This window comes from Cupressus sempervirens, chromosome 4 (genome assembly GCF_028749045.1).
Source record: "Cupressus sempervirens isolate cs-2001-9-10 chromosome 4, ASM2874904v1, whole genome shotgun sequence".
NCBI lineage: Eukaryota > Viridiplantae > Streptophyta > Pinopsida > Cupressales > Cupressaceae > Cupressus > Cupressus sempervirens.
In genome coordinates this window covers 522498495-522642673 of record NC_143121.1, presented here as the reverse complement: position 1 = coordinate 522642673, position 144179 = coordinate 522498495, and the positions used below count along the sequence as shown (strand labels likewise).

The window sequence follows — 144179 nt, the reverse complement described above, 5'->3', positions numbered from 1 at the left end:
GGCTCTAAAATCTAAATGCAAGGTGTGTGTAATGCTTTCAAATCTTTGATATATACCTTTATTATTTCAAATTAGGGCTCTTATAAATGATGTGTCCTTAGTTAGGTGGAATCTAGTTGTCTCAGTTGTCATTACACTTTTAACTCACTCTCCATTAAAAAGATCAGTCAATACCATCTAACTCATTCTATACATCAATTTGGTCAATGTGGGTACGTGGTCCATATTGTAATGGTCAATCAATATAGATGATATTACTGATGCTTAGAGCCCAATAATGTAAAAAAAATATTGCATTGGTCTTCCCATAAATTTGTTCTAATGCATCTTGTCTTATGTAGAAATGAACTTTGGCACAATTTATGTTAATAATTGTTGTAAGATAGGTCATTAAATATGCATTTCCTTACATACCTTTAGACAGTGTGATCACCTTCTCCCTTGGATTAAATGATCTCAGCTTCATTTGTTCTACTTCTTCCATCTCCTACATTTTTCTTCCAGGTTTGATTCACCTCCTTCTTTGTCTGTTCTACATCCATTTTTCCTTTTCCCTTTATGTGTTCATTGTTTGGTGTTGGTACTCAGGTCTTGCAGCTCTTGCTTATATGTCCAACCTTATGCAACTAAAACAAACTATGTTTTCATTCAACAATTTCTTGTAATTGCCTCTAAAATGTGTTCTCATGTAATTTTCTATAATGTCACCATATTCTCCACAATAATGACACCTATACCATGTATTTTAGTCCCAATTATATGAGTTTCCTTTCTTAGGTGCATTGTCTTTCCTTTTGATTATCTAGATAGACTTTGCATGTGATCTACATTCATGTGCTCTATGTCCATACTTTTGACAATTGTAGCAATATCCTTCAAATCTAGGTGTAGTAGGTGTATTGTTCATCTTTGATCTATATTCATGTGTTTGATAACCTTTCTTCTTGCAATTAAAATAGTTACAAGTAAACTTAGGTTTAGGATTTTTCATACCAACCTTGCTTCTACAAATGTTTGATGTGTGTCCAAGTTTACAGTAATTATAGCATATAGGTTTTCCTTTTAACTTTTTGTTTCTTTTCTCTCCACTCTTGGATGATTCTCCTTCTTCAGTAGATGAATGGTTCTTGGGATGTCCTAATCCAAAGGTGTCACTAGATGACCTAGGTGATCTCATCAGTTCTTCAAAATATCTTATTGCTTCACTAGGTTTTTTCATCCTTACCACAAGTTCTTTCTTAGATCTTACCTCATTCCTTAGTTGGTCACTTTGTGATCTCATGTTTTCTATCTCCATGTCTTTCATGTTTAGTTATTGATTTGCAACTATCAGTTGATTCATCATGTCTAGGTGAGTGTTTGTAAGCTTTTGTACATTAGATGACCTTTTTTCAAGTTTGGTAGTTGTTTATCTTTTTTCTTCTTCAACCATAACTTTATCTAATTTAGCTTTCTTCTTTTGTTTGGTCACTTTACATATCCTTACTGATTAGATTTCATGCTCTATGTTTAATCCTCTGACTTCTTGATTTAGGATATTGTTCTTTTACAATAGATTTGTAATAGTTGCATCACTTTTATTGGAACTTCCATCATTAAGAAATTCTTGAGTGTCAACTTCTTGATAAAGTGTGTCATTTTTTTGATTATCCATATCCTTTCTCTTCCTTGGGGATTTCCTCAGTTCCTCTCTTGTTGCTTCAACTTTTTGCAGTATGAGCTAGATGTCAATCATTTGATTATCAATAATATTTCTCAATTCATAAGCCTCCATCTCCAAGATTTGAACTCTTAATTTGTTAAACTCCTTATAAGATAACTCCACTTTGATACCAATTTTTAGAAGTTTATTGGTAAACTAAGATAATGAGGGGAGGTGAATTGCGATCACTAAAAATTTAACCTATAAAAAAATCAAACTACATTCACCACATTATCCATCTCATATCTAGATTATGCATGACTTTACTTATAACTTTAAATGTTGAAATATATCTAACTATGTATCACATCCATCAACATGAAAATGTAAACACATAACACAGATTTTGGTTACCCATGAGCCCTCCAAGGTGAAGGTAAAACTAGGGTGGGGTTGACACCAACAAATTTCCACTATTGTAGTAACAAAGTTAGCCTATTAGGACTACAAATTTGATCACTTTTGATGATCTACCCTATGAGGGGTCTATCTTGTTAGGAGCTTTACAAAGACTATTAAGTCTACCTTGATTAAAGGATTTAACACTTACAATGAAGTAAGGACTTTGTTAAGATATTTACATAGGCCTATTAGGACCACTCTGATAAGAGATTTATCCTTATTTACTCTGCCAAAATGATTTAGTACTTGATAGTTTGATCTTTATTTACAATGTTGATTATAGATCTCCTCTTTCCATTCTTTGATCTGATCTTCTATCTGATATATCTTTAGTCTTCTCTTCACTACATTGCTAAAATTCTCTACTTTACAACTTCGCTTGCATCCTCTTCACATGCACATACACTATCACCATCCTTGAATAGGGTTTGGATCCACCTTTTTAAAGACATTTTTAGAGTCTTCTAGAATATGATCAATGATCTAAATGTTTCCCTTTTTGTCTCTTCATCTAATTCAATGTCCCATCTCCATAGAGATCGATGATCCACATCAAAATGTGTAACAACCACTAAAACAAATTTTATGATCATTAAATTTTGTTTATATGTCAGCTCAAAATGGTTTACCTCAAACATTTTACCATTACAAACACTTTTTTCTCACTCTGTGTTACTCAACACATACTACCTCTAATGCTCAGTTGTAACTCTTCTTCATATTGTTACTCAACCTTAAATAACTTAGGACCTTCTGTATGACTTGACATCCATAAACTCTATTTTCTTGGTATTTACTGAACTCATCTTGTATAGGAATACTCAGTAACAAAAGACTTACTTGGCTCCTATAGAGCTAGACATATACAAGATTATTTATAATTCTTTACATGACTCAGTCTATATAGAGTAACTCATTCACAGTGATGATTGAAAAAAATTTCCTTGTATATGACTAGGTCTTTGACACTAATAGACAACAAAACTTAGAGAGATCAACACATCAAATCATTCAAAATCTAATTTTGATCAATTTAATATTATCAAGTGAGCTATCTAAATGCATATAAACATAATCATCAAGGTATCATAGATAACATCATCACAAGGTAAAACATCCCATAGCATCAATAGTATAAATCAATGTTTAAACAGTCAAATAATGTATGAAGTCTCAAATCATAGTGTATCAAAACATGAACATATCAACTGATATTAAAACACCTAAACCATAAAACCCTTGATATGTTTCCATCATCATAATAATTGTAGTCCATTTATTTTCTAACACTTAGGTATGTGGATGTATCCTAGAGAACACATACAATTCCTATGATTTAAACCATAATTTCAAACAACCAAATAACTCATCTCAATATAGACGTATAACCTCTTCTACATAATACCCTAATAACCTTAACAGGTCATAATGTACTTTTAATATTTAATATTAAGTTACCCTAAGGGACTTCTAGTGAGTTGATGATCTTTACCTTTGAATTTCTAATGATTCTTAAGAGGGTAAGTATTAAATCATATTATTGTAACAACCATCAAATTAGTATACATAAGATAGCCTAAATTTATCATAATACCCTTAACATGGTTTCTAGCAAGAACCATAACAATTTCCCATGCCATCACCTTTTCATGCTCCTATATCCATTCAAATCTCATATATAGGGATTTAATAGAGAAATTTGTATTTTAAATAAGTACATGCGAGGAGGGGTCCTACAAAAAAATGCAACCAAAGATAAATAGTTGTATCAAGAATGTATTTATGGAAGAAGAGTCACTTCAATCTATAAATCAATATAAAGTTGGAGTATACTTGATGGTTAGAAGAGAATTGTGTAATGATGAACCTAATCAAGAACTAGAATTGAAGAAGAATTAGTTCAAGATAGGATGTAAAGTTATAGGAAAATGTGTCAAATTCATCATTGATAGTGGGTGTTTAAACAACCTAACATCAGAGGAATTGGTTACCAAGTTGTAGTAACCAAGGACGAAATATCTTACATGTTAGATTCCATGTATAAATGATGATCATAAGGTATCAGTAAGTGATAAATGTGTAGTAAAATTAAATATATGGATCTTATCATGATGAAGTTCTTTGTGATATTATGTCAATGGAATATTGTCATATCTTTTTGGATACACCTTTGAGGTATGGTAGACAAGATATACATAAGGATAGATTGATTAGGTATACCATAGTAGAAAATTGAATGAAGCAATTATTGTTACCTTTGGTAGGAATCCTAAGAATGTGAATTATACCACAATAAGGATTTTCTTGATTGAAGGAAGGAAATTTTTGGATGGTATCAAAAGAGAAAGTTTGTGTTATGCTTTGATTTTGAAGAAACTGGATTCTAGAATAATGGATCAAAAACCTAAAGACATAAAAGAGTTACTAATAGAATTTTAAAATGCCATTTTAGATAATGTACCTAAAGTATTACCTCCAATTAGGAGTATGGCTAATTATATGGATCTAGTTCCAAGAGAAATTCTACAAAATAAAGCACCATGCTAGATGACACCTACAAAGAATGAGAAATTACATAGGAAAGCATGAGAGTTGTTGAGGAAAGCCTAGGGAAATTTTGAGTCCTTGTGCACTACGTATGGTATTGGAATCTAAGAAGAGTGGAGAAAGGAAAATGTGTATTAATTATAGAGCTATTAATAAGATCATACTAAGGTATAGAATTCCTTTACATAGGATGGATGGCATAATGGATTGTTTGAGTGGAGAAAAGTACTTTAGTAAGATTGATTTGAACAGTGGTTATAATCATATTATAATTAGAGAAAGTAATAAATGGAAGACTGCATTTAAGACTAACGGGGGTTCAAATGGTTGGTTGTGTCTTTTGATTTAACTATTGCACCTGGTAGTTTCATGAGATTGATGGATGTGGTATTGAAGAAATTCTTGGGATTGATTTTTAGTAAGAGTAAGGAAGAACATGTGTTGCATCTAAGAAAAGTGTTATATAGACTGAATGAAGAAAAATTATTGATCAATACCAAGAAATATTGTTTTATGAAGGAAGAGATAGTGTATCTTGGATTTGTGATTTCAGTTAAATATTTGAAGATGGACTTTAAGAATGCTTATACCAAAGAGTATTTGAGAAGTTAGATCATTTCATCAATTGAACATGTGTTGCATCTGAGACAAGTATTACAGAGATTGAAAGAAGAAAAGCTATTTATCACTACAAAGAAATGTAGTTTCATGCAAGAAGAAATAGTACATCTTGGATTTGTTATTTTAGTTGAAGGTTTGAAGATGAAGGTTGAGAAAGCTTATGCCATAGAGTGTTGGAGAAGTTATATCATTTCATTGATTAGCTAGTTTTTACCTGAAGTTTTTCAAGAATTTAATTCAATTTGAAACCCTATGATAGATAATATGAGAGGTGATCAAAAGGATTTTAGATGGACACATGGAGTATACCAAATTTTTTAGTTATCAAACTAGATTTTTTTTGAACAAGTGATATTTTGTTATCAAATTTCAACAAGGTATTCCAAGTGGATTGTGATGAAACTAGGAATGCAATTGGAGTTGTGTTAAATGAAGAAGGTAGATTTGTTTCTTTTATAGTGAAAATTTGAATGGTGTCAGTAGGAAATATACAGTCTATAATAAAGAGTTATATCCCATAGTTCATGCTTTGAAGAAGTAGGGACATTACTTTTATCCTAAGGAGTTTGTGTTGTTAACTACTCATAAAGCATTGCAATATCTGAGTAGTCAAGGAAAATTAAATCAAATACATAAGAGATGAGTTGATTTTTTGTATAGAGTTGTCATTTTTTGTTAAAGCATAAGAGTGAATAGTCAAATAGATTTGTTAATGTCTTGAACAGAAAGAATTTGTTGGTAGAGATGAGAATAAAAGTACTTAGGTTTGATGAATTGAAGATATTGTATAAAATAGATCCTATTTTTGTGAAAGCATGGAAGGTTTGTTTGGAACCTGTTATAGTTGACTAAAGCAAGTGGTTGGATTATTTCATTTAGGAAGGTTGTAAGGAAACTTGAGAATATCATTGTTTCCACATAACCCATAATAGATCTAAAATAAATAAGCACTTACAATCCACATGCAAGAGAAGAGACAACATACCCACAAAAAATGTGACACAAGATATACCCTAAGAAACCCTTATTAAGGGAAAAACCCAACCTTGAAAAACATTCATCACAATGTATTATTCAGAAAAAAACCATTTCAATATAACCATTCAAGTCTTCAAATCCATAGCCACAACCAAGAAATCCATGTGAACAAGCATGAATCCACACATCCCATGCTATGCTCCAACCTTTAAGGGGCAGGAGCACCTAGGAAAACATCTAGGCACACCTTGGATGCAAGAAAAAAAAATGATCTATGGTATCCTTGAAGATTGATTGGAATGTATTTCAGCCTATAATGGCAATATGTAATAATCAATCTAATGTAAACATGAAAAGTCCTAAAAGTCCTAATAAAGGATTTAGTGCCAAAAAGGGATCTAGATTGGTTAGAGCGATCAAATAGATCCTAAGGGGATATTAGAATAAGTCCTAAGTGGTAGAAACCAATAAATTATGAGTTAAAACATTTTAATAAGGTTTTAAATTCAAATTTAAAGTCCTAATGGCTATATTTTGAATTAGGATGGAAAACTAGTATTTGAAAGTTTTAAACCTTGTTAATGATTCCAACCAATGGAATATGGTTTGGGAAGTTTTATTTCATCCTATATATCTTGGTAAAGGCATAGGATAATTACATTGAAGGCATTGTACAGATTCCATCAGCATTGTACAGATTTGGTAGTTGGAATGCAATAAAAACTCCATTTCTTAGCATTTTGCATTAGATCTTATGTTTGGATTGGTTTTTCATTGCTGTTTTAATTTTTTTAATCCATTGGAATGATATATAACCTTTTTATAGTGCATTAAGACAATTAGAAGATCATTTATCCAAAAGTGATGATTGCAAGCAACTTTTGCAATAATTTATGCAAGTTTTGGGCATTTAGAGAGCATTTCTTCATTCCATGGATGTAGGAATCCAATCCCCATGTAATGAACCTTAATTATGATGTAACTAAACATTATAACAATTATTGAGCATGATTTTGCATGAATCGAGGCTTCTAATCGGTTTTTGGTGGTTGTAGGTGCATGAAATGCATGCTTGGACTATAGCAGCTGGAGATATATCCATTGGAGAGGGGTATTTTATGGTAGATATCATCCAAATATACCTTGGACATGTTGAATCAACCTTAAGTTGGTTGATATTGGATTGGGAGGTCACACATTGAGAAAGCCCTAGGTTTGAGGGTTTGTAAGAGGCCAAATTGGGGGTTTCTTATTTGCAAAGGTTAGAGAGTCAAATTGATTTGATTTTTATTTGATTGGGATAATTTTGGAGGAATTTTTAAATCCTAAATCTTTGGAAGTATGGGCACAATATTCTTTCTTTGTAAAATCACCCTATTTTATGCCTAAAAAGGGTACCTAGTTTGGGGATCTAGTTGTTGGTCCAAAACAACCTATAATGAGTTTGAAATATGTTGAAGAAGGCCAAAGTGAGTATCTAAAAATGATAAAAAATTAGGATTCCTTTGGAAAATTTTTGAGAAAACTTCAGATCTTTCTCATTGCAAACCTAGTTGGGAGCAATTAAGCCTACTAGGCAATTTTGAGGGATTTTAGAGCTAGGATTGGGTTTGGGGTCTAAAACCACTTGGAACCTCTTAAATACATCTTAGATAAGTGAAATACATCCACCATATCCATTGGGAGGGTGTAGGAGTTTTAGAGTGCATAGTTGTTGTTTATGGGTTTGGGGAACATAGCCTTTCCCATGCACATTTTCACATTATGAACTTGGTTGGGCCACATCACACTTGTCCACTAAATCAATTGGCATCAAAGCTTAGGACCATCCTAGGTTGAAGGAAGAGAAATATATTAGGGTCATTTGTGTATTTGATCCTTGTTGAAGCTTTTGAGCATCCCTTACCTTTTGAGTATTCCTAGTGGGCCTTGGTACTTGAGATGTCAGAAGGAGAAGATAAGGGGATCCCTCAGAGAGTGACTAATGCTGAACTTGAAAATATTTTGAAGGAACAAATGGCAAAGAATAGGAGGATAAGAGCAACCCTTGAACAAGAGAGAAGGGAAAAGCTTCAGAAGGACAAGGAAATGAAAGCCTTGATTGGTAGATTGATCATACTGGAAAAGAAAGGAAAAAGTAGATTGGAAGAGGAAGATGATTTTGAAGAGTAGGAAGAAGAAGATGTCCCTTTGAGAGAAGAGGCATAGTTATATCCTAAGGAGGAGAGGATGGTTGGGTTTGTTAAAACCATAAGGAGTGGAGATGCAAAAGGAAGATCAAACTTACCTTTGTATGCAGGTAAGATGGATGATGAAGAACTCATTGATTAATTCAATGCTATGGAGAACTACTTTGAGTTTGATAACACAGAGGAAAAAGAGAAAGTAAGAAATGTTAAGACTAGATTGAAAGGGCATGCCTTACTTTGGTGGTATTGTATATAGGAAAAGAGATGGAAAAATAGTAGACCCAAGATTACTTCTTGGTATACTATGATGGTAAAAATGAAGGAAAAAATTTTACGTAGTGACTACAAGGTACAAATGTACAAGAAGATGCAAAATCTTAGAAAAAAAGACTTGGATGTACAAGGGTACATATAAGAGTTCCAAAAGTTGGATATTAGAGTGGGACATGATGAGGATGTAGAAGAGAAAATGGAAAGATACTTGGGGGGCTTAGATTCGATATCCAAGATGAATTAAGTCTTACAACCCCTAGATCTATTGAGAAATGTTACAAGTTGGCCATAAGGGTTGAAGAGAAGTTGAAGAGAAGAGAAAAGAGTAGTGGTGGTAGAGGAAATGAAAACAAAGGTAGAGGAGGCAAATATATTGGTGAGAAGGAACAAGCTAATGAGGACAAGAGCAAGAATGTTGATTCAAGACAAAGAGGAAGTGGCAGATTTGGTTATGGTAGAGGAAGTGGTGCATTCACTAGTAAGTTTTTTAATTGTGGAGTCATTGGACATCGGTCCTTTAGGTTTCTAGAGAAAGAGGTTGATCACAAGAAGGAAAAGAAGAGAGTTTAGTTGGAAAAATGAGGAGAAGAAGAATGAGAAGACAAAGGCAAGGCTATATAAATTGGGCCATATGAGGAAGGAGAATCCTTGATGATGAGAAGAATGTAGCAGAAAAAGAAGGCTCCACTATCCATCTTTAAGACAATTTATGTAATTCATGGTAAGGTTTGTAAAATGATCATTGATTTTGGATATTCGACAATTTGTATTCTTATGAGATGGTAAAACAACTAAAATTTCAAAAGTTTCCCATTAAGAAACCATATAAGGCTTCATTGGTAAGTGATGAGCAAAAATATTGTTGTTAGAGAGCAATCATTTGTTTATTTTTCAATAGGATCATATACTAATAGAGTTCTTTGTGATGTGATTCCTATGACATGTTGTCATATTATTCTTGGAAGGTCATTGCAAGCCTCTAGGGATACTATACATCATGGATTGGCAAATGTGTATCTTGTGCATAAGGATGGTCTGAAATTTTTCCTTAACCCTTTAGAAAGTGATAATGTTGATGGTGATAATGTTGATGGTGGAAGAATTGTATGTTTTGGTGAGAAGGGGTATATCACTTTAGAATATCTAACAACAAGTGGTGCTAATCTAAAACACAAGACTTCCCTTGTAATGATAAAGAGTCATGTTGTTGAACACAAAAGTTCTGATTTTCAGTAGACGGTGTGTAAAAAGAGGATATTAATTGGTTCTCTTTGGTTTCAATTGGTAACAATAAACAAGAGTAATGATGGAGTGTTCATGAAGGATAGAGACAAGGGTCTTTTGGATCCTCAAATGGAAGAGAAAGGGCAGATTGAGAGGGAAAATGATAAATCTCCTAAATATGATGTTTTTATTTGTTCTAACATTTTGAATGCAAGAAGTACATGTGGAACAAGTGGAGAATTATTGAAAAAGAGTTGCAGACATCCATCTAGGAGAATGGGTGGCTTGAAAACAACTCCCTTTCACTCTTGTGGAAAGAGTCTTTTTTGAGGTGGGGCGTATGGTGCAGGAGCACCTAGGAAAACATATAGGTACATCTTGGATGTAAGAAAAATAAAAGAATATATGGTACCCTTGAAGGTTGATTGGAATGTATTGAATCCTATAATGGAAATATTTAATAATCAATTTAATGTAAACATGAAAGGTCCTAAAGGTCTTGATAAAGGATTTAGGCACAAAAATGATGTAAGGGTGACCAATAGTGCCAACAAGGGATCTAGATTGGTTAGAGAGATAAAATAGGTCCTAGGAGGGTATTCAAATAAGTCCTAAGAGGTAGAAATAAATAAAGTATGTGTTAAAACATTTTAATAAGGTTTTCAATTCAAATTTAAAGTCCTAACGACTATATTTTGAATTAGGAGGAAAATTGGTATTTGAAAGTTTTAAACTAGGGTAAACTTTAAGAAAAACACCTCCAAAAAGAGATATAAAATATTGGTGAATCTTTCATTATTATGAAAAAAAAAATTAAAAAATTTCTATTGGTGAATTTGTTAATTTTTTATTCTAAATATGATTAATATTGGTGATTATTTTTGAATCATAATTTTTTTGTATAAAATATTGATGAATCTCAATAATAATAGGAAGTTCATTAATCACCATGGAATATTACAAATCAAAATTGAACATTTTTTACCTCATGGAATATTATGAGGATTGTTACATATACTTTAAATCAATAGTGAAGACTAAGTATTGATGATATATCCCTAAAGTAACTAATAATTATGATAATTATTAGTCATTTCAATTTAATTTCTCCACTAATATATTATATTTAGGTGACTCAAATCTAATCATGTAATGAATATTGTGGGGAATATTTGAGTTTAAATTTTTGAATAAAATAAATTATTAAGCAATTTTAAATATTATAGAACTAAATTTTATAAAACTATGGAAATTTAGGTTATATCAAATTGTAAATTATTAGCCAAATTACTAGCCAAAAAATTCTAAAATTAGCCAATTTACAAATATTAGCCACTAAAAAATACCTTGTTTTAAACCTTGTTAATGATTCCAACCAATGGAATATGGTTTGGGAAGTTGTATATTGTCCTATATAGCCTAGTAAAGGCATAGGATCAACAAATTGAAGGCATTATATGGATTCCATCGGCATTGTACAAATTTGGCAGTTGGAATGCAATAAAAACTCCATTTTTGAGCATTTTGCATTAGATCTTTTGTTTGGATTGGTTTCTCAATTATTTTTTGATGTTTTGAATCCACTGGAATGATATCTAACCCTTTTCTTGTGCATTAAGGCAAGTAGAATATCATTTAGCTAAAAGTGTTGATTGCAAGCAACTTTTGCAACAATTTGTGCAAGTTTAGGGCATTTAGAGAGCATTCTTCATTCCATGGATGTAGGAATCTGATCCCCACAAAATGAACCTATATTTTGATGTAAATAAACATTCTAACAATGTTTTTGCAAGATTTTCCATGAATGGAGGCTTCTAATGGGATTTTGGTGGATGTAGGTGTGCATGAAATGCATGCCTAGAGTGTAGCAACTGAAGATCTATCCATTGGAGAGGGTTATTTTATGGTATATATCATCTACATATACCTTGGACATGGTGAATCAACCTTCAATTGGTTGATATTTTCTTTGGAGGTCACACATTGAGAAAGCCCTAAGTTTGAGGGTTTGTAAGAGGCCAAATTGGGGGTTTCTTATTTGTAGAGGTTGGGGAGTCTAATTGATTTGATTTTTATTTGGTTGGGACAATTTTGGAGGAATTTTGAAAGCCCTAAGCTTTGGAAGTATGGGTAGCATATACTTTCTTTGTAAAATCACACTATTTTATGCCTAAAAAGGGTGTCTATTTTGGGGATCTGGTTGTTATTCCAGAACATAAGTTTGGCATATGTTCAAGAAGGCTGAAATGGATATGTTAAAACCTTTTTTTTAGGATTCCTTTGGAAAAGTTGGGAGAAAAATTTAGATCTTTCTTGTTGTAGACCTAGTTGGGGGCAATTAGGCCTACTAGGCAATTTTGAGGGATTTGAGTGCTAGGATTGGGTTAGGGGTCTAAAACTACTTGGAACCTCTTGAATCCATCTTAGATAAGTGAAATAAATCCACCATAGCCATCGGGAGGGTCTAGGAGTTGAGTGGATAGTTGTAGTTTGTGGGTTTGGGGAACATAGTCTTTCCCTTGCACATTTTCACATTGTGAACTTGGTTGGGCCGCATCACACTTGTCCACTGCATCACTATACAAATTATTTGTTGGCTAACCTATCAAGCCTTGTCTTGTTTGATTTTCATTTTTTCTCCTTTTACCCTTGCCTCTACAACTACTTGTGTGGTTTCATATATAGTACCAAGCTCCACAAAACCACCAAGTGGTACTACATAAACCATGTACTACCAAACCCCCATTAACCCACATTTAATATTGGACATTTAATATTTTTCCCAAATATTAAATAATTACATCAAATATTAGCACTATGTTCCAATACAACTCATCAAGAATATCTCATAGGAATCTCTACATGTTGTGCATCCATCTAGATGCTCCTAGGTGAAATATTACATAATAAAATAAAATAATACAATATAAATAATATTATGAAATGTGTGCAACATGGATAATCTCAATAATCTCCCACTTTTTTTATACATTTCATAGGGTCAATTCAATTCCACATAAATGAACAAGGGAACAATCCCTCCTAACACATCTATCATCATGAATCAAAGTATAACATGTGCTCCAACCTGGTACCCACAAAATATATATATATATCCAGCATCTCAAACATGAATGAAGCCAGCTCCTATTATAACACTACCACTAGACATACATAGAAGTCATCCAAATAGAAATCCACCCTACCTATTAGATAAAAATCATGAAATCTTGTACCAACTGAAATGTCATGCACAAACACATGGTCCAATTGTAATCATATGTATCTATGGTTGTCAAAATCCATAGCTAAAATAACACCCACAAAAAGTGCCAAACATATCCAACTATCCATACCTCCAAAGGTACACCAAGTGAATCTCACGTACTCAACATACTCAATCTATAACCTACAATCACAAGCTTCAAGTGAAATACCTACCACATATATACCAAGAAGTTGTTAGAATATATAGTCCAGTAATATAACTAAGAGGGGAGGTGAATCAATTATCCAACTATTATCACTATTATCAACCTTAAACAAACTTAACCATATGAGAAATATAATCAAAAACCATAACAAGATACTCATGCACAATAACACTAGATATGTTAACTAGGGAAACTCTTGATCAGAGGGAAAACCTCAATGAGGATGGTACCCAGAAGATGATGTACTAATATAAATATTTCTTGTTAGAGGATGGACCTAGTTAGGAGTCTATAACAATAGGGTAAGTGCACAAATTGTGGTGCCAAAAAGGGGGGTATAAGTGGACACCTTTTTCTGAAATTAGCAATTTCTAAACTTCAACAAGAATTTGAATATAGTTACGCTCAAAATTTTAAGATATGACAAAAACAAAAGTAGTCCTTTGAATCTAGTTTCTAAACTACTATTGTTTTTTCAAATTGGTTTAGTTTTAAGTCCTCAAAAAAAGGGGGCCACAGAAAGTGGTATTGTTTATTCAAAAAAAACATACCACAGTACAAAGTGTGGGCCCCTAAAATTTTAACTTTTTTTTTTGAAATTCTTTAATCACTCTAGTCAAAAGTTTTCTAACACTGTCTACTTTATCCTAGATTTTTCTGGTAATTTCATAATGTGCATTTTTTTAATGAATTTTTCAATTGGACAAATCCCAAAAACATGAAATATCTATGTGCTTCGCCTAGAAATGATTGAGAACTAATCTAAAATCAAAACATCATTTTTTTGAAGTGTGTAGAATGAAGTCTAGTTTCTAAATAACTAAGTTGTTGCAAAATTTGATAGATGAGCTAAAATCTACAACCCAATTAGTACATGTTGGTTTTTGACAAAAAATGGAAATACATTCAAAAGAAATTATAGTTGAAAGGCTTGAAATAGTTCAAATAAAAAATAAATTATATGGTTATATAGCTAACACAGAGACCTACAATGTTATGTAACCTAATTTTATCGATGCTCAACCATGAGGAAACTTAAAGGAGAGCACAAAAGAAAAATCAATCATTTTTTGTATGTTTAAAGCAAAACACATCTCAGACCAGTTTAGAGACTCCAAACCTTTGGGTTGGATCCCCAAGGAAAAACCAAGCCTCAGGCTTCGTAGAATGCAAAGCTTTAAATAGCGTGTGTGCACTATAGCATGTGTGCACTATAGCATGCATGCACTATTCAAAGGTGTTTTAAATTTTAGTCTTAGTAGAACATGCATGCTTTAGTGCATACACACTTTAGTGCACACACACTATTAAGACCTAAATTTGGAAGAAGAGAGCCAAAGCGAGAGTGGGAGAGAGAGAAAAAAGGAGAGGGGGAATGGAAGTGTGTGTGTGTGTGAGAGAGAGAGAGAGAGAGAGTAGGGGATGGGAGAGGGGAGAGAGAGAGTAGGGGATGGGAGAGAGAGAGAGAGTGAGAGTAGGGGATGGGAGAGAGAGAGAGAGAGAGAATGGGGGGATGGGAGTGTGTGTGATAGAGAGAGTAGGGGATGGAAGAGGAGAGAGAGGGGGATAGGAATGAATGTGTGTGAAAGAGAGAGAGTGGGAGATGGGAGAGGGGAAGGAGAGAGTAGCCTGAGAGAGAGAGAGAGAGAGAAGGGTATGGGAGAGAGTGTGTGTGTGAGAGAGAGAATAGGCAATAGGAGAGGGGGAGATGGGAGTGTTTGTAAAAGAGAGAGAAAGGGATGGGATAGAGTGTGAGAGTGTGAGAGAGAGAGTAGGGGGTGGCAGAGAGAGTACAAGATGGGGCAGAGAGATTGAGAGTAGGGGATGGGAGAGAGAGAGAGGAGTATGGGAGTGTGTATGTGAGAGAGAGTAGGGGATGGGAGAGGAGAGAGAGAGGGGGGATTGGAATGTGTGTGTGAAAGAGAGAGAGTAGGAGATGGGAGAGGGGAGAGAGAGGGGGGAGAGTAGCCTGAGAGAGAGTAGGGGATGGGAGAGAGAGTTGGCAGTGGGAGAGAGAGTGGGAGAGGGAGAGAGAGGGGGGATGGGAGTGTGTGTAAGAGAGAGTAGGGGATGGGAGAGAGTGTGAGAGTGTGAGAGAGGTTAGGGGTGGTAGAGAGAAAGTGAGAGTAGGGGATGAGAGAGAGAGTAGAGAGGGAGAGAGAGAAGGCAATGGGAGAGGGAGAGAGAGAGGGGGGGATGGAGTTTGTGAGAGAGATCTAGAGAGTTGGGGATGGGAGAGGAGAAAGAGAGGGGGGATGGGAGTGTCTATCTATGAAAGAGATAGAGTAAGGGATGGGAGAGGGGAGAGAGATAGAATAGGGGATGGGAGAGAGAGAGTAGGTGGTGGGAGAGGGAGGGGGAGGGGGAGAAAGAGGGGTTATGGGAGTGTGTGTGAGAGATCTAGAGAGTAGGGGATGGGAGAGGAGAGAGAGAGGGGGGGGATGGGAGTGTGTGTCTATGAAAGAGAGAGAGTAGGGGATGGGAGAGGGGAGAGAGATTAGCCTGAGAGAGAGAGAGAGTAGGGGATGGGAGAGAGAGAGTAGGTGGTGGGAGAGGGAGTGGGAGAGAGAGAGTGGGGATGGGAGTGTGTGTAAGATAGGGAATAGGGGATGGGAGAGAGTGTGAGACTATGAGAGAGAGTAGGGGGTGGTAGAGAGAGAGTACGTAATGGGGGAGAGAGTGTGAGAGAGTAGGCAGTGGGAGAGGGAGTGGGAGAGGGAGAGTGAGAGAGACAGAGAGGAGGATGAGAGTGTGTGACTGAGAGAGAGAGTAGGGGATGGGAGAGAGAGAGTGTAAGAGAGAGAGTAGGTTGTGGGAGAGGGAGTGGGAGAGGGAGAGAGAGAGGGGGTATGGGAGTGTGTGTAAAAGAGAGAATAGGGGATGGGAGAGAGTGTGAGACTGTGAGAGAGAGTAGGGTGTGGAAGAGAGAGTATAGGATGGGAGAGAGAGTGAGAGAGAGAGTAGGCAGTGAGTGAGGGAGAGTGAGAGAGAGAGAGAGGAGAATGAGACTATGTGAGTGAGAGAGAGAGTAGGGGATGGGAGAGGAGAGAGAGAGGGGGGATGAGAGAGAGAGAGAGAGAGTGTGTGTGTGTGTGAAAGAGAGAGTAGGGGATGGGAGAGAGAGTAGGCGATGGGAGAGGGAGTGGGAGGGGGGAGAGAGAGATGGGGGATGGGAATGTGTGTACGAGAGAGAGTAGGGGATGGGAGAGTGTGTGAGAGTGTGAGAGAGAGTAGGGGGTGGAAGAGAGAGAAAGAAAGGGTACAGGGTGGAAGAGAGAGAGTAGGGGATGGGAGAGAGAGTGAGTATGTAGTGGGAGAGGGAGTGGGAGAAGGAGAGCGAGTGAGAGAGAGAGTAAGTAGTGAGAGAGGGAGTGGGAGAGGGAGAGAGAGAGAGGGAGTAGGGGATGGGAGAGAGAGTAGGTGATGGGAGAGGGAGATAGATAGAGAGAGTAGTGATGGGAGAGGTAGTGGGAGAGCGAGAGTGAGAGAGAGAGAGAGAGAGCAGGGGGATAGGAGTGTGTGTAAGAGAGAGAGAGAGAGTAGGGGATGGGAGAGAGAGAGAGTGAGAGAGAGAGAGAGAGTGGGTGGTGAGAGAGCGAGTGGGAGAGGGAGAGAGAGTGAGAGAGAGAGAGGGGGGGATGGGAGTGTGTGTAAGAGAGAGAGAGAGAGAGAGAGTAGGGGATGGGAGAGAGAGTGAGAGAGAGAGTGAGAGAGTAGGCAATGGGAGAGGGAGTGTGAGAGGGAGAGGGAGAGAGAGAGAGAGTAGGGGATGGGAGAGATTAGGTGATGGGAGGGGGAGTGAGATAGAGAGAGTAGTGATGGGAGAGGGAGTGTAAGAGGGAGAGAAAGAGAGAGAGGGGGGATGGAAGTGTGTGTAAGAGAGAGATAGTAGGGGATGCAAGAGAGAGAGTAGGAAATGGGAGAGGGAGATAGATTGAGAGAGAGTAGTGGTGGGAGAGGGAGAGCGAGAGAGAGAGGGAAAATAAGAGTGTGTGAAAAGAGAGAGAGTAGGGGATGGGAGATAGAGTGAGAGAGAGTAGGCACTAGGAGAGGGAGTGGGAGGAGAGCAAGAGAGAGAGAGAGGGGGGATGGGAGTGTCTGTAAGAGAGAGTAGGGGATGGGAGAGAGAGTGTGAGAGAGAGAGTAGGGGATGGGAGAGAGAGTGAGAGAGAGAGAGAGAGAGTAGGAGATGGGAAAGGGAGTGGGATAGAGAGAGAGAGTAGTTGTGAGAGAGGGAGTGTGAGAGGGAGAGTGAGAGAGAGAGAGGGGGGATGGGAGTGTGATGGGGACACAACCCAACAACCAGAATAGACACAAAAGAAAGGGGAAATTATATTAACTGAGAAAATAAGCTAGTACAAACAGTGCAGAGAAAATAAACTCAAAACATGCCCTGCGGGCTTACAATAGCATAAATTTGGAGAATATTTCTCCTTTTAGCACCTCCTCTCAAGCTCCAATCTGAACTGCCTTTTACAATGCCAAAAATCTCCTTAAATAGACCTCGGAGGGTTAAGGACTAGGAGTACATTCTAGAAAGTGCTAGTAGGCATCCATCGACAAAATAGAAGGTTCCGAAAGCTGCGTTAGAAGTCGGTGCAATTCTAGAAGAATCCAGAAACGGTAGCCGAACTTCCGGGAGGCATAACTTTTGAACCGTAACTCCGATTGACGAACCGTTTACATTTTCGGAAAGCTCTTGAAGCGCTCTATAGCCCTATGGACCAGATTCGCTCGTCCCCCATTTTTCAACCCTTTTCGAGGTCATTTAATGCCCCAAACCTGACTTTGAAGCATTCTTAGGGGGTCTCCAAAACCCGAAAAATTGCAATAACTTTCAAACCGTGGGGCCTTTTGACCTGATTCTTTTTCTGGAACGCTCTAAATCTTGATTACATTCATCTGGCCAAGTCACACCTTCTAGGTCACCAAAATGATGGTCAAATTGCATGCTCCTATTTTTTCAGAATTTTTAAATGCACTGATAGTTGAACTATGAGAGTTGGACCCTTTATTTGAGCCAAATGGGTATCCAAAAATGCAAAGACATAAAATAGAAACTAAGTCTAAGTACATTTTTTTGGGTGACACAGGATTGCCCTTATACCTCTGGATGCTCCTGCATCAGACACCCAGGGTAGATTGAAAAGTGACCCTGTCACTTTATGGATGGTAGAGGAAATCCCAAATGGGAAACCTCAGCTGCTGAAATCCAAGTTGAGTCTTCGATCGGTCGTCCTTTCCATTTGACCAAATACTCTTCATACTGCCTGTTTCTGGTACTCCTACCCACATGATGATCTAGAATGTCTTCTATCTCCTCCTTCTTAGAAGCAGGAATTGGACATGGCTCTAAAACCAGCTCCTCATCAGTACCATCATCATGATACTCTGTCAAATCTGCAATGTGGAAAATGGGAGAAATGTGAATACCATCTGGCAGCTCCACCTCATATGCATTTCCTGAGTTATGTTTCTTCAAAATTTTGCAGGGGCCAAATTTCTTCATTTTAAGCTTGTTGTAAGTACCAACTGGAAATCTTTCTTTTCGTAAGTGCACCATGACAAGATCCCCTACTTGGAATTCCTTATGTCTTCTCCTTTGATCAGCCCTAGCTTTATACTCTTGATTCATCTTGATAATGTGCTCTTGGACCTCCTCATGTAGACACTTGATGTGTTCAGCAAAATCCTCAGCTTTAGCACTTGTTCTCTCCCCTTGTTCTATCTTCCTCAATTCAGGTGCAGTCCTTGGGCTATTTCCATATACAATTTGAAATGGTGATTTTCCAGTACTCCTATTTACAGAGTTATTATAAGCAAACTCTGCCTGTGTTAGAATCAAATCCCATCCCTTAGGCTTATCTCCAACTAAACATCTCAGCAAATTGCCCAGACTTCTATTTACCACTTCTGTTTGGCCATCAGTCTGTGGGTGATGCGTGGAACTAAATTTCAAGTCTGTTCTCAACTTCTTCCACAATGTCCTCCAGAAATACCCCACAAATTTAGTATCTCGGTCAGAAACTATACTTCTTGGAAGACCATGTAGTCTTACCACCTCTTTGAAAAACAAGTCTGCAATATGGACAGCATCATGAGTTTTATGGCATGGAATGAAATGTGCCATTTTGGAGAACCTATCAACCACCACGAATACTGAGTCATTACCCCTTTGTGTCCTTGGCAATCCAAGAACAAAATCCATACTTATGTCCTCCCATGGCCTTGATGGAACAGGCAATGGCTGATATAGCCCAATATTTTGACTAAACCCCTTGGCAACTTGACAAACCTGGCAACTCTGTACAAACTTCTTCACATCCTGTGTAATTTGAGGCCAAAAATAATGTTCTCTAAGAATGGCAATGGTCTTATCCCGACCAAAATGTCCTGCCATCCCTCCACTGTGTTTCTCCTTAATCAAATTTTCCCTCATGGAACTCCTTGGAATGCACAATTGACTACCTTTGAACAACATGCCATCCTGAATCAAATAGTCTAACCACTTGGTTCTATCTACAGCAACAGGTTCTTTACAAGATTTCCATGCTTTAGCAAAATCAGGATCCTCGGGGTACAAATTCTTGAGTTCATCAAACCCAACTACTTCAACCTGCATTGTTGTAAGCAACAACTGTCTCCTACTTAATGCAGCTGCAACCCTGTTAGATTTTCCACTTCTATGCTTTAACACAAATGTATAACTCTACAAGAATTCTACCCACTTCATATGCCTCTGACTCAATTTACCTTGGCTATTTAGGTATTGTAATGCCTGATGATCAGTATACAAAACAAATTCCTTTGGCAACAAATAATGCCTCCATTTCTTTAAGGCCTGAACTATCGCATAGAACTCTTGATCATAAACAGAATACTTCTTCTTTGCATCATTCAATTTTTCACTAAAATATGCAATAGGCTTACCTTCTTGGCTTAATACAGCCCCAATAGTGCTACCACTAGCATCACAGTCCACCTGGAATACTTTTCTGAAATCTGGAAGTGCCAACACAGGCTGTTCAGTCACCTTCTTCTTCAGCAATTCAAAACTTCTCGCAGTTGCTGCAGTCCATTTGAACTCTTTTCTATCCCCTCTTATTGTATCAATTAGGGGTGCACATATGCCACTGAAATTCTTAATAAACTTCCTGTAAAAACTAACCAGACCATGAAATGATCTTACCTCAGTAGCAGATCTTGGAGTAGGCCATTCCAAGATGGCTTTTACCTTCTCTGGATCCATTTTGAGACCTTCAGGTGATATAACGAATCCCAAATAGACTAACTCCCTTTTTGCAAAGACACACTTCTTTAGATTAATTAACAGTTTCTCTTCCCTTAGCCTTTCAAGGACACTATGAATATGCAGTAAATGTTCTTCCAAAGTCTTGCTGAAAATTAAAATATCATCCAAATAGACAATAACAAATTTTCCCAAGAACTTCTTAAGTACCTCATTCATGAGCCGCATGAAGGTGCTTGGGGCGTTCGTCAATCCAAAGGGCATGACTAACCACTCGTAAAGACCCTCCTTGGTCTTGAAGGCTATTTTCCACTCATCTCCTTCTCGAATCCTTATCTGATGATAGCCACTCTTCAGATCTATCTTTGTGAAGTACTCAGCTCCACTCAAGCAGTCCATAAGATCATCCATCCTTGGCAAAGGAAATCGGTACTTGATGGTTATCCTATTTATAGCTCGGGAATCTGTACACATCCTCCACTCTCCATCCTTTTTTGGTGCGAGTACTGCAGGTACTGCACATGGACTCAGGCTCTCTCGAATCAAGCCCTTCCTCAACAGCTCCTGAACCTGTCTATTTAGCTCCTCTGTTTCAGTAGGAGTCATCCTGTGAGCAGCCTTGTTAGGCAAACTAGCTCCTGGAATCAGATCTATTTGATGACTGATTTCCCTTACTGGTGGCAATCCATCTGGGACATTATCAGAGATAATATCTCCAAATTCTCCTAGTAAATCTGAAACTTCAAATGGTATTTCACTACTACCTTCTTTATCTTTTCTAGGAATCAAAGCATAGCACATGCGCTGATGTTTCATGCCATCTAAAAACTTCCTTCCATCAACAAGACAAATCCTAGCACTACTACATACCTTTTCACCTTCCTTTTTCATGGGCTTCAATTTGTGGCGAATTCCATCCTTTGTCAGAGAGTATGTGTTTGCATGTCCATCATGTATTGCATGTCTATCAAACTGCCATGGTCTACCCAACAATAAATGGCAAACATCCATCAAAATAACATCACAGAGAACTTCATCATGGTAACTCCCAATTTTGAATTTTACTAAACATTGTTCACTTACCAGGACCTTATGATCATCTTTTACCCAAGAAATCCGATAGGGCTGGGGATGTTTCTCCCTCTTGAGCTTCAGCTTAGAGACCATCTCTTTGGATACCAAGTTATCAGTGCTACCACCATCAATGATCACATCACAACATTTATCCTCACACTTGCATCTGGTACGGAACAAGCTCCTCTGTTGTCCTAGTTCATTTTCACCACTTAGTAGGACTCTTTCATTTACCAAGGTCTCTCCTCTTTCTGCATCCTCTGAATGTGATGATTGTGCATCCTCATCCACATGAGCAACCCTAGCTTGGCCCTCAGCTCTCCTATCTGTCCTTCCTTGTCGTTGAGGGCATTCAAAGGCACGATGACCTTCTTCATTGCAATGGAAATAGGTACCACGGAAGCCTCCTCTTCCTTGCCCACGTCCTCTACCTCTTCCTCTTTGATTTCCAAAGTCTTGATCACGGGAGCGGTTGAAACCCTCATTCCTCTGGTTCCTGCTAGTACCCTCATCTTCATTTTTCTTTTGAGTTTCATTGCGGCCTCCAGATGATCTACCGCTTCCCCTTCCTCCTTGACCGTGCCCTCTTTGTCTTCCTTCAAACCTTTTACTCAGCTTCTCTTCAACTCGTAGGGCAAACTGGTATGCTTCTTCAACGCTGGTCATTCTTACCAGACTTAGTTCTTCCTGGATGCTAGGTCATAACCCACTGATATAACGAGCAACCTTCTCCTTATTTGCTTCTGCATGCCCCGCTCTAATCAGGAGTCGGTAAAACTCCTCTGTATATTCTTGGACTGATCTTCCTGCTTGCTTTAACCCATGCATCTTCTTAAACAGATCAAGCTCGTAGTCCACAGGAATGAACTGCTTCTTCAATTTGTCCACCATGCGATCCCATCTTGTGATCTTCTCCTTTCCTCTTCTAAGTCTTTCTAGTTGAATCTCTTGCCACCAGATTTTGGCATGGCCTTTTAGTTTGGCCTTTGCAAACTTAACCCTATCTGGGTCCCTTATATCCTCATATTCAAAGTATTCGTCCAGTTCATTGATCCAATCGATCAACTCATCTGGTTTCAAATTTCTCAAAAATATACCCACTTCAATTGTAGGTCTTTTCCCAAACCTAGAAATGGCCCTAAAAAGCCTTTCCTCTGCAGGATTCAGAACTTCCCCGTCAACTTCCATTACTTCCTCTTCATTGTCATCCTCACTATTATCATCTGCGGCAATATTTGCTCCTCTACGAAGCTCCTCTTGCAATGCTTGTACCTGTCTCTGGAGGGCTCTAACCTCCTCAGGATCAACAGCTCTGGCCCTTCCACCACGCTCTCTTTGTGGAGGCATCTTCTAACTCGAACCCACAACCACACAGTCCTGGTGCAAACTGCCTCACAGTCGGCGCTCTATCTACACACTCAGGAAAATTGGCTCTGATACCACTTGATGGGGACACAACCCAACAACCAGAATAGACACAAAAGAAAGGGGAAATTATATTAACTGAGAAAATAAGCTAGTACAAACAGTGCAGAGAAAATAAACTCAAAACATGCCCTGCGGGCTTACAATAGCATAAATTTGGAGAATATTTCTCCTTTTAGCACCTCCTCTCAAGCTCCAATCCGAACTGCCTTTTACAATGCCAGAAATCTCCTTAAATAGACCTCAGAGGGTTAAGGACTAGGAGTACATTCTAGAAAGTGCTAGTAGGCATCCACCGACAAAATAGAAGGTTCCGGAAGCTGCGTTAGAAGTCGGTGCAATTCTAGAAGAATCCAGAAACGGTAGCCGAACTTCCGAGAGGCATAACTTTTGAACCGTAACTCCGATTGACGAACCGTTTACATTTTTGGAAAGCTCTTGAAGCGCTCTATAGCCCTATGGACCAGCTTTGCTTGTCCCCCATTTTTCGACCCTTTTTGAGGTCATTTAATGCCCCAAACCTGACTTTGAAGCATTCTTAGGGGGTCTCCAAAACCCGAAAAATTGCAATAACTTTCAAACCATGGGGCCTTTTGACCTGATTCCTTTTCTGGAACACTCTAAATCTTGATTACATTCATCTGGCCAAGTCACACCTTCTAGGTCACCAAAATGATGGTCAAATTGCATGCTCCTATTTTTTCGGGATTTTTAAATGCACTGATAGTTGAACTATGAGAGTTGGACCCTTTATTTGATCCAAATGGGTATCCAAAAATGCAAAGACATAAAATAGAAACTAAGTCTAAGTACATTTTTTTGGGCGACACAGGATTGCCCTTATACCTCTGGATGCTCCTGCATCAGAGTGTGTGTAAGAGAGAGAGTAAGGGATAGGAGAGGAGAGAGAGGAAGAGAGAGTAGGGGATGGGAGAGAGAGTAGGGAATGGGAAAGGTGAGAGAGAGAGTAAGGGATGGGAGAGGAGAGAGAGGAAGAGAGAGTAGGGGATGGGAGAGAAGAGAGAGTGAGAGAGAGAGAGAGAGTAGGGGATGGGAGAGAGTAGGAAATAGGAGAGGGAGTGGGAGAGAGAGATAGAGAGAGAGAGAGAGAGTAGTGGTGGGAGAGGGAGAGGGAGAGAGAGGGGGGGATGGGAGTGTGTGTGTGTGTGTGTGTGTGTGTGAGAGAGAGAGAGAGAGAGAGTAGGGGATGGGAGAGAGAGAAAGAGAGAGAGTAGGGGATGGGGGAGAGAGAGAGTGAGAGAGAGTAGGTGGTGGGAGATCGAGTGGGAGAGGGATATAGATAGAAAGAGAGTAGAGAGAGAGAGAGTAGGAGATGGGAGAAGAGAGAGAGTGTGTGTGTGAGAGAGAGAGTAGGGGATGGGAGAGGAGAGAGAGTAGGGGATGGGAGAGAGAGAGAGTAGGTAGTGGGAGAGGGAGATAGATAGAGAGAGAGAGTAGGGGATGGGAGGGGAGAGAGTGAGAGAGAGTAGGGGATGGGAGAGGAGAGAGAGAGTGAGAGAGAGAGTAGGGGATGGGAGAGGATTGAGAGAGTGAGAGAGAGAGTAGGGAGAGAGAGAATAAGGGATGGGGATGGTGGGATAGGGAAAGATTATTCTTCACATAGTGTGTATGCACTATAGTGTGTATGTGCTTTATAAGGTGTACATGCTATAGTGCATTCACGTTATATGAGAACACCAAAAAATGGTCATAACACAAGTTTGGGTCCCTGCTAATCCATATTCTGCTTTTTGTCTATTGTGCATTTTGTAGTTCTGATCGAAAACATAGGTTTCAAGATGTTGGAAGTTAGCAAATACTATTTGAAGACTTTTTGAATATTCTTTCATTCTATTTGAAGCTATCAAACACCAAACTCAATCATTGGATACACTATTTGAATGCTTTTTGAATATTCTTTCTAGAGAAAAGGTTAGTGTAGTCCTTTTAAAATATTCTTTGTTGTTATATAGAGACAAATTTGATTATAATTTGACATGTTATTTAATATATAGTGAATTTATTGAAATTTATATGTTTGAATGAATTGTTATTTGGAAATGGTTAGAAATTTGACAAGTTGTTTAATATATATTGTGTATTCATTGAAATAATTGTAATTTGTATATGTATTTGAGTGATTTGTAATTTATAAATTGTAAGTAATTCAGATGTTTGAATAATTTAACATATAGAAATTATCAGCATGCCAAGAAAGAAACCAAAAACTAAACAACGGAAGAGAGGGAGAGAGATTTGGCAATTAAAAGAGATAAAATAAAACTACTATGTGAAAAAAGAAAATTGTAAAGCAATAATAAAGAATTGACTTTTGAAGAGGAACAAGAACCATCGATACAAAGAAACAAAGAGGAAGAATTGGAAAGACAAAGAGAACGAATGAGACTATTACGCTCAAGAAGACAATTAATTTGTGAAGCTACACCATCTTCCAATGTTGGAGCCATATCATCATCTCATGTCGAAGAGACACTAATTTTTAGATCCGACGATGTACACACTCCATCATGTCATGTTAAAGGCACAACATCAACATACCAAGTAGGTGATATTCCATCTTTTGCATCTGATTGCCAAGGAAAATCATCTTTGGTTCAAGGTACGCAAAGCACTCAACCTTATGTTCATGTTCAAAATGGTAAGGGAATGGAAGAGATTATAACACCTAATAGAATTTATTTTAGAAGACCAAAATATTTGATTTATATTGATATTAACATTTTGAAATCAATGCTTGACAAGATTAGCAAGCATAATTGTCAAAGAAAAGTTAATCATATGTGGATATTATTCTTTGAAGAATTAAATATTACAAGTCAATGCCAATTATTTGTTGAAATGATGATGAATTTGAAATTTAGGCCTATCATGAAGATTCTTGGGCTAAGAATGATGGATGATTCAAATGAAAAAAACATTGTAAAAAATCTAATGAGTGCTTATGACAAAATGGGTTATAAATCATGCACCAAAGATAGTAATATCACAAGAGAACTAATTACATTGACAATAGTAAGTACCCAAATGAAGAAAGCTCGACTCATGAGAAAGACAAGCAAAACATTGAAAATTGGTAAAGGTACTCTACGGAGAGCCATGCTAAGGCATGAGAGATGGGAAGATCCAACAAAAAATGAGTTATGGACATTTAGTGGTAGACTACCGCAAAAAGATAAAGAAATTAGTGAAGCTTTGAAATCATTGATCGAAAATTTTTGGATAAATAACACATATGTATCCCCTAATCAAAGAGATGTTGTAAGAAGGGGGATTTGTAGCCAAAATCATGACCCACATGCGAAACATTTTTTGAACTCGACTCAAACACAATTTTTACAAAATTTATTAGTATGTATCCTCAAATTCGAATAAGTCAAATATTTTTTGAGATGGTTAAACCTTTTTATGTGAAGATAAATCACACACACACAACTTCTTGTTGTAGGATACACATTGAATTTTCTAATCATTTTGATGTTTTAGGCATATATATGTGTTTTTGCATTCTATGTTTGTTTTGCAGGATTGTGACATGAATAAGCCACCTAGATCTTCAAGGAAATTCATATCCAATATTTTATGTGATATAGGAGATGGCCAACAATTTTACAAGACATCATGCTTGGATGGTACATGCTTATTTTGTGGTTCTTTGCAACTTTTATCAACTTGTGAACATATGGATAGTACACATGCAATTGGAAATGAAATATTAGATTAGAAAAAATATAAGACAATGACATATTCTCTATAAGATGGGAAACATAGTAAAAGATGTGATTTAATCATTGAAAATATTCTAGTGTATGAGTTCATGAAGATTTTTTGTGAAAAGATTATTTATGAGTATGCAAGGCATACACATATAGCTCGATGGCTAGATTTTCAATTCAAGTTGCGCAAGGATAAGTTTCATTTTCACTGGATACCATTCTTTCGGTTGTAGACTTCATAGAGAACTACACACTACAACCACAAAATGAGGTGCAAGAAAATTATTATACTTCTCAATAGGTTTCCGTATTTGTTCACATAACATTCATGCATTCACCTACAAGTATAGAGGATGATAGGAAGATTTTCAGGGAGTACCATTTTTACATCAGCGATGATCGATCACATTCTACAGAGTTTGTACATGGTCGTTTTCAACTATTTTATGGAGATTTGGCTAATAGGGGCATACCATATCATCAACACATTATTTGGTCAGACAATTGTGCATCTCAATTCAAGAATGCACAGATGTTCTATTGGTTGAGCAAGATGCACAAGTTGTCTAGAATTTAATATATGTGAAATTTCACAAAGGCTGGTAATGGAAAGGGAGAGCACAATGGTGCAAGCACATGCATCAAAAGAGCCTTAGCTCATGAAGAACTAAAGTACAAAGATGGAGCAATATTGATAGATGAAAAATTCATCATCTAGTGGTGTAACACTACAATGGGTCCAGGTAAGGAAGGTGAGTCTATAGTTCGTAGATTTTTTTGGTTGATAGATAATACTAACATTGCACCATATGAGGATTGTTGCATACTAATAGGATCAAGTGAGTTAAACTCTTTTAGAAGCTCTGATGTAGGTTCATGGAGTATCCATACACATAAAATGGCATGCTACTATCCATTATGTACAGAAAAAAATTGGGATGATGATTGTGAGTTGATTGAATGGGTGGACAATTGGGATATACAAGTTTTGGACCCAATTAACACCTATCGTCCCCCACAAGCATTGGAAATGTAGAGAAAGATTTGTCTATTGATTTTGACCACTTGTCTGATCTAGTGCAACCTAGTAATATGTATTTTTATATATCTTTGTAATTTCATTATGTAGCTTTATAACTTTTACCTAAGTATTTTTTGAATTAATGGCTACATTTTGTACATTTATCACTATAGGCCATGTTTTTGCTATTATTGCACTTGAAGACAATGAAAACTGATAGATTATTATTTGTGTCATTGTGTCCAAGCCAAAAAAAAATTGGATCACTCAGTTATAGATGGTGAAGGTTTAGAGTATCATATTGGTGCGATGGTTGTAACCAGCACATGGCTTAGATGATATTCTATGAAGAACCCTAACTTGTGGTTATTTGAGGATTGGCAAATAGAGAGAAAGATTCTTCATTATTCAAACCTTGTTGTTGCATCAAATGTCCACTTGATAAAATATGGTGTAAAACCACATAATAAGACTCTTTGGAATGTTCATGAGTTAGACCATGAGGCAATACTTGAGACATTAAAATGTAGAGCAGATCCAATTGGTTCATTAGATTGAATAGGGGGAGAGAGAGAGAGAGAGAGAGAGGGGGGGGGGGGGGGATCATCTTGAATCATAAGGCCCTCACCTTTTCATTTTTGTTTTTTTATGCTCCAAATGAGCCTTGTAAGTAGAATAAGTGTCGTTGGACCTAGGTGTGGTAGTTAGGGTATTGGATGTCATTTAATGTCCTTAGAAGAGTCACTATGTTGGCCTAAAAATTAAGGCATACATTGTCATAGGGAAATGAGTAAACCAAGGGATGATTCATTAGCTTAGAGAAGGGTCCATAGCATGTAATTGCTAAGGGATAGCCTAAATAACAAGTTAGAAGTGTTAAGACTTGAGCAAGCAAGAAAAATCCAAAAGTTGTTATATTGCAATTTTGCACTTTTTACAAAATGCTGATTTTGCAAGAAATTGTGGGCTTTCCTTTTAAAACTCGAAGGAGGCTGATGAAAACCATAAGGATGAAGAGGAAAGACCTAGAAGGAGAGATAAAGACTTTCCAAACCCTAAAATGAGAGAAGTTAATATCATTGTGTACGGTCAGCATGCTATAGCATGATATTTGAAGGCAAAATTACTGAGTTTCTGAGTTGTAAGGCATTTTTGAAAAAAAAATTTAGATTTTAATAGTTTCCATGGTAGATTGGGTTGTTTAGAATAATTTTGTTTTAGGAAGTTTGGTTTGATTGTCTTTCTTTTCATAGTTGCTCAAAAAGTTGCTTGACAACTTTTGAGCAACTTCTTAAAAAGTTGTTAAACTTTCAAATACTCTTCCCCAAAGGGCTAGTTGGTTCAAACCAACCTTATAACCATTGGGGACAACCTATATTAGCCCTTACAGGCAAGTGATAGGTATGATGTACTTATTTTGGCAAGAAATCAATAAAATAACCTATTTCTCCTACAAAATTTTGTGTTTTAAAGCATTGTATGGACTGGTACAGATGTTGGGACTTGTGAAAGTGACCCCAAGAGTTAGAGGGGTGAGTTACCTTTCATTTTCACTTGGTTTCATGTTTTTATCCTTTGTAGTTTGCAAGTTATTCAAGTTTTGTTGAAGGTGCCTTGAAATCAGCATTAAACCAAGGGTTTCACCTAGGGCGTTGTTGTTTTGGCACTTGCCACCATGGGAATTGTATGCCCCTTAGTGGAATGCAAGCTCTATTAGTGCACTTTATGATTTTGTAGGTTTTATAGATGACCAAGAAAGGAATGAATTTTTCCACCATACCCTAGGTGTATGGCTCCATACATGCACCATTCAGCATTTCACCGTGTAGTCACTATAACTTTTTCTCTAGAGTGATCAAAAGTCTATAACTTTGGATTTGGAATTTTTCACATTCCCCTAGATTTTCCAATTATTTTTTTTCACATTGGAGCATGTGAAAGGGTGCATGTAGTGTAATTGCAACCTAATGAGGCCTATCAACACTTTCAAATGTTGTTATAGAAGTGGCTTCTAGTCTCTTCTAGTGTGTGAGATTTACATCTATTTTAAATGTCCTAAAAGGGTGTTTGAATCTCACTTTAAAATATGTCTTCATTCAAGGGTTTTCCATATTATGTTCAATTTATAGTTTGAAGGGCCACTAGCCTTTTCAATGGCAAACTGTTGTAACTATATATTAGTGTTGTATGGACACAACAGAATCACTTTATTTGTTGTATACAGACCTTAATAGGTCTAAGGTGTGCTTGTATTCTATTCCATGGTCATTTTTCTCTTTTGATTCATGTTTTGGGGTATGTTTCCTTATTAGGCTTTTGGAGAATCCTTATGTTTTGGTACTTTTGAACTTAGGCAAACCTAGTGATTAGGTTCCTGCCTTGTTTGGGTTGTGATAACCTATGATAAGTTAATTATTGATGTTTGGGATAAGTGTCCCAGCACTAAACCCTCTTTTGGGGAAATTTGAAGGATTCCAACCTTGTCTAATTGCCTAGTGGCTTGCCTTTTAGAAGCTTCCACCGTGCACTTCTGCATCACAACCTATCCTAAGTGAACTATCTAGGATCCTTACCTATGCCTTCTTTGATGAGTCTAGAATGGGTGCTCCTGCACCAATCATCTATTTGACTAGGACATGTTTGGAAACTGACCATCTCCATTTAAACTAAAGTCTTCACTTAAAGGTGGCAATGAGCTTTTTGTTGTTATGTTAAGATCATTAATATATTTTGATGAGAACTTTGAGGGATCATGCCCAGCTTGAGTATCTTGGCTTCCCAAGTCCTGTAAATGCAAGGCCATTGATGAATAGGCATTTATAATTGCAACATATGTGGTGTTAGAATGAAGTGTGTGACTAGATTCTTTGCCTACTAATGAGCCAATTTGAGGCTTCACTTCACATTGCTCCATGGACAATTCTATAGCACTTGTTACTTCTCTATCTGAAAAACTTGTGTATGTTTACATGTGCACTCTTTCCCAATAGTTGTAGGTTTTTTCTCTTCATCCTAAGTAATTGGCATACCCTGGATGGCACTAAGATAACCATTTTCTTCTGAAATGTCCTTTTCTCTCAGACTAATCTCTCTATTAAGCAAGTTTTCTATATCTTCCTTTGTATATTTAATACATGTAGCTGCAATTCCTTTGTACATATTCCTTTGTATATTAAGCTTTTATCTATACGAATGAGAAGGCATGGGGAGTGAGGCCAACTATTGGTCACTGTATTAAAAAGGTAGTTCTTGTCCATGCCACTGATGGGAATCATTTCAATCTTATTTATAGAATCGGTACCTCATTTTTCTTGAAAGAATAATATATATTCTTTTCAATGTCTTTGAAATATCTGTAGTTGGTATCCAATTACTTATTCATTTTTTTCAACATTCATGGGAAACTAAGGTGTTTGGTTACCTAATAGGTCCTAGAATAGTCCTAGATGGACCCATTTGACCTAAATATGTCAAGAGCAAAAATTGTTCAAAAGTTGCAATGTTGCTCAAAAAGTTGCTTGAGCAACTTTTACAATTTTTGCAAAAAAGTTGCAAATGGAAGTTTGGTAAGTTGTAACTATCCATGCTTGGGTATATGAGCATGGGAAACATTTTTTCAAAGGTTAGAAGGTTTCCAATCAGATTTGCATTTTTAAGCAACTTTTAAAATTTTGCACAAAAAGTGCAACTAATGCAAAGTTCGCTAGATTTCACTAGGACTTGGAAAGTGTTCCAAACTATTAAAAAATAACTAAAAACACCTAATCCTAGGCTATCTTGACTGAAAACTCAAAAAGACCCAATTTGGCCTAATTAACAACTTTTGCTCATATCTTGCACAAAGTGGCCTAGGCATATATATATCTTGCTCATATCTCTCTCACCATTCATAGTGGTATCAAAATATTTATTCTGTTAGCTCCATGTGGCTAGGTAAACCCTAGCCCCAATCTCATCCTATCCCGTTGAGCACTTGAACATTTTTAGGCACACCAAACTAAAATGTCCCTAAGAGTCACTAAATTCCATAGGGCAAAAATATTTGATGGGTCATATCATGGAGCTTGTACAAGGTATGGATGTGATTCTAGGTGTTATAGGACCATGTTTAGAGACCTACAATAACCTCTCTCACTTTTTGGAGATCTTTCTCCATTTTGATTTTACAATGCCATCTCGGGTGATGTTGAAACTTGTACTATTGGACAGTACAAAGTTGCCAACTGCCAAATCTCCCTCACTGTTCATTTTGGGATCAAACTATCTATTCCATTAGCTTTTGGTAGCTAGGTAAACCCTAGCTCCAAGCTTTTCCATCTCATTGAGCACTCAAACGTTCTTGAGCATGTCGAACTGAAACATCCTTAAGAGTCACTAAATGCCATAGGGTAGCGATCTTTGATGGGGCATATCTCAGAGCTCATGTGAGGTATGGATGTGATTATAGGTGTTATATGACCATGTTGTGGAGACCTATAATAAAATCTCTCACTTTTGGAGATCTTGCTCTATTTTGATTTTGTGATGCCATCTCGGGTGATGTTGAAACTTGTAGTGTTGGCCAGTACAAAGTTGTCAATTTTCAAATCTCCCTCACCATTCATCATGGGATCGAATTGTCTATTCCATTAGCTCTAGGTGGCTAGGTAAACCCTCACCCATAGCTTGTCCTATCCTATTGAGTGCTTGAACATTCTTGGCCACATTGAACCAAAACGTCCCTAAGAGTCACTAAATGTAATAGTGCAGCAATCTTTGATGGGGCATATCTTAGAGCTTGTGCTAAGTATGGATGTGATTGTAGGTGCTATAGGACCATGTTGTAGATACCTACAATAACCTCTCTCTCTTTTTGAAGATTTTACTCTATTTTAATTTTGCAATGCCATCTCGAGTGATGCTAAAACTGATAGTGTTCGCCAGTACAAAGTTGCCAACTACCAAATTTCCCTCACCATTTGTCGTGGGATCAAACTATCTATTCAATTAGCTCTAGGTGGCTAGGTAAACCCTACCTGCATGCTTGTCCTATCCCATTGAGCACTCAAACATTTTCAGGCATGCCAAACCAAAACATCCCTAAGAGTCATTAAATGTCATAGGGTAGCAATATTTGATAGGGCATATCTCAGAGTTCATGCAAGGTATGCATGTAATTCTAAGTGCTATAGGACCGTGTTGTGGAGACCTACAATAACTTCTCTCACTTTTTGGAGATCTTACTTTTTTTTAATTTTGTGATGCCATCTCAGGTGATGTTGAAACTTGTAGTGTTGGTGAGTACAAAGTTGCCAACTGCTAAATCTCCCTCATTGTTCATCATGGGATTGAATTATCTATTTTGTTAGATTTGGGTGGCTAGATAAACCCTAGCCCCAAACTCATCCCATCCTATTGAGCACTCAAACATTCTCGGGTACACCGAACCAAAATGTCCCTAAGAGTCACTAAATGCCATAGGGCAACAATCTTTGATGAGGCATGCGAGGTATGAATGTGAGGTATGAATGTGATTCTAGGTGCTATAGGACCATGTTATAGGGAACTGCAATATAATCTCTTACTTTTTGGAGATCTTACTCCATTTTGATTTTGTGACACCATCTCGAGTGATGTTGAAACTCGTAGTGTTGGTCACTACAAAATTTCCAATTGCCAAATCTCCCTCACCATTTGTCGTGGGATTGAACTATCTATTATGTTAGCTTTGGGTGGCCAATTAAACCCTACCCCCAATCTTTTCTTGTCCCATTGAGCACTTGCATGTTCTTGAGCATGCCAAATCAAAATGTCCCTTAGAGTCACTAAATGCCATGGGGTAGCGATCTTTGATAGGGCATATCTTAGAGCTTGTGAAAGGTATGGATGCAATTATTGGTGCTATAGGACCATGTTGTGGAGACCTACAATAACCTCCCTCACTTTTTAGAGATCTTACTCCATTTTGATTTTGCAATGCCATCTCGGGTGATGTTGAAACTTATAGTGTTGGCCAGTACAAAGTTGCAAACTTCCAAATCTCCCTCAACATTCATTGTGGGATCAAACTATCTATTCCATTAGCTTTGGGTGGCCAGGTAAGCCCTAGCTCCAAGATCATCCCATCTTTTTGAGCACTTGAACATTCTCAGGCACGTTGAACTGAAACATCCCTAAGAGTCACTAAATGCCATAGGGTAGTGATCTTTGATGGGGCATATTTAGAGCTTATATGAGATATGGATGCAATTCTAGGTCCTATAAGACCATGTTGTGGATACCTACAACAACCTCTCTCACATTTGATTTTGCATTGCCATCTCGAGTAATGCTAAAACTTGTAGTGTTAGCCAGTACAAAGTTGTCAACTGCCAAATCTTCCTCACCATTCGTCATGGGATTGAACTATCTATTTTTTTAGCTCTAAGTGGCTAGGTAAACCCTAGCCCATAGCTCATCCCATCCTATTGAGCACTCAAAAATTCTCGGGCACACCGAACTGAAACATCCCTAAGAGTCATTAAATGTAATAGCACAGTGATCTTTGATGGGGCATATCTTAGAGCTCGTGCAAGTTATGGATGTGATTTTAGGTGCTATAGGACCATGTTGTAGAGACCTACAATAACCTCTCTCTCTTTTTGGAGATCTTACTCTATTTTGATTTTGCAATGCCATTTCAAGTGACGCTAAAATTGATAATGTTCGCTAGTACAAAGTTGCCAACTGCCAAATTTTTGTCACCGTTCATTGTGGGATCAACTATCTATTCCATTAGCTCTGGGTGGCTTGGTAAACCCTAGCTACATGCTTTTCCTATCTTGTTGAGCACTCAAACATTCTCAGGCATGCCGAACCAAAACATCCCTAAGAGTCACTAAATGCCATAGGGAAGCAATCTTTGACAGGGCATATCTCAAAGCTTGTACAAGTTATAGATGTAATTCTAGGTGCTATGGGACCATGTTGTGGAGACCTACAATAACTTCTCTCACTTTTTAGAGATTTTAATCCATTTTGATTTTGTGACACCATCTCAAGTGATGTTGAAACTTGTAGTGTTGGCCAGTACAAAGTTGTCAACTATCAAATCTCCCTCACTATTCATCATGGGATTGAACTATCTATTTCATTAGCTTCGAGTGGCTAGGTAAACTCTAGCCCCAAGCTCATCCTATCATGTTGAGCACTCAAACATTCTCATGCACCCCTAACTAAAATGTCCCTAAGAGTCACTAAATGCCATACTGCAGTGATCTTTGATGAGGCATATCTCAGAGCTCGTGATAGGTATGGATGTGATTCTAGGTGCTATAGGACCATGTTGCAGGGACCTACAATAACATCTCTTTCTTTTTGGAAATCTTACTCCATTTTGATTTTGCGATATCATATCGAGTGATTCTGAAACTTGTAGTGTTGGCTACTACAATGTTTCCAATTGCCAAATCTCCCTCGCTATTCATCATGGGATTGAACTATCTATTCTATTAGCTCTGGGTGGCTGGGTAAACCTTAGCCCCAATCTCATCCTATCCTATTGAGCACTCTCATGTTCTTGGGCATGCCATACCAAAATGTCCCTAAGAGTCACTAAATGCCATGGGGTAGCAATCTTTGACGTGGCATATCTTAGAGCTCGTACAAGGTATGGATACAATTCTAGCTGCTATAGGACTATGTTGTAGAGACCTACAATAATATCCCTCACTTTTTGAATATCTTTCTCTATTTTGATTTTGCAATGCCATCTCGGGTGATGTTGAAACTTGTAGTGTTGGCCAGTACAAAGTTGCCAACTGTCAAATCTCCCTCACCATTCAACATGGGATTGAACTGTCTATTATGTTAGCTCTAGGTGTCCAGGTAAACCCTAGCCCTAAGCTCATCCCATCTCATTGAGCACTCAAATGTTCTCAAGAACGCCGAACCAAAATGTCCCTGAGAGTCACTAAATGCCATAAGGCAAGGATCTTTGGCAGGGCATATCTTAGAGCATGTGCAAGGTATGGATGTAATTATAGGTGTTATAGGACCATGTTGTAGAGACCTACAATAACTTCTCTCACTTTTGAAAATCTTACTCTATTTTGATTTTTTGATGCCATCTCAGGCGATGCTGAAACTTGTAGTGTTCGCTATTACAAAGTTGCCAACTACCAAATCTCCCTCATCATTCATCATGGGATTGAACTATCTGTTCTATTAGTTTTGGGTGGCTAGGTAAACCCTAGCCCCAAGCTCATCCTATCTCATTGAGTTCTTGCATGTTCTTAGGCATGTTGAATTGAAATGTTCCTAAGAGTCACTAAATGCTATAGGGTAGCGATCTTTGATGGTCATATCTTAGAGCTCGTGAGAGGTATGGATGCAGTTCTAGGTGCTATAGGACCATGTTACAAAGACCTGCAATAACTTCTCTCACTTTTTGGAGATCTTACTCCATTTTTATTTTGCGATGTCATATCCAGTGATGCTAAAACTTGTAGTGTTGGCCAGTACAAAGTTTCCAATTGCCAAATCTCCCTCACCATTCATCATGGGATCAAACTATCTATTCTGTTAGCTCTAGATGGCTATGAAAACCCTAGCCCCAAGATCACCTTATCCCATTGAGTGCTCACACGTTCTTAGGTGTGTTGAAATAAAAGATCCCTAAGAGTCACTAAATGCCATAAGTCAGCAATCTTTGACAAGGCATATCTCAGAGCTCGTGCGAGATATGGATGTAATTCTAGGTGCTATAGGTGTAGACACCTAAAATTGTCCAAATACCCATTTCTTAGCCAATTAAATAGATTTTTATTATTTATTTAATAACTAAACCTTTAATTAAATAAATTTACATTTATTTAATTATATTTTCCTTTCCTTGATTTAAATTAACTAAGGTTTATTTAAATCTTAGCATTTCCACTTGCATCTTAACCCATTCATTTTAATTAAGTACTTCATTTATTTAATTAATCATTTCCTAATCCCACTTGGAATTAAATACTAAATTTAATCTTATTTGAGCACATGGATCCTAACTTTAACCCTCACCTAACCTCACTATCCTAACTAACCCATCTTTCTAAATCTACCCACTTCCTTAATCCTGCTTACTTTTCCTAACCACCTTGCTAATCCACTTTTAATCCTAAGTGTGTGCTCACACATGTGTGAGAGATGCTCACACTTCTAACACCCCTCATGCCTTCCACACCTCTTGCACACTTGTCCTCTTGCATGAGAATCAAGGTGTCTCACACATGTGTGAGAAGTTATGCTTCTCACACCTCTTGCACACTTGTCCTCTTGCATGAGAGTCAAGTTGTCTCACACATGTGTGAGAAGCCATGCTTCTCACACCTCTTGTACTTGTCACAGACATGTCACCATCAAAGGTTGCTCACACATGTGTGAGCATCTTGCCCCATTTGAATGGTTAAAAACCCTAATCCACATGGAGTGTACTTGGCCTCCACCTCATGGAAACCTCATCAATCTTAAGAGATCGTAGCCCTTCATCTTGCATTTAATCTCAACCGTCCATTGCATCTCATTTCCTATAAAAGGAGAGCCCTCTCCTCATTTCCACATCTACCATCTACCTCATTGTTATGCTGGAGGATTTGTGAGCAACCACATCCCATAAGAAAGGAAATCATCAACCACTTGGTGATTTCATGAGGTTTTCATTGGTGTTATTTTCAATAGTTTAATATCTTTGTTATTTCATGTCATTCTTAGTTACATGTTCTCTTGCATATTTTGAGGTTTGCATGATCATGTAGGAATATGCATTAGTTGCTTAGTGTTTATTCCATTTATTACAATTTTTATATAATGAAATAGGACCATGTTTTAGAGACCTAAAATAACCTCTCACTTTTTGGAGATCTTACTCCATTTTAATTTTGCGACGCCATCTTAGGTGATGTTGAAACTCATAGTGTTGGCCAATACAAAGTTGCCAACTACCAAATCTCTCTCACCATTCATCATGGGATAAAACTATCCATTCCATTAGCTCTAGGTGGCTAAGTAAACCCTAATCCCAAGCTTGTCCCATCTCATTGAGCACTCAAACATTCTTGAGCACACCGAACCAAAACATCCCTAAGAGTCACTAAATGCCATAGGGCAACAATCTCTGATGAGGCATCTCAGAGCTCATGTGAGGTATGGATGTGAATCTAGGTGCTATAGGACCATGTTGTACAGATCTATAATAACCTCTCTCTCTTTTTGGAGATCATAATCCATTTTGATTTTGCGATGCCATCTCGAGTGATGCTAAAACTTGTAGTGTTGGCCAGTACAAAGTTGCCAACTATCAAATCTCCCTCACTGTTCATCATGGGATCAAACTGTCTATTTTCTTAGCTCCAAGTGGCCAAATAAACACTAGTCTCAAGCTCCTCTCATCCTATTGAGTGCTTGAATGTTCTCAAGCACACCAAACTGAATCGTCCCCAATAGTCACTCAATGACATAGGGCAGTGATCTTTGACAGAGCATATCTTGGAGCTTGTGTGAGGTATGGATATGATTCTAGGTGATATAGGACCATGTTGAAGATGCCTACAATAACCTCTCTAACTTTTTGGTGATCTTACTCCATTTTTATTTTGTGATGTCATCTCGGGTGATATTGAAACTTGTAGTGTTGGCTAGTACAAAGTTGCCAACTACCAAATCTCTCTCACCTTTCATCATGGGATCAAATTGTCTATTATGTTAGCTTCGAGTGGATAGGTAAACACTAGCCCCAAGCTCCTCCTATCCTATTGAGTGATCAAACATTCTTGAGCATGCCAAATTGAATCATCCCTAAGAGTCACTAAATGCTATAGGGCAATGATCTTTGACTGTGGCAACTGGATATGTCATCTCATCCAATGATAGAGACTCATGATAGAAGGTAAAGGGGTGAACATACACATCATTTTGAACATTTTTTTTTTTATGGTAATAAATTAATCCTTGTTTTTAAGGTCAAGGAACTTGAGGTCACCGATAAACCCAAGTTACCTTAGTCCTAACGATTTTCCTTTTTTTTTTTTTGTTTTTGTTAATAAGTAGACTCAATAAATATTTTGAGAGTCATTACACCTTATATAGCTACATGTTATCACTAAATGGAGTCAGTGGAAGATGTTAATGATCTTCTTGGTTGAAACATAACCACTTCCCTTTGTGAAGTGTTGTCCGAAAATCAGCAAATTACATGTTGTTGCAAAGAAAATATAGTCATAGGATGTTGGAAGATTGTTTTCACTCATAGGGTGTTGAAAAATATCTTGGAAGGATGGAATAGATGATAGATTGAAGTTTTTGAAATAGTTATTAGGTGTTCCTTCAAATGTCTAAGATGTTAATTTGAAGCAAGAAGTTGATTATGATCCATTTCTCAAATTTGCTCATTTTTCCCTTATTATTTCCCAAGTCTTGAATAGGGAAAATGATCAAGTAGTTTTGTGAAGTTGGGTAGAAGTTTTTTCAGTGTTGTAACCAAGTTGGAAAGAGTCTTTGAAGACACTTATGAAGGTGGGAAAGGTAGTTTTCCTTAAAAGTGTTCTTGACAAGAATCCAGTAGCTTTTGGTGTGAGCACTCTACATCATTTTGGATGCAATTTACATTAAAATGAAATACATGAAACATACTTAAAACATAAACAATAAAAACAAGATATATATTATGATAACCAATAATGGCATACATGAACAAACATATAATATATTATGATAACCAATAATGTCAGACATGAACAAACATATAATATATTATGATAACCAATAATGTCATACATGAACGAACATGTAATATATTATGATAACCAATAATGTCATACATGAAAAAAAATATAATATAAAATTATAACCAATAATGCCATACATTAACAAACACATAATATATTATGATAACCAATAATTTCATACATGAACAAACATATCATATATTAACCAATAATGTCATAAGTCTAATAATGTCATGCATCAAATATATGTCATACATAAAATATAAAATGTCATATATACATCAAATATATATCAAATATGTTCACTGACATTAAATCCAACATATATGTCCACTAATGCCTATACATGTGTTTCTATCAACTATATCTTCTCCTTTCCACGATGGGAAGGAAACAAATCCCTAGAGGTCTTCGATGGTCATGTGGAGGGAGATGATGGGATGATGGGGTCTTCCTCACACGCTCACTCATCCTCTTGTTTAGGCTCTTCTCTAACTCAAGGTGATACAAATAAAGTAGATATGAATCAATAATTATTATACATTGAAATCAAATATATGTACACACAAAATTAATTATTTTCTTACCACCATCAAATATTCACTCTGTACGTCCACCTCAAAGGCTTGCAGATGATTGGGTGTAACAAGGCCCTACAAAAATTCAGTCAATATAATCACTTATAAATAATATTAGAAATTTTGATACTAACTATTATAAAAAAAAACTAAAACCAAAAAAATTCTTTCATACCTCAGTCAATGGCTTTGAACTAGCCATCATTTCAGTAACTCCACAATCGATGGTTTAGCAAAGATGGGGAGGAGTCTCAGATGTCAAGAGTTGCATGCCATAATTTAAAAGTTACATGTAACATGAAACATGAAACAAATATAGTCAAATGAATTAAGTTAACATGAAACAAATGTACCTCTACGAAGCTCGTATCACATCGAGGCTCGAAGTCCCTAGTGAATGTTGATGGTCTAGTAGAGAACTAATGCACATGCATAAATTTTTTTTGTCAATCCTTCATATGATTACTTAATAAATATATTTATTCATTTAAATGATTAAATAGATACATACCTCTAGACTCATCAATGGGATGAAAAATAGGGTCGGGGGATCTCTACTAGGGCTAGCAACACTCTTACCCTAAATTTCAAACAATGTCAATACATGCTAATTAATTAGTCATTCACTATACATACAAAATGTGATAAAATTAGTTTATTATAATTGTAATTTACCTATGTATCAATGCCAAATGTCTAACTTAGGAACTGATCAGTGACTAGCCCATCATCCATACTATCTCCAGCATGACTAGCAAATGTGCATAAAGATCGACATGATGTGCACATGTGACCGTGATGCATAGAAGGCTCCTCCTCAACTAATGGACTCATGTAATGAATGAGGGTTTGTGTCAAAGCATTAATAGTTCCTAGAGTGCTAGTCTCTACATGTTCCTTCACAACTGAAGGAATAATCGCATACTCACCTTGTGGCTTGACAACAAGTTCCCTAACTATATTAGGGTCGTGACATTTCCCCGGCCTCTCAAATGATGACCCCCCACCTTTACCTTGAGATTCTAATATATCAAAATAATTGGGGATCTCCCCAAGGACAAATTCACAATACAAATTCTTTAAGAAATACATTGGAGCTTCATGATTATTACAAGGAAGGGCATCAAAGACCATTCACCATCTATCCTAAAAGTTATTTCTAATACCATCATGTATGCACCAATGGATGGGGAACCTTTTAGTTATTTTTCTAACAGTATTTTATTCACCGGGCTTTTTAAACAATGCACAAATGTTACCTTTTGCTATTTCTTTTTTTTACATCTTGATATGATAAATTTTTTTCATAATATCTTCTTTGTTCATCCCTCTTAACATGCCAAATATCCAACTAACCAATAACAAAAGCTACATGGGTCATAATGGACTCGAGGGAGGATGCCAATTGTGCTTTCATCAGATTGGTTTGTCCACAAGCTTTCAACCTACCAATGAGTGCTTCTAATTCATTTTTCCCAATTTCCATTTTATTCATAATGTTTTCTTGGGTGCTAGGAGGAGTTCTTCCAATTGGTGCAAGTTGCAGAATTTCTTGTTCTTGTTGTGGAGGATTTTGATTTTCATCTTGTGGAGTGTTTTGATTAGGATCTTATGGAGGGTTTTCATTTTGATTTTGTTTATCCAGCTAGGGATTTGGCAGTTGATTATTTACATTTCCTAATAAGAAACCAATTGCAATCTAAATAAATAAACAAATTTAAAGAAAAAATAAAAAAACCTACAAAGAAATGCAAAAATAAGAGTAGAAAACATACTACGTGATCTCGATCTTGAACTTTGGTGACAAGGAGGCGGGTGACAAATTTCTTTGACTTCTTCAATCCATGTGCACAATGTTTGTGAGAAATGGAAAAACCAAATGCAATGGTAAAATGGGACATGAGTTTGCAACCCATTTATAAAACATTTTTCTTTTTCAAAGTGCATGCACACTATAGTGCATGCACGCTTTGCAAAATTTAAAAAAAATATTAGGTATCATTTTTTTGGCACCACAACTTGGTGCACATACCCAAAATTCAGTGCATATCAGTCTCTATTAGGAGATTTCAACCCTTTTAAGAGTTGTGCCAACCTTGTTATGATTTTTGGAAGATAGCTATACCCACTGCCAAAATAACTTCAATGAAAAGACCAATTAATCCATTGTCCAAATGATTTTTGTATTAGTCCTTGTAGAATAATAGAAATGAATAGTATTTCTCCTTCCTCTTCATGTTCTATCAATTGGACTTCTACTCCTTCTAATCTTGTAACCAGATCACAAATCTCACATCCAATAACCCCTTGGATCACTTACTTGCATTCAGTAAACACTCTGCTCCTTTTCACACTTCACACTTCATATAGTGATCACAACACATTAAAAATTAGGAAAACATATTTCCTTTATATCATATCTTCAAAATAATTCATTGAATCAACCTTGAAGCTTTCCTAATTAATCATAACAATATAATTAATTAATTACAATTACAATAGCATTGTCAACTCACAGTCTATACAAAACTTCACACATGTGATACTAGGGCTTGTGCATCCACTGATGTCACTGTCTAACTATCCTTTGTCACTCAGTGACCCCACATCTTCTTATTACATCTCAGATGAAAGATATAATACAAAAATCAAAAATTTCTTTAAAGAACTTTGTCTCTATACTACTCTTAGTAAATCAAGTACAACTTTCATACATCTTTGACTTATGTGTTGCACATTAAACCTCATCATTAGGACACTGTACTGAACAAGTCCATGACCATGCATCACTAGATAAGAAAAAACTTATGTGTACAACTAATATCTCTCTCTACTACTATGCCAATCTTCACTAACTTACGGCTATGCTGACATCAATGAAAAAAATAGTCATGAATGCAACATTTCAATACTCTCTAATGCTTAGGATACTCCCCCAATGTAGTATCATTAGCATTTATGCTAACAGAAGCTCTGACTACAAAATTTAATGCCACATCTATAACCAATCCACTCAAAACATCTCATAGACATTCATCCATGTAGTATCAAGGACATCCACAACACATAAACCAATAACCTATAAGAACAACTCTCATAACAAGTCTCCAACACTCTCCCAATTGTACCACAACCAATAAAGGAAATAGATAAAGGAATAATCATGTCCTCTCTCATATGACATACATAAATGAAAACTAGTGATCACTATCTCCAACTAATCTTAAATCCAATGTAAGGGGAATTGAACATCTAGGAAGATAACCAGGACCAAGGAGAAACCATGAAAATCATTACTTTTATTGTGTCCTTCTATACAGACCTCTAGATGTAAATTGTGCAAGTATGATCTCCTCCATAAAAACCCAACCAAGAATCCACAACAACACCCAAACTATACCATATAACCAATCATGGATGTAAGCCTCTCGCAAGAAGACCAAACTCATAAACTATTCCTAAACCAAGGAGTAACCTTTCCTAATCCAAAGAATATGCCCAATATAAAATCATATCCCAAACTCAACCAGCATAACAAAAACATATGCACATGGAGATAACCAATGTTAAATCATCTCTCAAATGAACTCTCTAGAACTAACTCATGTACTATAGCTCAATATCTATATCCATGAAATAGAAGCATAATATAATGCACCTAAGAGAAACAATGGGCTATACCTCTCAAGTAATATACTACTGGGTAGACCAAGAGTGGGGAATGAGAATTCTCATCAAGACATCCAAGTCTTCAATCAAGACTCATTGAAGAACAATCTCCTCTCAAGTCCATATCAATTGAATGCCTTCCAAATTTCTTGTTGAAACCATCAACTATCCCAAGAAATACATCTCTAATCCAAGAGAAATCAACATCACCACCATCTCTAAGTATCCATGAGCACCTGCAACTAACAATCCATGACAACTCCAAATGCAACATATAAATATCATGAAGTATCCACCAAATGATTAATGTACTCAATACCAATAAACTAAACCAAGATCAATGTCAAAGCTCCAACCATGGTCTTAGGAACACAAAAATGACAACATGATCTAGCCAGCTCAACCAAAGAGATAACATGCTCTATATGAACATACCATAACATGTCAAATATTTTTAACATGTATCAAGAGTATACCATGACATAATAATGAAACCATCCTAATACCAAGGATAACATATCAAACGAAAGCATAAAACACACCTTTACCAAGAACTCCAGGAATCCTCAAGATGCAACCATCTCCACACACCATGAAGAATCATCTCCACACACTATGAACAACTATCTCTACACACTATGAATAACCAAGTGCACTATGAAAATATCCAAGATGCTTTTACAACAACAGGGTCTAATACATCCTCCAACATTTGCAAACACTTAATAAATATTTTAATGTCAATAATTCCCACACATTTATGGTATTGAGTCACCCAAGGCATCATAAAATTCATCACCTACACAAAGATCCTCCAAAACTACACACACACACACACCCAAAGTATTAGTACCAAGTGAAGACAAGATCCCCAAACCAAAAAGATACAAACCAAACCAAGAACTAAATCTTGCATTGTCACATCATCAATGTTACAAGATCTCACTAAATTGTGTATCCAAGCTATCCATGACATCACGATGAAAAACATCCTCTAACCATGAGAATCAACCAAGGCATTAAACTATCAAAGAATTCAAAGTGCAGATCATGAGATTCTCAAAAGAAACCAAATAACCATGATCCTCAACAAAGAATATATATACCACTATAACCAAATCAAGAATCCACACCAATGAGCACCAATTAATTACCTATATATCTAATCATTTCATGTCAAATTCCATGGCACCATAATCACATACATCAACTAAGAAACTAACTCTCAAAGTATCCAACCTGTCACCATAAAATAGTCAACCACAATCCTCAACCATGATTATACTTGGTAACAACATCTCATCCCTTCTACATGAAGACAAATCAAAAAATCATGTGACTATGGGAATAAACAACCCAAATCCAAGCCACCAATTTGAATATGCATAAAAAATGAAAGATCAATGAGCAAAGACAACTCATATCCAAGCCATAAATGAAAACTATAACTATAGACCACTTACAACAATGCACAACTTGTAGACCCAACAAGTCATCATATGTATCCAAATCAAATACTGATAACCATATCATCATAGGACTAATCTAAAATACATGTTGACATCAAATCTCTAAATCTCCAAAATATGCAATGTCATAAACTCACAATGTCACCATAGTCAATATATATTATAAATAATTCAAATCAATATATTGTCAAATAAATCATGTCAAACTTGTAACAAATCTAAATCAATGTATAGAACTCTCCAAGATTTTTCCGTTGACTATTTGAAGTCCAAAATCTACTCTATATGCCCAAGTTAAGCCCTAATCTATTTTCAAAATAAATAACATCTAACTTTTGGGCTCATAAAATTTGACAAAATATCAAAATCATATAATCAAATCTATACCAAGTTTTAATTCTCTAAATTAGCTTTTCAACGATTATAAGAAGTCAAAAATTTGATATTCTGAGTGAAATTTATGGTCATTTTTATCAAGATAGTATTTTTACCACTTTCAAAGAAATTTTTTTTACACAAATTCTAAAAGATTAAATTTGACTGTTGTCACAAGCTAAAACTAAAAAAGCTTTGCATTTTCTCTCGACATGGTCAAACTAAGGTATATTATATATCAAAATTTATGGAAAAATCAACCTGGATCCAATGGTGAGGCCTATTTTTTTCTAGGGGGTCATTTCTGCAAGCTCCCCAACCCCCCTCCCCAAAAACCCTCATTTAATTGAAACATCCAAAAAACTATTTTGACAAATAATTTCACATGCCCAAAATCTGCCAATATACCATCATAACAACAAATCTAAAATTCTCAGATCTACAATAAACAACCTACAAAACCCTTATATATTGCACTTTCTATCATTCTTTCATGCATTCCCATATATTCAATCCAAGGTTACAACAACAAAACCACTATAATGCCACTTGTCAAGAAACTTGTAACTGAAAAATATTATTGTTTCCACATAACCCTTATCATGCCCAAAATTTTATAGAGAAAAATACAATTACATTATTTTATTTTATTTTCTTACCATTATTATTTAAAGATAACACTTAGAATCTCCCACAAGGACTATACATTATCGACTGGGTTATTGATTGGACAAGTGTACAAGGTAACTAATAGTTATGATTAGAGGGTTGCAACATACTTACAAATCCCTAACTAAAAGATCCTTACTAGGTTGGTTGAAGATTCATCTCTAATTGGGAATGGAAATTAGGGGAGTTGTGTTGTTGATGCAATCTCATTGGTCAGGTGGGAGAAAAACATTGTTGACATATATTAGGGTTTACTATTTTCAATGTCCTTGCATTCAACTAGGTATGCACTAGAACCCTACATCTAGGGTGGAGTTACGTAAAAGGGTACATAAGTAAGATAGAGAATTATTACTTCACTCCTACATTACCAACCTCATTGGTTTTACTAAAGACTTTATCCTTCCATGATTCATTTTTCAAGCAATCTAATTATTAACTTTTCTGTTGTAAAAAGAAAATCCCATTTACAAAGGACTTTTACTATTCCTTCCTATGTTTACATTTCCATAGTCATATCTATTGTAAGACAACTTGTTCCTACTCACCTTTGCATAATGATCAATAGCTAGCTAACTTAGGTAATGTGCATTACCACAATTACAAGTTAATGACATCATGCTAGTCAGCCCTCCTTTCTACCCCTAACAGTTATCTCATGAGAATATTAAGTTTTAATTTATATTTCATCAAATTATCATTTAACCATATCATTATTTAAAAAGATGACATGCAATGGGTCCGCATTTTGTTCTAACTACTAATTACCTCTAAATAACTAAAGACTTTATATCATGTTCATATTATTTTCTTATAAATTTAGGTTACCACTCATGGTACTCCTATACATAACCCCTGAATGGATAGTTCACACATCATCATCATCATATCATTGTAACATATAGCATATGTGTAAATCACTTATCCCCTTTGCTCCTTAGGTGTTGTACCTAAACATAACCGTTACTATCAACGTGTATAGTAAAACAAGTTGAACTTATCTAGAACGTTGATGGAAAGAGTAATATATAACAATTAGATAAGTAACCAATTGCCCAACTAATCTCAAACTAAACTAACACTCACTACCAGATACTATGTAATCCAGAAATTGACATTTATATGCTATCATAGATTATTATTGATTAACTATATCTACTCTCAAAACATGAAATTATTTTCCTCTTTATATTTATCAACCAAAAAAATAATTATATAAAAGTTATATTCATTCACTATAACTTAAAACTCACTATATGTTAAATATTTACTAACAAATAGCCTATGCTTACTACTAACTAACTTAGTTTTTTTAGCTATTAATTTCTAACAAACACATAAAATCACAACTAAGCTATACTTTATTGTTCACTAACTAATCAATACCTCCAATTTAATAACCTTTTTACTATTACTGCCCACTAACCTACTTTATTACTTCCTCTAACATTAACCCCCATCCCCTTGCATTTTTTCCTAGGTGGTCTTCTCTAAGGACGTGTGAGAGGAGGAGAAGGTTGCCTCATGTCCTTGGGTGGCCCTTTGGAGATGCCTAGGAAGAAGGGAGGGGAGTTTGGCGAGCATGTCCTTATTTTAAAAGTTTATAGTTTTATTATGATGTGACCATTTCTCTCCCTCCTTTTCAAAGTCAACAAATGTTGTTTTGAATTTTTTATTTTATTTTTGCAACCATCTTCACCCATGGAAGGGGCACATGACTTTATGATAGGCATGATTTCTAATGTATGGGTGGAAAGTATAAAGGATATATTATAATAAGTGTTATGAAGGTGAATCACTTTTTAAGTATAGCCACAGGTTTTCTGAGAGTTGTTGATTTCTTTATTTTATTCTTTTATTTATTTATTTCGGGGATTTTTTTATGGGACTTGATGTTGTCCTCTTAATTGTGAAGTGGATTATTTCCACTTCCCATACATTTTCCAGAGAGTGAAAAGTGTATGTCTAGACCTATTTTCTCTTAGGAGTTTTACCATGATATCTATTTGATTTATCCTCTCTACTAAATTATGATGTTATTTTAACATTTCAATATGATCTATCTAGAGTAATACATCTTTTCATTATCACCTAAATATTAACAAATGAAATGCATTTGGAACAAGACCAATCATTAAGCCTATAGAATAATCCTTTCCTTTTAGTAATGGAACTAATAATGATGTTTCTCATTGCATACTAAAATTTCTTCACTTGAACCATCTTTTGGGATACATTCTCTTATATTGATTCATTACTCAATGAGTGTGGTTCCATATTTGCAAGTTCATTTTGAGAACTAAACCATTAGATTTTCTTTTTTCTTTTTTTTAAAATAAATCTCTTCCACATTCAACAGTGACTATCATACTACAATTCTTTTCATTTCTTTACATCTAATACATGTTAAAACACATATGATAATATCAATATTGTACCATTTTTTACGTGGATCCATTCGTCGCAATTATGTTCTTAGAATGAAAATGCAAGAACATCAGTGAAGAGTTCAAATTTTACAATACATTACACAATGACATGGAGGAGGATTTCATCCTTCTAAAACATTACAAAATGACATATCATTTCTTTCTTCATTAATGCAAGGGAGTTACCCTAATTTCTTTATGAATCCAAAGAGTATAAAATTTGCAAAAAAAATTACACAAGAACCATAGAGGCTCACCTCCCATCCTAGGCTTCTAAGAAGCCATCGACCAAGCAAGGGAAACAAGGCTCAAACAAGGGTACACTCAAACATTTCATAATGCATGCAAATACAATATCACAAGACATTTACAACCCTCCAAGGTTTAACACAATGATTCACCTTTGGAATCATGAAACAATGGGTAAAGGTGGACTCTCCAAAGAGGAGAATATCATATCCATATACACATATAAACATACATTTTCAATTGCACAATGCCTCTTCAAGGCTACCAAAATGCATCTCCTCATCACAACAATACACTTATACCTCTCATAATAACAAACAAGGCATATGGCTTCAATGGAGCCCATACTCCATGAACAACAAAACCCTCTCCAAGAGGAAAATATCTCAACTTCAATGTTGAGCCCAACTATCCCCTTCACCCAAGGCATCTCTTCCCTCCCAAGGGTGAGTGAACCCTTCAAACCCATTTACAACTCAACATCCCAAAACAAAATAAAGGGATCAAGAAGGAAACCAAGAAAATACATGTAACACAAACCACAATCTAAACATCACAATGCAATACAAGGATTCACAATCACAATACATGAACCCACAACAACAATACATGTTTTTAACATCATTGTGCAAATTAAAAAGATGGTCATGGTTTGAGTACCAACCTTGGTCCAAGCTAAAGGCAATGATAGTTGATGAAGAGCTCCCTTCTCCTTAGACTCCTTTCCAAAACCCTAACTGTCTCTAAACTTAGAGAGTAGGTAAACACCCACTAGTTTGTCCAAAAATCCCTTAAAAGACCTCCAACCCCACTATCTCCATTTTGGAAAAACATGAAGCCCCCTTTCTCTTACACTATTGTCCCTTCTATACATAGGACCTTGACCAAGTGTGACAAAAAAGGTTAAAATCATGTGACAACTCCAATTTTCGAATTGGTGGAAGAATGCATTGGTTAAAGGGTCCCCTAGGTTAGCTAAGCATTAAAATGGTCAAATTTAGGTCCTTAACATGTTATGCTAACATATGGGTAGCTTATTTCCACAAAAAAGGCACTCTGGGACCACCTATTGACCCTCTAAAATCCTTGTCAGGTTTGAATTCGAAATTCCTCTTGATGGTGACCCATCCTATCCTTTCTCCAAGTAGATTTGATTAAACCTTTTTAAGGGAATTTAGTTTAAGGTTAAGTGTTTACATGACCAAAACCCTAGGTGACATGTCATCAACACATAAACAATTACAAGTGTCAAGTGACACATTGAAAACACATTACACATCACCATGACATGTCCCTAATATATTTATGAGATTAAATTTAGCACACACATTCAAGCTTACATTTACAAAATAAACACATCACAACAAGGCTTTTGAATCTTCCAATGATTCACCTTGGCTAAACCATGTTTACATGACTTTGGACCTTGCTTCCCCAATAAAATTCCCAGGGTTCAATTACCTGCACACTAAACTCGAACATTAGTAGCCCAATGAAAAATCATATAAGACAAAGAGGCATGTGTACAAATACATGACAATTTTAACATTTCAAATTTCCATAATTAACCTTTCTTTTTCTAATCATTTTCATATGAAAAGCTTTCAAAAAATTAAGATATCAAAATCTACATATCAACATTAATATCTCCATATCACGATAAATTTAATATTTCAAATCACATTATATTCCCTCTTCGATCATGGTGGTGAAATGTTGAATCTATATTGTTAAGTCGATACCTATACCTAGTAGATCTTGGGAGGATAATAGCATGGGTTTTGTTTTGGGATTATTGAAGGCACAAAGTGATAATGATTTTATATTTGTGGTTGTGGATAGATTTTCCAGAATTTCACATTTTATTCCTTGTAAGAAGCAATTAGGTGCAATACATGTAGATGACTTATTCTTTAAAGAAATTGTATGATTGCATCAATTACCAAAATTTCAAATAGGATAGAAAGTTTCTACAACCTTCTTAGAGGACACTTTGGAGGAATTCGAATAATAATTTGAAGTTTAGTTATATTTTTTATCCACAAATCTATTGATGAGAAAAGGTTTTGAACAAGATTTTAGAGAATTTATTGAGGAGCTTGGTGAGAAATAATCTTGGTAACTAGGATTTAGCTTTAGCACTAGTGGATTTTTCATTCAACAATTATGTGAATGGGGGTACAAGAAAGGCACCATTTGAGTATTTATTGGCATGAGTACTAAGGGAGTTCTATGGTTAAGGGATCTTTAGTGGGACGACAAAATGAGTGTTGAACTAAAGGAATTTGTGAATTTTATGAAGTTGTTACATGAGGAAGTGAAGGATTATTTGGAAATTATGAATCATAAGGAGAGGACTTATAGGTTTAAGAGACATAAGGATTATCAATAGGAAATGAAGTTATGGCTCATATGAAGAAAGGAAGGTTTCCAAATGGGACTTATAAAAAATTAAGGATGAGAAAGTTTGGACCTTATAAGATTGTGAAGAAGTTTGATCCCAAAAATGCTTATGAAGTGGAGTTACCTAACGATATGGGTATTTTACATATATTCAACATTGTAGATTCATATGTGTTTCATCAAGATGACTAGAATTCAAATGATGATTCAAATGTGAAGCAATAGTATCCTAAGAAGCAATTGGACAAGATTGAAAAAATATTGAACATCAAAGTTGGAAGAAATACAAGATAAAGATTATTAAAAGTATGTGATCAAGTAGAAGGGAAAAGTAGTTGAAGATTCTTCATGGATTTCTCAAGCTAAGTTAGATAATTTTGATTCTTCTTAGGCATCAAAGTGAGAGACTCGCTTTCTTATCGATTCCAAGTGTTTGATGAAAGAGAATCTTGGGTTCAAATCAACCTTGAATCGACTAAAAATATTATATTTCCAGTTTGTGTCACTTTTCTAGTTTGAAGAAGATCAACCTAGTAGTTCTCCATATCATCAAGTTGGGAATTGCAATGATTGGAGTATATTTAGGACCTATCTTAGATCATGTTTATAGGTTTGCAGCTTATTTGGAATTTTGTTTCTTGAGTTATGAATTGTTCTCTCTTGGGTAGCACGTTCTTATATGTTCTTGGACCTTCTCATGAAATTTGGATTTGAGATGGAGATATATAGCTTGGGATATTCAATGACACATGTAGCTATATTCTTGGATCACATGAAGAGCTAAATTTGAAATAGCAAGCTCTCAAACTAATTCTCATAAGTTCCTTATGATTTAGGACCAAACCTATTTTTTGTATAATGATTCTTATTCTTGGGGAATGTTATTGATCTTAAGGCTGACATGTGTTCTCTAATGTCTATATATGCAATGTAACAGATCTCTTGAGGGGAAGTAACATAATAGTCATGATCTAGTAGTTAAGAATTGGATCTAAGGTCTTAGACCAAAGATTGTAATCAAGAGGGTTTGTCATTATCTAGCATATAAGAAGGTATGTGTGTTGCCAAATAATTGAATTTTGATTTCAGATAGAATAAAGGTGGATTTGGTAGTGTTCTTATATTCATTGTTCTTATTTTCGTTGTGTTTATTCTTGTTGCATGCTTGGATTGATCTCATTGAGGTCCCTCCATTTGTGATTGCATCATATTTGTAGACCTTCCTTAATCAAGTCCCTGTTTTTGTGTTTCCACCTCCACAACAACTAGCTAGATAGTAAAAGGTCAATGCCACATAAACAAAAGATTATTGATACATGATAATTAATGAACTAACAAAAATATGATTAAAGATAATATGCTATGCTTACACAAAGTGAAATGAAATAGGACGAGAAGACTCTTTGAAGCCATGAATTGAAGCTCAATAGAATGAATGTGAGACGATCAGGAAAGTAGTAAAGCTACAATATGTGAGTGTCAAAATGTTGTGAGTTGTCTAAGAACCAAGAATATAGAATATAGCAAGAAGCTCAACAAAGCGTGAATAAGTTGTGTGATTTTCTAAAGAGGGTGAATTGTCCAAGAAGGCTAAATAAAGTTAGAAAATGGAATGTTGAGCTATCCAAAGGATTATTGAAAACAATGAGTAAAGGCTATACACTGCAGAGGTGGTAGTTGTAACATTCTGATGACCACCTATGCATTTTTAGATTCATGGGATGAATATGTGCCCAAAAAACATTTCCACAACACACATGAAGTTGAACCGAGAAGGCATGATCAAGAAATCAAATTGGAAAACAACAAAGTAGATGGAGGGATGTGGAGGCTTATGTGAATTTTTAATTTTTCAGTTAAGGTAGGTAGAGGGATCATGTGATGAAGAATTACATAGGGCTGACTATACAATGATTCGAAAGGGTTGGGTGAATTTATGACTTAATACAATGATAGGATATCCTTAAGTAAAATTGAGTAATCTTCATGAACTTAGCTTTGTTCCTTTGGATTGACACAATATTCTTAATTAAAATTGATAAGAATAACAAATAGAAGAGAATTATAAGGTAGTAAATAGCTACCCTACTATGAAGTTTCTAGAGGAACAATGATCAAATAATATACATTAATGTTAATGTTTTATGATTTGAGTATCATGATAGTGACTATATTTTTTATGATGGAAGCCACTCACAAGGATAGGGAATAGTAGAATTCTCCTTAGAATGTGATATATTAAAGGGTGCTAGCCCTATAAGTGCCCTTGAAGTAATACCTATTACGAGATTCTTAGTGCAAACTCATTCCTCAAAGAATTCATCAATACACCTCAAATGGTGCTTGTTAGGAAAGTATGCTAGATTAATATAAAGGATCTCATGGGTCCTTCTAATCATGACTCTTTTGTATCATATTCCAAGGTGTGTAACACAAACCCTAATCCCCATTGTATAGCCAAAGGGCCATTAATATAAATGTGAGGATGAAGTCCTAGCTCTAGACAACTTTTGATAGTCCTTGAAGGTAATAAAAAAAAGGTAAGAAACCATGTAATAAGCTCCTGGACTCAACAACCCCCATCAACAATAAGAGTTTGAATTACACTCCTATCCATTTCCAATAAATAATGAAGGCACGAGGGATTTTCTATTGTGACTATAAGACAAAATTTATTTTACTTTCCATCGAGAAAACCTTGGTATAGCTGCATCATTCTTGAAATCTCAATTTGATGTGAGTTGTTGTTCTCAATTTTTGTACATTTTTCCAACTTTGTGGAGCATTTATTTCATTGATTCTTATTATGGTCCCATTGTCTCAGGGACAACCTTGTTTTATTTTTAGGATTTACTATTGTGGCCACACTTTTGTTTGTTTTCCTTTAATTGGTTATTTTTATCTTGGATTTAAGTTATTATGAGGCATTTTCTTGTGAATAGTGTTGATAAGCATGTTGTAATGTGATTTATGAAATGGCCATACCGAGAGGTAATCCTGATAATCTATGCAGGAAATCAGGACACCATAAGATCATCTTGTTATGTGATAGAAATCCTTTAGATAGGGCCCTTGGAATGCCACGCCTTCTTATATTGTAAATATGAACTCATTCAAAGTGCAGATAGCATAGAAATTGATTGTCCATTGACTTGTCATGGTGTGAATAGACACCACGTTAAGGGTCTTAAGTAAGGTTGTTAAACTCATAAATTTATTTAATGAGCATTTGAACAATTAGACCTAGGCAAGGTTTTGTACTCACTATAATAATAAAGAAGATGGTTGTAATGGAAACTAGTAGAAATAATCAAAATAAGAATAAGGAACTTAAAGTAGAAGTTATGGAAGTCAATTTTGACAAATATCTAATAAGTATGTCCAACAAAATAGTGTGTAGTGACCAAGTCGTTCGACTATGAATCAAAGAAGAAAAAATAATAATAATGACAACTGAGTGTCTACATTTGCCAACTAGTAAGTAAATCTTGATATTTAACTTAAAACAATTGAATTCTTGAAATACTAGTGGAAGATAAACAAACCCATCAAGGATATATTCATCGATAGGTTAAATTTTGCACTACAATCCTAAAACTTAGTTAGAGCCTAGGAGAGTAAATAACTTAGGATAGTAAAGAATAAAGTTAGTCTGTCAGAATGAATAGAAAATCTAAAAACATTGGAAGCAAATAATTATCAAGCATAGGGCACTGTATATAGAAATCAAAATTACCAAGAAAATAAATGACAAACTTAAGAATAATCAAGAAAGAGGAACAATTTTGAATAAATAACACCATATGTGAAATAAGTAGGTTAACAATACTATTGGTTGGTAAATGGAAATGATATCAATTAAACAAGACCAGGGAAGTCAATAAGAACTTACAAACATAAACGACTTGACCTGATGATATGAGACTGCATTATGTTAGATTGATCTTTAAATACATTGTTAGCATTGATGTAATCCCTAATAAACCTTAAAAACTTTAAGAAATTCCTCTCCCAAGTAAAGAGTTATGTAAGGGATACTTATGTCATACTATTGAGGATTATGGTAGGTACACCAATGGTTGGATGATAACTAATCAACAAAATTGTGAAATAATCAATCTTACGAGAATTTATCCATACCATGAGTTGTGGTCCAAAGTTTATAATTCCTTAAATTAAATTATGAATACACATAAAACTGTTATGAATGTTATGGAAAAGACCTCTAAAATTTGACCGTTTATGCTATGGCTAGGTAAGTCCTATATATGAAGGCTATGTTCCTAATTTCGGATGACTTCCAGGAAGAAGTCAAAAGAAAGTAGGGAAGATGTAAGGCCCCTTCCCTAGTTCCTTATTTTAATCTTAAATAACATGAATATGGTTAGATCTAGGAGGAATAAAGAAGATGAGATGTTATGTTCTATCTCTTGTGAATTATAGATTGTTATTGTACACCTTATGATAGAATGATGGTGAGAAGAATTTGGAATCTAAGTATGCCTTGATTGACAAAGAACTTGAAATCTTATTAAGAGTGATGCATATTTTAGTCATTTTTGTGTTAAGTATCATGTTTGAAATTACAATAGGTTGATAAGCTAAGACCCTATGAAATAAAGACTTGAGGTGTCACAACTTAGAAACTATGTCAATGGGTTCATAATATTTTATCATCTATTGAGATAATTGAATTAAATGATTACTATGGAAAGATGAATCAACACCCACCCTTATGATATTACTAATAGTCATAGATGAAAATTGTTATCAAGATTGGATAAGGGTCTACATGGTAGAACTCAATATGGTGTAATTTAATAAGTTAATTATGGTGCAACTAGTATTAGGTGGATATATTGATATTCATGAGGATAGATTTTATGGCCCAATAAAATGTAATAGATTTATTTTTCAATTGATTTTGAAAACTATATGACTATGCAACCATACTAATTTACTTGACATAATTGATACACCCTATTATGTGTCTTATCTCATAATAATAACGGGATACTATTAGTAATCAAACTATATTGAATCAAAAGGATATTAGTCATGATGTTACATTTTAGTGATTTTGACCTAAGATATGTATTCAAAACTAATTTTCATATTGGTCAACTTAACAGTATAGATTCAACATTTCATCACCATGATAGAAAATGGAATATAATGTGATTCAGAATATTAAATTGATCGTGATAGGAAAAAATTAATGTCGATATGCAGATTCTGATATTTTAATGTTTTTAAGGTTTTATATGAAAATGATTAGAAAATAAAAATTGATTGTGATTAATATGGAATTTTCATGCACCTATATACATGCACTTTATATGATTTTTCATTGGACTACTGATGTTCGATTTTAGTGTGTAGGCAATTGAACCATGGAATTTATTTGGGGCAAACAAGGTCCAAACTTATGTGGACATAGTTTAGCCAAGGAAAATCTTTGGAAGATTCAAAAGCCTCCTTGTGATGTGTTTATTTCATAAATGTAAGCTTGCATGTGTGTGATAAATTTAATCTCATAAATACATTAGGCACATGTCATGGTGATGTGTGTTGTGTTTTAAATGTGTCACTTGACACTTGTAATTGTTTGTGTGCTAATGACATGTCACCTGGGATTTTGGTCATGGTTACACGTAACCTTAAATTAATTACCTTATATAAGATTAAGTAAATCCTCTTGGAGAAAGGATAGGATGGGTCACCATCAAGGGAAATTCGAATCCAAACTTGACTAGGATTTTTAAGGGTCAATAAGAGTTCCCAAAGTGCCATTTTTATGAAAATAAGCTACCCATATATTAGCATAACATGTTAGGGGCCTAAATTTGACCATTTTATTGCTTAGCTAGCCCAGGGGACCCCCTCATCAATGCATTCTTTCACCAATTCAAAAATTGAGTTGTCCCATCAGTTCATCCCCATTTTTCCACTTAATCAAAAGTAGCATATTTGGTAGGGACAAAGATTTAAGAGGTAGTGGCATGATGTTTTTTCCAAAAGGAGACAGTGGGAGAGTCTTTTTAAAGGGGTTACAAACTAGTGGGGTGTTCACCCACTCTCTAAGTTTAGAGACAATTAGGGTTTCAAAGGAGGAAGGACTAAGGGAAGGGAGCTCTGCAACAAATTTCATTCTTTCCTTTAGCTTGGACCAAGGTTAGTTCCCATGCCATTACTCTAATTGCATTTTCTCAAGGATATTCTTCTTGCTCATTTTGCGTTAAAATCCATGTATTGTGTTTGTGTTGAGATTTTGGGTATGTTTCATTGTTTTGTATTGGATCTCTCTTGAAATTTTTCTTTGTTTTGAGTGTTGAATGTAAATGGGTGGGAAAGCTTCACTCACCCTTGGGAAGGAAGACATGCCTTGGGTGAAGTGGTTAGTTGGGCTCAACATTGAAGTTGAGAGATTTTCCTCTTGGAGAGGGTTTTGTTGTTCATGGAGTATGGGCTCTATTGAAGCCATACGCCTTGTTTGATATGGGAGGTATAAGTGTATGTTGTTGCAGATGTATATGTATAAATGGATATGGCATTCTCCTCTTTGGAGGGCCTACCTTCACCCATTGTTTCATGATTCAAATTGTGAATCAGAAGTTCAAACTTTAGCACTTAAAACCCTTTTACCATTCTTTAGATGCATGTAATAAACTGAAATGAAATGTAAAGCAAATGGATTAAATAAGAATACACACATTTGACACCTGATATGATTACCTGGGAACCCTCCAAATGAGAAGGTAAAACTGGGGTGGGGGTGACACCCATAATTCTTCACTACTACAGCAATAAAGTGTCACCTATTAAGGTTACAGAATTTTGACCATGAAATATGATCTACCCTATTAAAGGCTTACAAGAGACTGTTAAGTCCCACCCTGCTAAAGGATTTTAACACCCTATTAGAAGTGTGCCTGATTAAAGGAGTTCAGAACATTCACTTGGAATGTCACCCTATTAAAGGATTTTGCAATGACTATTAAGTCAACCTTAGTCCAAAGGATTTCACTCTGTTGATACATTTGTTAGAAAGTAACAATAGAATGTTTGATCTGATGACTTACAACTTTATCTTTTTGTTTTTAGATCACCATTATGTCCTTCTTAATCCTTTATGATCTGATTTGCCAATGTTGTGTCTTCGATCCTTTTTTCTATAAACTAATTCTGCAATTCTTTCACTTTGTTAAGTCACCTTGAATGATCACTGATTAATTCACCCTTTTTATTCCTTCTACTTTTCACTTGCATTCCTCACTTTATTATGGGACTTCATCTTCCTTATAATGACTCTAGTGGCTTAGGGTTAGGTATGAATCTACGGCTAAGATTCATTCTTTTTGTTGTTTAACCTTTTCCAATTTTTTGATTGATTGCATGTTGATTTCATAGGGAACCCAAATAGACTCGTCTTTATCTTTAAAGCTTCAAGATCTATCCATAAATTGGCAAAAAAATGGTTTACATAGTTGTTTGTGCCATCATAAACAACTAGATCAAATATGTGTTACTCAAAACTTAAGGTTACTGATGCTTGACACATACTGAAATTCAATCTCTAACTAGGCACTTGAACTACTCGACATCAACTACTTACTTGGCACTTGAATCACTCGGCATGGTCTATCTTCTTGGCACTTGAGTGACTCGGAACATGAGTGACTTAGCACTCATTGCAACTTGGCATCTATACATATTATGCTTGGTATGTATTACTAGCTCAGCGTGAACTTAGTAAATATCTCAAGTGTGTTGACACTCAATTGTCAAAACCATTCTAAGATCAACAGTCTCCCCCTTTGACATGAGTGTCAAAAAAACTTAATTGTACATAACAAATCTAATTTTGACGAGTATAATGCATCCACAACTTGACATATATATACAAAGCTTCAAAAAAAAATTCAAAATTTTGTAGTAGACTGTATACCTCAAAAAAAATTGTAACTCCCCCTAAGTTAATGTGTATGTTCTATATCAAAAATATGTTCTTCATGAATTTATCTTTTGCTGATACTCTTTGTCTTCAAAAGTATTGATGTTTTTTATCTGATAGGCTCTTTGCTCTATTTCTGCTCTTTTATTGTTTGCTCCCCCTTTGTTTTATCTCCCCCTCTTTTTCTATCTTTATTCTCCCCTTTTTCTTAATATTCCCCCTTGCATATTTGTCTATCTCCCCCTTTTTGACACTTATGTCAAAGGGTCTATACACTGATTGTGTATTTGTCCAAAAATTTCTTGTGGACTTCCATTATAATCTTCAAAGCAGCATCCCAGTTGTCTAATGCAACATCTAATGATTTTATTTGGATGGCTATCTCTGCTGCAAGGTGAACTAGTCCATCTGATGTTGAAAGATTTGGAACTTTCTTCATCAAGGTCTATGCATATCCTAGTTCCTTGTGGAGTATCTCCATATGAGGGGTAAGGGAGGCTTGAATGTTAGTCAACATGGCTCTTATATTAGCCTCTTCTGTTGTTAACACAGCTAGTTGACTTTGTGTATGAAGTAACAAATGGAAATGCTTCTCAGTTTGAGCTAGATTCTTAAGTAGTTGCATACCTGATTTTTTATGTTTCTCTCCAAACTCAGAATCCTATGGCTTGTTTCAATTGTTAAAAGTGTGGAATCACACAATTTTTTGTATAATGAGAATATGTTCTCAAGTACTTTCTTCACTTTCTCAATTTTATTAGCCAAGTCAACTTATGAGAGTGCTATATCACCAGATATCTTCTCATTGACTTTACCTTGAAATTTTCTTTTAGACCATTCCATAAGTTTGACATTGGTTTTCTGGTCTTCATTGTTCACCTGTTCCACAATATCTGATAATTTCTCTAATATTGGCTTTGATTCATCAAGTGTTTGCAAGCTAAAAGAATCTAAAAAGATGTCTTTAATGTCTTGCAATACTTTCCTTTGCTTGTACTCTTTTCTGAGTATTTCTTGGTTTTTATTTCTTTCCAAGGCTACTTGCATTATGCCTATTTGTTCTAGTGTCATGGTTGCATAATCATATTTAGGTATCACTATTTCCTCATCTAGAATTGCATCTCCATAGTGAAATACCTTAGCAACTGTGGATGAGCTGGAGTCTAGTGCTCAAATCTACAGTGGTATTGCATTAGTACTCAATCTCTAAAGGACTTTTGTTGGAGTGCCAGATGTTGGTAAATTTACCAATGTTTGTATGGCTTCTTTCTCATTCTACTTTGGTATGTCCATATCTTTAGTTCTACCTTGATCAATCATTATTATCTGACCTGCTCCTTGTATTTGTGTATTAGGTACAAATACATTTTTCTATCCTGCTTGTGCTTCAGTAGCCTTCTCTTCTTGAGCAGTCTGAATTTGTTGTTCAATCATGTCAATTTTGATAGTTGTGTCAACCTTTGCAAATGTATCTACTAGTGTTTGTACTAGAGGCTGCACATGGGTAGCTGAAGGGATGGTAGAAGGTGGTTCTTGTGGATTCACCTTGTCCTTTTTTATATTAGATACTACCTTCTGGAGCTCTTCTACACTCACCAATACAAGATTCTCACACAACTTTTCTTGGAGTTTAGACTGATCTAATATCCTTTTCAAGTCATCTGCCTTTAATGGATTGATGTTCTGAGGTGAAGCATTAGGGACATCTTTAACAATAATTGTCTTTATTGACTTGTTTGTGTCATGTGGGGGGTTGAGACCTAGCACTTGTGTGTCCTACACACTCTGTTCCTTTTGCTGATCTTCAGTTGTTGTCTTGTCTTCATCTTGTCTTGTAGGTTCTTCCCCAATAGTATTGTATGTCCTCTCATCTTCTTGCATATCATCATCATCTTTGTCATCATCCTTGCTATCTTGCTTATCCTCACTCTTGTCATCCTATTTTTATTCAGAGGGATCAACCTCTCCTAGCTTTAGAGTGGTTAACCCATAGATTAATTTCCATATTTGAGTTGATTTCTTAACCACGTCATTTATATTTCTTTGTAGAATGCTAAAGGCTCTATATTTAAGTGTAAACCTAGCTATGTATTTTTTACTGCCTTAGCAATCTATCCTTTTGTTAGCTCTGGCATTACTTGAGCTAATGTTGACTCTCTAATTTGTTTCTCAAGCTTTAAAATAATGCCACTTTTTCTCAACAATATCATATAGACTTTTGGGTATTGTGTTGGCAAACTCAAGTGTTCTTAAATTTGGACATCATAGCATATACTAACTCTTCCACTAGATTCTTTTCATCTCTACTCAACTTATCAAAATCAATGTTCTTTAATCCTATCATATCTACATTCTCTTTAATACTATCACAAATATTCTCAAGATTAGATTTAGGTGCATGAATTACCACCCTAAACTAACTTGTGTCTTCAAACTTTGTATTTTCATCATCTATTTCAGGTTGAGCATTATATTTCCTTCTTTGTTTCTTTTGCTCTTGTCTTCCTTGTTCTGCCTGCCTTGTTTTCTCCTTAGCCTTTTGTGTGGTTTCTCTTGTGCTTGCTCTAGTGGTAGAAGCTATAGGCTTTATTGGGCTAGGCTCAACAGTTTTCTTTGCCTTTGGTTTTGTCACTGGTTGAGCCTTGGTCTTCCTCTTCTTTGGTGCTAACTGGGTTGGTGCTTCTTTGATTTTCTCTTCCTCCTCGACACCTTCTTCTTCTTGATCTTTACCCATGCCTTGGATTAAAGCTAAAGGTTCTAGTGCTTGTACCTCTTCTTCATCTCATGCCTCTTCACCAAATTTGGCCTTTAGTTTTCTTACCATTTTGTCCTTCTTTTTCAATGTAGAGGTTGCTTTTAGTTCTATTTCAACTTTTGACTTTACAACATCATACTTACCAAATATTTTGGCTGATTTGTCAATTTCTTCAACAAGGAGTGTAGTTATGGCAACTGAGGCTTCGTCCACATTAATTTCATAGCCTAGAGGTCTTAGTCATCTAACCCTAGCTACTGTTGCCTGAATATATGTGTAATCAATATCAACAAGGAAACACATATCATTGTAGTGTTTCTCTACTAAGGAAACTAATATCCTCAATCTTTGCTTCATAGACTTTTTAAAGTCTTAAAAATAGCTTTTCATAATTGACTCAAAATTGTCTTGCATTTTCTCAATATACTCATTGATTTGGATAGCCACAAATATGTTGGTCTTCCATCCAATTTTACCAAAAGATGGGAATTCATTTTGCACATAAAAGAATATAAAGACAAGGATTGATCCAAACTTACATTGTGCACTTTTTGTCTTCCTAATGGCATCTAGATTTTTATTTATCTATGGAAGTTGAAGTTCTGCAAGATCATAGGTGTGATCTTTCTTAACAATTTTGTATCCAACATCCACTGCTATGCAGGGCACAATGTTTAACCTACTTGATTGATAAAATTTGTGGGAAATAACTCTAACGGTGAAGTTAAGTAAAGGATATGTAATGGTATCAATGGTCATACAACGCTTGTTCTATTTTGCACCTGTGTTTTTTCTATTGCCTCTTTGGAGTCACTTCTTAATGTCTTGGACCAATCTATGGTTGGATAACCAGTAACCCTATGGATACTCCTTTTTGAGATCTTGATCGGTCCACCCTCTAACCACAGACATCCATCATGAATTCTATTGAGAACTATTTTAATCCATTCAGTTTTAAAAACCATGGGAAAATCTAGGGCATGCAACAAACCCTTTCTCTCCACAATCTTGAATTCTTCCTTCAAAACTCTATTTTCACACTATTTGTCATATGCTTGTCTTATTTCCATGTCACCTATGGCTCCTACTTTGCAGTTGTAGAATTTCCTTACATCTTGAACCATTATTACTATAGGTAGGATCGTGGATAATGCTCCAGCTAGGTCTTGTTTATAGGAAACTTCTAGAATAGCTTTGAAATCTGGGTGTTTAACTTCATTGCTAACTAATTGAACATCAAATGCATCTTTCTCTTTCACAGTTTTTGAACTAGAAGCCATTCTGAAAAACTAGGGTTTATCAAATTTAAAATTGCGCAACTCGACTTATGAAGAATATCGTTAAGATACAATGAACTATTTCTTAATTGTTGCTAGGATCCTTGCAAGTTATTTAAACTAGTTTGTAGATTGCTTCTTTGCTTTGCTCATTCTTGCTTTGAGTTCATAATGATGAGAAATGAGGTGAAAATCAACCTTATACCCTTCAAAACTCTGCAACTAATGCTTAGTTGTGTATAGTTGTAAAACTCGACATCAACACAATTTATATTTCATTCAACACCTATAGTGACTTCCCTCACTCGGCAACCATTGCTAACTTGGCTCTAACTATCTTTGATCAGCAGCTCGGCACACACTAATATTTACTCAGCATTTATTGAGGATTTTTTTTGTTCGAAAACATCATGAAACTTGAAGATTTTAACCATGAATTCATGCATCTTAATTCATGGTAATGGAATCATTTTAGTGCTAATTTATTTTGGAATTGATGTATGATGCAACACTTTAAGTATCAGTCCCACATACCTCTTATCTACTTAGTTTGATGAAGTGTGACCACTTGACCCATTGGGTGAAGTGATCCCTTCTTCATTTGATGTACTACCAGCATCTTTCTTCTTCCATGTCTTGTTCATTTCGTTCCTAATGTGCTTAACATCTATCTTGCCTCTACCTTTGTCAAATTTAGAATTAGGTATCTTTGACCTAGTTGGACAATGCTTGTTGATGTGACCAGTCTTGTGACAGCTAAAACATGTGGTTTGACTCAACCATCTCTTGTAGTTACCACTAAAGTGTGTTCTAATGCAATTCTTAGGGATATGTCCATATTCCTGATAATAGTGACAGCTATATCTTGTATTGTAATCCCAGTTATAGGATTTTTCATACCTTCTTACCTTTGTTGTCTTCCTTGATAACCATGTGGACATGGATCTGCATTCAAAGGCTCTATGTCCATATTTATGACAATTGTAGTAGTGTTCTTCAAATTTTGGTGCATGCACAGTTCTGGTTGTGCATTCATGTGCCCGATGACCTTATTTGTTGCACTTGTGACAATGAGTCATGCTTAGACTTACCATTTTGATTTACATTCTTGCTCTTGCAAACATTAGTTGTATGTCTTTTCTTACCACAATGATGACAAGTAGGTTTAGAGTTCTTACCTTTATTATTCCTTTCCTCAACGGCTTTGGATAATTCTTCTTCTTCAGTGCTTATGTAGCCCAATCCCGATGTATCTCTACTGGATCAAGGGGATTTCAGTAGTTGCTCAAAGTACTCGATGGTTTCATTTGATTGATGTAGTATGAGATGTATCTCAATCTCCTAGTTTTCAATGGTCTTTCCCAACTTGTAGACTTCCATTTCAAGATCTTTTCTCCAAGCACTGATTAATTCACCCTTTTTCTTCCTTCTACTTTTCATTCGCATTCCTCACTTGAATATGGGGCTTCATCTTCCTTATAATGACTCTGGTGGCTTAGGGTTAGGTATGAATCTATGGCTGAGATTCATTCTTTTTTTTGTTTAACCTTTCCAATTTTCTAATTGGTTGCATGTTGATTTCATAGGGAACCCAAATAGATTCATCCTTATCTTTAAAGCTTCGAGATCTATCCATAAATCAGAAAAAGAATGGTTTACATAGTTGTTTGTGCCATCACAAACAACTAGATCAAATCTATGTTACTCGACACTTAAGGTTACTGATGCTCGACACATACTAAAATTTTGTCTCTGATTTGGCACCTAAACTGCTCGGCATCAACTACTTACTCGGCACTTGAATCATTCGGCATGGTCTATCTACTCCACACATGAGTGACTCAGCACTCATTGCAACTCGACATCTATACATATTATACTTGGTATGTATTACTAGCTCGATGTGAACTTAGTAAATATCTTAAGTGTGTTGACACTCAATTGCCAAAACTAATCTAAGAATAACATCATTGTGTTAAACCTTGGGGGGGATTGTAAATGTATTGTGATATTGAGTTTTGCATGCATTGTGAAATGTAGTGTAACCCATTTGAGTCTTGTTTTTCCTTCTCGGTGGGTGGCTTCTTAGAAGCCTAGGATGGGAGGTGAGCCTCCATGGTTCTTGTGTAAATGTTTTTGTAGGTTTTGTGCTTTTGGATCCATGAAAGGAAATTAGGTATCCTCCCTTACATTGGTGAAGCAACGATGTGGCAACATGTAGTGCATTTGGAAGGAGCATTCTTCCTTCAAGGTATTATGTATTGAGTTGTGATAAAAAGTCCTCCATTGTTATTTTGTGAAATGTTTTGTAAAGGAGGATCATCATTTAGATGTATATTATTGTGAATATAGTCTTGTGAAAGGAATGAAGAAATTGGGATGTGGACATTGTAGTTGCATTATAAGAATTCTTTTTTTTGGGCATTTAGTTTGCTTTGGAATGGAGAAGTTGTCCATCATCATAGTCATATATGAAAGAAAAGAGAGAGTTTCATGTAAAGAAAAAATCATGATTATTTTGCATCGTAGATGGAAAATACATTCAATTGTGATTTCTCATGTAAAGGAGTTCTATATTGTAATTAATTGAATAAGAAATTTCATTTAGAGTTTCATTATAAGGATTGCACTAATAGATGTTATAGTGGATCTTGTTCAAATGTAAGCTATAAAATTTAGGAATTGTATCAAAGAACAAGTATGAACAAGTCCTTGAGTTTTCAAGTTTAGTTACCTATGTTTTCAAGTAGCTTCAATAGAACTAACAATTGAATATAATAGTTAAGCAACCCCTAAATCCATATTCATATATATATAATGCATAAATGCAGGACATGTCAACATCAACAAGAAATACTCTATAGAAACAAGTACAACAAATGAAGCTTGATCCCAATGTCAGGTGACTCAACATGGGAGAAAGAGTTTATAAAATAATATGCATCGACCCTCTCATAAAAAAAAAAAAATTAAAACAACTCTTCAAAGAACCAAATAGCAAGAGGATGTCACATGAATGTGGGCTCAAGAAATTTTTAAAAAATTATAAAACAAATAAAAAAATGAAGCACGTAGGATAAAGCTATATTTCTATGGAATTAGCCTTACTCATTTATGTCATTAAGCATATTTGATTTGCTAAGGAGGGAGAGGGATCATGTGATTCCCACCCCCTCCTCCTTTTCTCATACTCCAAGGCACCTATGATGGCCACCACCCTAGCCACTTTTCACCTTGGGTAACATTTCGTCCTCATTGCCTACCACCTTGTCCTTCTTGTTGCTTGTACCTTGGGTGACGGAATCAAGTCTAGATAGATAGATAGATAAAGATAGATAAAATTTTAACATCCATGAGGCTAAAAATATCCTATGGAACAGCAAGACAACTCAAGCAAACTTAAGTAGCACTATTCGCTTCTTGTGCATGATGATGATGAGTCCACCCAATTGCTCAATGTACTCTTCATTGAATAAGTTATGCCAAGAACTATCACATATAGTATCCGCAAATTTATCTCTGCTACTCTTGTAGGCCTCACATTCTAAAATAAATTGTTGTTCAGTTTCCACTTTCCCAGAATCGCAAACTCTGCAAATTCTCTCTTCCCAAGCCTCCTTTGGCGTCTTCCAACGCCTGGTCTCACACCGGAGTTGGTGAGATTTGGGTCTCAGCTGAGCAATAAGAATTTTAGCCCTCCAAGAATGTTGGCTCCTATGTATGTTTTTTGGAGTTGATCACAAGTGGGGTTGAACTCATTTATATAATATAGTTTCTTCCTCCCGATCTCGCTTCCCCAATTTCTCTTGTAGAATTTCTCCATAACAAAGACCTTTATTTCTTTATTATTTGTGGGGCACATATTGAATTGAATATTCCATTTACTCATCCATTTGATGTTTTTTTGCATCCATGTCCTTTTTCGTGTACATAGTGTGTCACTAAAGACAACTTTAGGCCATCTATCCTCTTCCATTTTTTTGATTCTTTTTAAATAGCTTAGAAGGCGAACCATAGCAAGTGCCTCAATAGGAGCAGCACCCATTTCACTTAGCATGATATCGTATGGAACAGTGCTTTTGATTTTAAACTTTCTTGTGATCAAGCGCTTTTGGATTCCTTCGATTTGTTTTTATTGTGCTATAGTAGTGTTGCTGGCCCATAATTCACACCTGTAAAGAACAACTGGCAGCACAAGAAGACCGAACAAGGTTTGAATAGTTTTCCAATCCCACACTCCACTTCACGGAACCTATTCTGAAGAGCATAAAAAGTCTTCCACCCACCTAATATCCTTTTATACCTACAGCTGGACCAGCTTAGTTTTTTGTTGAAATCGATGCCAAGGTATTTATACTCCGCAACTTCTTCAAGAACACTTCCATTGTAATAAAATTCATGTTGATGCTATTTTTTATTATTAGATAAAATCATAACCTTAGTCTTGTTGATATTGACCTACATCCCCACCATTCTGCAAAAGCGTTCAAGAGAAGATAGATGATCTTGCAAATCGTCGGCAGATTTGGCAATTAAAATGAGATCGTCCGCATATAAGAGCAGCTTTATAACAAATTCACCTAGTTGAATGCCTTCACCCTTTTGCATGTTTAACCAGTCTTCTAGTTTGTCAATATATAAACCAAACAAAGTAGGAGATAAAGGACAGCCCTATTTGACCCCAATATTGCTCCTAAAACATTCTGAAATGCCATCTAAAGTTCTAATTTTGACTTTCACCTTTTCGTACATCCTATGAACAACAGCTCTGAGATGTATAGGAATCCCCAATTCTTCCATCCTAAACCAAAGCTTGTCTTTGGGACGGTGTCAAAAGCCTTTTTAAAGTCAACAAAGCAACAAAAAACCTCTTCCTTTTTCTCCCACTCTTTTTCAATAATGTGTCTAAAAATGACACAGTGATCCACTGTCGAGTGCTTTGGCCTAAAACTAGGTTGCCCTTTAGCACATTTATGGTTTTCTTCTGCCCATTTGCTGATCCTAGTTTCTATCATGCTGCCAAAAAGTTTAGCAAATAGGGGATTGATCATTATAGTCCTATAGTTGGAGGGATTGTTAACATCACCACTCTTAAAAAGTGGTATTGCAAGGCTGATTGTCCAATCTTTTGGAAACCCTTCTTGGCAGATTTTGTTGAAAATTTCAGTGATGTGTGATGCAAGAGTTTTCATGCCCCACTTCAGATATTTTGCTTGGAGCGCACTAAGGTCTTTTTCTTTACCTCCACCTAACTTCTTAATCCCTATCTCTATCTCTTGCACCATGAAAAGATTTGTATCATCATTGACCAAAGGTGGTTGTCCCACTCCACCCTCTTGTTCATAAAGTTTCTTATCATATTCAAACCATTGGGTGGCAGTAATATTATTTTCAATTTGCTTTCTCCTTGGTTGGAGTTCTTTCCAAAAACGTTTGGAGTTATTTCTGCCTAAGAAAATTAGCTCCTCTCTCCTTGTGAACATAAAATCGATTTTTTTCTTCTTTAGGATCTGTTTGTAGGCCTTAATGTCAAGGTTAGTTTTATTTGATTCCCTTAGGTTTCTCCTAGCCCTCTTGCATTCCTTATCAAACCAAGCATTAGCTAGAAAAAAAATTAGTTTTAGATTTTTTATTTTTTGCACTCTTGCATTTTGAAAGAGCCTCATGAATCAAATTTGATAAATCATGACTGTTAACACCATGTTTATACATAGGGTGTCCCATACAAAGTTTCTCAAGAGTAGCTCTGAAAGTGTTACTATTTTTTGAAGTTAACAAAATTCTACCCTAAGAAGGGGGGTATTGAGGGCCTTGGATTTTTGCCCAATACAAATTTATGTACAGCGGTCTATAATCTGATTTGAGATACCAAATGTGCTCTCCAATTTCAACTTCTTCAATATTTTCATACAAATTATGCGAACAAATTACATAATCTACCACACTTGCCCCGTTGTATGTGTTGCAAGTGAAATTGCCCGACTTAGCCCATATAGCCAAACCATTACAAATTATGAGATCAAATGTGCCACATAGAGTGATCAATTCTCCCCAAAATGATTGCATCCTTTAGCATCTTCGGATATTCTTTCCCATTGATGATTTCTTTCTTCTGTGAGCCAAATAGGGTTATCATTTACTTTGGAGCTGAAAATACTTGCTTGCCAATTTGTTGTCCTAGCATTGAAATCTCCAACAAAAAGAACATCCCCACGTTGCGAAAAAATAGTAACATCTTTCTTTAACGCAACATAGGGGTCATTGTGATCTAAGCCACACTTTTTATAAGTTTTTGATACTTGTGGAGCAAAGTAACAGGCTGCAATCCTGAGAAGAGTGTTATTTTCCACAATTTTGAGTCATATAAATTGTTTATTAGAATCAATCTTTTCCAATTGAATGGCATGAACTTCTCTTTCTTTTACTAGAACCATTATACCTCCATGACTTTTACCATTTCCCACTGCCTCATTCCACACTGCCATCTTCCAGTAGCCTTCAAACAATGGGGTCTTACATCCCTCATGCTCATGTGTCTCTATGAGACAAATAATGTCTTTGCCTTCTACGATAGGCCCTAACCCAGGCCCACGTCTCCACGGATAACCTCTGCAATTCCAACAAACTAAACTTAAGGACGCCTGGGTTAAGCTTGATTGCTATTTGTTTTGATGTGAAAGACTTGAAGTTGAGTTATTATCGCTAAGCGTGATTGCCGATCTTGTTGTATTGTTGCTTGCTAAAGTGTTTGTTGTCACACCTTTGTTGCCTTCTTGCTGCCCTTCATTGGAGCGGTGGCCAAAATGAGCAATAATTGCTTTTCCCTTGAACATCCAAGCTCTCTTACCTTCATTTCTAGTTGTTCTGATTTTTTCCATTTCCATTCTTCTTTCTACTTGTTGTCTCATGGTTAAATCATCCTCTAAAACAAAGCAAGAACCCCTCAAGAGCTATTTTTTGTTAAGTAGATTTTGTTTGTTGCTAATGTTGGGCATGACTACCTTGATTGGCTTATTTCTCTCAGCATGTGGTTTGCCAACCCTCCAAGCTTGGGTTGAGGAGCCAAATGAGTAGTTTAGGAAATTTGCAGTTTAATGGTGCATGGTGTGATGGGTATGTAGGTTTAGGCGTAGAAAGTATATGCATAGCTTAGAAAACTAAATTAATAATGTTAATTAAATGTTTAGGAGTTAGCGATAAGGAAAGACGGTGTAGGTAGTATGGTCTTTGGGTTTTGGGGAAATGTAGTTAGGAAGGATGTTAGTATTAGGAAAGGCATGTTGGGCACGTGAGCCAAGGAGAGAGAATTGGGCACTTGGGAAAGTGGAGTATGGGTTGGTAATAAGTGTAGGGTTGTAATGTTAGGATAAGTGGAGTGTTTTATTATTTATTTAGGATGAGTGTTTTATTTATTAAGGTCTTGTGTTAGGAATACATGTAAGAAAAGGGTTAGTATTGGGTAAAGGAAAAAGGGATTAATATGAAGTGTGGTTAGAAAGGTTTAGGGATGTGGTTAGGAGTAGGTAATGTGCTTAGTGTTATTCATTGATAGTGGAAAGTATAGATGGTACTTGAGATTTTTTTAGACTATTAATTAGTGGTTAGTAAATATTTAGTTGGTTGAGAATTTAGAAAATTGTGTATGTGTGTGGAAAGTATAGATGGTACTTGAGATTTTTTTAGGTTATTAATTAGTGGTTAATAAATATTTAGTTGGTTGAGAATTTAGAAAATTGTGTGCGTGTGCGCGCGCGCGCGCGTGTGTGTGTGTGTGTGTGTGTGTGTGTGTGTGGAAAGTATAGATGGTACTTGAGATTTTTTTAGGTTATTAATTAGTGGTTAGTAAATATTTAGTTGGTTGAAATTTTAGAAAATTGTGTGTGTGTCTGTGTGTGTGTGTGTGTGGAAAGTATAGATTCTACTTGAGATTTTTTTAGGTTATTAATTAGTGGTTAGTAAATATTTAGTTGGTTGAGAATTTAGAAAATTGTGTGTGTGTGTGCTCGCGCGTGTGCGTGTGTGTGTGCGTGTGCGTATGCGTGTGCGTTTGTGCGTGCGTGTGTGTGTGTGAAAAGTATAGATGGTACTTGAGATTTTTTTAGGTTATTAATTAGTGGTTAGTAAATATTTAGTTGGTTGAGAATTTAGAAAATTGTGTGTGTGTGTGTGTGTGTGTGTGTGCGTGCATGTGTGTGTGTGATGATTTTTAATGTACTTGATCTACTATTGAAATTTATTAGATAACAATTAATCATATGATGATCCAAAATCAATTCACCCAAAAATATAAAACTAATGTAATGATGATATAATATGTATTGTATGATATATTTGCTTAGATGCCAATAAGGGTTTATACATATCTATCTTATCATTCATTACAAGATTTGTAATAATTACTTTATGATTTTTAATGTACTTAATCTACTATTGAAATTTATTAGATAACAATTAATACATATGATGATCCAAAATCAATTCACCCAAAAATATAAAACTAATGTAATGATGATATAATATGTATTGTATGATATATTTGCTTAGACGCCAATAAGGGTTTATACATATCTATCTTATCATTCATTACAAGATTTGTAATATGTTTCCTTATTCAAAACTTAACGTCTTTAAATGGGGTAAATCCTATGAGGGTACCAAACCATATAGGATTCAATTTTGTTCCCCTCATTACTTGTATACTCATCTAGTATTGTCATTGTGTTTTAGGACCACTTTAATTCTTCAATTCGAAAGCAAGATTACCTTGCCAATAGGTCATCTATTAATTCACCTATACGACTTGAATCACATCAATTGGGAACTTACGTGGAATGTCACAATGATCTCAATTTTTTTGAAATTACACATGCAACCCAACATACCTTAAAAGAATGATTGCCATGGCTAACCTAAAAGAATTAAAGTTATGCCAATATAACTTAGACCTAAGAATGTTGTTCATGATAGGGTAGGAGTACCCTTGCAGTAATGTTATTATCGGTATAGGATTTGATCAAGATGTTGCTGCTAAGCATACTAGTGCTAGCAGTGTTGCGCCAATTAAGACACTCATAGGGTTGAGCCCTTGAAGTAATGTAAATCTTTATTTTTGAACCATTAAGGTATCACCTTCAATGTGGATAGTGATATTAAGTGTGATGAGTGAGACCCGATATGATAACCTAGTTTGAACATGAGTAAGGTACCTTATTGGTCTACTAATCCATAAACCCTAACTGCAACATGTCTTGTGTGAAAGCAACCTAATTATCTTTCAAAAAAAAAAACAATAGTAGTTGTGTTTTTGCACTCTAAATTGTAGGCATGACAAATTTGAACCAAGAAGGCATGATCAATAAATCAAATTGGAAAACAAAAAACAGATAAAGGGACGTGGAGGGCTATGTGAATTTTTAGTTTTTCAGTTAAGGTAGGTAAAGGCATCATGTGATGAAGAATTACATAGGGCTGACTATACATTTTGCTCACACTTGAACAGACAATTATAATTGAAGATGCAAGATAAAAACTTGTCAAAGGGTCTTTTGTCTGCATGGAGTATCACTTAAGGGGAAGACCTTGAAACGTTTGCAAGATTGCATCCAACATGCAAGCTAAAGATGAGAATGCCAAATGAAAGAGAAACAATGATAAGATAGTTGTCGTCAAGAGTATGCTAGTGTGTGTAGCAAGTTTTGTTATGCTAGAGTGCCATATGTTATGGCAATTTTGATTGAATTGATATGAGTAGCAAAAGCTAAAAAAGTTATATGATAGGGCAACTTTAGATTGCACCAATATGAGTAGCAAAAGCCACATAGTGTAAGATAGGGCCACTTTAGAGTGTGGCAATACAAGTAGCAAAGGCTAGCTAGTTGTATGATAGGGTGACTTAAAATTGTGTAGGCTATCAATTGTTGTATGTTATGATAACTCTGATCACATTGGTACAATAGAAAAGGCTCGATAGCCATGGAATAGGACAAAAGGATCTAATAGTCTGGTGGGTGGACCCCGACAAAGGCAAGAAAATAGTTCAAAAAAATTGAATATACAAAAAAAGGTATAATATAAAGACAATAGGACAATAAGATATAGTTAGCACTTCCTTATAATGGATTGTGTTGCTCAAAGGGGAACATGAGACACTGACATGTCAACATAACAAGATGTTTCCGTGGAATGTCACCCCACAAGAAGTGACACATGAGATCCACAACATTCTAACAAGCAAGTATAAACGAGGAGATCAAAGTATTCAACATCACAATCCATAAGAGTCAAATGATATATGATTTATGACTACTTATCGATATTTTATCAAGGCTAAAGTGTCTAGATCTGAAGAAGAGCACATGAAGCCAACGAAAAATAAAATTCAAGCCAAACTAGAGGAGGGCCTAAATACCCCTAACACTTTGTATTATCTCCAAATGTTGAAATTCAATATACAAAAAATAGAATATGATAACAAAAAAGGAAGTTTATCACATAACACACTTTGTCTTGACGTCCCAAGAGCAAGAGTCCTTCAAAGGGGCAAAACATTTAAAGACAAACAGAAGGGAACACAAACAAACACACTCTTATCTATAAACGTAGAAGCAATTGACTCACAAATCATCCCCCTATAAATCATCCTCCTCCCAATCTTGATCATACGAGGGGGAGGTCAACAGTATAGTAGAATGAAAACTACAACAACCCAAAGTGCCTCACCAACAACTAAAGTCAATTATGAAGTTGTTTTGGCATTATCATCCAATAGCTCAACCAAGGCAAGTATGAGGGATCATGTGAAGATAGACATCAACATCAAAATCTACTAAAGTGAATTAAACATTCATGTCTCATAGAATGTAGGCGACACAACCTAAGACAAAGTTGGAGGAGGTGCACCTTTGACCTTTGCGAAAGACGTCGTGACAAACTTGGAAAAAGTTGGAGCTTGCTTCACTATAAGCATAGAAAAGGAAAGAATGTTTGTTGAAGCAAACTTGCAATGAAAAAACTCAAGTAGGGGGGCCTACTCAAAACTTTCTAGTGAAGGATGGAGGGGATAGTCTTTGATCCGCTATAGTAAGCCTAAGAACCTTGAGGAAGCTAGAATGGTGTTCAACAAGTTGTGCAAGTTGGCTTGACACATCTATTAACACTTGTGTATACAACCTATTTATAGGTTTAGCAAATGTCAGTATATAAAGCAACAATGCAATCAACAAAGGCTCTTCAAAAGAAGAGATGAATACTTGGACACACTTGGTGCAAGACTTAATAGTCACTCTTGGAGCAATAGGAAGCAAAAGAGGATGTGATTGGATAGGAGATAGATGTAGCAAGAGCTAAAGCAAGAGTTTGAGCAAGAGTGGGAGACAAACAAAAGAAGTGAGGATTCGGTCTTCATCTTCACGATGGCCTCACGTTACAAAGCCCTAGCTTGTCAATGGCACTTACACTCATACACAATTGGTTTTGACAAAGGTTCAAACCAAGACAAGAGGTCTGCAAATGCATTGACCACTCCGATGGAGTAGGATGTATGCATCCCTTTTAGTGCACCAAAGTGTTCCACTCTTAAATGTAGATAATACTTGGAATGATCAAAGAATATGATTAAATGGTGTGCAATGAATAAATTGAATGCCTTCACACTTAAGGACATAACAATATATATTGTACAAATTTGTATCTAGTTGACCCTATTAACCAAATATGAAAGATACAAGTTTGCAATCAAAGTCAAGCTCAATCATAAAAGAGGTCAAATGAGTGTCCAAATCAAATACATGAAAAATACGTGCAGATATAGGTATGATAAATGGATAAAGAAAATTAATCAGGGAATCAAACATTATTTGAGGTAAATAATGTGTAATGGATATGTAGGTAATATAAGGCAATGGACTCAATTTCTTTGAAAAAAACTTATCATTTATCAATGTATAAATACATTTTCCTCATAATAAGCCAAAAACTAAATAAATGATACAATGTGAAAATTTCACCAATACACAATAGCTGTTGGAAACAAATTTAACCATCTCCTAAATATATATTATATGATATATCTAAATTCGAAGCTTTCAACAACTTTCAGATGGATTCTAGCTCTCTTTGCCTTTGTTAAGACAGGACCTCTAAAAACGTGACAATGATATGCAACTTTGCAAGTAAAATAGTATATCAGGTTTTTAAAATTGTAGATTGCACCCTCTTAATATTTACTAGAAATTGTAATATGGTCACAGTTTTTGAATCCAAACTTAATCGACTGATGCATCATTGACAGCAATTTACAAACTAATATTATAGAGAGGAATAGAGTGGAACACCAGGGAGAGTCGCACCACCATCAACAATAAATATATTTCCTGTTATATATGCAGAGGAGTCACTAGCTAATAGATATACAATAGAGGTCATTGCTGGATCTATCTGTCCCCAGGTTTTTAGAGGGACGGTCCTTTCTGCTACCTTGTTGAGCCAATCTTTCTCCATCAGCCCAGCAGTTATTTCAGATCTGAAAAGTCCTGGTGCAATGGAATTAACCCGGATGTTGTACTTTCCAAGCTCCAATGCCATAACCTGCAAATTAAAAGCAAAATGAATATCATGCAACAAAATTTTAAAAATTGAAAAATAATCCTTTGATGTAGTTCATAACCCTTAAACAGCAAGTGTCATAGGGTCACAGTGTTTAAATTGATAACACAAGAAAAGAGGATGCTGGGATTGCAGCCTTAACATAGAGCAACAACATATACAGATACGGAAATGGCTACCGACACACCTATATGGCTTATGAACTTTCCATTGTTGGAAAAAGGATTATTTCAATAATCAAGATGAATAATGGATCCAATTAAAGCTGACTCGCTGCAAGAAGATCAACTATAGTCTATCACTATATTGCCAACATGTACAGGCTACAGCATATAAAATCAATTGTTTAAATATAGCGAACTAAATTAAAACTTTCAAGAATTCGTAAAGTCGTGCAAAACAATTTCATTATAAGGATTCATCAGTATCCACTTTTTAAATTGAACTGCGTAAAAATGAGAATTGTCAGTTACGGAATTCAAACCTCCAACTATGACATTCCAATTTCAAAAGTTTTCTTGTATTTGTAACAATGGACAAACAACCTTATTTTAGCTTGTTTACATTTTGGGATTTTCACTGTTTAGCATTTAATTCATCATTAGGATAACCAATTTCATGATTAGTCACTACATTAAAGGTGTGTTCTTATATACATTGTTAGTAATCACAAGGTATGGGAGCCCACAAAGGCCCCACGCACCACTAAACATTTGTTAGTATAACAAAGAAACAACAATCTTAAGATATCTACCCCACTGGGCAAATAGCGCAGAACGTTTGGTATAGTGGTTGAGCTTGAGGTCATGGGTTACCCCCATGGTCTCGGATTCGAGACCGCCTCAGGTTTGAATGGTATGCATGTGCTACAGGCATGTGTGCATGCCCCGGGGGTACTAGTTTCGCCCCGCTCGCCCCAAATGGGCTGCTGGGCGAGTACTGGAGACACCCCCTTGGTTTAAAATATATATATAAACACACACACACCCCACAGGACTTTTCACTCTCTAAAATCTTCTGGAGCATGTGATGTACTATAAATTACAGTCATCTTACGATTATTATCACTGTAGGACCAATCCAAATTTTAAACCATCTTTTATTTTCTTAGGCTCTTTAGTGTTCTTTATTAGAATTTTTCTTTTTGTGGAATTTTTTCCTTGTCCCATACTATAATGACCACTGTCGATTCTCTTTTCATCAGTTTAATGGCTCTTCCTTGTGTACGTCGTAATAATCACACGATAAGGGAACTCCCCAAGTACACAAGCAACTTTTACAATGGGGAACGATTGATTTTTATAAGAAATGCCCAGCTTTGGGTTTCTGCCCTCTAACCTCTTTCCCAATTGGCAAAATTTATGGAGCATGCAATACCTAATTATTGTCTAGACTCTAAAATTTTACTATGAGGAACCAAACCCAATCTTTTTGATGAGTCAATTGCTAAATATTCGTAGTAGCTAAGTGTTTTATAGCGCAGGCGTAATATCATAAAATATTATGTTTGCATGGGTACTATATTGGTTTGAAAACAGAGTAGTTGCCTACAACTAGCCCAAGTGCATATATAGGAACAACTTATCTTACATTTACTAAAGAATCACATCAGTCTTTCCCATTGTTACAGTCAACCTCCATCTGGGAAAACCCTAAATGATTTTATCATGTTCCAATAAGAGAGAGGATAAAATAAGCTTCATTTTCACCTCAACGCCTTATTCATCTCCTAAAGCACAATACTAATCAACGATTCGTTAACTAAATTTCTTACAAGCCAAAGTATACACACAATTGCACAGTGCCCGGTTGGGCTCAAAATAGTTTACATTTCCATTTGCAAAAAATTACCCAATCAACACTGTGTAGTCACCAAAATCAATGGCAACAATATAACAAACAAGCACTAAAGCATTTAAAAATCATTGACAGACAGAGAAGGCCATGCACACAAAACATGGGGATTTGATTCCCAAGAATAGACATGATGTAAGTGTCAAGTTTTAGCATCCAGGCCAATGGTAGTTCAAATATGTGACAGGCAAAGTGTAATGTCCCCTTTTTGGGACATTAGAAAATTTAAAGACATATTCATATAATATTAAAATTGACTATGAAAGTGTGGATTAAAATTATAAAAGGCCTGATGGAGCCTGAAAATTTTGTGCCTCCATTTATGAGATTATGTTCAGGAACATTTATTTCACTGTTCTGAATGTTTCAAGAAAATTCTGATTGCTCATAATTTTTTATTCTTCAAATAACAAAATATTCGGTAATTTTATTTAGCAGCGGCAGAGAGAGTCAGATCTTGTCTAATGTGATAAGCCACGTACTTAATTATGTTTGAATCTGCAGATTACAGTCACACTGAGCAGATTCAATCATCATATTATGTTCAACAATGTATATTACCTCTGAATTATTTCTGGATTATGTTAGGAAGTGTATGAATTTTAATTATCATTTGTTGAAGTGCCTAAGTGAAGAAGGTATCAACATTTGGCAATCTTCAGTCTGGCTGTTTGTGCTTATAGATTTGATCTTGATTTGGAGTATTTTTTTCAAAGTACCATATTGTCTACACAAGATTCTCCATTCAGTGATGCTATGGATACCAACTGGAGCGATTCAATCAACACTCTGCACTTAGTCATAAAGTGAGTCTCAATCTCAGGGCAGTCAATAAAGTTGGGCATAATACAGGTTGGAAAGGGCACATTTGATGCAGAAGCATCTTGGGTTCGCTTGCAATCCTGCATGTTTGAGAGGGATTTTGGTTAAGGGTTATGGAGCTTGGTGAATACTGGTGCTCGGCTTACACTAGGAGCTCGGCATGGTCTAGGAGCTCGGCATGGTCTAGGGAGCTCGGCATGGTCTGAGAATTTGGTGTCTGTTTCAGGCTGTATAACTAATTTTTCACAATGTGTTAAAAGATGAAAATTTCAGAGATTGAAGAGGGCCTAGATTTCTACCTACAGTTCAAAGCTCGAGCTCTAATTCATTCGGAGCTAGGAGATATCGCAATTTTACTAAGACATCAATTTTGGGAATTTAATTGTTGTAGGAGGCCGACTTTGGCATTTAATTTATGTATTTGCATTTAATTTGTGTTCTGGGCCAACTTGTGGCTTAGATTGGTATAAGTAGGGGTTATTGGGAAGTCTTTAGTCATTAATCATCCATCTAGGAGAAGTAGAGAAGCTTGGAAGAGTGAATTTTGAGAAGGGCTAGTAGCTGCGGCTTGGAAAATAAGGAGATTGCTTGGTGGGCTTGCGAGCACAAGTTTAGATCTCCCTTGGAGGTTTCTACCAGAGTGTAATCTGGACTAGCTTGGGTTTGGGATTGGATCTTGAGGGATCTTGTAGAACTATTACTTGCTTTGTATTTGGCCATAACCGGAAAGGACTTACAGCCCGGCACATTGCATGTAATCAGTTATATTTTATGAATATATTATTGTGATTTAGTATCAGATCTTGTGTTATTGCTCCTTGTTTGTTGTGTTTCCGCTGTGTGGTTTTATAGCTAGGGGCTAGGACATCTCCTTTGGGGATTCTCCTGCCTTGCACTGCGTCAACATTAGTATTCAAAGACATAAAAATGAAAAATAAAGAAGCAAAATGGCATTCTTATTTGAAGTTCCAGAGTACTGAATAATCATTGATTGGTAATCAAATTCACGTTGAACCTATTCAAGCATAATGATGGAATGTTTAGAGCGTACAGGGAGCATAGGATGAGATACTCCGGAAACATATTAGCTTTTGCAGTCATCAAGAGTTTTCTGCAGTAATGGGAGATTATATTGGCAAAACAAAGCCCGCTATTACTGTCAACAATCAAATTTGAGCCAATTTCGGATTTCACAGATGCAGTCTTAAAAGTACCTTGTGCTTTCAAAGAGATATACTCTTCATTTATATGCACGTGAATGAAGATGTTCGAACAACAGGAAGAGTCTAAGTAACAGCCTAAGATGACTCGCATGCCCAGAATGAGATAGTATTGATATCCATGGTGAAATAATTCTAGTTTTGTAAACCTATCGTACTTGCGAATTTAAGAAATGAATCATGGTACATAGCAGAATTTTTGGTGCCCAGGTTTCACTAGATCGCTTAGGAAGAGGATTTATTATTTGTAATTGATATCTAACGATTTCTTGTGCTTGATTGCAGGTTCGGGATACATATCAGAAGTTTGATCAAGCATGATGGAAAAACACCTGAGTTCGAAAACATATGCTTGAGAGGAGGGCATGATGAATTTTTTGACGCCGGTTAAAAATACCTGCTCCAAGTCATGACCACGACGGCTTTAAGATCAGGAATCTATGTTCAATCTGAGTATTGTGCAATCTGGATAAAGATGCTTTTCAAAGGATAGAAGATTGTGCAGAGAAGCACCCACGAGAATGAGAGAATGCATCCAATGTTATAAGCCGCAAGAAAGATGTAGCTGCCGGTTATAATTAAGTAGTCTTAAAATCATATTAATATTAAATAAATACTGGTTAGTTTTTTATGAAGGGGTGGGAACTTTAGAAGGAAACTAATACTCCTTGTTGCCTTATAAATATATGAGATGTAAAACACAATGGACAATTCATATTCGTATTTTTTTAATTTTATATATTGAAGCACTATGATAGATTATATTCTTTTATTGGTGGAGAAATGAAATTTTGAACAAAGCCCATGGATTGAATTACGGAGCAAATTTATATGCGATTCCGGAATTGAGATGCAATAAATAGATCATCTGTAAGGAGTGTCTTTATTGTGATTTTATTTCTGGCATAGTTATTTATTTTAAATTTTGGAGTTTTAATTTATTATTAAGTTGTGTCCTTTATAAATATTTTTTATTAATTTCTATAAATATTTTAATATTCAGATAAGTGGACTGGGTCATTGTTGCATTTTAAAACTTGATAAACATAGATATTGTGAAATTTTTTAATTGTTTTCATATTTATGTCTAGTTTGTCTCCGCAGGAGTTAAAGTCCATCCTAGACTAGTTTAAAATTGTGTTCATATAATTGACTTGTTGCGCCTGAATTGTTAAATTTGTTTATAGTTTAAATATATTGAATTTTATAAAGTTGTATGTTTCAACTTATAATATTGACTCTGATTGCCCATTTAATTAAGCATTGATTTTTTATTCTTGATTCATAATCCATATGCTAGCAACTGTTTCATTTCTTTCCATTGAGGAAATATTATATTCATCTATTGCAATCATCTATAATAATCACTTTTATTTTAAAAAACTCTCATATATTCTTTTATTATTCTTAATTTGTAATTCACAAATTTGAAGTTTTCTATATTTCTTGCCATTAGGAAAACTTTCATTGTATCTATGTTTTAACAGATCTTCTTTAAGCATCTTGGATATAAGATTGTTGTCCAGGATCAAGTACACCCACCTCGATTTTGTAGAGCCGGAAGCGCAGGGGATTTGGATCGCATCAATCAATCTCGTTAAGTTGGCCTTAATTGGTTGGGTATCCCAGCATCGAGCAAGCAAGGCACGTAGGATTCCAATCTGCGGTTTTGGGAACCAACAAGGTCAACTTAATAGTATGAAGTGGGCTAAAAGTGACAAGGAGGGATAAGACAAAAAGACAGGAAGGGAACCGGAGAGTCACAACTATGAGGATTAAAAGGAGAAGAGGCTCATTCATTTGGCATGCTTGGTTTATGATTCAGATTTCAATTTCTCTCTTGCAAGAGTCATTCAGAAAGCTTCAGCTTTCAGTCAGTGTGAGGACATAGCCCCTTGCGCTGGTAGACAATGAACGTAAACCCATTGTCCATGGAGACATCACATTAGGTGTCTCGCATGTGCTTACAGGTTTTTCCCTTAGTATTCCAATCTGGCTGTAAAACTGTGTTTAAGATATGATTTTTGAATACTGGTTATTGTATTGTTGAGGTATAATGTAGTAACATGTTTTAACATACTTTATGAGAATTTACTGGTTTTATATTGTTGGTTTGTAATGCATTTTCATATGTTAGAGCTCTGAATATTATATTGAGGATGAAACCGGGTAAATATCTATTAAGGCTATTTCAGTGGTATTAGAGCTAGTCTTCCTGCCAGCCTGTGATGTTATAATAGAGACAATTTTTTGTAAGGATTTATCAAAAACATTTCAAGCTGAGAGGAAATATTTGGAGTTTACGAGATTGAACTTTGGGCATACATTGGTTGGGGTCCATTTACTTAGAATACTGGAAAACCATTACAAATGGTGTGAATGGAGTAATGGGTGTTTGATATGTTAGGGTGTGATTTATCATAATTCTGGAGCCCATATTCAATAGAGAGCAGTCTTTATTAATGTCTATGGTGGGAATTTCATTCTAGAAGTTGTGAATTCTTAAAGAGTGTAAGATTTTTATGAGGCCTTGCTTTATATCAGAATATTGTTTTTGAATACAACAGATGAGTTCCTGTTGGAGACTATGGTCGAAAATCTTAAGTGAACAAACACAGAGGTGCCATGGCAAATAGCATTTGTTGTTGCAGGAGTGAAGATTCTTCTAGTTGTTGAAGAAATAAGACTAAGTCTACCATAATATCAAACCTAGCGAGGTGAGATTATTCAGTGAGATGAATAATTACACAATGCAAAGTTCCTATCAAGCGTTCATTATATGATATCCTTCTACAAAGGTCCCGTGAGGAAGAAATTGACAGCCCTTCCATTTCCTTCCGAGCGATGCAATACTAGGAGAATAAGATAGAAATCAGGTGTGAGCAAAGGGGCAGCTCACCTAAGCAAAATCTGACTGACAAGGTGAGACGAAAGTGTTTTACAATAACAATTGGTAGTGGTGTGTGCATTTGTAGAGAGAACTTTTGCCAGGCTCAACAACTACTGTTGAGTTGAATGAGCAGAATACTAAGTATCAATAGTCACAGGAACCATAAGAGGAGACGCTACGGTTTTTGTGGCAGCCTTTTTTTTGCTAATGCAAGACTTGTTGAAGCATTAAAATACCATTGTCAGAAATAGGCAATTAACCTACAGTATTGTCGACAGCCCAAGGAGATACGAATAGTGTTTGGAAGAATCATTTGTAACTTTCGCAAATATTGAAGTGATGTGATTTTTAAAGATTTAAGCTCGTGAAATACAATTGTAGACTATAGAAATATTTGATCTCAAAACTATAGTACGAGAAAATATGCGCCCTCCACATTATTGACAAGGAGATTTTTCACACGATTTGTGAAACAAAAACTAAAGTATAGGAAGTACGTGTCACTTTGAATTAAGGAAGAAATACTATAGTTGGGGAAAAGAATTAAATTTTGAAGTTGAGCATTATTAATTGATTTGCTGGAAAAACATTTTGGCAAAATGATTATAGTCATATCCAATTCGATAGCCAAAGATTAGAGTGGAAGTTACAAGGAATTATTTGGTATACCCTCCACAATACTTTGGAAGGTGAATAGTTATATGGTGCGATAAATTGTCAGGCATCTCTATTATGCGATATCATTTCTGGAAAATCAAGTTACAAGCGGCGACATGAATCAATCTCTCTTCTTGGCCTAGTTGAAGGCAGTAACACTCATCTTCCACAGGTTGTCACATGATGCCTGAATAGTGTGATATATCTCAGAAATGCTAGAATATTAAAAGTGTTGAATGTCTCCTGAACATAGGTGTTACCAGGGGGAAGGTGTCAAAAGGTCTTGCAGAACGATGAAGTGTCAGAGTCCTCTCCAGCCATTTTGTCCGCTGTTTTTGGTGCTCGATCAAGAGGCAAAGTTTAGAAATTTTAGTCATGGGAAGAAATATTGTAAAGCAATTAAATTAGCTCGAGGGCCGACCATGTGGTTTGGCATGAATATATTTTAGGGACTATATAGTCATAGGCTATTTTAATTTCATTTCCGTCAAGAAGGGCCACATGAAAGGGGTGTATCCCCAATCAGATGAAGTGTGTGCCTGTGTAGTAACATGTGGGTTATGCCCGGGCTGAATACTGTCATCCAAGAAATTGTATGTGGACAATGGTATATGTATGGGGTTAGAGATATCATTGGGATTGAGGCTGGATAGAGTAGTATTGTACGCTTGCAATATCATTTCTTTAACACCTAAAGTGATCAATCTCAAGGATACCACGAAAGGCTTTATAGTTATAAAAGTAGATCAAAGCTAGAGTATAAGAAGGGGCGTGTGTGTCTAGTATTTGTTTATGCATATATCATGGAGGCTAACTGAATGCACACTCAATACTAGATTTTGGAGGGGAAGAAATTAACATAAAGGTTGTGTGAAAGGAAAAACTCCAAAACATATGGTCGGGGAAAAGATTCTCACATTTAAATAAACATTGAAATCTCGACAAAATCTCAGGTAAAATCACATGTCCATTGGGGTGAAAACTACATAGGGAATCACTGACTACAGGACTTCATAGTTGTGGCAGGAATTTGTGAAGGATTGAACTACAAGCTATAGGAACTTCCTATTGGCCTCTAAGTATAACGCAAGTTGGGCACTTGATCCTAGAGGAATCAAAATATATTTATTTTTTACATTCCGACTATATTGTCCGATATTCATATAACTGCTCCAGCTATTTGTGAGAATTAACTCAAATTAGTTTGATTCAGATTTTTGCATTGATCAACATTATTTATAGTATTTCAAGGCAGCAAGCAAGCTTATTTCAGAGAGGTTATTACAGTAGCGATCTTCGAAGGAAGTGTGGATCAGATTGGGATCGTTTTTGGTCCTAGAAAACAGAACAATGGAAGATCTAGAAAACAACGTCTTTTCAGCGGAATTTAACAATACATTCAATGGCCCTCAGCTAAGAAACTTGCAAAAAGAAAAACAAGTGGGTCAGCTATACGTACTTGGGTTGCAATTAGAACAAATGGAATCTTCAAATGATGTTCTCTCCAAATTGGAAGAGATAGAAACTTATTTGATCAATGTAGAGCAGGCAGATTGTAGAATCTTAAATTGGGCTTTATAACCTTCAATGGTGACCTTGGTCTAGCCCAGGTTTATAGAGCATCCAGATAAGCAGGTTAGCCTTGTGGTTGCTTCTTGTCTCAATGAGATTATGTGAATAACATCTCCTACAACATCCTACAATGATGTGGTGTTGAAGAAAGTTTTGCAGCTAGTAGTGAACCTGAAGGGTCTACAAGTTAAAGGAATTCCTATGAGGCAAGAACAAATTTTCTTGACATGTGAGGACACTAGTACACCCAATCATGTTTGTGGGAATCGTAAATACGAAGAGGAGGCTAAAAAATTTCAGACCAACACAGGGAAGAGTGTGGATAAGATGATTTCAATTGTGGATAAGGAACATACAAGTTTCTACGTTGGTGATTTGAAGGTTAGCCTTGACAAACATGTTGATCAAGTTGGTTGTACTCGAAGTAACGACATGTTGAAGTCTTTGAATGATGAACCATATGTGAGGACACTAGTACACCCAATCATGTTTGTGGGAATCATAAATACGAAGAGGAGGCTAAAAAATTTCAGACCAACACAGGAAAGAGTGTGGATAAGATGATTTCAGTTGTGGATAACGAACATACAAGTTTCTACGTTGGTGATTTGAAGGTTAGCCTTGACAAACATGTTGATCAGGTTGGTTGTACTCGAAGTAACGACATGTTGGAGTCTTTGTATGATGAACCATATGTTTCTTATACGCATGATATTAATAAACAGTCCAAGATGACACTACGAGACGATGAGTTGTATCAACATGACAACAATGAGATGCATCTCTTAAAAAACCAACTGAAGGTTAGTGAAGACATGGTTGTGACATCTTTGGTACGTTATGACAGCACTCACGGGATGGTGGAGAATCTCCATAGGAAGGCTCAAAAGGGAGTGGAAGGAGATTTGCTTGTTGCTGATTTGCAGGTAGTCAAAACAGCCCTTGAATCTATGAAATCAGATTATTTATGTTTGCTTTCCAATAGGGATGATATTCTTAAGGTTATTGGGATATATGTTGATCAGTTAAATAAAGAATGGAATGAGATTATGGAACTCAACAAGGAGCTTAAGTGTGCTCATGAGGCATTGGATGATACTCAGATTTCTCTTCAGGAAGCAGAAAATCAGGTTAGGATCACGAATCATTTTCAGGAACATGAGGGTAAAGAGAGGCAGGAGTTTTTCCAAGAAGTAATTGATGAACTTGATAATTCAGAAGACTTATGACTTGGATAGTTGCCCCAAAAGACCGAGTACCAAAACATCAGATCACACTCAGCTTGCAAGTAACCCATGTTTGAATTAGATGCCGATTGGGCTTCCGATAATCCCCTTTTTGAGATAAACGAGGTAACTCTTTTTGATTGTCATGAAGAGGATAATCTTGACTTAAGAATATTGGACCCAAATACAATTCCTAGCAGTGAATCTTGGTCACAAGATTGGTGTGGTGAATTGACTACGATCGCTCATCCTTTGATCAGCTCAAATATGGTTGCTGACTTCAACCCATATAGGAGTTGGATGGGTTTCATACATCAGTCATTGAATAGATTTTGGTGGAGTATTAATGAGAGTTATGTTTCAATCATAGGGGATGGTTTTTCAACTTCATTCTTATTCATAGCACCGATGTACTTAGGGGTTCTCTAGATTGATGATGACAATAGGGTATTTGATGTGCCCATGATGTTGTTTTCAGCTTTTGAGCAGCTTGTTTCTTACACAACTATTTAGGTTGGGTGGTCACCATCTACTGGGTTATACATAGCTCCTTGATACATTTCTACCTCATCATATCCACTGGTCATGACAACAGGGTTTGGGATCCAGGTGTTATCCATATGTATCTATGGCATTTTGAGGATTTTGTTGTAGTTCTACACATTTTGAGACTAGATGCAATGATGTTCAGAGTTGTACGGCCTAGAGATACAGTGATACTTCATAGATTAACATGGGATCCAAGAATCTGGCTGATGGAAAGGTTGCATTTTGACATCTTGCTTCGCAGTGTGGCAGGATTTGTTTTCAGATTTGGCTCTAGAGCTACCTACAAATTCATATGGGATCCTAGTACTGATTGCTTGAGCACAAGCAACCCCAAGGATGGAAGATTTGTAATGTTCCCTTTTTGGGAGATTAGAAAATTTAAAGACATTCATTTAATATTAAAATTGACTATGAAAGCGTGGATTAAAATTATAAAAAGTCAATTTAATATTATGAAGTGGGCTAAAAGTGACAAGGAGGGATAAGACAAAAAGACAGGAAGGAAGTCGAAGAGTCAAAGCTGTGAGGATTAAAAGAAGAAGAGGCTCATTCATTTGGCATGCTTGGTTTATTATTCAGATTTCAGTTTCTCTCTTGCAAGAGTTATTCAAAAAGCTTCAGCATTGAGCCAGCATGAAGACGTAGCCCCTCGTACCAGTAGACAGTGGATGTGAACCCATTATCCATAGAGACGTCACATCAGGTGTCTCGCGTGTGCTTACAAGTTTTTTTCTTAGTATTCCAATCTGGCTGTAAAATTGTGTTTAAGATTGTGGATTTTTGAATACTAGTTATTGTATTGCTGAGGTATAATACAGTAACGCATTTTAAGTTACTTTATGAGAATTTATTGGTTTTACGTTGTTGGTTTGTAACGCATTTTCATATGTTTTGAGTTCTGAATATTATATTGAGGAAGAAAGTGGGAAAATATCTACTGGGGTTATTTCACGAAGCACATCCAATGAATATTTGATGATTGATCACGCATTAGGAAAAACTAAGATATGTGCCAAGACTTAATACATCCTTTCTTTAAATTATAGAAAATGGAGATTTTAACTAGGAATTTGCAGACACTTGATACATCTGCTATATGCTGAAGCTTGCAATTTGCAAGACTTGCCAAAAGGAGAGAGGGCAACTATTAGAAATCTTTGCCATCAAAAAATCAAAACAATCTTTCTGAAGAAGATATCCAAATGTATTGAAATTGCAAAATACATGTATACAACAATCCAAAGTATTTGAATCTGAGATAGTTATGAGAACAAAATCATATCAAGAAAAAAAAATAACTCCTTATAATTAAGTTAGAATGACAAAGCAAGAAACTAACCAAAAACAAGTGAAATATTTCAACTATAATCCTAAAACTTCTAAATGGATCTTCCTGTAGCTACTGCAGATGCATAGTATATAGGCTACCCCATGGAGCAATAACAGCGGCAAGATGTTGACATGAGTCTGCACCTACTGTTAGAATTCTATGATTGTGTCAATTCTAGTGGCTAAATATGACAACTCAGTATTGTCTATTGGTGGTGTTGAAATATGGAGTAGCATTGATGTCACGTTTTGAAAAGCTGATTGATATCATTTGGAGTAATCCATGAGCGCTGGCATCATTATTAAAATTTATAATTAAATTGCCTCACTAATTTTCCCTTATCTCAGCCCAGGAGTCAAAGAGCAGAATCAAAGCTATATAATTGCAACAGAATATGGCTCACTAGAACCAAACAGGTTTACAAATCTAGATTGTCAAGGAGTTTCTGTTGAACCTTATGCAATCATTACAGGTAGAATGGAACCTCCCAAAAGGATGCAAAAAAGGATTATGGAATATTCAATATAGGAGACCATGATTTCCTAGAAAGCCCAAATTGGAAGTTATAGAAACAAAAAAAGGACATCAAACGCCAAATAGAGCAAGAATAAGACGGCCATTTACATAAGTATTCATTGGTTCACCTACCCACAAATCAAAACTAGCATTAAATTAGATGAAGGATATACAAATTTTCACTCAAAAACACCCAAGGTTAAACTGAGAGAGAAATTCTACATGTGCAAGTACAAGATGCTTCATATGCATAAATTTGTACCGTTGACAACACTGCAGATGCATAAATTATTAAGTTGGCCATTTGGATTCACCGGTACAGCAAAATTTTGAAATGGGTTTTCGATTCATCGGTACAAAAGCAAGGTAATATCCATCTATCTATCTAACTATCTATGATCTAAATAGCTAGAATAAGGCAGTCATTTACATATGTAAACATTGGTTCACCTACACACAAATCAAAACTAGAATTAAATGAGATGAAGGATATACAAATTTTTACTCAAAAAACAGATGCATAAATTAGTAAGTTGGCCATTCAGATTCAAGAACCAGGTTTGCTGGTACAGAAAAAAATTTAATTCATCAGTACAAAAACAAGGTAATGCCTCCCTGCCTGCCTCTCTATCTGTCTATCTATCCATCCATCCATCTAGCCCAGATGGATGGGATTAAGATCAGAATGTCACATTGTACACGTAAACAAATTTGGTTATCACATAGTATCAACTTTGGGTATGCACCCTGGCCAAACCCATAACCATACTGGGTCAGGACCGGTATGGGGGTTGGTAGGGGCTAAACCTTGCAACCTACACAAATTAGTGTAATTGGCACCTCATATGACTCGGACACTTCAGATGCATGTCATGAAATTGGTGTCATTTAAGGCAGAGAAAAAATAACACAAAGAATAAGGTCAATAATAACTCTTAGAAATGTAATGCTCCTAGAATCTTGATTTTTTCACACTCTACCAACCAAGGCTCCCAAACCACTTATACAAGTAATCATAGAATACTTAAGAAAAATTCACAATTGAGTTGCTAGCATCTTATTCATGAACGAATAAGTTTACATCTACCAGTCCACTAAAAACATATGGGAAAAGGACATTGTAATAGAAACTACTACCTTTGTCAATGTGTTTATGCCTGCCTTGGAAGCATTGTATGCGATTCCTCCAGGCAACTCGCCACGTGAGAGGCCACCAATGGATGAAATATTAATAATTGAACCTCCTTGTCCTGCATCACGCATGCGTCTTCCCACAGCCTTAGATACCAACCAAGCTCCTCTCAAATTTGTTGTAACAACTTTGTTCCATTCATCCTCTGATAAATCTATAGACTCGTGTACATCACCTGAAAATCTCAAAACAAGAAGTCAGTAAGTTGTTTATCCCATATGGCATATAATTACCATTAAAAATGTCTACTTTTGCTTTGAACTCCTCACACAAGGCATGGAATATATTTGTACTATCTTAACTACTGGATGGAAAAAAATCATAAAACAATATTCTTTGGCATTTTAGTGAAAATCCCAACATACATTTTGTTCCTCGCAGAAAGATTTGATTGTTCAGACTTCATCCAGCATAGTTTACACATTCAATTAACTATATCAATGGTAGCCGTATGATTTGCACAAAGCTTCCAATTCTGAATTGTCTAGTAAATCCTCACTAGTCATGTGAATTTCATAGAGGATGTCAATAGAAAAAAATGCAATAAATAAGAAAAAATACCATTATGAGATTCCAACAGGGGAGTATCATATGCTGAATTCATGTTGTGCTTCTTGATGACCTAATAAATTTTTGTCATGCCCTGACAGGGAACCTGGAAGGACAAGACAAAAAGCTCCAAAAATAAATGCAATATTTTTCCCTTTTTAGCGTACTTAAGATTAACTAATGCAATTAAGTCCTTACAGGTTCCCTACAGGATTAACATTTTCCTTTGTCCTTCTCAAGAGAATCTGATGTTTGGTGAGCAACATTGTTCGGTGTTCGTGCAGTTGTGTCGTTCTCAAGTGTGGTTTTGAGGCCGGTTTGGTTTCTAGGCAGTCTTACTAGGGAGTGGTTTTGCTTTTTCGTATTTGAAGTGCTTGAGTAATAGCATTAGACTGGATCAGTGTATGTAAATGGATATTGTATCAGTAGTCTCTAAGGGGTTAGATATAGCTGCTTTTTTGGCCATCACTCTAAAGGCCTTATGATGTAATCTCTATCTTTATATTCATAAAATAATTATGTGTTACCAATTAAAAAGAATGTTTTAAATTGTCATTATAAAAAATTTTGATCCATTTAACTCAAATGTGTGTGTGTGTGTGTGTGTGTGTGTGTGTGTGTGTGTGTGTGAGAGAGAGAGAGAGAGAGAGAGAGAGAAGAAACTCATTCTTTCAACATTTGAATCCAAAATGTTCCATTTCATATATCTTTTTTATCTCAAAACAACAAGTAATGAATATCATTTAATGCAACTACAACTGATACAAATTTCATACATCATTTGAACCTTTTTCCCTATCTTTTCCCTAGAGATGCCCATTCCCAATTACATGGATTAATAATGATACATCTTTACATAACAAGGTCCCTTGATTGGGGGCTTACATAAATATATAGAACATTTTAGACAATTTATTTTCATGATACAAGAATGCAAAACAAAAAATATCTTCAATAGCTTCTAACAGGTCCTAATAGCCAAACACGAACAATACCTTGAATATGTTAACCACCCAACCACTTGGATCAACAAAGGTCCACTCCCTCGTGCTAGGAGATAGAATCAAAGTCCACACAGGGAACTGGGGTAGTCTAAGGTTGTTAGGGTAAACCATTTCAACACAACACATAACAAACACAAAGAACTACAAATCATCACATAAGATATCAAATGCACAAGAGGAGAGTTCTCTAGGATATGGGCTAGGTGAGTGTTGTCACATAGTCCCTTATGTTGGGATCCTTCCTAGTATTGACGAACTTTGGTGCCCCCATATGGCCTACCCCAGTAGCTACAATAACCCTAGTGCTCCAAAACGACCTATGCAGACCATTAATCCAATATTTTATCTCATTAATAAATTTTATTTAACCCTTACCCAATCCCATCCATTTTAATTATGTTAGGTTTTTTTCCTTTTTCGATAACTCACCCAAAGGCTATCCTACTAGCCTCCTCGACCATGAATCCTATGGTGAGCCATTCACCTAATGCACATACGAACCCTACTGACAATAGCCCATCTACATCTCACCCTTCAGGCTGTTTAGGCATTTTCCTTTGATCCACACCACTGGGATAAATTCTAACCCCAATGTAGAAAAGATGGTAAACAATAAAGGTCTACCTAAGGAATGCAGCTCTAATTTCACAATAACACAACAGAGAGCATACAAACCAAAACCAAGTTTAAAGGCTTCACAAGTCAAAAAGGGTCTAAACACATATGTACCAAGATATGCTTAACCCTTAGGATGAAAATTATTATTAGTTAAAGGGACTATATTAAATTTCATATATAAATCTTTGAACAAATTAAGTTCAATGAATCCAAAATAATCAAATTGATTTGAGTTATTATAAATGCAGTTTATTAAACATATAAATTTGATTAGATTTTCATTTCAACCCCTTAATTAAATTTTATAAAAATAAGCTTTATCAAATATACATATATTTCGATTCATTAAATCCCAATTCAAATTTATTGTAAGTTAAATTTATTATAAACAATTTTATTTAATATATATTTGATTTATTAACTTAATTCAAACTTCATTAAAACTAAATAAATCTTATTAAATAAAATACATTTTTTTATTATAATCAAATATAAAATTATTATTTTTTTGTTTAATTTATCTTAAAATTGATTGGGGTGTCATGCAGCTGCTAAAGAAGTCGTTGGTTGCTAAGGCAATCGCATGCTTCATGTAGTAGCTTCATCAGATGGAAAGGATATGGTGTGTAAGTTGAAGAAAGCTTTGTATGGTTGAAGCAGGTACCTGTTAATGCATAGGATCTCTGATAGAAATAAACTATAATTTCAGACTGATAAATCAGATTACTTACCTGATCTCAGATTGTGTATTGCAGATCTTCAACTTCAGAATAGTATTCTATGCTTGAAGGATCTTCTACTTGAATAAAGGATTGATAATCTGGTCTTCAATAATTTGCAAGAGATAGAGATCACTGGGACTGCATATATGACTTGTGATTGATATATGTTTTGTCCCCACCGATGCAACAACAATATATACACAAGGAAGAGTCATGTCCCCGTAGGGGCATGACACTATGTGGCCAAAGGCTGCGTAGGGTCATGTCCCTACATGGACATAACTGATTGTTTTATTTCCTTAACAACTTAACATAATGCAAAAACATGATAATGATTGGTGGCAGTAATATGTGATATTGCTATCAGGATTTAACTGTGTGATTTTGAGTCAAACTGATTGACCCATTTTCATGAGTAGTGATTCAACATGAATCCATCTCTCATGAGAATAAATGGAACACTTAGCACTCATTGGATCTAGGTGATGCTCACAGGGGTGAAGTACCGGGACTTCCCAACAGGTCACCCATCCCAGTACTACTCCAGCCTAAGCGCGCTTAACTACAGAGTTTCCTCCATGGTTAAACCCAAAGCTTGCAACCCCATTTGCAAAACCTTAACCAAGTGTTGTGCCTTATGAACCATTCATTAGAAAGCCCCTTAAGCTCATCAATTGATAAGTAGGAGATAATTTCCACAACAAGTCAAATTGTGATATTGCTATTAGGATTTAACTGTGTGATTTTGAGTTAAATTCATTGACCCATGTTTCATGAGTAGTGATTCAACATGAATCCATCTCTCATGAGAATAAATGGAACACTTAGCACTCATTAGATCTAGGTGATGCTCATAGGGGTGAGGCACTGGGACTTCCCAGGAGGTCACCCATCCCAGTACTACTCCAGCTTGAGCACACTTAACTACAGAGTTTCCTCCATGGTTAAACCCAAAGCTTGCAACCCCATTTGCAAAACCTTCAACAAGCGTTGTGCCTTATGAACCATTCATTAGAAAGCCCCTTGAGCTCATCAATTGATAAGTAGGAGATAATTTCCACAGCAAGTCAAATTGTGATATTGCTATCAGGATTTAACAGTGTGATTTTGAGTCAAACTCATTGACCCATGGTTCATGAGTAGTGATTCAACATGAAGCCATCTCTCATGAGAATAAATGGAATACTTAGCACTCATTGGATCTAGGTGATGCTCACAGGGGCGAAGCACCAAGACTTCCTGGGAGGTCACCCATCCCAGTACTACTCCAGCCTGAGCACGCTTAACTACAGAGTTTCCTCCATGGTTAAACCCAAAGCTTGAAACCCCATTTGCAAAACCTTCACCAAGTGTTGTGCCTTATTCATTAAAAAGCCCCTTAAGCTCATCAATTGATAAGTAGGAGATAATTTCCACAGCAAGTCAAATTGTGATATTGCTATCAAGATTTAACTGTGTGATTTTGAGTCAAACTCATTGACCCATGTTTCATGAGTAGTGATTCAACATGAATCCATCTCTCATGAAATAAATGGAACACTTAGCACTCATTGGATCTAGGTGATGCTCACAGGGGTGAAGCACCGAGACTTCTTGGGAGGTCACCCATCCCAGTATTACTCCAACCTGAGCGCGCTTAACTACAGAGTTTCCTCCATGGTTAAACCCAAAGCTTGCAACCCCATTTGCAAAACCTTCACTAAGTGTTGTGCCTTATGAACCATTCATTAGAAAGCCCCTTAAGCTCATCAATTGGTAAGTAGGAGATAATTTCCACAGCAAGTCAAATTGTGATATTGCTATCAGGATTTAACTGTGTAATTTTGAGTCAAACTCATTGACCCATGTTTCATGAGTAGTGATTCAACATGAATCCATCTCTCATGAGAATAAATGGAACACTTAGCACTCACTGGATCTAGGTGATGCTCACAGGGTTGACGCATCGAGACTTCCCGGGAGGTCACCCATCCCAGTACTACTCCAACCTGAGCGCGCTTAACTACAGAGTTTCCTCCATGGTTAAACCCAAAGGTTGCAACCCCATTTGCAAAACCTTCACCAAGTGTTGTGCCTTAAGAACAATTCATTAGAAAGCCCCTTAAGCTCATCAATTGATAAGTAGGCAGTAATATGCCCGATAGCAAATTAGAACTCATAAATGAAACCCGATATGAATCAGTGATAGTCATATATTAAATAAAAAATGGAACCCGATCTAAGTCGGCGGTAGTAACTATTGCTCACACATATATAAAAGCACATATGTGTGTGTGTGTGTGTGTGTGTGTGTGTGTGTGTGTGTGTGTATATATAATTCTTACCTGCAATATAACGTACAAAACCATATTCAAATGTTCGGTATCACTTCGAGTGATGCTATACTTCAACACTCCCTCTTAGCAAGAAATAAGTAATAGACTCCTTAATAGTTACCAAAATACAGAATATCTATACATAACACATTATCTGACTTATAACACTTTGAAATAGTGGCTTGTCAAATAATTAAAATCACCATGTTATGAACACTATCATAACATATATTATGATCTCTAATTGTCCAAAACAATATCTAGAGTAATCATAACGCATTTGTTATCAATGACCTCTGGCGTATCTAGAACAAACTGTCATGATAACAAGCCTATCATTTGCAAAATTGTCACCTTACAAAGATTACCTTCTGAATATATATGTCTTCGAAAGATCGTCATCTTTCATTACATATCTAATGCAACTATTCAACTTGGAAGCATAAATACACATATAAATTGAAACTTAAGTTCAATATTCAAAAATTACAATTTTATCATATCAAGTTTATCTCTAAAATATTACATTTTAACATTGGCAAGAGGCTCAGTAAGAATATTTGTTGTTTTCTCATTAATCTTGATATACCATATCTCTAATTCAAAAACTGAATTTATAGATAACTGATTTATCTGAGTAAAACATTGCATATGTCACTTTATGTATTCGATCTTTGGAAATGTATCACTCTCCCTCTGATTCCTCACTATGGGGATTCTCGTTCCTCTTTATCTCTTTGTTCAACAAATTAAAATGCAAGATTTTCATCCTTTTCATACTTAACTTCTACTAGGGCTGCTTGAATTTTCTCCCGTTTTGGACAGAAGTTATGAGTGTGACCGAATTTGTCACATTTGAAGCATTGTACTTTAGACCAATCTCTTTTCCTGTATGATTTGGTGAATTCCTTGTTGTCTTGATGAATTCCCTTTCTTTTTCCCTTATTATTGGTACCGGCTTGAAGAGCTTGAAATTCTCCCTCTTGATTTGAAATGATTTCTCTCGTAATTAATCTTGACTCTTCTTGTGTGCATTCGTTTTTGAGTAGTTCAAACTTAGGAAGATCTGGTCAAGAACTTAGTCCACGAACAAATGTCTCCCAAGACAACGGTAGTCCTTTTAGGGCTATAATGCTAAGTTCTTTGTCATCTACTTCATTTCCAATGATCGCAAGTTGATCTTTTAATTTTGAGATTCTTAGGAAATAGGACGTGACAATTTCTCTATTATTCATCTTGACATATAGTAGATCTTGCTTCAACATTAGCAATATGCTTGTGTTATTAATTTTGAAAGTATTCTTTATAATGGAGAACATCTCAAAAGCAGTTTTGAGAATCGATATAGAAGGAAGAATATGATCCTTCACCAAGTCTGTAATAATTTTCATGGCCTTGTTGTTGTGTCTTTTCCATATTGTTTTATCTAGTTCATTTTTAGGAATAAAATCTAGATTTTATTGATTCTATGTACTCTTCTAATTCCATTTCTCTTAGTACTATCATGACTTGAAAAGTTTGATGCTCCCTCAAGTCTATCCTCTAATCTTACATGATTAACCATTTTGATTTAAAGAATAAAAATTCTAATATTGAAATCTGAGATTTTAGTTTTAATTTTGAATAGTAGAATTTCTTATCAGGATGGCTCTGATACAATGTTAATGCATAGGATCTTTGATAGAAATAAACTATAATTTCAAACTGTGATAAATCAGATCATAGTTTAAAATATCGTCATTTTATCGCCGATAAGTAAATTCAGTCGGCAAGAAAAGTTGAGTTTTTATCACCAACTTAGGGTGCTGAGATTTTAAACTTATCGCCATAAGAAGTTGGCGAGAAGTCGGCGATATATCGCCAATTTCTCGTGATAACTTGTAGTCTTCTCACAGGCAGCATCCAGTAAATACCTACGCCTAAAAAATGGCATTTCATTGTTTTGTTTGCTATGTTTGGCGTCTTGGGTAGAGGAGAAGGGTTTTGGAGCAGCACCTAAGTGTTTGGCATTGGCTTGTAGCGATTTTCAATGGATTAGGAGCGAATTTGAAGCGGATTCGAAGCTCTTTCCAAGCAAATCCGGATCCACAAGTAAGTTTCTCAATGTTTTGTTCTTTTGAGTTAAACTTATTTTTGTCTTCCCATTCTTGCATATCTTGCATCTAACTTAATTAAGACTCTACCCTTTGTAATGTTCTCTAATACGTTTTAGAGTTTAATGACAAAGACCTAACACCATCTTTTTGCATTTTTTCCAAAAACAATCAAGTTTTTCTCAATAATTTCAAAACCTAAAGGCTAATACATTTTTTATTTTATTCTCTGATTTTACAGCAAATATGGCTTCCTCTACATCTCCCAATGGTCCCGTAGCATGTCCATCTAGATTCATAGGCACGGGCCCTAAAGGGGCTAGAGACTTTGGATGGAAATAAGCCTTTCAAGGAATAGAGTATAATATTGTCATGCATGAAATGTGAAAAACAAATCCGTGGAGGCATATCTCGTTTGAAGTACCACCTTGCTGGTATAGATAAGCGTGACACAAGGATTTGTGATGCGACTATGGAAGAAATAAAAAGGGAGATGATTGCTTTGCTTAGTGCCCAAGAAGAGAAGAAGTTGAAAATGGAAAGGGCAAAATTGGCCATGAGGGCAACCATTTAAGAATCGCAAGGTATGTTTCCTTTTAAGAATCATTTATTATTTTCTAATCACAACTAATGATTGTGCTAAAACAATTATCATGATTCATAATGAAATGATGTGGGTTGTGTCATTTGACTAGGTATCCCAGCTACCCTTGATGAAGAAGAAGAAGCAATTGAGGGGATAGTGGGCTCTTTTTGTGGCCCACGGATCCGCATACGGAACACACCTACCCATGGCAAGTCTTCGGGTTCAACTTCCACATCTGTTGGTTCTAGTAGACCACAAAACTCTTTTATTGATGGTTATTTTGTGCATAGAAACACACTTAGAGCACAACCATTATTGGAGGGTACTAGATGGAACTGTGATGTGCATGAGCAACTTGACAGTCAATATGCTGATTTTTTATTTTTTAACAAGCCTCCTTCAATGTTGCAGCAAGTCCATATTTTCTGAATTTTGTGATTGGTTGTACGGTAGCGGGAAAGGGCTACAAGCCACCTATAGCTGTAGCCTTGAGTGGGAGGTACTTCACTTGTTTCAAACTTTAATACTTTTACAGTTTTACAATTTACTTGTTTTTATTGAAAGTAATTTTTCTTAATCAAAGTTGGGTACTTAATCTCATTTTTTATTTTGTGCTTGTAGATTGTTGAAAGATGTTTCTAAGTGTAAAGATGTGGTTGAAGAGCAAAGGTTAGAATAGAAATAGTATGGCTGCACCATACTTTTAGATGGATGGGCGGATGGAAGAAACCATACCATCATCAACTTTTTAGTTTCTTGCAAGAATCAAGTAGTCTTTCTTAAATCCTTGGATGCCTCAGACAAGATAAAGACGGCTGAAACTTTGGCTCAAATGCTAGAGAATGTTTTGATGGAGGTTGGGGCTGAAAATGTGGTGCAAATCATAACCGATAGTGCAACGGCATATGTGGCAACGGGTAGGATCTTACAAGAAAAGCATAACACACTCTTTTGATCTCCTTGTGTAGCGCATGTTATTGACCTCCTTTTGGAGAATATAGGGAAATTGGATTGGGTGAAGCCGACTGTAGAGGAAGCAAGGACGATAACAAAATATATCTACAATCACCCTTGGGTCCTTCGCTTGATGAGAGACTATACCAAAGAGAAGGAGTTGGTTAGACCCGCGGTCACAAGATTTCCAACAATTTTTTTGACGTTGCAAAGTGTTCATCATATGAATCCTTTGAGGCAGATGTTTGTGTCCAAAATGGCTACAGTCGAGTTGTTCAAAGAAGGCTGATGGGCAGAGTGTTGCACGCATTGTGTTTGACATCCAATTTTTTGATCAAGCTATAGAAATTGTGGATATAACTTGGAAACTTCAAAATTTGATTTTTTTTGTACTTATTAATCAAGTCTTTCATTATTAATTCAAAACCCTACTCTCTGATTAATAATTGTTTTCTACTTTTCAATTGTAGGTGGTGAAGCCCTTGGTTAAAGTTCTCCGCTTGGTAGATGGGGAACAAACCCCAATGGGGTCCCTTTATGAGGCCATGGATAGGAAGAAAGAGGTTGTAAGAAGAAAGTACAGGGGAGAGAGCCTAAAATTTCAGCCCTTATGGGATATTATTGATAGGAGATGTCGCAATCAGCTCCACCAACCCATTCATGCAACAAGGTATTTCCTCGACCCTTGTTGCTGCTTCTCTCCATCATATGTGGATCTCAATGAAGAGGTCATGGAGGGCTTTAGTGAATGCATGTAGAGGATGATACCTGACATTGCGGTGAGAGACCTCATTGTGGCCGAGATGAAAGTGTATCAAAATGCAATGGGCAAACTATTCTCCTCATCCTTGGCAAAGAGTGGCAGACACCCAGGTACAATATTTGGAATTTGGTGTCTCTCACATGCATGTTAAGTAGATAAATAAGCTACAAAAACTTGTCCTCATCTTGCTTTCTAACTCTTTAATATTTATTTTGCAGATGCTTGGTGGCAAAATTGGGGTGGTAATGTCCCAAATCTACAAAAGCTTGCTCTTCACATATAATGTCAGCCTTGTAGCTCATCTAGTTGTGAGCGTAATTGGAGCTTGTTAGAATCTATTCACACAAAGAAGAGGAACAAGTTGGCATAAAAACGCCTAAATGACCTTGTCTTTGCGCATTATAACCTCAAGTTGCGCGTAAAAAAGGTAATGGCAGCAGTAACCGAGCCACTTGATCTAGATGACACAGATCCTTTTGGCAATTGGCCAGCACAGGAGCAGCCTTCACTATGGAGGAGGGTGGTTTTGCAGTGGGACTAAACAACATTCCGAAGGAGGGCAGTGACAGTGAGGACAGTGACAATGAGCACAGTGATAGTGAGGATGAGGATAATGAGTTGTCATTGCCAGGGCCAACACCAACACCACCACAAACGACTGCTACAACTAGAGCTGCTAGACCCCCTCCCTCTCCCATAGTTTTTACTATAACTACTGGGATGGGGAAGAGGAAGATGTAGACTAGTTTCATATTGAACTTGACATTTGTATTTGCTTATATTTTGACAAAAACAATTTGGTATTTTACTATTTGTAGCTTGTTTCAGAGTTCAAAGTCTGTGACTACATCGGCATTCCACATGAGGATGCGATTTTGTTACATATTGCATTTATATATATTTAGATCAGCTTGTTTGATTTGTTTACTCATTTACTAACTCAATACATGCATCTACTTATTGAATTTTGTGAAAAAAATGCATTTTTAATTAAATTAAAGTCATTTTTAAATTCTCGATATTTTCCTGAGAAGTTGTCGATATCTCTCTGTATTTGTTGAGAAAAAAAATTTTGGCCTCGCTGGCAAAGAACGGGCAGTTGAACTATGAATCAGATTACTTACTTGATCTCAGATTGTGTATTGCAGATCTTCAACTTCAAAATAGTATTCTATGCTTGGAGGATCTTCTACTTGAATAAAGGATTGATAATTTGGTCTTCAATAATCTGCAAGAGATAGAGAATGTTGGGACTGCATATATGACTTGTGATTGATATATGCTTTGTCCCCACCGATGCAATGACAATATATACTTAAGGAAGAGTCATGTCCCTACATGGACATAATTGCTTGTTTTATTTCCTTAACAACTTAACATAATACAAAAGCATGACAATGATCGGCGGCAATAATATGTCGAATAGAAAATTATAACTCATAAATGAAACCCGATATGAATCGGTGATAGTCATATATTAAATAACAAATGGAACCCGATCTAAGTTGGTGGCAGTAAGTATTGATCACACACACATATATATAAGCACGTATGTATATATATATTATTCTTACCTACAATATAATGTACAAAACCATATTCAAATGTTCAGTATTACTTTGACTGATGCTATACTTCAACAATACCTCAAGCATGGTATGAAAGATTACACTCTTATTTGATCAAAGACTGGTTTCATCAAAACTAGTGATGACAACAATGTGTATCTCAAAGTTCATAAGGAAGACAAGTAGCTGATTGCAAAGATCTCTATTGATGACATCATTTTTGGAGCAAATGATGAATTGAGTATTGCATTTGCAGATGAAATGAAGGAATTTGAGTTGTCAATGATCAATGAGATTGTGTTCTTCATTGGTTTGTAGATATCACAACTCAAAGATGGAATACAAGATTTGAAAGAAGTGTTGAAGACATTTGGATTAGAAGATTCCAACCTGGTTGGTACCTATGGTGAACAATTTCAAGTTGTCTAAGGATGTAATAAACCCAAGATAAGATCCTAATAAGAGACATGTACATAAATGTATATTATTATAATGAATTATAATTAAAAGCATTTTTTTATTTATAGGTAATACCTATTATAAATAAATAGAGAAGTTATAAATTAAATTTATTCTACCAATACTTAACGTAATTATCAATTTAATTTATTTTGGCTAAGACTTATATTATTATCAAATTATAATACCATCCGATATTAATCAAACAGAGGCATGCAAAAGGGTGTAAGTAATCACCAACGCAGTGGTATGTGCATATACATATAGGTAATCGATACCTATCGAGGGGCATAGAAAAGGGAGTGAGATTCATTGTCAACAGCCAAGAGAGAACAAAGGTTAGTCTAAGTCAACAAGCGCTCAAGAGTTATATCATCAGGCATCAAAACTTCATCACCACTAGTCTCATCGAACGAACAAGTAAGATAGCTATCTGCAATTAATCACTATCATCACAAGAGAGAAGGAAGGCATCAAATAGGAGAACAAAGCACATCCAGCTCGGAGAAGGTACACAAAGCAATATAAATACTACCATCATGGACGAAACTAGTGAGGAGCATTAGTTGTGGCGAGATAAGTGAATACATCACTCAGATTATAGACATGAAAAAGAAGAATTGCAGATACTGGTATTATGCCCCATCCCTTATTGGAAGTGAAGAGTCAGATATCAATTTGTGGGAGGAGTTACTAAAACACCAATCAATATCTATTGCCACACCATACTACAGGACAGGAAGAATTAATCATCTTTGAAGGAAGCCATCCACAGTCAGTTGGTGAAGTGATCAATTGATATCACCAATCGAAGTCAGTGGGAAAGAAGGGACCTTAACTACACAAAAATCGTAGATAACAACAAACAGAAAGCAACATTACCAATTAATCTTAAACTCTCATCTAAACGTAGCAATGGTATTGGTGAAGTATTCATAAGAACATTATATAAGAATTAAATAACAGATCAACATAAGAAGCCTTAGAGGCACACAATCTTCCCACACAAAGGTATGATGCATGTTGTAGTGAGAGCTAATATCTTAGAGACAAGGTAAACTTTGGTAATAAATAATTATGAACATAAAGTGAAACTTAGAGACCAAAGGGCATTCATAATCGAATGTTGAGATCTTGAATTGGATTATAGAGAGGGGATCTATAGAGAATCCCTTAGGGGCAATATATATATATATATATATATATATATATATATATATATATATATATATATATAGTGTAGTGGTCAAACATATGCATATGTCAGAGATGAGAGACTTGGTTAGATGTGGGATCTCTACCAAGTAGTGTTACTAGAGATCCCAAGAGGCCTAAGGAAGACCTTATTTTCTATGACAATCACCTTGTTGGTTCCCAAAACCGCAGATTGGAATCCTACAGGTCCTACCAACTCGATGCTGGGATATCCAACCGATTATGGCCAACTTGACGGAATTGAATAGAGTGGTCTGAGTTCCCTACGCTTCTAGCTCTGCACGACCAAGGCAGGTGCACCTAATCTTGGACAACAACCTTAAGTCCAATATGCTTAAAGTGTATCGATTAGAATGCGAATGTAATGAAAGCTTCCAAAATGGCAAGAATTATCGAAAGCTTCAAACTTGCAATTTATGAACTAAGAATAATAAATGAATGTATGAATATTTTCAAATAAGTATAAATTAATGCAACAAATGAATATATTAATTCCTCAAAGGAAAGATATGAAATGATTGCGAGCATATGGATTGTGAATCAAGAGTAATATAAAGACCAATGCTTAATTAAATGGGCAATCAGAGTCAATATTATAAGTTGAAATGTACAACTACAAAATTATAAGTGATGATCTAGAACATGTTAGTTGAGGAACTACAAAATTTGAAATCATTGTCTTACTCTTAATTATTGAACATTTAAAACTCTCTTATCCGAGATATCAATATGAGAATTGCACTAAAAATATTGTGAGTGTCTACATAAGCATGATAGGATTATGAAATAGAATATACTAAAACATGATCAACTCAAAGTGATGTTGAAGTGGCCACAAGTACAGTAAAGTAGACTCAGGTGAGTATGTGTTTTACTTTTGATTTCATGATATCATGTACGCATTTTTCTAGAAGCATTGACATAAACGAATAATAGACCTTGATTTTGATCATGGCTTAGATTCTGATTCTATTTTGAAATGAAATGATTTCATGATGTTATATATCATGTATTTGGAATATTCTCTTAGTGTCTAAATTGCAAAGTTCATCAAGGACGATGAAACACAAAGGGGAAGGATATGTTACATCCCAATTTTTGGCCAGTTTTAAGATGTCCTTTATACTATTCATTAAAATTTCAAAGTTCATCAACAACGATAAACACAAGGGGAAGGGTTTGTAACCCATTTTTTCCTTGCTCATTTCCAGCTTCCACCCATCACCCGATACTCTACAAATACTATTCAAATCTCTGCAAATTCCAATCGAAACCTCTCCATCTTATAGCAGTGTCATTCTTGTTACAGTCTGTCGTATGTTGTTCCTTGCTGAAATTGAGGTTGTATTTACACACTGTGGTTATGCTTGGAAAGAAAATCGAAGAAGAGCTGATAAATAAGCGTCTAGCAAGACTCCAAACATTTCCAGAATTATACCAAGTCATGTAGCTAATCATTTTCAAATATTGCTATAATTCCACTAACAATTGTTATTGCATATCGATTTCAATAGCAGTAAGCTGCAGATTATACTCATTCACACTTAAATAACTTTAGGGAGTTGTTTACCATAAATCATAGTAAAGTATCCATGACATGGAATCATGAATTATTTTTGCCATTTGAAATCAGAATCGAATGATATTTATTTTTGCAAGTCTTAAAGAATATAATCTCTCAAATAACAGATTGTGAAATGCTGGAAGTAAATAATTTTCATGAATCAACAAACAGAGTCGATTCCTCTGAGATTCCGAGTACCTAGAACTCATCGGCTGCATAGCCATGGAAAAGGTGAAGAGGTGAGATGGAATCTACAATGACATGGAAGTGAAATCAGATATGATACATTAAATCTAAATAATTTTACTAAATAACTCATGCATGTCCGTATTGTTGTTCCCCTATTGTCAAGTCGAGCGGTGGTGATCAGGTCATTGAACCCATCAGAAAAACCTTGGCCAAGGTTGTTTAAAGGCATGTTTTCCATCTAAAATCACATAATGTCAGTGGTGCCAGTTATTTAGACATATTCGTCCATAACTGTGCGGACATTCTAAACATCTAAATGCTCAGGTAGCTGGACCAAAAATATCCCAAGCTCGATCCCGAGGTAGGGAGGGCCTTTGTAATTCAATAGATTGTGTAGGGATAAGTATGGTCCAAGGTTGGGAGGTTAAGCCTATGTCAATGCTTCTCCTCTTACCAAAAGTCGAGGCTTGCACAACCAACTAAAGACTCACCGAATAATACTTGTATATTTTTCTCTTCTTCTTTTCATGTTAAGCATTTACTTCCCTTGTATGTAGAAAAAGATAGTTAATCGTTATTCTAGTTATTACAGATGAGCATTGATACAGTTATTTCAATTAATCATTATTTTAGTTATTTCAGTTGATCATTGATACAGTTATTTTAGTTATTTCAATTGATCATTGATACAGTTATTTTTCGGTCAATCGTTAATATGGTTATTACAATTGATCATTGTTTCAGTTGATCATTGATATAATTATCTTAGTTGAACACAGTTAATTCAATTAATCGTTGGTAGTTAAAACAGTTAATGTCCTATGAAAAGGAATTCAGTTAACTGTTCAATAATTTGTTAAGAAAAGCTCTTTATAAATCGTCTTTGTTTTGTTATGAAAAACCGTATATTACACTAACCATCATCATTAGCCTACGAGGATCCAATATTAGGCTAATCCTTGAAATCCCGATGCTGGCAACCAATGGGGACATTACAAAGTATGTCTCTTTGAATTTATTGATTGTCCCCAATTCACTTCCACTACTATAAATCGAAACTCTTATTATCCTCCATTTTTCTTTTTTTCAGGGAGATGACACTTTGGCTTCACTTTTGATCTCCATGGCCCAATTGTATGCCTTGGTATAGAAGAAGGTGGAAGTTCATTTTCCTCTCTAAAAAGGAATAAGACCTTCAATGAATCATGTTTTTCTAAGATCATTCATTCAGTCCTTTTCTAATTCCACAATCAATTTTTTAAGCCTTAAGTTGTAAGGTCTTACATGCTCAAGTTACATTGCTCTGTGTTATAAATCTTTGTTACACTTTTCCTTGAAAGCTTCCTATAATCTTTCCCAATTAGTTTTTGAAACTAAGTCATGTTTTGTTTACCAATCGATAGTTATTCCTCTTAAGGTTGTTGGAAAAGATTAAAGCCAACAATCTTTGTCTCCCTATTCATTTGGTGTCCAAATTGTTTTATAGGTCCTACAATGTCATGTTGTAATGTCCCCTTTTTAGCTCACCATGTTTGGTGGTTTGGATTAGCCTATTAGTGGCCCTCATAGGCTAAGTCAGTTGGTTATAGGGTCCCAATTGGCAATTCAATGGGCCAATTCCCTTCCAGAGCCAAAGGTTTTCAGGATTTCTCTTCGTTTGGATCAGTTTGGTACACTTACTATTTATAGTAAGTCACTTATTTGGCATTTCTATATTTGGCAGGACACATTGACCGATTTCTATTGCAATGATGACCCTTGGCATCTTTGTTGGTCAAGTATTCAAAGATTTGCTAGTTATAGCAAATCAGGGGTTGATAGAGCTGGAGCCTTACTATTTTTAGTAAGACAATTGGATGCATAGTGGGAGCAATTGTGGATCTTCCAGTTCTAAAAGAATCGGAGAAATAATGAGAAGTTTTGAAGTTATGACATTTTAATTATTTAAAGTAATACTTTATTAATAATTAATTAAAAAGAGCGTATAATTAAATACTATTTGACTTTATTATTAAAAAGGATAATTTGATGATAATAAAATCAAATTATAAAGTGCATATGAGGAATAATGTAAGTCCCAATAAAGGGAGATATAAGTGTTTATTAAGATATACTTTATATTACGTTGTTGTGCACCAAATGGAGGGAAATACAATAAATTATTATCTCTCAAACTTTACAACAAAAGCACATATATTCTTTAAGTTATGTGAGGTGTAAGCTTCAAGCTTCAAGCTCTATTTGTATTTGGTAAGTTATAAAAAGCCTTCGCATGAGGAAATTGATTCATTCATGATTTTTGCATTTGATAAACTTATTTGTGTGGAGAAGATTTGGTGACAAGGGTTTGAGTTCAGACTTGAAGAATTGTGAATTCTTCCTAGTTACGCAATTCCCAAACATTGTAATCAGTCTAAAAGCTACAGTATAAGAGTTTAGAGCTGCATATGATTTGTTTATCATTATTCCTAATTGTTGTAGGTGTTTAATTGCATAGGTAAGTTGCATTCCAAGTGTTTGTAAAAACGTCCCTTTGTTGTTGATGAATATTGGTTTTTCCTAGGATACATGGAAAGTGTTTGACAAATTGTCTCTGTGGTATAAGTGGTGGCTTCAGCATGTTGTGATCATGTAACTGTTGACAAAATTTCTATGCACAGCACACATAATTTGTATGGTGTTTTGTGATTCAAGAACTCAGATATCATATATTATACCTTGCTTACTAAGTACTTAACAGAATATCATTGAGTCACAACTGAAAACAGAGTTAGAACTCACAGGTGTTCTTACACATGCAGGGACATCTAACCTATTGTGAGGTTTTCACACCATCACCCATTTACAAATGGGGACCCCCTCTTTTTCCTTTTACCTCAATTTTCTTAGGTGTATAGTTAATTTGGCAAGTCTCTTTGGTCAATAAGGAGAGTTTAGTAGAAGTCAAGTCAAGAAGTGACAGTTTGACTGTCCTTAGGCTTGTGTTTGAGTAGGATGAGTATGAAAAAGATAGGTAAGGATGTTAGCATTTAATTCAACCAAGTTCAACTAATAGATGAGGCAATCCCTTGCAAAATCACTTTGATGGGCTTGAGAAAGCTTGGGAGAAGTAGAAAATTGGTTAAACAGAAATTCCTCTACACTCTAGCATTCAAAATCCTTTTTGATGCCCCAAATTTCCACCCTCTCCCATGCCATATAATCCAGGTCTACTCCTAGATTCCACCTACATGCAAGCTCTTGAGGTGATTAGATGAGAAAATTGACATAATTTAGAGGTCAAATCTGGGGGGGGGCGGCGGGGCTGGGAATGGAAATCAGACTCTGGAAAGGTGAAAACAAGCTTGAAATCAGACTTGATCAAGTCCAAATCAGATTAGATTAGATATAAACTCACATTGCAACCGAATGGAAGAGGTGGTCACAATTGAGAGGCTGTAAAATCGGTGTAAAATGAGTACAAGAAGTGATTTTTGAGAGAATGCAAGAATCCTCATCAGGTGGTGGAATCTGCTTACCTCCTAGGAATCCCAATCCTCTAAGATGTAGTAATCCCACCCCCTTTAGTCATCAGCACTTCAAACCTTAGGTACATAAAATCCAAGACAATATCAATTCTTGACAAGTAAGGACCAATTGGAGAAGAAAAATGGACAGTTTGCAGGGAAAATTTAGTGATGAAAATGAAGTGAGAATCCTCAAGGAGGAGTGGAATTTGCTGCCCCCTTAGGATTCCAAGTCCTAGAGAATTGAAAATTCCACCTCCCCAAATCTGATCATCATAAGAAAGGAACTTAAGGCATAATTTGAAGGGGAAATCTAAGGCTAAAATGTTGATAATCAACCATCAAAGAAGTAGTAGAGGACGGCAGAGTTTGGTGCCTCCTTAGGATTCAAAACCCTAGGACTTATGATTTCTACCCTAAGTAGGGACTTGATTTAATCAAGTGCAAGGCAAACTCCATCAAGGCAAGTGGAGTGATGAAAGCGAGGAGAGAGTAATGGAAGTTGAAGGCGAGGGGGTATAAAAAGATGTATAAAGTGAAAGCAAAAATCATTTGGAGGTGGTGGATTCCACCACGCTCCAAGGATTCATAATGAGAAGACAAAGTTGACAAACCTATAACAATGAGAAGACAAAGTTGATGATGATCTTGCAAGGTGAGGAGTTAGAATGAAGAAATGAGGAAGGCAAAAATCAAAACTAAGTTGGAGGCAATGAGTTTGGTGAAAGTGAAACAACGAAAAATCCTTTGGAGGGGCAAGACTCTGCCACCCTCCAAGGATTCGAAATCCTTTAAGACCCCTAAATTTTGCCTTGTCTTCATCAAGGTGGAAACATAAACCAAGTTTCTAAGCGACCACAAAACGAAGATCAAATATAGGGAGATGATATTGTATTGACAAAGGCTCTAAGAATTAAGATCAAGGAGAAAGAATAAGTTTGCAAGAACAAAAGGGAAAATCCTTGGGAGGTAGTGGAATCCATCTACCTTCCAAAATATAAAATCTTATCAGTAATTTAATCCATGCCATGGGCTAATCATAATTGAAACACCAACAAAACCTTCAGCTTGCATTATGAAGTTCAAAACTAAGAGGATGAAGAGGATAAGGATTGAAACCAAGTATGGAAAAGTGAAAGAAAAGACACTAAATCCTCAAAACCCCTTAATTCGGCCTTGGATTTAGGCGACGGAGACTTGTCTTTAATCTCCATATATGCATGATAAGGAGGAGAGTGAAATGGAATGACAAAGTGCTGCCAAAAGATGAAAAATCAAGATTAGAGTTTGAACGGGATAAAGGAAATTCATTGAAGGATGGCAGATTCTGCCATCCACCAAGGATTCTTAATCCTCTAATATGCCTAAACTCCACCTAGAGCTAAAGGCAACTGATGGAGGTAGAAGGGTGTGATTTAGTAAGCAATTAGTGATTAAACATGCATCTATTGCCCCCTAAACAAGTTGGACTGTATAGGAGAGAAATAAAGATTAACTTTAATTGGTTTATTCATAGTTGAAAATAGCACGACAATATCGCACTACAGAAGGGCAGAAAATATTAGCACCGAAAAAATCGGAAAAGATATAATGGAAATATTGGCCAAATTCTAATTGAAAAATTGCAATAAAGTCACGATACACAAGGCAAAAAATTGGTGACCAAAGTCAAAGCCGGAAAAGACAAAGTTTAGGTTTCCAAAAAAATTAATAGTGCCAAAAAAAACGTTTTTGCATCAACGGCAATCCTTCATGGTTGTTTTGTCTTGCGCAAGCTTTTGCATCTGCATCCTTTGTGGTCGTTTTTGCATGCAAAGGTAACTTGGTGGTGGTCGTTTTTGGCATCTGCATCCTATTTGGTGGTTGTTTTTGGCATTTGCATCTATGGCCATTGTTGGTGGTCGTTTTTGGCATCTCCATCCTACTTGGTGATCGTTTCTGGCATTTGCATCTACAGCCATTGTTAGTGGTCATCATGGGTGGTCATTCTCGCAGGAGCCATTTCTTCTTCACAAGCTAACGCTATTCAAGGTAACGGTGAAAATGAAAAATTAATATACATTTAGAAATCAAGTTTCTTCTTGCTGTAGACTCAGCAATAGCCATTTTTCTATCTATTTTTATTATATTGAAAATGATTGTTTACACAGCACAAATCTCGGTAAATCAAAATCCAAACTAAAAATTATCATTGTATAATACTATACACTTACACAAACTCATTATCCATTGCTAATATGAAATCCCATGCAATTTTTTTTGAGAATAAATGATAACCTATTTAAATCTTCCCTCATCATATCTTGCAAGAACTTACTATAAGAAAAGAGATGATGGTTTTTGGTTTCTGGTTTCCAGTTCACTACAAATGAGATACAGTTTTCAGTTTTCACATTTATTATTGTTTTGATTGATAAACGCATAAACTTATAAACTCAATAAACTTATCTGGTTTGTTTTGACTCTTGAGTCTTACCCACAGTTTGAAGTTTGACTCTTAAGTCTTACCAATATTGCAAACTTTCATATTTCATATCAGAACAGGGGTCATTAATATTGTAATAAATGGGGGAGTATATACTGTTAAATAATTAAAAAACAAATAAATTGTAATGCCTTTGATTATGAGCATTGAGTGTTATATGAAAGCCAAGCTATTTAACATATCCAATCATTATTCTTTCCGTTGCAGACTTACAGGTAACAAAAATCAGTATCAATATCAGTAACAAATTCAGTACCAGTATCCTGTAGAAAATGGTTGGTGGCAGAGGTAGGGATGGCTTTTGGAAACATGGGATATTGGGAGAAAAAAAAAGGAGATGTAAATTGTAACCACTATCCAAAGTCGATGAGTGGGGGCATAACACAACTAAAATATCACATTGGAAGGATATAAGGCCATGATATCACACCATTTGATGACTCTCCTGAAGAGGCTACTAGGGAGACTATAACAAGCCTTAAGGAATATGAGCAAAAGAAGATAGCAAAAAAGAGGACAATGGATGCCATGGCTGCCCCAATGGGAGATTAAAGTTCTCCAGGGTCTCAAACAGGTGCAGAGGCTTCTTCTTCATTGGGCCACAGATACAAGGATCATCATCAAAGAACATGAGCAGTCATCTTTCAGACTTTTGGGTTCCACGTAACACTCCTGGTGCACAGCCTAGATTGAAAGGCACTACATGGAACAAAGATATGCATGAGAAGACAAAGGTGGCAGTTGCACAATTTTGGATCTACAATGATCTTCCCTTCAATGCTTTATGTAGTCCATATTCGGAGCAAGTGGTCACTTCAATTTCTATGTATGGTAAGGGGTTCAAGGCCCCAACTCGTTATGAAGTGAGTGGGCCATTATTAGACAATGAGGTAAAAACCATTCATCAACTTGTGGAAGAGAAAAGAAAAATATGGGAACATAGGGGTTGCACTATTATGTCTGATGGGTGGATAGATGGCAGGAATAGGATGCCCATCAACTTTGTAGTTGCTTCAGGGGGACAATTGGTATTTCTAAAATTAGTTGATGCCTCTGATCAAGTGAAGAATGCAGAAACTTTGTACAACATGTTGGATGAGGTGGTAGCGAAAGTGGGGGTGGCTAGTGTAATCTAAATTGTGACTGATAATGCAGCTGCATATATGGCAGCCAATAGACTTTTGATGGAAAGGCATCACACATTACTTTGGAGCCCTTGTGATGCCCATTGTCTTGACTTGCTCCTTGATGAGTTGGGTGGAGAAGGTGGTTGAAGATGGAAGGAATATTGCAAAGTACATCTACAATCACACATGGGTCTTGAGTCTTATGAGAGAGCACACTAATGGTAAGGATCTTGTGCGAGCAAGGGTCACGCGCTTTGCTACTAATTTTCTCAACTTGGAAAGCATATTGGAAACATTGTTAGATTTGAGGCGTATTTTTCTAAGTAAGAAATAGACCTTATGTCAAGAAGCCTGAAGCAAAGACGATTGTGAAGGTTGTGTTTGACACTAGATTTGGCAAGCTAATGGAGATCATCAAAGTAAGATTTCAATTCTTGATTGATGATTTATTATTTGATCTTGAAATATTGCAATTCGCTGACTTTTGTAGAATTTCTTATGTCTAGGTGTTAGAACCGTTGGTGAAGGTTCAAAGAATTGTGAATGGGGATAAAGCCCCCATGGGGTATCTATACGAAGCCATGGATAGGGCCAAAGAGGCTATTCAGCACTTATATAGGTCAAATGAGACCAAATATAGACCCATATGGAACATTATCGATCGTAGGTGGAACCGACAACTCCACCAGCATCATGCAACTGCCTACTATTTAAACCCCAAGTTCGTTTTCTCTGACACTTTTCGAGCAAATGCAGAGTTTCAAGTTGGCTTGGACACATTTATTCGGAGATTGGTTGCTGATTTGGACCTTCAAGACCTCGTACTTGATGAGTTACAGAGCTACAAGAGGGAAGAGGGGCCATTGTTTTCTTCTCCTAATTGCAAATGTAGGAGATACACCTTACAACCAGGTAAAAAAGTACATGTGCTTTGTTTTATTATACTCATTGATTTCAGATCACATTTTAAATGACTTTTATCATTGTAGATTTGTAGTGGGAAAATTATTGTGCCACAACACCTAATCTTCAAAAGCTTTCCATTTGAATATTATCACAGCCCTGTAGTGCTTCTAGATTCGAGCGAAAGTGGAGCACATTTGAGAACATACACACAAAAAAGTGCAATAGGTTGACTTAGAAGCGCTTGAATGACTTGGTTTATGTGCAATACAACCTTCGATTGCACGAAAAATGTGTGCAAGGGAAAAGCTTCATATGAAGCACTTGACTTGATTGACATTGATCCATATGCAACAGATTGGTTAGCTCCTCTTGATGGTGATGATGTGGATGTGCATTGAGAACCTTTGTTGATTGATGAGCAGCTAGCTGATATTAAGATGGAGGCAAATGATTGGGATGCAAAAGTGGCAGTACATGAAGAGGAGGAATATGAGTGTAGTCATGCACCTATGGAGGCACCTATTAAGGGACCTATTTAGGATGTTCCAACTACTTCAGCAGCAATGATCTCTTTTAAGCTTTACTCATAGACGCAATTTATGATTTCTACTTTTAGTTTTGACCAACACTAGAACTTAATATGTATTCAGAAGTTGTAGTTTCATGAAGTTTGATATTGTTGGTAAACAGATTAGTCACCGTAAAAATAGCCCAACGGAGTTTATGTGGCAAACCATTCGCAACAGTTGGATAGGCCCTTGTTATGTGGCCTTCTTCTGCATTTAGAGGGGCAGCTCCCTCGTATGAAATAATTTTGAAGTTTTTAAATAAAAATGAAATCAAACTTTAAAAGATGAGAAAGCTCATGATGACGAATGCACCACACGACTTCACAACTTTCTTGAATTAACATAAACCACTAATAACAACAATCAAGGTCTACGCTTGACGGCTACTATTAGCACAATGCTGATTCCATAATTCATGAGCATTTGCACAATACCGTGAAAATACCCATTACAAAGAAAGAATCAACATTTCAACTTTCAGATATGTAGAAAGAGAACTAAAAATATGTTTCCTTTTTATTTCTTTGCACCAAGAACATAAAAGAAATTTCTGATCACAAGAACAAGATCTGTACACACTTTCCAAAGATTGTCTTGCTACCAAAACTTCAACATAGTGTCCCCTTATTTCCAAATCTAAAAAGTTCCCCACAAAGCCAAAAATGACTCATTATATAGACATGGAGGTTAAGAACTACCCCTCCGTGGTTAAAAACTACTTCCAAAATACATGTTTTGAAAGAGATTAATTAACCTCAACAAAATTAACCAAGAATGATCAAATGCTTATCATATGGCCAAATGTGACAAAAAACAATACTTTCAAGCATGATGCTTTTGTAGTTTCAACTTTGATGAAGAATCAAACTAGGACTATCTCAAAGAATTTCTTCATCTAAACTTTGGTTATATATCCATCATTCTTCCAAATGGTGGCTCCTCGTGCAACTTTACAAATAGAATCAAAAGATGAACTTGGTATCTACGGCTACAGCCAAGGTGATGGTTTAGCATCCATGCTCACTATTTGCATTTTATTGAGATAAGCTTAAGACATGATTGAACACTCCATTTTGTGCACAACCCTCAACCTTGGAAGAAGATTTGAATACTTTTCTGATGATATTCTTGTCTAGTGCTAAAACAAAGTTGATTTCACAGGCTTTAAGTATTGTGTTTAAGGACTGCAAAACCCCAACTATAACTGAATCTTCGTAACGGTCAAGGCCGTCCATAAAGGTTATTATTCAAAGCTTCTCCTGAGGAGCTGATCCAAATTTTGGGCCAGGAGTCTTCTCAATTTTCTCCTTTTTTTGAACCCCACCAATAACTTGATTCTTCACTTGTTTAATTTCTTTTATCTTTTCTTGACAATAATTTGCCAATTCCTTCCTTGATTCTTCTTCCCTTTCCAGTTTAGTCTGTATCTATTTTTCCATTGAATTCTATGGGAAATGCGCCTTGAGCAGCTGCTAGGAGCAGATAATGTTCTATCTTCTTCATGAGACTGCTGACCATCTCACCAAATCCACAATCACCAGTAATGCCCACAGTGATTGGAGTTTTTATAGATGGATTTAGTAAATGTGCAGCTATGCCTTGCGCCAAATCATCCTCAATTGGACATTGTTCATCAGCAAACGTATCCTCTTCTATCACTTGCTACGATGCTTTTTTGGTTCCCACAAAATAAAATTGAAGAGAAAATCAAAGTTGGGTATTTTAACTCCTGCCCACTGCCATGTTTGCATTGAGATGATAAATTCTCACTGAAAACATACATAAGATAAGCTTCCCCCTCTATCGAATAGTTGGTGCACGTGCTTCATTGTCTCTCGGCTATGAGCTAAAACATTCCATGAGATTGGCATGCTTTTTTTGTGATTCCATATCTTGTTCATGATTCCATCATTCTCAAGTGTATACATGTCTTCGAGGAACATCCATCACGTTGGTGTAATGAAATATTGTCTTGATAAACAAGTCAGTGGCTTATACCCATTGTCTCTACCTTTCATTTCCTTCATTCTTATTATCTGGAAGGTTAATAACCGTCTTAGAAACACATATTTTGGACTCAAACATTAACCTCTTTTTAAAAGGTTAATGGTTAATGATTTGGTTTGAAATACGTGTTTTGACCCCCAAACCTTAACCTTTTAAAAGGTTAATTTTGCAAACTTATCTTAACCTTTTGATGGAGAGGTTAATAGTTAAGCTTTCAATGTGAAATGCGTGCTTTGACAATTAATCTTAACCTTTTTAGAGGTTAATGGTTAATGATCAAGTTTAAAATATGTATTTTGGTTCCTTCCATTAACCTGTGAAAACTTTTGACTCGGGGACCAGATTCTAAAAATTCGAAGTGTTGGATGGAGCTGGTGATTAGCCAGAGGATTTGAAGGGGAAATTTTCTCAAAAAATCTGAGGGAAAGTGACCATTTTAATGCTTAAAATGAGGCTTATTCTAAAAATAACCATAATTCTGAAAGGCGAGGATTGAGGCAATTTGATATCTGGGCAACAGATATGTACTGCACTTATGTTTATTTAGATGTCACACTTGTTTTTTGGTAAATGATTCTATGTTAGTATGCAAGTTGTAATTGACAAATTGTTATGCATTTATGTCAAAACTTTGATTAAAATATGATGGATATCTCAAATCAGTATACATTCTATAAATTTGGTAATACATGTGTGGGTTTTTGAGATTATTTTAAGAAATTATATATTTTCAAAGGTTCGATAGAAGTGTCAATTTATTGCTGATTTTTTTGCCGACTTTTTGGCAATTTTGGATTTTTTTGGGTCGACCAAGATATTACCGAGACCAAGATTTTCAACTATGGTTTTATTGATTCAAAAATCCAAGTCAGCCCCCTTATACAGACATATATTTTCAAATTTCCAAGTGCCTATGTAAGGAGGGGATGAAGGATCATTTCAAAATCATACAAGAAGAAGATTTATTTCTGGTGTTGAAAGCGACTTTCCTCCTAAAAGGCGCAGCAAGTTATCTCAAGGGCCAATAAACTGCCTTCCTAAGGCAGTGTATCATCTCCTCCAAGGCAGAAAACTATCTTGAGGAAGGAGTAAATTGTCTTGAGAAGCCAGCAAATTATCTTGTGGGCAGTGATTTTGAACATCTAAGGCAGATTTATTCCCAAATATCAGAGATAAAGATGCAATAAGAAATGAAATCTGAGCATGTAATATACCTCAAACCCCTTTGAAATCAAAAATTTAAAAACAAGTTTATTTTAAGACAAAGGAATGAAGCCATTTTGTCAAAACCAGAACTTGGGATTTGCAAGAAGAAAGAGAAGTTTGGTCTTAAACTAGAGAAAATCCATTTTGCCTTCTTGTTTTGATGTTGATGCAATTTTATTTCATTAAAACTTTCAGATTCTTTTTGTGTTTTACTGTCATTTTGTGATCTTCGTGCAATTTCTATCTTGTTTTGCAAGGTAAATGAAGAAGAAGAAGCTTGGAGAGCATGGAGATGGTGGCAAAGTTAAGCTCAAAGACTTCGAATGAGAAGGAAGTGCAAAATCAAGTTATCAAAATACAAATTCAAGGCAAGGTCAAGATGGAGCTCAAGAAAACAAAGAACAAAGATGAGCAAATTAGAATTGTGAAGTGGAAAAAGTTTTCACCAACTTAAGTTTCTTCTAGAAATCCAAGTTTATTTGAAGGATTCAAGTGCATGAAGACTTCATCACTTCAATAAGTTCAAGTTTGCAAGTAATTTCAAGTTCAAATCATGGCAACGAGTAAATTTCAAAGAACAAAGATGGAGAAAATTTGAAAAGATGAAGCAATTTGGGAATATGCCTTCACAATTGAAGGCTTAACAATGTTGAGTATTAAGAGATATTTTCTCATGGGCCCACTTGTCTTCAACCAATCATAGGGCTCCACTTACACGTGTCAAAGCACATTCAATCATACTATGCCAAGTGTGCAATTTTCTCAATGGCCCTCAAAAGCATTGTAATTTTCTTATTGGCTCACAAGGTGGTGTCTTTATGTAATTGGTTGACAGTGTGGCAAACCTAATTAGGGTTTGTAATGAAGTTATGTTACATCCCAAAATTTTGACCTAATTAAAAATAAATTATAGTCCTTAGGATGATTAGTTAAAAACTATTGTTTTCCTTGATCATGTGAAAAAGGTAGTTATAATTAATAGTTGTTTCATATGAATTTGGTTGTTAATAATTATTATGTATAATTGCTTAATGATGACGATAGTTAGCCGTTACTTGTCATATGTTTGATGATGGTAGTTAGCAGTTTCTTGTTTACTGGATGATGGTAGTTAACTATTTTTACAGCTATCTGTGTTATATGTTGGTATTGATTTATTATGGGAGAACTTGTTATTATTGTGGAAATGTTGCACAGGTGGTTGTAGGAGCAAACAAAGGGGAGAAAGCATTGCTAAACGAGATCTGTGGAATGGGGTACTACTTTAGTCCATTGATCCAATCGACAAGTATGGCCTCTGACTACCTTGGTAAGGACCTAATGACTACATAACAGGGTACATACATTGGACCCTATGACACTAAGCAAACACAACACCATCCTAGTATGAATGAATAAAAGATTTTTAATGACGTCCACGAAGCCATAAGTGTAAGGGACCCACATAAAACTCCTAGTCAGTCTGATGTGATTTCTCCAAATTGTCTCTTTTGTTGTGAATCTACATAAGTAAAATGGCCCCATTGAGGAGTCTTGGTCCTTCCAAAAGGTCTTTTATGTTGTTCACTTTTAAAGTTTCTTTGTGTTGGTTGCGAATGTCCTCGTATGTTGTACAATCCTTCAAATATTGTCACTCCGTTTCCACCACACCCTTGTTGCAAAATCTACAAATTATGTCCTCCCACCCTTTCTTAGGGACCTTCCATCTACCAGTTTCACATCTCAAACAATGTGAACCAAATCTCAGTTAAGCGATTAGGATTTTTTCCTTTCCTTTGATCTTGGCTCCTAAATGCTCTTTGTTGTCATGTTCGCATGTGGGATTAAATTCTTTGACATAATAGGCTTTTTTTCTACCTAACTGGTTTGCCCACATGGAAAATCTGACTTTTTTTGTCACCCATTTTTTTTATTTCATTGTTTTTCAGGTACTCTTGGTAGTCAATGTTCCACTTGTTGAACCATTTATCGTTTTTTTCTTCCATGTCTTCTTCCGACAAGCCAGTTCTCCATCAACCAACCTACTAGGCTAGCGATGTGCATCCATTTTACTCACTTTTTTTAGATAGCTCAACAATCTAACAATTGTCGAGGCCTCCACCAGGAACATGCCCGCCTTCGCTAAAATAATCTTGTATGGAACTGTTGATTTGATTTTGAGATTAGTTGTGATGAAATGTTTTTGAATTCTTTCAAATTGTCGCCATTTATGGTTTGATACACTACCCCCCCATACCTCACTGCCATATAAAATAACTGGTATCAACAACAACCCAAAGAGGGTTTTCTTAGTCTTCCAATCCCATAACTTTGTTGTTCTGCACCTATTTTGAAGAAGATAAGATGCTTTCCATCCCCCTTGTATCCTTTTTGATCTACATGTTTCTCAACTAAGCCGGTAATGGAAATCTATCCCCAGATACTTGTATTCTTCTACAATTTCTAGTGGTTTGTCATTAAACATGAAAGTGCATTGTTGTTTTCTTTTCCTCAAGGAAAAGACCATGATCTTGGTCTTAGAAGTGTTGACCTCCATCCCTACCTCTGTGCAAAAGGTTTCTAAGTTCTTCAAATGTTCCCTCAACCCCTATGCTGTTTTGGCAATGAGAATAAGGTCATCAGCATAAAGAAGCAATCTGATCACATATTCAGCCAGCTGAATTCCCTCTCCATTGGCTTTGTTTATCCATTCCTCTAACTTGTCAATATAGAAGACAAAAAAAAGGTAGGAGATAACGAGCACCCTTGTTTAACCCCTATGTCATTGCCAAAACATTCTGACATGCCCACGTTGGTTCTGATTTTCACTTTAACCTGTTCGTAAAGTTTATAAACAGCAGCTCTATACTCTGTTAGAAACTTCAATTCTTCCATCCTATTCCATAACTTATCCCTAGGGACGGTGTCGAAAGCTTTCTTAAAGTCAACAAAGCAGCAAAAAGCCTCTTCCCCCAGTTTATCCCACGCTTTTTCAATGAGGAACCCTAGGGTACTGTTGTGATCAATGGTGGAATGTTTTGGTCTGAAAACTGCCTGTCCCGTAGCTCTTTTCCCTTCTTTTTCTGCCCATCCAATGATTCTCCGCTCTACCATACTCCCATAGATTGCTTAATAGGGGGTTCACCATGATGGTGCGGTAGTTGGAAGGGTTGTTGACATCTCCGCTTGTATGGAGAGGAATAACTACACGGGTGGTCCACTCCGTGGGAAAGCAACCTTGCATGACCATATTAAAAATGTTCCTGATGTGTAGAGTCAACAACTCTGTCACCCACTTTAGATATTCAGCTTGCAGCCCATCAATATCCTAAGCTTTTCCACTCACTAATCCACTAATCTCCTTATCCCTAGAGTAATGTCTTCATCAGAAAATAGTTCATCTGAATTGTTAATTGTGGGGAGTGAAACTTTGTCCTCCGGTTTCTCATAAAGAGTCTTTGCATATTCTAACCATTGAGAATCCATAATTTTATTTTCAACCTATTTTCTAGCTTCTTGTAACTTCCTCCGAAAATCTTTAGGATTGTGCTTTCCTAACATGATGAGCTCCTTCCTCCAATTAATCACATATTCTTCTTTTTTAGATTTGATCAGTTGTTTGCATTCTCTTATGATTGTTTTGTTTTCCTTTCTCCCTTTAAATTGCCTTTTTGTGGCCTTGCATTGTTCATCATACCATGGGTTAGCCGGAAAAAGATTTGATTAGTTGTTTGCATTCTCTTATGATTGTTTTGTTTTCCTTTCTCCCTTTAAATTTCCTTTTTGCGGCCTTGCATTCTTCATCATACCATGGATTAGCCAGAAAGGTGTTTGAGTTGCTCTTCTTTATCCTTGTTCTCTTACAACCCTTTAGGGCCCATTTGTTTGCTGGAATAGGAATAGGAAATGTATTCTTTGTTTGGTACCCCAAATCGGAATAGAGAATAGGCATACATATTCCAATTTTACACCTAAAATGAGCTTATGTTCATTCCAAAAAATAGTTGTTATTGGAATAGGCCATTCCTATTCCCAATCTGATTTTTTTTTAACTTTTTTTTTTAATTTTTCTTTTTAACATTTTATTATTATATATATTTGTTTAAAAAAAATGAAATAAATTATATGTCTCATTAACATCAATTAATAAAATAAAAATAAAAATAAATTAATCTTTTTACCATTATTGAAAAAATAAACCAAAAAACAATAAATTTTTATAAAAAAATTAAGAGAAATAATTTTAAAAATACAAAAGCTTAACCTTATTCCTAACAACGGATTAACAAATTCCCAAATGAATTCCAAGTGAACCAAACAGGATTGCAAATGCCCTTTTCAATTCTCATTCCCCATTTCCATTCCCATTCCATTTTTCTATTCTAATTTTCAATTCTTATGCCAGCAACCAAACGGGCCCTTAGCGCTTCCTGAATTAGTGGGATTAGTGAGTTGTTGTTGATGGGATTAGTAGTGGTGGATAGATTGACTAAGGTTGCTCACTTCATACCTGGCAACCTAACCAATGGAGCTCCAAAAATTGCTCACAAGTTCACGAAGGAGATCTTTAGACTTCATGGAATTCCAGAGAAAATTATCTCGGACAGGGATGCCAAAATAACCTCCAGATTTTGGCAAACATTATTTAACCACCTCTTATGTGATCCTTATGTTTTTTGCCCAAGCATTTTATGTTTGCATCCTTTTAACCACCTCTTATGCGATCAATATCATTCATTGCCTCTAATGTTCCTCTCGATCACTAACTCTTTACCTCTATTTCCCATACTTCTTCATTCGTTAGTTTATCTACTTGACTAAAGAAATTAGCCCATGCTTTGTTCCCTAATGATAAATGTCTAGATATCTCTTTATGGTTTCTTGTGTTGGAATCGTTTTATGTTATGGATTGAGGTTCCAACTTCCTAATTTATAAATTGAATGAATAATATTTTTAGATATCATGTGAATCATATTTGTTATTGACTTCAATGATGATACCATACATCCTAAGAATATGAAAATACATGAACAACACTTAAGATTAGAACTTCAAAGGTTAAGGAAACATAGACTTCCTCGTAAATTATCTAAGCATTCTTTCTTTCAAAAATAATTACTTTGGGTCACATTATTTCCAGGAAGGTGCATTAGTGAATCTTAACCAAAGTTATCTTTGAATGCATGCACTTCAACTTGTTTCAAAAGTTAAAATTCTTTATGGGCTTTTCAAGTTATTACTAATGATTCATGAGTTTTTTTCTAAGATAACCCGTGCAATACTTTCTTGCAAAAGAAAGGGGAAAACATCTTGTTAACAGAAAATTATGAAGCTGTTTTTTGATATTTGAAAGAATTGTAAGCATCCAGTCCAATTCTTTAAATACCCAATCTAAGTGATCAGTTCACTTTGTGGACTGATGCAACCATCAAATGGGTTTGGAGGAATTATGTAGGATAGAGTGGTGGCTTATGAGTTATGCAAACTAAATGATTATTGAAAAATTATGCAGACAAATTATGCAGATATAATTCAGAACTTCTTGCTGTGGATTAAGAATTGAAATATACATTTTGAACTAAAAAATAATCCTAAAACTATAGAATATATTTTCAGCCAGGAAGACTTGAATGTCCACCAGAGAAGGTAGGTGGAATGTTTTGTTAATTTTAATTTGAATGTGTTGTGTGAAAGGAAGCAAAATAATGTGATTGATGCACTGGTCAGCCTTAAATATTTGTCTACAAAAGCAAAATTGAAATCTGATAAAGACAAACATACTTAATTAGCAGAAAGTCAACACCCTATATCCTGAAATTTCTGTACAGAAAGGAGAAAGTCAAGAATATTTTTTGGTCATAAATTCAATGTAGATTCATTGTTGAGGTATTAAGGACATGTTACTATATTTGTCATACCACAACAAAAAGTCTAAGACAATAGTAAATGAAATAAGTACATAAAATACCTCATTGCGCACACATCCATATTCATGGCATTTTTCTCAAAAGAATAACATTAAATAATATTATTCTTTTGAGAAAAATGCCTTGAATGTGGATTCTTTGCATTTTCAAACTACTTCTTGAAGTTACAAAATTCGGACTATTGGCCACACCTCAAATATGATAACAGCTTATTAATTTTTTTATGATTTCCTTGGCACAGTAAGAATCATGCAAATGAGTGCACTTATAAGTAGGTGGCAGAGTTTCATTATGTACTATCCCCTAATAGGATTAGACTTGTCATCGCCAGTTTAACCCAATTCTAATATTTATGTCCCAGCCAAATGAAGAAAGATAAAGAAATTCAATCAAATTAAGAATTATTCATTCATTTATTCCAACTAAGTTTTCTATGTATATTTATTGACATCTATGCTGACCTTATTACTATTCCAAGTTGTGAAAGGAAGGATTAGGTTTATAATCAAGATGCCTGGAGACCAACTGCAACAGGCTCACTCAAAGTTTACAATCCAAGCCCATATTCTATCTTGGGACCTGCCCTCGAAGCTTTTGAGACACTGACCCTTACCTTATCTTGGGACTGATGTCATTGCTTAGATTTAGACAAGCCCCTCCTTGAAAACATTTTAGCCCGTTCCTTCTCAGCCCAAAATAGTAAAATACTAATGAGTTTTGAGCATATGTATATACATATATTCTTTTTTATTTATTTGTAACTACACTTCACATTAGTTGAATGATTAGGAATATATTACATACATACATACATATATATATATATAACATTGATATATATGTTTACACATTTATGATCTTACCATTATAACTGATATATATTAATGTATATGTGTATATATGTATCTATAAATAATGTTTTATTATTTATTTAATGATCAATAATGTACTTTATTGTAATTTTAGGTGATAAGATCATCTCAGATCTTATCTGCAGTTTTTTTTAGAAACTTGCTTATTTTATAATTTTGTAAACTTATTTATGGAGCATCTTTGCTCCTTGTTAATACGTCAAATGATTTACCAATTATTTGCGTAATATGGTATCACAGATGGCTTAAAATTTATTCAAAAAAAATTATAATTTCTCTTATGAAATTATTTGCCTTTAAAATTTTGAAATTAATTTTTCAGAAAAAATTGTCGACAGGAATGACAGAATTTTCAGAACCCGAATAGGGTTTCTCGGCAATTTTCTGAACTACAAATTGTATTTGGGCGTTAGGTGGATTCAGTGGTCATTTTTCTTGGTGCTATTCGCAAAACTCAACTAGGGTTTTTGTATCTTTCACTCTTAGGCATGGAATTTTTTAGGGCCATTTTTGGCACAATATTTCTCCATTTCTCGTCGCATTTTTTGGTCTCTGGCATCAATTTTTGGTCTTTGGTCACTAGTTTTGGCAGCTGCTAGTTTGGGATTTGCCGCATCTCTAACCTGCGACTATCTGAACATGATTTCTTGCTCTAGTTTATCGCATTTTTCAAACACAACTTTGCTTTTTCATGGCCTCATTTTCCCTACTTTAGCCATGTCTTGCAGGAGTGTGCCTAACGGGCTTCTACCAGCCATGGACTGGTTTTTCTGCAAAAAAACTTTTGAGCTTTGATGGTCGCCTAGGTCTCAAACATTTTTCAACTAAGGTTTTGACCGTTCAGATCAAGTTGGAAAAAACAATGGATTGCAGATTGTCAGTGGGTTTCTCGAGAGCTCAACTAGGTTTGTCTTAGATTTTTCTGGGTACCTCATTTTTTGTGCCTATATTTTTGTGTCGGCAAGTTTTCATTCCAATTTTTTGGGGGTTTTTGAGATCTCTAATGGGTCTTCATCAATTTTTTTGGGACTTCAAAAAAATTGCATCAAAATTCGTGCCTTGATTTTGTGAGCCAGCAGAATTGTATTGAAATCTATACCTGTCTAAGTGCATTGAAATTTGTGCATAGAATTTTGTTCAATCAATATCTTTATAGTACCTTGCTTTTTGTGTCTCGAAAAATGTGAAGATGGCTTCATTGACCAACATCACGTTAGAAGGCAGTCAAAGTTCCAATGGCAAAAACTACAACACTTGGAAACGGGAAATGATGACCATTTTTTAATACCACTGCCTTGATAAGATCGTCTTGGGCACTCTTTAGTGTCCAGCTATAGCGAATCCAAATCAATCAAAGTTTGATGAGTGCAATCATGAAGTTGTAACATTGAATCAAGTTGCAACTGCATTAGGCATGCAACTTTGAATTAGTCAAAGTTAGTTAGAAGTTTGTTTTTTAATAAGTCAAGGTGGTTGAGGGTTTCCCCTTTTCTCTCTCTTTGTTTCCTATATAAAGGAGGGACTTCATTGTAAATAATCATCTTTTGGCAAGGCAAGAAAATTCTATCAATTTGTATTATTCTCCCTCCGTTCAATATAGAAACTTTCTCTCTCTTTTCAGAATGCACAAGAATGTTTCTATAATGAACTGAACAGAGAAATAGAAACATTCTTGTCTATACTTGTATATATAGATCATTTATGATTTTTGTTTAATAACCATGGTTACCAGGAGACCCGTCTCCCCCCTAAAAGTGGCGTCTCGGAGACCGAGACGCGTCTCGGAGACTTTTCGCGTCTCCGGAGACCTCAAAAAAGGTTGGAGACTTCATGACGAAGTCTCCTGAAGTCTCCCCGTCTCCTAATCCAAAAAGTGAAGTCTCCTGATAAAATATAAATGTAAAATATAATATTAAATAATTTTATATATTTTAGCCCTCATTTAAATGTTTTTAATGGAAAAATCTAAGGTACTATATGAATTCCGTAACAACTGCTTGGTGATGTACGTGACCTACAGGAACACAATACAAGTCTAAGACAACATATTGGAAGCTGTACAGGATTGCAGTAAAGATCCCAAATCACATAAATTTATGCGGCTGAGGAATTAGGGTGCAAAAACTGTTGTTAGTGCATTAGAAGATAGTATTACGTATGTTACAGAAATCTGATATGCAAATGCTTGATAATAGTATTATTCCTCATGAAAACCAAGCATCTATTTGCTGATAAAGACTCAGCGATAACAGTGATAGACTAGAGGTTTTATGTATGTTAACATGAATGTATTTGGTCCCATATTTCTGTTTTTTCAAGAGGATATCATGTTTCAGTTTGATGTATAAGTCGTATTTGTTATTCGTACCTGTTTATCTGCTGTTGGCAATATCTTAGTACCAATATAGGAATCTTTGTTAGTTGAATCTGTGTAACTGGAAAAAAAACACTATTACAAAATGATTTACTCCCTTTTAAACTAAGCAATCCTAACTCTTAGTTAGAAAATAGAAGTCCTAAGTGTGTCTCTATGCATGCATTGATGTTGAATAATTCAATAATTTTCACAAATTTTTTGTAGCAATGCCAATTTGTCAGGTTTTAAAATCTATTTCAGTAATGTACTTCTGTATCTGACTGCTTATTATTATTATAATCTTTGACAGTTTGACTTGAATCTATTTTAATTTTTAATGTGACAACACTAGTATTATTAATTTATTATTTACTTTAGTCTTTTAGTCTTACGGTATTACTATTTTGAAATTTTGAAATTTTGTATTTACTTTTAGTATTAGACTCTTTAAGTTTAAACTATTAAAAATTTATTTTAAAAAAAAAAAAAAATTGTCGTCTCCAAGTACCCCCGTCTCCTATTTGAAAAATTGCCGTACCGGTACCAGTACCAGTACCGGAGACCTCAAAGTCTCCCCGTCTCCCGGTGACCTTGTGCTCGACTTACAGACATCTATTCAAGGAAACTCAACATATCAATAATGCTCTCGAATGTTAGGAAAATCAATAATGCTTTGCAAAGTAAAAGTTGGGCACTCAAACACTAAGGGGTCAAAATGTTTGAACATTCTTTACTTGCATTCTTCAAATCACAAAATAAGGGTGCTAAGTATAGGTTAGCCCACAAAAACTTAAGCTTGTCTTCCATATATGCCAATAATCAAAGGCGGTAGGCCATCATAAGGACATAGTATATTTAATCTAATTTCTTTCAAATGAGCACCAAAGTGGAGGACCAACCAACAGTCTTGAATAATCATAAGTTTGTCTTTGGATCCTATCACTTTCTTTATCAATGAGACTTTCAATGCTTCAAAAACTTGCCTTTAATCACCATAAAATAATGAAATCTGCCCTTAAATGATTAGAGGCCTTTGACCTTCATTCAATGTTCTTCAGCCATAATATGAATGGCAGCACTTAGTTCTCCTTTGACATTGCCTTTGACATCAAATAAAAAATTGTTTTGACATCAATGAATTATGCTTTGGCATCAATGATAATAGTATTTCCAACACCATGAAATAGCTTATGGCATCTAATGCAAGCATCTATCTTAGGTGTCAACTCCTAGATAACATATTTTCAAGAAGGGTTTTTAGCTCAAAGTTAAATAAATGCCTATAACTAGCATCAATCCTGAGACTAAGTTTGATCTAGAGGCCTCTCTATTTGCCATTGTATCTAACCTACAAGTTCAAAGTAAGAGTGAAACAATTTACATTTTAAACACCATAAATTAGCCTAAATTCAACATAAATTACTATAGACCAGCATATATTTACCCTAAAATTAGTATAAATCAACATAAATTACTTAAAATCAAGCATAAATTCAATATAATATAATCATATTATTCCAAAAAAAATGATTTGTGCATACAAAGAACAATGAACTCATTGAAAAATCATCATGAACAAACATTGCCGATAATAGCATGATGTGATGGAAGTTGTAGCTTTAATTGTTGAATGATTATATTGGGGATGAGATCTCCCATTCGTGCCATAACTGGTTTTTACCTGTGCAAGTTAAAAGCATTTATCCCTCTTTAAGAAAGAACATAAACGAACATAAAATGGTAATGAATCCATTTGTTTAGAAGTAGATTTCACAATACTACAAAGTTTTAGGAAATCAGAAATTATGAATTATTTTTTGCCTACATGCTAAACTTAAGCTGCCAAATTGATTTTTACTAATCTGACATTGAAATTCTTTGAATTTGCCCTTCAAATCCAGCTAAAATTCCTTCCAATCATCTCCAAAGGACGAGAGAGTGCTGAGTGCAAAGTGTGAAGTGAATGATTGGCTTTATAGGGAAAAAAACAGTGTATATTTGGCATGTTTTTGGCAGGATCTGTGTTCTTGCTGCATATGGCAAATTTCCGTTCTAAACTTGCCAAATTTCTGGCAAGTACTCGGCAAAAAAAAGGCCAGTACTCACCAGAGCAAAATCGAAGTACTCAAGTCTGCCAACTATGGCTTGAGGAGCTATTTGAAAACTACTTAACTCATGCTACCTTCTTCAATATTATTAAAGTTGTTCCTCTGTAGTAAAAATAAAGATAAGATATTATGGCTTAAATCATTTTGGGTGTTTGTTGGCCGAGTGTTACAACAATTGATACTACTTGCTTACAAGAAGTCTAAAAAATAAATGTTTAAGAGTTATTATTTGTTTTTTTAAGAAGAAAGTTCAACTTTAGCCTTTTCCCCAGTTAAGTTTTGACCTGATTGATTTTTTGAGTCATCCTAACACTTGCTAAATTGAGTTGATTTTTAAGTTATTGACCATAGTCTTTGTTTGTGAGAGGCACGTCTGGTGATGTTGTTAGGATTAATTAAGAGATTTAGGATTGGTATATTCATTTCCATGTGAAGTCTGGGTAACTAAGAGTTCTTGATTATTTGCATGTGAATGGTGTTCATATACAGTTTCCCTTAGTTATATGTTTGTTGATAGGTAATAAGGTTTAGAGATTTAGAAAATGAAATCCCCATCTCTTAGTAGATCTAACAAGAACATGTAAAATAGTTGGTGAGGTTTGTGTGCCCATTAGTCTAAATGGACCCTTCTCTCACGAACAAGTCCATGGTTGGGTTTGCATGATGTAAAAATTCCTTTGGAGATATTTATCAACTAGTCAAGAATAGGCAGTAAAAATGTACTCAAAGACAGGCCACTATCAGTGATCCCAAATGGATCAGTTCAGTTTAAAAAAATGATATATCACTTCAAACATATGTCAAAAGCTCAACATTGAAAAGTCGAAGTCAAAACCAACAATACAAGACAATGCAAGGATGAGACAAGCTGATACAGAAAAGAAAAGGAACCAACAAAGAGCACTTTGGGGGTGTCCAGACCCTTAGTAACCCCTTGGCATATCAACATTGTTGGACAAAGGATATCCGGACAGATTCGACATCTGCGAAATTCATTACCCTACATTGACATTGATTGAACAGAACATGAAAGGTTCAACAAGGTCCCAACGTGTCAAATTGCATATATACAGCATCCACGTATGACAGAAAAAAGAAACAGAACACTATTAGTGGTCAAGTATTCAGGAAAAGGTGACCAACACCATGGATGGATTTCATATTTGTTAGTTGTCCAGCCTAGGCTATAAGATGTGAGCAAGTAAAAGGCATTATCAGTGATCCCAAGGTGGATTAGTTCTGTTTATAAAACATGCTCTACAATCTCACACCCTAACCAAAAACCCAAAATCAACAGGTAAATGGGAAAAAAACAAGACAGGACAAGGAAAGGATGAGACAGACTGATGCCAAGAAGAAAAAGAACCAAAGAAGAGCACTGAGAAGTTCTGCAAACCCCTAGGAACCCCTTGGCAGATTCACATTGTTCAAATAAGAACATCCCAAGAGATTTAGCACCCACCTTATGTTGAAGACAACATAGTTCAACTAGAACCAATCTTGTCGATACACATACAAATAGCATCCAGGTATGACAGACCAGGGAAAATACAACCCAGAATGAAAGAGATAGCTTGTATGTCATGTGTCAGGTTCCAGTCTCGCCTAGCAAGTCTGTAACATTCTGTAAGCAAGATTGAAGGCTAGATATGCATAATGTCACTTGATCGATTAACTGGAATTGATTGTACATTGCAAACTCAAAGGATTGCAGGAAGCATCTTTAGCAGTTTGAGAACTGATTTTGATAGAGAGCACAAGTTTAGGTCATTTTAGGAGTGAGTTGTCATCTACTCATTATGTTGTGATGCTCCATAACTGAATAAAGACTTCTAACAGTGCAAATTGGTGGCTTATATAGAAAGCAGAACCTCATCTTTGCTTTATTGTCACCCATAGTGGGTTTCTTCAAGGGAAAATTGTGATCGTGGTGGTAAGATGTTGTCTTTGTGTTCTTCTCATGCATATTCTGCACTCCTTCATGTTCTTTAATCTGAAAACTAACAAAAACACTTTTGAACTCAATTTCAAATAGAGAGCACTTAGGAAAGGCAGATTAAATAGTTGATTTAACCAGTCATACTCAGAATCCATGTTAAAGAGAAAGAAATGTACCCCTTCCCAAATTTTAAGAAATCTATGTGATAAGTCGTATTATCTTTTGGTGCTGCCGAAGATATTGGAATGCCTCTCCTTTCTTAAGGGTAGCAGAGTTGAATACAGAGGAAAAGCCAATGACAGAATTGACATGGCTCCCACAACCTACAAGAAAACTTCGAAAGTGGGCTGCATGATTGCCCAGAAGTCTTCCAAAAGAAACCTTATAATGAAGATATTACTTCATTAGCATGTGTGTGTGGATCTAAACGAATGGTACTTGGATAAATGGAAGAATTTAGAATTTAATATAATTTGGCTGGAAAAAAGTTACCAGTCTGAAAATTAAAACACTACAATCATTTCCTTGGAGAATATTTAAGGCACAATCGGACGGAGAAAATTCAGGTTCACGCAATGCATGTGGAGTCAGAATTAGAAACTATAACTAGCAGTGATGTGAAAAATGAAGTTTCTATTATGGGATAATAAATTCTGAAATGGGAGATGGGACTGCAACAATATTTATGATTTCCATAATATTTTGCTCTCATCCTGTCAAGAAAACCTATTACAGGAAAGTGGACTGCATGTTCATCTCAGTCTCCACGATTCTTTTAAACAGGGATATCCCTACTCATTTAATCGAATAATGTAAGTTATTTGATTCAATTATAGTGTCCCCGTTTCCGTACAGGTAGCCCAGCCTCTCTCGATAAAAATGCATCATGATCATGGATGGCAAAAAATGACAGAAGACCTTCAAATTCAAATTTTATGAGACAGAATCTCTTCAATTTCAAATTTTATAGACATCAACGCAAAGGACTCAAAGTAATTTACAATTGAACAGCCGTGTACCACATGCACATGAATCATTCAAAAGTGGGTATTTCTGAAAAACAGAGCTATACTCGTCCAAATGTTGTTGGCGGTAATTCCCTTCAGTACGTAGTCTGATCCGTCTAAAACTGGAAAGCAAGGCATGAATCGAGAGCAGGATGTACCTCTAAACCCGGCATTATTAATAAGTACATCGATTCTGCCAAAGCATTGCCAAGCAATTTCAACAGCGGCATCGACAGCCGCTGAAGGGTGGCTAACATCAAGCTGAACAGCAGAGGCCTTGACGCCTAGCTGCTGAATGTCCGCACACAGAGATTGCAGGAGCTCCCGCCTGCGAGCGGTGGCCACCACGTTGTACCCCCGCTTTGCCAAACTCAAAGCAAACTCCCTTCCAAGCCCCGAAGATGCCCCCGTCACCAACACTACCTTTGCTTTCTCCTCCATTTTCACACCCAGAATGCTCCTCGAAATCTCTAGGCTCTTTATACGCACACACTACTACATTTTCCACGTGCATTCCCTGATTTGGCCGGGCAATTAAATATATAGTTACGAAATTAATGGAATCATGAATATAATAATGTTTGCAAAAGGGCATATTTTTTGAAATTGAAAAATACAGTTGTTTAAAAAATTTATTGGTTATGATGAAAAAATGCAATGAAAAAAATTAATTTTCTTCAACAAAAATACAAATATATTTTCTAACCTCTTTATTAGTTCCTTGGAATACTTATGCATTCATGTCACTCTAATATGACATTAACACTGGCCAATCAAATCAAAGAATTTAAAATATTATATGAAATTTCAAATGTTTATATCATTTTCTAATTTTTCATTATTTTATAAATCACATTTTTCATCCATTCTATTGGTCCATACTATTTTTGGTGGGGGAGAAAATTAATTTTCTTCCACAAAAATACAAATATTTTTTAACTTTATCTTGCATTAATGAATGCATTAATTACAACTTTATCTTCACATTTGTTGATAAGATTTTTTTTCAATCATTTTATCTTCCACCTCACACAACATGTCTAATCAATATTAATTCTCACTAACAATATAATTTCAATATGTTATATCTTTGTATTTGAATTTCTAATTTTTTTAAAATTTTGATTTTTTAATAAATGTAGTTAAATTATTACTATTATTTTACTTTTTAAAAATAAATTAAGCAATATTATTTTTTAATTATATTTTATAATAGTGTTTGTAATATGTATAATTGATAAGTGTTACAATTTGTAAATTATATCATTTATTATTATGAATATTTTATATTTAAACAATTTATCATTTAGTTTAAATATATTTAAAACTTAAATATATATTTTAATATTAAATTAATAATTATATTTTACATCAAAAAAAATACTAAAGGAAATAATTACAAAAACGAAATAATTCAATTCTAAAAGATATGTAAATTATTATTGAGTTTTTATAAAACTATGTATTAAAATTAAATAGTTATATTCTATTTCTTATTTATTACATCATATTTATTAATCAACATCAAATTTATATGTATTAATCATTGAGGGAGTTTTTCCAACTACTTATGGTTCTCTAGTAGCATGCTTAAACATATAATGTGATACTCTAAATGCTTCATCACTTCTTCAAGTTCTATAATTCAGATATTGGTATGAATAACTTACCTCATTGCACATATTTTAAGTTGTCAATGTAGAAGGTGTAAATTTGTCTAAAGCATATGTATTGATCGTAGTATGATATTAGGTAGTTAGTGTCATATTGGGTACTTTGGCCTCTTATTCTTTGGCTTAAATACCCAAATATATAATACTAGCAGTTGCATGTTTTTGTACATGCAACGATAAGCCGATAGGAATGATATATTTGACACGAAGAAAATTAATCAAAAGAATCCTTTCAAAAATTAATTGTATGAATTTTGCGCTAACTTATCCTTATACCATCCAAATATTTGTATGAACTATTAGGCTCAACTTATCCTGATACTGTTGCCTTGAAAATATTTAAATTGAAAACTTGGCCACCTCAACAGTTATATTTTTGAAGTACATATTTTATAAAATGTGATCTTACGTGTAATATTTAGTTTACTTTTATGAAGAGAAAAATCAAATTTATAATATATAAATAATTATAATTTTAAATAAAAATAAAATAAAATCAATTTCATTATGTAACATTTCATTTTATAATATATTTATATAAAATTAATTATTTTTAATCTAAAATAATTTATTTTTACTAGTATTTCTAAAGGTGCAATAATTATGTTGATAACAAAAATATACTTTCACATATTTTTAATATTATATCAACTAACATCTTCTAGACATGGTTGATAATGTTAAGTTCTTGTTTTTATTTGTTATTTTTTCAAGTCTTCTCTTATATGATTTTTTAATCATTGGTTGGTTTTATTTCAATTATTTTTAAGTTTAATTTTTAAATTAGTGTGCATTAGGTGTTTTTTTTTAAATATCATTTATATAAAATAATAATTTTATTCTTTATAACTTTAAAAATTTTCATTTTGATTTTTGTTTCTTTTTCTTTTATTGTCTACTTGCTATTTTAAATGCTTTTATATTTATCAATAAATTGAAAATCTAATAATAAATTTAATATCAAATAATAAAAATAATGAAATATTTAATTCTTAACTATAAACAAAACATTATTATTATTATAGATTTACTAATTAACATATTTTTATGAATAATAAATATAAAATACTATAAGATTGTAGGTTGAATTAATCTCTAAGAAAACAAAATAAATTTACAAACTTAATTAGAACAATTCTACATTTCTCAAAATACTTATTTAACTATATAGTAAGTGTGAGGATAGGTTAAAATACGTAAAAATATATACAAATAATCCTACATACACAATAAGTGGAAAATGAAAAATTGTAATTACTATTTGCTAGCATATAAGTACAATTTAGAATCAATACATCTGTAGCAATGGACACATATAACTAATAAAGTAGACTACTATGTAGATATGAAACAAAATCAATCTATTAATATAGATTATAAAATTTTCTTCCGTATTTTGAATATAATACGATAACATTCAAAAATGTTTCAAAAATTCTCCAATGTAAAGCTAAACCCAATTCATCAATCATTGAACTCTTCTTCATCAAAGAAATTTTGAAATTAATTTCCAAATTTACGTCACTAAATGTTTTAGAATTATCATAATAATGTGTTAACAAATTTCATGATCTGAAGAAAATATATAAAAAATTGATTAAAAAATATTCAAGCTTTGTGTTCATATTATTGCAAAGAATCTGTCATGATTATTTAATTAATGAACAATTTAAGATAAGCTCTATGATATCTACTAAGGCCTTGCAGTTTGGTTGTTTCATAAATATAAAAGAAAAGAAAAAAAAAATCTCAAAAATTTGACTTTACCTTTCATACAAACAAATTCTCCCATAATGAGCTTTTTCCTAACATGAGCTGAAAATACTATTATGAAAAATTAGTTTACCAACACTGTTATAAAGGATTTTATTATTAGAAGTAAATGGTAAAAAAAATCTTTGAGAAACAGAAGATATAGTTTAAATTAAAAATATAGAGTATATAAGATCAAAAAAATATACATTATTATGTATTGGTTTACTTAGTTTCTTTGAATATTTCATTTTAAATTAGATTCTAATATATACTTTCTATTTTTAAAATAAATGTTTCTATTTAAATACTATTATTATTATATTTTCTCTTGATAATTGATATCAACCATCAAAATAAATATTTTTAAATTAGTTTTCATTATTTATAATTTTTAATTTAATAACAAATGTTTCTATTATAAAGTCTTAAAAAATTTAAGTATATATAACAATATATAAAAAATTGTTTCTGTTGTAGTATATATAACAATGAAGATTGTCAACATAAATTTAATAGTTATTTATTTATTTATTTCATTTTCAATTTTTTAGTTAAGACTATTTATTGTGATGTGAATATCAGGATTTAACTGTGTGATTTTGAGTCAAACTCGATGACCCATGTTTCGTGAGTAGTGATTCAACATGAATCCATCTCTCATGAGAATAAATGGAACACTTAGCACTCATTGGAAGACTATTTATGTTAAGTTTTCTACATGGATATGTCATTGTCCTTAAAATTAAAAGTCTCAAACAATTATATGATTAATTAGATGATAAATTATATGTGACATTCAAATATTTATCATTTTAGAATAATTTAATTTTTTGTTTTATTCTAATTATTAAAAATAGTGAACATAAAATTCATAAAATAGATTTTATATTTTCCACCTTATTCAAATATTATTCACATCTTGTTTTAACATATCAAACTCTTCTTATTTCTCAAAATTTCTAGCGGCTAAAACCATTCCCTATAGTTCCAAAAAGTCTAGACCATGAACTAATGAAAATAAAAAATAAATAAAAAGTTTCTTATTTCGTTATTTAATATTTCATTTTTCATAAAAGGCTTTAGAATTTTATTAGGAAGATATGTTTTTAATATATAAATATTTTTAATTAGAAAAAATATGTAGTTTATGAAAAAATGGTATAAATCTATAAAAAAACTATTATATTTTACTTTTTTTTAATATTTTGAATAATCTTTTCTATCATACTGATAAAAAAAATTCAATCATCAAATCATTAGTGAAATAGATTCCATCATTAAAAAAATACTTAAATTTTGGTAAATTTTTTTAAAAATAAATATTTATTTATTTATTATAAATCGATTTTTTAAAACATATATCTATTAAAAATCTGTCAAATTTTTGAAATTTCCCTTTTTTTTTATAGATTATCTAATTTTGTAGATTTTGCTTCTATTATTAAAATATTAAAATATACAAAACATTAAGTTATATTAAAGATCTTCCAAACTATTACATTTCTTTTTCATTAGATTTTCAACATTTATAAAATTTATTTCTTTTATTGAAATATGAAAATATATAAACATTACATCATTAAATTGATACAAACTTTTAAAATGGTAAAAGCGAGCATTGTAATTGTAAACTCAAAACAAATATGAAAATATATAAACATTACATCATTAAATTGATACAAACTTTTAAAATGTTAAAAGCGGGCATTATAATTGTAAACTCAAAACTTTCAAAACATATAGTTATTTTTCATAATCTTCTATTTTATAAATTTTATAATATTTTTTCTATATTCAAAATTATTTTCCAATCCTAAAAATTTACAGAACTGCTAATTAGAAACATCTTAATAATATATACTTAGGTTTGAATCTATTGCATTTACTTCATTAAAGTCACCTCATATATTTTTTGGTATTTATGTAGCAATTTGTACTAATTAGATTTGGTAATGTAATACATTTCAATTGACTAAGGAAAAATTGTGAAAGAATATATACAATAAAGTAAGGAAGATACAACCACTTAGGTATGAAGACTTAATAAAATATACAACTTATTAGATATCACATTTGACATCAATAGGCCTACATGCCTAAAATATATAACTTATTAGATGCCAAAGATGTAATGAAGACCCCACTTTAAATTTTGAGTAGCATTTGAAGCCTAAAAGATATAGACATTGTATATTTCACCAATAGCTATATATATTATCAAAATAGCGACCTTCAAATCTTTATTATGCTCTGACAAGAAAACACAAAATATTCAAATTTCATAAATTTGACAACAAAATATCAATCTTATAAAAGTGCACAAAATATCAACATTACAAAAAATGATTCAAAGATTTCATAAACAAACTCACAAAAATTGTAACAAGAGACTTACCTTGCATTTTTGTATGAATTGTCTAGTGTTGTCAACAATGTTGATCAAGGAAATGGATAGATAAACCCTGCCCATTGCACAAACAATTTTAAATAAATATGAAGAAAATATATCTACACAAACAATTTTAAATTAACATGAAGAAAAAAAATATTGGGCAAACTCTTCTTGCAACAAACTCCACCATTCCATTTTGAATAAAAACAAGTTTGATTTTCTGGACAAATATTAAACAAAATCTTTTAAATGAGGAGTAGAAAATAGAACTTAGTGATTGAATTAGAAACAATGAAGTTTAATATTATAAATAAAGGCTAAACAAAATCTATTAATTGAGTAGAAAATAGAAATTGACAAAAATAAAAAATTGTTATCAGAAAGTATGAAAACTGGCAAGGGCTGACAATTTCTCGGCGAAAAAATGCAAAAATTGGGAGCAAAGCTCCCACATATAAGCCTATCGGCTTAAATATAACACGAGAACTTAATAACAAAATATCAGTCATTCTATCATATCACAAGTGCATTTCTAGGCAAAAATTAATGCATTCACAATGTTAATTTAGAACTATTAATTATCACAATCTTTAATTTCTTATTTTAAATATATTTATTATTAGTTTTATATTTATGTTTATTTTTGACTATTTGATATAACTTTTTCCTAAAACTTCATGTAATGAATAAGTTCAAATTATACTTTTATATATATAACTGATAAATATGTCTTTTTAGTATAATTTAAATATGTTATATCTTTGTATTTAAATTTTTAATTTTTTTAAAACTTTGCTTTTCTAATAGAAGTAGTTAAATTATTACTATTATAATACTTTTATAAAAATAAATTAAACAATATTATTTTTTAATTATACTTTATAATAGTATTTGTAATATGTATAATTGATAAGCGTTACAATTTATAAATTATATCATTTATTATTATTATTATTTTTTATGTAAATAATTTATCATTTAGTTTAAATACATTTAAACCTTAAATATATATTTTAATATTAAATTAATAATTATCTTTTATATCAAAAAAAACATACTAAAGAAATAACCACAAAAAAGAAATAATTCAATTCTAAAATATATATAAATTATTATTAAGTTTTTATAAACTATGTATTAAAATTAAATAGTTATATTTTATTTCTTATTCATGACATCATATTTATTCATCAACATCAAATTTATATGTATTACATCTATTTATTATTTACAAATGTACATATTAAATTATATAGATATTATTTCATAATTAAAAATTACTTAATTTTATGAAAAAATGAAAATACAAAAACATTAAATAGTAAACCTTCTCTAATTGTGTAAAATTAAACAATTAGTTTTACTTATAAAATATTTTTATATTTCAATACATTTCATTTTTTCTTATAGAAATGTGAGTTTTAATATAAAAATTAAATTCTTAGTTTCATTAATTAAAATATAATATCTTTTTTTTAATTATAACCATGATTTTATTTTGACTATTTGTTTTATTAAAAAAAAAAAAATATTTTATCTCTCTCTCTGTCTCTCTCTCTCTCTCTCTCTCACACACACACACACACACACAAAACTTATGTCGGTATCATTCCATCTTACTATTTTATCTCTCTTCCTCTTCCTCCTTTATATTATCTATCTTTTTTCCTCTGCATATATGTTTATGTTGTTATTATTGCATATTGCTATCTCTATCTATATCTATATCCTAGTTTTTGTCCAATGCTAATGATTAAAAATAGTGTGAGTTCCATTTGATAATCAAGATGAGAATAATACATAGTTGGGGGAGTTATTCCAACTACTTATGGTTCTCTAGTAACATGCATGGTATGCTTAAACATATAATGTGATAGTCCAAATGCTTCATCACTTCTTCAAGTTCTATAATTCAAATATTGGTATGGAAATCTTTCCTCATTGCACATAATTTAAGTTGTCAATGTAGAAGGTGAAAATTTGTCTAAAACATAAGTATTGATAATAGTATGATATTAAGTACTTAGTGTCATATTGGGGAATTTGGCCTCTTATTTTTGGGCTTAAATGCCCAAAGATATAATAATACAGCACGAGAACTTAACAAAAAAAATGAGTCATCCTATCAAATCACAAGCACATTTCTAAGACAAGAATTTAACAACAAAATATGAGCAATCCTATCAAATCACAAGTGCATTTCTAAGCAAAAATTAATGCATTCACAATGTTAATTTAGATTCTCACTCATCTACACCTATACAATCATTATGTGTTAGGCAGGAACTATGATGCATTGTGTCTCTTGTTAATGAATGCATTAATTGCAACTTTAACTTTTCCACATTTGTGAAAGTGGATAAACTATAAAAAAAAAACAATCATTTATATAATACCTCTATTAATGAATACATTAGTTGCAACTTTATCTTTTCAACATTTGTGACAAGTGGGTAAATTTTTTTTTAAAAACAATCATTAAGCCGAGTGGCTTTCTACAGTGAGAGCATTCTTCAATGTAAACATTTAAGCATTTTGAAAAAATTTGATAGGTATCTGACGGTAAAGATGAAGATGATTGATTGAATAAAACGTTTTAAATTCAAGTTGCTGCATAAATATTTCGTCGGTCTCTTCATTGTCTCCTGCACAATTTCAAGTTGTTGCCGCCAAGTTTGCCAAGGAGGAAATCTAACAGTCACGTGATGAGTGCTCTGTATTTATAATTTTGAAATCGGACCTATTGTCGGGCAAGCTCAAAATTTTGGAGGAGCAGGAATGGTTGATATTGTATTTCTGAGGCTATGGAGCAGGAAATAGAGTATTTAAGAAGCACAGGCAAGTGATGAACATAAATTATTATCCTCCATGCCCAGATCCAAATCTCACCCTTGGCATAGTACCTCATTCAGATCCAAGAGGTATCACTATACTGATGCAAATAGATGTTAGCGGTCTACAAGTGCTCCAAGATGGGAAATGATTTGCAGTGGAACCCATACCCAATGCCTTTGTGGTCAATTTGGGCGACCAGTTGCAGGTTTATCACAATTCATATGATTACAATGCAGAGACTAATATGTTTCTTCAATCCATGATATTATTAGAAATTGAATTGGGTATAAATGACTTGATGATTGACGTTTGGAATGAAAGTCTCTGTTTCTTGTAGGGATAACTGATCTCTTTTATTATGATTTCTAATCTAGGTGTGATGTGTTTTTCTTATGGTCTCAGATAACGATTGGCATATGTAGTTTGAAACTATTCTCAGAATCCCCTAGTGTTGAGAACTTCTTCTTGATGGTTTGAATTGTTTATATTAGGTATTGAGCAATGAGAGATTCCAAAGCGTCGAGCATAGGGTTGTAACAAACAGTGGTACTGCTCATATAACCAGTCCTACATTCTATAGTCCTTTGATGGATGCACTCATTGCTCCTGCAGAATCAATGGTGGATATGGAGCATCTGGCTCAGTACAGAGAATTCACTTACGGGGAATTCTTTGAGATATTCCAGTTGAAAGAATAAACTAATTTGTCTTGCTTTGAAGAAATATTAAACTTTGAGAGAAAAACTTTTTAAAGATTTTTTTACTGATTATTGTTTAGGATTAAACAATAATATATGCATTCAAACTTTTATTTTATAAAAATAAATAATATTTTATATTTAAGAATATGATTATAAAAAATTTAATTATATAATGATATTTTCAAATTGAATACAAAATTAAGTTTCAATATGTACTCTATTGGAACTTGAGAAAACAAATTTGCTGCAAAAGTACACATAAATATAAATTTTAGTATTGCTTTTGTGTGTGTGTGTCTATATATATATATATATATATATATATATATATAAAACTTTATTCATGTCCATGGTTAAATATTTAATTATAATATAAAATTTAAGTGATTTTAACCTTGAACTTAGGTCTCTAGAAATCTCTCGAACCCTTTAAACCCTAAACACAACTTAGTCTATTCCTAATCCTACTCTAAAATATTTAATCCTACTCATGCTAAAACAAGACCCTTCTATTAGAACCCTAATGAAGCCGAGAGGCTTCCTACAGACATGAGGTAGAGATAGGTGGAAAATAGGGGGAAGATATGGTGGGAGCTGGTAGAAATGAAAGGGGAGAGATAAGACAGATGTAGGAAAAGAAGGGGAAGAGAGATCAAATAGATGAGAAGGAGGAGGAGAATTAGGGTTTGAGAGAGAGAGAGAGAGAGAGAGAGAGAGAGAGAGAGAGAGAGAGAGAGAGAGAGAGAGAGAGAGAGAGAGAGAGAGAAGGAGCAATGGGTAGACTGATGAGGTAGAGACAAATATAATAAATAGGCCATGAAAAACATGGACATGGTGAGAGAGAGAGGTAGAGCAAGATTAAATAATGAAAGATATGGTGAGAAAGGGCAGAGGAGACACTAAAAAAGATAAATTACAGAAAGAGAGAGAAGAGGAAGAGGACAAGATACTAATTAGGGAGAAGAGATGGTGGAGGAGGTGTGTGCATGCACGCGTGTGCATGTGTGTGTGTGTTTGAGAGAGAGAGAGAGAGAGAGAGAGAGAGAGAAAAGGGGATTTAGGTGAAGCATGAAGTAGACACCAAGAGAGAGGGGATAGGGGAGAGATGGGGTAAATATCACAATTAGGGAATATGCTAGATGGACATGGTAATGAAGGAAGGAAGAGAGGATAATAGTGATAAGTGGGTGGACGGGGGTGGGGGGGGTTAAATAGGAGAAGATATGTTGAGAGGAGGGTGGGGAGAGAGGGAAAGAGAGTAATTATGGGGGAGATATATGTATTATATGTTTGGGAAAGAGAGATGTGTGAGAGAGAATAAGAGACATGATGTAAAAATACATAAGGTATTTAGGAGGAAGCAATGACTAGAGGGGCGGGGAGATGGAAGAAAGATAGAAGGGGGAGTAGGGAGAGATAGAGGTAAATATAGAAAGAGGCCCTAGAGAGAGAGAGAGAGATGTGCTAATTAACAGATGGATGACAATTATAGTCCAAAAGAGATGGAGACATGAGAGAGAGAGAGAGAGAGAGAGAGAGAGAGAGAGAGAGAGAGAGAGATGTGGTAATTAGCAGATGGATGACAACTATAGTCCAAAAGAGATGGAGACATGATGAGGAGAGAGAGAGAGAGAGAGAGAGAGAGAGAGAGAGAGAGAGAGAGAGAGAGAGAGAGAGAGAGAGAGAGAGAGAGAGAGAGAGATTGCCTAGAGGTTGACAGACATGGCCTAGGGCTATATGGTAATCAAGAGGAATAGATGGTGAGAGGGGAAGGGATATAAGAGAAAGAGGGAATGGTAGAGGGAATAGGGGAGAGATGGGGTAAATATAATAATTAGGGAATATGATAGATGGACATGGTAATGAAGGAAGGAAAAGAGAATAATAGTGATAAGTGGGTGGATGGGGGTGGGGAGGTTAAATAGGAGAAGATATGTAGAGAGGAGGGTGGGAAGAGAGGGAAAGAGAGTAATTATGGAGGGAGATATATGTATTATATGTTTGGGAAAGAGAGATGTGTGAGGGAGTAAGAGACATGATGTAAAGATATATAACGTATTTAGGAGGAAGCAATCACTAGAGGGGCAGGGAGATGGAAGAAAGATAGAAGGGGGAGTGGGGAGAGATGGAGGTAAATATAGAAAGAGGATAATTTAGGCCTGAGAGAGAGAGAGATGTGGTAATTAGCAGATCGATGACAATTACAGTCCAAAAGAGATGGAGACATGATGAGAAGAGGGAGAGAGAGAGAGAGAGAGAGAGAGAGATTGCCTAGAGGTTGACAGACATGGCCTAGGGCTATATGGTAATCAAGAGGAATAGATGGTGAGAAGGGGAGGGATATAAGAGAAAGAGGGAATGGTAGAGGGAATAGGGGAGAGATGGGGTAAATATAATAATTAGGGAATATGGACATGGTAATGAAGGAAGGAAGAGAGGATAATATTGATAAGTGGGTGGACGGGGGTGGGGGGGTTAAATAGGAGAAGATATATTGAGAGGAGGGTGGGGAGAGAGGGAAAGAGAGTAATTATGGGGGGAGATATATGTATTATATGTTTGGGAAAGAGAGATGTGTGAGAGAGTAAGAGATATGATGTAAAGATATATAAGGTATTTAGAAGGAAGCAATCACTAGAGGGGCAGGGAGATGGAAGAAAGATAGAAGGGGGAGTGGGGAGAGATGGAGGTAAATATAGAAAGAGGATAATTTAACCCTGAGAGAGAGAGATGTGGTAATTAGTAGATGGATGACAATTACAGTCCAAAAGAGATGGAGACATGATGAGAAGACGGAGGGAGGGAGGGATGGAGGGAGGGAGGGAGGGGGAGGGGGAGGGGGAGAGAGAGAGAGAGAGAGAGAGAGAGAGAGAGAGAGATTGCCTAGAGGTTGACATACATGGCCTAGGGCTATATGGTAATCAAGAGGAATAGATGCTGAGAGGGGGAGGGATATAAGAGAAAGAGGGAATGGTAGAGGGAATAGGGGAGAGATGGGGTAAATATAATAATTAGGAAATATGTGTTGCAGTGGCAAAGAAGAGAAATGCTATAGGAGGCACCATTGTTGAAAATGTAATAGGAAATTTAATGTTATGTTTTAAATGCTTTTAGTTTTTGAAGTTTGTAATAACGTCCTACATGTGGTGGCATACCTAGAGTAGCAGTTCGATAAGCTCTCCAGATATAGCCACCTAGGACCAGGTGTGTGGATCTTAAATTAGAATAGTTTTTTTTAGTTCGTAGGTGGAGTGTTTAATGATTTTTAGAATCCAATAATAGGTAGTAGGCAGTTTTTAGAATATTCCTGACTTAGAAAACAACTGTCTAATATTGGTAGAAAAAACGTTTCAGATTCTTATCCTTTTTTTGGATAGAAGACGTTCTTCTTTTCTAAAATAAGAAGAAAACGTTTCACATCCTTTAATAGGAAAAAGAAAGTCAGTTTTAAGGGTGAGCCAGTCGGCTATGTAAGACATGAATCGAATTTGGAGAGATATGGAATGTTTTTTCATTTTGTCTTTGTGCAATTTTTCGATGGTCTGAGTTTTGAACGGATTTTTCTTACCTTCTCACTGGAAACAAGTTGATAGTTTGCAGAAGATTAAAAAGTTTTAGTTTTGGGTCGAATTCAGTATGTTTGCAAAAAATTAATCTTAGTGCATGGGTAATATCTCCCAAATGAACCGTTGGATTTCTCTCAAATTTTTATATGTTGTTTGAAACCTAGTTACGCCAAATCTCAACGGTTGGATTGAGTAAATCTTTTCTGGTTCAAAAGTTATTCATGTCTGAGTGCAGGTCTATCCGGAGGCAGCAAGAAGATATTTTGGGGGATTTTATTTTCAAAGTTTTGTTTTGAATCTGATTTTAGTGTGTGATCCTGGAGGTTGTAGATGCCCCTTGAAGCAACTCAGTTGAGTGTCTGATTCCTCTTGATTTTTCCAAGGTGTGGCTCTGCATCAATATGGACATGGTAATGAAGGAAGGAAGAGAGGATAATATTGATAAGTGGGTGAACGGGGGTGGGGGGGTTAAATAGGAGAAGATATATTGAGAGGAGGCTGGGGAGAGAGGGAAAGAGAGTAATTATGGGGGGAGATATATGTATTATATGTTTGGGAAAGAGAGATGTCTGAGAGAGTAAGAGATATGATGTAAAGATATATAAGGTATTTAGAAGGAAGCACTCGCTAGAGGGGCAAGGAGATGGAAGAAAGATAGAAGGGGCAGTGGGGAGAGATAGAGGTAAATATAGAAAGAGGATAATTTAGGCCCAAGAGGGGTGGTGGGGGGTAAGGAGTAAGGTAGGCATAGTTTGAAGGATGAGAGATAAAGAAACAAGGGAGAGTTTTTGAGACTTTAATTTAAT

General features: G+C 35.1%; 1 protein-coding gene across 2 annotated transcripts; it reads right to left on the bottom strand.

Moving 5' to 3' along the window:
• Positions 1-75447: 75447 nt before the first annotated feature.
• LOC149562230 (uncharacterized) lies at positions 75448-130966 on the bottom strand. 2 transcript variants are annotated; one of them, XM_089825770.1, is made up of 3 exons: positions 130517-130966; positions 89803-90032; positions 75448-76011 (listed from the first exon to the last, which is right to left on the bottom strand). In XM_089825770.1, exons 1-3 carry the CDS (start codon positions 130890-130892, stop codon positions 75733-75735), a joined length of 885 nt encoding a protein of 294 aa, XP_089681896.1. In that variant the 5' UTR covers positions 130893-130966; the 3' UTR covers positions 75448-75732. The 2 variants fall into 2 exon arrangements, with proteins under 2 accessions (XP_089681896.1, XP_089681897.1); XM_089825771.1 differs by having other exon boundaries at positions 130610-130961.
• Between the last annotated feature and the right edge of the window lie 13213 nt (positions 130967-144179).

Excerpts from the sequence above, each read along its gene's own strand:
- LOC149562230 (XM_089825770.1), bottom strand. The coding sequence starts at position 130,892 with ATGGAGGAGAAAGCAAAGGTAGTGTTGGTGACGGGGGCATCTTCGGGG. Across the intron at positions 90,033-130,516 it reads CGCCAACAACATTTGGACGA|GTGATGTACACGAGTCTATA; the intron begins GTATAGCTCTGT and ends TGAGATTTTCAG. Across the intron at positions 76,012-89,802 it reads GCATAAACACATTGACAAAG|GTTATGGCATTGGAGCTTGG; the intron begins GTAGTAGTTTCT and ends TTTAATTTGCAG.